Here is a 144,179-nt window from a genome sequence, read left to right as displayed (position 1 = left end):
CGGGCCTCTGAGCACGACTGGCGCCAGCTGGACTAGCAGGCGATCGAAACCCTGCTCCCTAGAAGCAGCCTTGGACCCGAAGACTAGAGCGGTGCCCCAGGCGCGAAACGCGGCGGGCCTTTTCTGCTGCTGCTGCGAGAGGACCTTCCTGAGGGCAAAGCCCGGCGACGGCTTTGGAGGCCACCGCTCATATCGGCCCAGATGGGGAAGCCGAAAGGGAAGGGAGATGGTGCGACCGATACAGAAGCTGCGGAGGGTGCGGATCGTGACCAGTCGGCGCTACAACGGATGCAGGACCGGATCCTGGAGGCCATCGCCACCACTAAAGACGCCTTGCAGCAGGACATAGCCCAGCTGGCGACGAGCTTGGGCCTCCTCAAAGCTGACCACGATAAGCTCAAGGACAGAGTGAAATCCGTGGAGATCACGGTTCAGGAATTGGCCCCGAGCCATGCAGCGGTGAAGGCGCAAATGACGGAGGTGATGGATCGTTTGAAGGTACTGGAGCAGAGGGCCGAGGACGCGGAAAACCGGAATAGGCGCAACAACGTGCGCCTCATAGGCCTACCGGAAAAAATTGAAGGTGACGATATGGTGGGCTATCTCGATAATTGGTTGAGAACGGAGGTGGCACCGGAGGGACTGTCCCCCTTCTTCTCCCTTGAGCGAGCGCATAGAGTTCCGGCGCGCCCGCCGGCCCCGGGCCTCCCGCCTCGCCCAGTGGTGTTCAAGCTGCTCCATTACAGGGACAGAGACTGGCTTTTGCAAAGGGCGAGAGAAGCGGGACCCTTTCAGGTGGACAACAACAGGGTCACAATGTTCCCGGACTATACGTTTGAGACGCAGAGGCTCAGGGCGAACTTCCTGTCCCTTAAGCGGGAGCTCCGGGATGAAGGCATCAAGTACTCCCTGTTATTCCCAGCGAAGCTGAGAGTGGTGGTAGATGAACAGACACTCTTCTTCACGTCCTCGGCGGACGCCTGGGCCTGGTGGGACACCTATAAAGCGGGAACGGATGGTGCCAAGGCCAGGGAGGAGGAGGCTAAGGTGACACAACCGATCAGGAAATCTCAACGGATCAGGAAGAACCGCAGGAGGACCGGCAAACCTTCGGTGTCACAGACGGAGGCGGAGAGGCAAGCGGCCCTACAAGCAGTGGCGGACTTATCCAAGTCTACCAGAAGTCAGTCCGGGAAGGGCACGGACTCGGAGGACCCGGGCACGGGCTCGGAGACGGGACTCTCGGAATTTGGTGGAGCCCGGGGCCCTATCGGGACGCCGCAGACTTCGGGAGAGATACTCGAGACGTGTTAATCTGGACTAATGGAGTGGACTCGCTGGTTGGACACCGGGGCGCTGGGCCCGCGGCAGTGGAGCACTGCTACTTGAGGTTTCGGGGCGCTATGATGTGGGGATTGTGGGGCGGAGTGTGCGGGGTTGATTTGCTTTCACGAACCTTTCGCATCGTACCACGCCCTACTGGCCCTTAAGGTCATCGCAGTGGAGACTGCGACCATTGCTGCCTTTCTTTGAGGGGTGGTTGGGAGTGTTGGTTTGGATGGGGGTACTTCCAGTTGCGGGGGGGCCTGTCCTGGGGGGGTGGGAGTCGAGAGCAGTTGGGGTTGCTCGGGGGGTAGTTGTTGTTGGGGGGGTTTGGCTTCCTGTTTGGAGAGGGAGGATGGGTTGGTCCGTGGTCGCGGAGAGAGCGAGGTCAATGATCTGTATTGTTCGGTCTGGTTGTGTGAAGGGGAATGGCTAGTACCGGGGTGTTGAAATGTGTGTCCTGGAATGTGCGGGGTATGCAGTCTATGGCACGCAGGCATAAAGTTCAGGCATACCTCAAGCGCAGGGGGGTTCACATAGCGTTCCTGCAAGAAACACATCTCAATAAACAAGAAGGGATTGCACTGCAGAGGCGTTGGAGGGGGCAGCTGTTTAATACGACGTTCTCAGCTTTTGCGAGGGGGGCACTGATTTGGATACGAGCGGGGGTTCCCTTCCAGGTTACAAAAACATTGGTGGACCCTGAGGGCAGGTATGTGGCAGTGGAGGGGAGGCTGAAAGGCAGGGTGGTATCTCTCTGCAGTGTGTACGCTCCCAATGTGGATCTGCCCGCATTTTTGTCTACACTCTCGGGTAAACTGGCGGGTTATTTGGCGGGACTGGTACTCCTGGGGGGGGATTTCAACTCGGTTGAGGATGTGGTATTGGATAGGTCCCATCCCCCACTGCACGCGTCCCCAGCGCATAGAGTAGCTAAGCGCAGGCTGGAGTGGCAGGAGAGCTGGGCCCTCACAGATGCATGGAGGGCGTTACACCCCACTACTAGGGACTACTCCTTTCACTCGCGCCTGCATGATCTACACGTTAGGCTGGACGCGTTTCTGTGTTCATCATGCGTGCTTTCTGCGGTGGGAGGGGCGGAATACTTGGCTCGGACGATATCAGACCACAACCCTTTGTTGCTATCCCTGAACTGGATGGTGACTGCTAACTGCGTACCAACATGGCGCCTGCAACCCGACACCCTGGATGACTTGTTGTTCAGGGAGGCCCTGGGAGACCGTATTGAGAGCTACTTTGATGAGAACAACAGCACGGCCTCCACGAGGGCGGTAGAGTGGGACGCGTTTAAGGTGGTGGTGCGGGGCACTGTATAGGACACACGGCTGGGGCTCGCAAGACTTTGTTAGATGATTTAGATAAGGCCGAAACGCGGTTAAGAGAACTGGAGAAGAGTCGCCCGAATCACCCTGAGTTGCAGGAGGGGCTTGGTGGGGCCAGGGAGGGGCTGGCTGTAGAACTGGAACGGCTGCGTTGCTTTGATCATAAGGCGTACATGACGAGGGCGCACGCGGAAGGCGATAAGGCGGGGTCTATGTTGGCGTGGCTCGCTAACCCAGTCAGGAGGGGTATGCCGATCATGATGATCCAAGAGACAGGGGAGGAGCCCTGCCATACCCAACCCGGGATCCTGAATAAGTTTCGGGCTTATTATGAGGGTCTCTATGAAAGTGGTGAAACAGGGGGGACAGAAGAGCTAGGAGAGTTCTTGGACGGCTTACAACTGCCGAGATTGGAAGATTCGGAGGCGGAGGAGCTGGGTCGGCCCATAACGCTCGGAGAGATAGGATGTGCAGTAAAGCAAATGGCTAGAAATAAGACCCCGGGACTCGACGGACTCCCGATAGAGTTTTATAGTAAATATCTGGAGTACCTTGCTCCCCGGCTGCGAGAGGTCTACAATGAAGCGCAAGAAAGGGGTCGCCTCCCGGGCTCCATGTGTGAAGCCCTCATGATCCCGCTTTTAAAACCGGGCAGAGAGGGAGCGGCTTTATCCTCGTACCGTCCGTTGTCCATGTTGACGACGGACTACAAGATCCTGAGTAAGATTCTTGCCAACAGACTGCTGATGCATATGACTGGCCTTGTCCATAAGGACCAATGCGGTTTTATCCCGACGCGCAACACTACCCACAATATTCGCAGACTTACGAGACTGATGGGGGCGGACTGGCCGGGCGCCGTCTCTCCATTTGTCCTTTCTATTGACATAGAGAAGGCCTTCGACAGCCTTGAATGGGGGTACTTGTATGAGGTGATGCGACGCTTCGGGCTGGGGGACGGATACATCAACTGGACCAAGGTCCTGTACACTGATGCGGTAGCGAGAGTCCGAGTGGGTGCTCTGATCTCGAGGCAATACCCGGTTAAGCGTGGCACCAGACAGGGGTGTTCCTTATCTCCGCTCCTTTTTGCCCTAGCGATGGAACCTTTCGCTGTAGAGGCCAGACTGGGTCGCCACTACGCCGGTTTATCATTTAGGGGCAGGCCACATTTCATTTCTTTATACGCAGATGACCTGCTGATGTTTCTGGCTAACGCGGGCCCCGAGCTAGAGGGGGCACGACGGTTACTGGGGCGGTTTGGCCGGCTATCGGGCCTGAGGGTCAACTGGCCTAAGTCCTGCTTATTCCCCCTGAGGTCAGGAGAACCGTGTCCACTCACCGCGCAGGAACTCCGGTGGGAACCGCGCTGTCTGCATTATTTGGGAGTCTATGTCTATCATACCCCAGCTGACTTGCTGGAGGGTAACATCACCCGTTGCATTAATGCCTTACGGGGGAACATGGACTTCTGGTCTACCCTGCCGCTATCCCTGGCTGGTAGGATCTCCCTGCTCAAAATGGTGGCCCTGCCCAGGCTTTTGTACTATTTTAGGACGCTCCCGGTGTGGGTCCCGAGTTCTATTTTTAAGCGCCTGAGATCTCTGGTCATAGCGTTCTTATGGGGCACTGGAAGGAGGCGCATAGCGCTCGATACTCTGCAACGCCCCAAGGATGAAGGAGGATTGGCTGTGCCGGATTTTGAGGGGTATTATCTGGCCGCGCAGCTGCAGATTTTCACTCAGGAGGTAGCAAGAGTGTATAGAGGCCCTGAGGACGCGAGAATAGAAGGCACCCCGCGACATGTGCTGGCGTACATCACGTTACACCGGAAACTTCGGGTAGGAGATCTGACGGTCGAGGAGCAGACGTTCCGACTCTGCTGGGACCGGGCCCGTAAGCGGGTGGGAGCCCGCCTTATGTATGCCCCTGAAATCCCGTTGGGGATGGTTACGGCCCTCCCACATGGAGGGGACTGGTCGCGATTGCTGGGCTGGGAGGAAGCGGGGATACAAATGTTGGGCGATCTGTATGAGGGTGGGGTACTGCTGCCGTTTCAGGAATTGCAGGAGCGGTTCGACCTGCCGAGGGGCGACTACTTGTTGCACGCAGCGGTCACGGGCGCTATGCAGGCTCATTGGGGGGAAGGGTTGCAGGAGCCAGGCACCTCCATGGCATGTCAATACACGATGATGGCCGCGGGGACCTTTAAGGCTGTCACCTGCCTGTACTCCAGGATACAGAGGGAGGCCTTACAGCCACTGACAGCTCTGAAGGCCAAGTGGGAGCTGGACCTCCAATTAGAGATCCCTGACACGACCTGGGGCCAATTACTGAGGCGGGCACGGAAGAGCTCGAGAAATGCCAGGTTCCAGTTAATCCACTTCTACATCGTTCACAGGGCATATCTCACACCGGGGAAAATACAACAATATTTTGGGATAGAAAACGCTGCTTGCCCCAGATGCAATACGGTTGGGGCGGACTTGGGTCACATGTTATGGGATTGCCCATCTCTGGGAGACTACTGGCAGGAAGTTGGGCGGGCCCTCAACAGTGCCACAGACAGGGACATCCAGTACACGAAAGCGGTGGGCATCCTCCATTGGTTCCCGCACACGCCTAGAAACAAGACTACCAGCAAATTTATAGACTTGGGGCTCATTCTAGCTAAGCGGGAGATAACGAGGAATTGGAAATCGAGGGTGGGGCCCGCATACAAAAGGTGGTATGGGGAATGCCTGAGGTGGGCGGCATGTGAGAGCACCCTGAGGTACCAGATGGCCTGGAGGGCAAATGACGAAAAGGCTTTGGAGAGGGCAACTGCGTGGGAACTGATGGTACAGGCGCTCCGTGACATAGATGATGAGGAGCAGGAGGGCGAGGTGGAGCTGGATGTAGCAGACCCTGTCACCATACCGGGGGGCACACCTTAGCGAAAGTATGTACTTCCTACATCACAACAGACGTTCTTACAACGATGAATCAGCGCAACGCGACCACGGGGGGGGAGGGAAGGAAGCGGGAATTGGCGGGCTGTTGGGGAACGAAAATTATGGGGTGGGGGAGGGGTGAAAATCACAAAAGCAACCCAGCGATATTTTAGTACAACTAATGTCAGACAGTGTAAAGTGGTACGAGAAATACTCATGGACAGAGGCTACCCGTACCCGAGAAAGGGGTGGGCCTCCCGAACAAGAACGCAATGGACAATAACATTCCTTGTACACAGAGAAACTGTAATTTTTGATTATCTTGTCTGTACAATTATATTGGTGATGCAATAAAAATGATGTTAAAAAAAAAAATGAGAGCAGTAGTGCAAAAAGATCCATACATAGTCATCGAAGGTTAATTTTATATTAAGATGAAGAACTCAACAAAGGAGCGCCCAGGGGCGCGAAAAGATGGCAATAGAGTCAACATGAATCAGGGCGTCAAGGGACGGGTAGGGGAGGAAAGGCAGGGAAGCGATCCTCAAGAAGAGGATATCAGAATGGGAAGGGAGGGGGGGGAGGATAACAGGAGAATGAGGTACATCAAAGCTCAGTTGGTGTTACAGGTCAGAGTGACACATGTTCGTCCAGGGAGACTGGTTCGGGTGGTAAGCACACGTCTCCCCTATATTCATTCCAGGCCCCCCACACTTTATTCCATGTACGGGGTCTCCCTCTTGCCACATAGACAGTCTTCTCCCGGAACATGCACCAGTCCATATTGGCTTTCCATTGTACCACCAGGGGGGCCGTGGACGCACCCCACTTCTGAGCAATGTCCCTTTTGGCCACCATGTTCCCCAGGGTCACCCACCTAGTCTGCGCTGCGCTGTGATCAGAAGGCTCCCATACGTTCAGGAGGCATCTACGAGCTTCCGCGTGAGCAATCACGCCTGTAACTTCTTCCATGATTCGGTGTACCCTCCTCCAGTAGGAGGCTATTACGGGGCATTCCCAAAGGATGTGTAGGAAGGTGGCGAGGGCCCCACAACCTCTGCGGCAGAGCCCATCAGGCGAATATCCCATGCGCATCAGTCGGGGCCCCGTCACGTACACCCGGTGCAAGATCTTGAACTGCACGAGGCGGAGACGAGAGGAAATTGCGACCTCCTTAGGGGAGGAAATTGCGCTCTGCCAATCCTCATCGTCGAGTTCCAGACCATCCGCCACCCACTGATCCCGTAAGCCAAGGAGGAGATCTGTGCGCACGTTTATCAGTTTCTTATACGATAGGGAAATCGCGCTGTCCGGCATGTGCCCATCCAATATCCTATCCTCCAGAGGGGAGCTTTCAGGGATGTCGCCGTCCGGCGGTGTGGCCGAGAGCAGCGCATGCTTCAGCTGGGCGTAACGGAAAAACTCAGTCGCACCCAGTTGGTATTCGGTCTGCAGCTGGGGGAAGGTCTTAATCGTGCCCCTGGAGAGCATGTCCTCAACTCTGCTAATACCGATGAGGTCCCATTTATCAAACCCCTTGGTGTGCCACAGTCTACCCAGGATGTCCGAATCAAAGAGGGGGGTGAACCTAGTCAGTCTGTCTTGCCAACCTTGCGCCTTGGTGACCGTCCGCCAAACGTGGATCACCGTCCGTGTAGGACCCGTCAACCGTCGGTCGAAGGACTTCGAGTACAGGGCCCGATAATAGTTGCCGTCACCCACAAGCCATCTATCCATGGCATAGCCGGGACTATCCACAGGGCCATAGAACCCGTGGTTGAGGGCAGCAAGTTGAGAGGACCAGTAGTAGCGGCGCACGTCCGGAAGGGCGATGCCGCCGTCGTACCATGGAAGCGTGAGTTTATGGATGGCAACACGAGGTCGACCATCCCAGAGAAGGTTTCGCAGGAGACCTTCAAGGTCTCGGAAGTAGCGCGCCGGAACCGGATCTTGGGCGTTCTGCAGGGCATACAAGAACCTGGGCAGGGACATCATCTTAAACAGCGCAGCACGGCCAAGGAGGGAAAGCGGGAGCTTACGCCAGCTATCCACATCGCGCTGTAGACGCTGGAGAGGAGGGAGTAAGTTGAGGTCGTGCCGCAACTTGGGATTACCGGAGATGTAAATGCCCAGGTACTTGAAGCCACGTACGGCAATCTGAATGTTGCAGCCCCTGGGGAGCCGTGGAGTATCTCCTTTAAGGACGTACAAGGACGACTTGGCCCAGTTTATGATCAGGCCAGAATAGCGTCCAAAGAGTCTGAGTACGTCACAGGCCACGATGAGGGACTTGCAGGGGGAAGTCAAATAAAGTAAAATATCATCGGCATACAAGGATACCCTGTCTTCAAGACCAGGGGCCCAAGTAATACCGCGTAAGTCAGGATGCGTACGCAATAGGGCTGCGAGCGGTTCAAGGGCCAGGGCGAACAGAAGGGGCGACAGGGGACAGCCCTGTCTGGTACCCCGATGTAAGGGGAATGGCGTCGACAGGCGACCGTTAACCGTGACGTTGGCCATCGGTTCAGCGTACAGTAGCTTCACCCAGCTCACAAAGACTGGCCCAAATCCGAGTTTGGACAGAACTGCCCAGAGGTATGGCCACTCGAGAGAATCGAAAGCCATCGTGGCGTCAAGGGACGCGAGGACAGCTGGCTCTTCGAGGGTGTGGGCTCTAGCCATGACACCGTGAAGGCGGCGTAGATTGAGGGCGGTATTCCGGTGGGGGATGAAGCCCGACTGATCGGGGTGTACAAGGTCGCCAATGACACCAATCAGCCGGTTGGCGAGCAACTTGGCAAGGACCTTGGGTTCCACATTTAGGAGAGAAATAGGACGATACGAGCGGCAGACGTCTCGTGGTTTACCCTCCTTGTGGATGACCACAATAGTGCCCAATCTTTGATCCAGAGGGAGACGACCCTTCTCAAAGGATTCCAGGAACATTTTCCGCATGTGCGGAGACACCGCGTCCGGGCGGATTTTATATAGCTCAACCGGGATACCGTTAGGTCCCGAGGCCTTACCGGTGCGTAATGACCGGATCGCCGAGGCAATCTCGTCAGCGGTGATCTCTCTGTCTAAGTCCGCACTTTCGTCCTCGGAAAGGCAGGGAAGTTCAATACCCGAGAGGAAAGCCGACGAGTCCGCCTCAGAGAAGTCCGAAGCGGACTCATAGACCCCCCGAAAGTAACCAGCGAAGGAGTCGACAATGGCACTCGGGTCCGTAAGGATCACTCCGTCGTCTCCCAAGAGTTCAGGCACCACTCGGCTGGCCATCTCCCTCCTGTCCAACCAAGCCAGCAACTTCCCCGCCTTGTCTCCTACATCATAGATACGGCCTTGCTGCTCCTTAGCCAAAGTGAGTGCGGCATTCGTGGCAAGATCGTGGTATTCCGCTTGCTTCAATGAGAGGGTATGCAAAACCGAGGGGTCTGGCTCGGGCCCCAGCTGGGACTCGAGACGTAAGACCTCCTGCTCAATATTCAGCAAGTCGGCATCCCTAGTCCGACGGGCCTCCGCAATGAGCGCCTGGGCCTCGCCCCGGAGCACTGTCTTAAAGGCCTCCCACAGCGTAGCGGCCGAACCGACCGAGCCCACGTTTTCAGCAAAGTAAAGGTCAATGGCTTTGGCCAAGAGGGAGCGGGTCTTGATGTTGCGAAAATACCACGGATTGACCGTCGCCGGTCGCTCCGACAAAACCACGCCAAAGTCAAAGGAGACCCACAAAGGGGAGTGGTCAGAGATACCCCGCGCTAAGTAACGGGCTTCGGAAACGGCCGATGCGTGCGATGCCAGTGTAAGGATATAGTCAATGCGGGAGAGACTCCCATGTGCACCCGAGAGAAAGGAAAATTGACGGAGTGTCGGATGGAGAAGGCGCCAGCCGTCCACCAGGCCCATGGACTCAAGAAAGGAGGGAAGCCACATCTGTGAGCTGCGGAGGTCCCGAGACGGTCGGCGATCAAGCGACCCAGAGCAAACCGAGTTAAAGCCACCCCCCACTATCAACAGGCCGTCCGGCATAGACAAAATGGCACCACCAAGGTCCTGAAAGGTACTGGATTGCAACCCCGGGGGGACGTATACAGAAAACAACAAAAGGGAACGCCCTTCCCATCTACCCGCCACGGCAGCGTACCGCCCTCTGTCGTCAATCATGGTGACATCTATCTCTAGGGGAAGGGACGCGCGCATAAGGATACCCGCCCCCCGGGATCCGGAAGAGAACCCCGAGTGAGCCACCATTTTGTAGCCTTTACGATTCCAAACTTTACACGTGTTACCCACCAGATGTGTCTCTTGAAGGAGGACAATATCAGGCATATGACGTTTGATCAGCTGTATCACCACCCCTCTTTTGACTCGGTCACCCAACCCGTTGACATTCCAACTGAGAATTCTTAACTTCCTACCCCCCATCACCCTGCAGCCCGCCCCACCCAGTCCCAGAAGACGCCGATCTCAGGTACAGTTCAGGAGCATAAGTGACCCATTGCCCGACAGAGAAAAGAAAGAAAAAACCAGCAAACAACACAACTCTTCCCAACATACCCCCCACCCTGCACCCCTGCATCAGACTAAAAAGCCCTCCCAACCAGCAGTGTGCCTGTCGCCCCATTAACTAATCTACGAAAGACCCAGAGGAGTAGGGAATCTCCATGAACCCGTCCCGCCACCCACCATGTAAGGAGAGGAGAGTCAGGTTAAGTTACGGATACCAGCTCCGGCAGTCATTCGAGGCGGGGGTGCCGCCAGCCCCCATTTAGTCTCACTGTTCCGCTCCACCAGAGGCACCTCCATCTCTGTCTTCCTGTTCATCCCGATGAGGCGAGACTGTGTCCAACCATTCACTGACGTTTTCAGGGAAGTCAAAGAAAAGGGCACGTCCCTTATGTTCAACACGGAGTTTAGCGGGGAACATCATCGAGTATTTGTAGCCCATGTTCCTGAGGCGCCTCTTCACTCCCGCGTAGCTCTGGCGTTGGCGCTGTACCGACCTAGTGAAATCCGGATAGAAGTGCACCTCCGCATTCTGGTAGTGGAGTGGCCCATGCGATCTAGAAGCTTGCAGGATCACGTCCCCATCTCTAAAGTTAAGGAGGCGCGCCACAATCGGCCGTGGCGCCACCCCTGTCTTTGGCGGGCCACCCGGTACCCGGTGGGCACGTTCCACCGAGAAAAAGTTGCTCAGTCCAGAGGGTGCCAAATGGGTTTTAATCAAGTCCTCCACGAATAGGTCCGTCGCAGCATCTTCGGATCCCTCCGGTACGCCGACTATGCGGACGTTCTGCCGCCTGGCTCGTCCCTCAAAGTCCTCCAGCGCCTCGAGAATAGGTCCGTGGTCATCCGCAGGTTGCGGACCTCGGTCTGCAACTCGGAAACGTCGGAGGTCAGGCTGGAGGTCTTAATGTCTAGCGCCTTCACACGCTCGTTGGTCTTGCCCAAGTCGGCCCTTATAAGAGTGATATCAACGGCCATTGAGTCGACCTTGTGATTAAGAGTTTCGTGCTGTTGTTGCATATCGGCCCGGAAGCTCGTGATGGCGCCCATGATGTCGCCGAGGGTAGGGTCCGATCCATCCGGCGGGCTCGTCGATGGGGGCCCCTTAGACACGGCCCCCGATGTAGGCGGTGACTTCAGGTTCACATAGCGCTCAATGCGACTCTGTTGCGTTTGCGACTTGCCCCGGCCACCTTTGTTCGATGCCCTGTCCGGGTCGCCTCTGCCCGCCATGATGGGTCCGAGAGAACAAAGGCAAGGCGCCCCTCAAGTCCGGGTCCTCAGCCGACAGGCAGGCAGGGCCGAAGAGACAAAACCAGGGTGTAGAAGGCACAGGCTGGAAACACTATCACTCCGCCAGTGAGGACAGCGGGCGGCCACTACGCAGATCAATCGTGCGAAGTGGCGAAGTTCGAAGGGACAATGGCCCCGTCCCGGCGCGGAGTTCAGCTCGGCGTAACTCTGCACAGGAACCACCGATTTGGAAGCCGAGGGCAGTCCCAGCCTCAGCAGACCACCAGCAATAAGGTTCCACCAACGTGGATCAGGATTTCAAGCAGGATATTTGCGGTGGGTCGGACGGTCCACGGAGCTCCGAGCTTACGCGGCCATCTTGGTTGCCCGCGAAGCTCCTCCCCATCTGTTTTTGCATTATTGACTCAATGGCATAATATATTTTGCACCCGCCAAACCATACAAAATATGCAACATCATTCAGCAAATGTTATAGAAATGCTGACAAACCACAGTCTTTATTTATAATGTTGTTCAAACCTAAACTCATCAAACACATAAGAGGTGATGGGAGGAATTCTTGCAATAAGTCTACCTACTGAAGCAACCTCAGATTAGACCAAACCATACCCAAATAAGTCTTGATCCTGCTCCAAAAGGAATGATCCAGTCCCAGTGTCCTGAAAATTAAAACAAAAGGTATAAGGGGCAGGGCAGGGTAGTGGTACCCTGACCTACTGACCCATGTAGGGGGGATCCCAGAGGGACTCCCCCTCCGCCCGTGGTAAAATGTAAAAAGGAAATTACGCTTGAAGGCCGTGTGCAGTTCATGGGGAGTTGGCTGCCCACTGGGGCTGGCTGCAGGTCCTTGGCCGTGCACGGCGTGGGGTTGACATTACAAATGATAATAAAATATTACTTTATGTTAAAAAAACTAGCAATTCACTGAAAAGACCAAAGGTTAAAGTAACATTATAGTTAGGAATTGTAATAATATTTTACTTTATATTTAAAAAAAGCCTTAGAATTCCACTGAAAAAAACAAAAGTTAAAGGGACATTATAGTTAAATGAAAATGTCAGTTAAAACCTACTGTTTTACTCTAAAAAAATCACAGAAATTTACCAGTTATATTCATCTCAAGTAACTGTAACTCGGGCTATAAAGTGACTATAACTCGTGCCTGCGCCATGCACTGCTAATGACCTTCCACCATTACAACACTCATGACATGTTCTATGGCACCACTGATAACAGTACTACAACACCTGAAATTACATCATAGATGACAACACTGTTCATGAGTGGGTCGAGAGTTAGTTATTTTCCTGCACGAGTTCTCATGCTCAGATCTTCCACAGCTCCTGTGGGTTGCTCTGTCTGCTCCAGGGGTGAACCCACGGAGTCTCATCCTCTGCAGTCGAGATGGCACATCTACAGTGTCCAGGGACATTGCCTTAAAGACTAGGTTATACTTTGAGAAACCAAGTAAAAACACCTGCAGCAGCTTCAGCACTCTCACATCCTTCACCTGTTTACTATCTTCACTGCTGCCATGTTATTTGGATTAAACACCACTTTCCTGTCGACAGACTTTTTCCCCCACAAAACCACAGCCACCACCAAGAGAAAAATTCAATAAAGGTAATGCTTCGCCCACCTTCTTCCAAAGTTCCAGTCACTCCGCACACCACCAACCTTTCCAATAGACCGTGCCCTTTTGCTCCATTGAAATGTTCTAAAAATGTTAATCTTCAAGTCAGCCTTCACTCCTTTCAACAGTCTTAGCCAATGATGTGGAATAGACAACCCAGACAGGGCCAAACACGGGGAGATTTACTTAATTTTCACGTAGCGCACTGCAGCAGCCACAAATGCTGTGCTGCGCTACGTGAAAAGGAGAGAGGAGTAGAGCACCCTGTTAACTAAAATAAGGCATCTCCTCCCCTCTCACTAGCGCCGGCGCTGAAATCAGCTGCCGTGTGCCACTGAGACACCTTTCGCCACGGTGCAAGGGTGTCTCTGTGAATCTGGTACAGGTTTTGTACTGGAAGGGTACTCTTGCAGTACAAAATAATACGCTGAAACTCACTTCAAACCTTTTCCCTCTTTGTATGCATGCTGTACAGTGCAGCACCCATGCAAAGTCGGAAACAGAAGGAGAAATTAAAGCATTTCTCCTTCCTTGCGCCTACTTGAAAAGGGCGCAGTTTTCTCACACCAAACCCAATCTATTTTACTTAGTAAATGGAGTTTAGCGTGATAAACCTTGGATGGTTACATGGGAACGCCCATGCTCCACCCTTGGTATGCCCCCCATGGCACAAAGCAATACAAAGCAGCGCTATACGCTGCTTCGAGTTACTTTTCTGTTATTTCCAGCGCTAAACAAGTTTAGTATGTCATAAATTAATTACTTGCGTGGCTTCCATGGTTTTGACTTTCTGTTGTTGATTCAGCTTCTTATCTGGCTACGGCATTTCTGTGGCCCATTAGCCTAGCCTTTGTTGATCTATTTCTATGTTTTAGAATGACCTTTTATCTTTTTTGCTTGCTGCTAAGATGAGAACACAGACCTGGCTTTTTTTAATCGCTTTGGATTGCAAGCAGAGTATTTTTTCTATCTCAATGTGATGCATAGACCTTAGCTTAATTCCATTTCAGCGACAAAAAAAGTTCTTATTTAACTATCTAAAAACACATTTGCTGCCACATTTGCTACCTTTTTAGCTCTCTCTCAACCCAGTAAAACGTATAGATTAACAAACTAGCCTACAGTAGTCAGTGGATGTTTTCGCTTTGAGTTACTGCATTATTCCCTTAACCATGTATACATGCACCCAAGAATATAACTTGTTAGACAATGACTGATAGTCCCTATGTGTAGTGGGGTTCATGAACTAATTCCATTATTCTCTAGACATTTATTGAAAATGTGAATATGGATTCTATGTCAGGACATAGAGGCGAGGATTAGGCTTTTCTTTCTTCTTTATTTCTAACAGCAGACTTGTTAAATCAACAAAACAACATTGGAATTCATTTCCCATGATGATAGGGAATCATGAAGTTATAAACAAAACAAATCCATCCAATCAGGAGCCTCCAGCCTCTGTAACCGGTGTAGTATCTCGTTGATTTGATTTGAATGGAGATTTGTAGTGCGCAACTTTGCCCGAAGGCGTCAAGGCGCAAGGCGTCAAGGCGTTGAACCTTCTATTTCATCGCTGCTGCAGCTGTGTGGAGATAAGCTTCCCCCTTTTTTTCTCTTTGGTCTCTCTAAATCACTATTCCAGTTGGTTTTGTAATCAGTTTTTTTGAAGGTTCTTGTGCGGAGCCTCTGCTTGGCTTCCGCTGTGTGGCGTTGTGGGCACACGGCCCACATGTAGACAGAGGACGGACGCGGACACATGGGTATAGGTTAGTCAACTGGCCACGTGTGCACCCGGGCCTTTTTATTGGCAGGGCCACGTCACTCGTGACACCCGTGATGGATGGGTGAGGGGGTGCAGTGTGTCCAGCCCTCAAGGGAGTAGCTGGGCTTACAGCTTCTTGCGAAACACTAGAACGTGTCTCGCAGGACACTACATTCCTTCCCAACTTTATTAAAGAACAAACAAAATGTTAGTCCAACCTGTGGGGACAAAACAGTTAACTAAAACACCAGAGGGTCCATCAGTCTTCTGAGACAGGTGGTAGGAAGACACCAGACGTGGGCTGATGACTCTGCCTGCAGCAAGACCTTCTCGTTGGCACTCGTAGTTGTCATGAAACCACAATGTCACAACTCCCATTATAAAATACATATGGACTTCTTTCCTCGCAAAGAAGTAAATTACCTCTCAAGAAACCCACCCCTGTCCCGTGCAACCTGCACTCCAGTGATCTAGAAAGAAAAGTATAAATGTTAATACATGTAGTGCTTATATTTCTCTTGCTATGCTAATGTTTTACTGTATAGAGTAAAGGTTTTGTAATACTTCTTCATAGAAATGATTTGGCAGCGCATACTGAGACTTTAGAATTTCATCAGGAGCAACAGGAAAAAAGACGCGTTTTAAAAATGACACGCATTTGCCTCGCGCTGTGTGATGCCTAAACACAGCGTGAGAACAGCGCTCCTCTATCTGAGCCCAGGACGTCTCAGGGCGTGGCACGCTTCGTTTCCAGAACGTCCCGGGGTGTGGCAGGTCTATAAAAGCCACCCCCGGGATTCAGGAAAATGCTTAGTCCTCTAGACTTCACAGAGACATCGCATCTGAGGGAATTCATCGGAGGACTTCCTGAATCCACGCTAAGAGTTCCGATTCCTAGAAATCTTCAGGCTACCATCTTCTGGACAGAAAATGAAGAGCTAAGTACCTTCTTTAAGAAAGGCGCCCAACGCTAGCTTTGCAAATAATTTTTGGACGAATTTTTGGGTGAAACAAACTCAGACACCAAATTCTTCAGAGACTTGTTTAATGTTTAAGAAATATAACGCTTGTTATTTAAAGAAAGATGTTAACCCTATTGTTTTGAAGAAATGTGTTTTGGAAGTGAATTTAACTCTAAAACTACCACAGGGAAGTCGTTTGGACAACAAGAACATAAGAGAAGTGAGTAAGGTAACAAATTAGTTTATTTTGCAGGGAAATCAAGTCATAGGAAAGTGCAAATAAATTGTTGTTGTTTATTTTAGAACAAACTTATAAAAGTCTGGGGACAGTTCAACCACCTTTGATGTAAAAGGACAGCAACTCTTCAACTGACACCTTAAGATGACGACTTCCTGGAAGCGAAGCCCAGACTGGTAGATCGCAGGTAGGAGATTACGTCAAGACATAAGAATTAGTAGAAGGAGGTAGAGAAAGAGTAAAAGACAGGGTTTAGGAATACATTTTAAAGAATTTCTTGTTGTTTGCAGGTCGACTACAAGAACACAAATAGCGTCAGATCCGGCCTCTCTTCCTGACTGCTATCCATCACCCTAGTGTATGTAAAGGAACCACAGGTTGTAAGGTAGGGTTCTGGGAGATTGGTCCATAGCGTCTCTGCAAAATCGATCAAGCACCTTACAGGTAAGGCTGGTGTTCAACTCAGGTAAGAGTGCTTGATCCCACCTGACAGTAGTTTAACCTGAAGGGTTCAGGACACGACCTCTGGCTTGGAGACGTCCGCTGCATAGCGACAGTTCACTTGTGATGACATGTCTTGCATGACTTCACTTTAGTTGACGTCGGTGATGGTCTGTGGTGAATTCAAACAGTTCTTTCAATGGGACGCGTCATGAGCATGGATAGAGTTCTTGGTGACGGTTTGTGGAGGTGTTGCCTGATCACTTGTCTCTGTGGACCCATTTGGCTGCAACCAATGAGCCGTCGGTGGGGCAAAGTCTCTTTTCACTCTCCCGTCTGGAGAGGCCCATTGCCGGGGTTGCTGCGGGACTGCAGGAAGGCTACACTGGGGCTGCTTGTGTGCAGACTGGGGGCAGCTGCAGGACCACTGAGGAGCTGTTACTTGGTCGCACGCACAACCCTCTAGGGCGGAGATATCTTGGCCGATGCTTGCTCTTGCTACCTCGGTTCAGGGGTGTGCCTGGTTCACAAGTAGCCTCTGGTCTCTTTTCTCAGCTGGTGTGGCAACAGCCAGTGATGCCAGTCCATCGATACTCTGGGGGTGGTGCTTGACGCATGTGGTGATGGCTGGCATGATGACAGTTGCCAGTCAAGTGGTGACTCTGGATGACAGGTGGTGGTGACTTGCTGGAAGAGTTGGATGTCAGGAGGGACTTGGCAGCCCTGTGCCTCCGCCTTGCTGAGGTTGAGTTTCAGTGATGGTGTGACACGTAGAGTGTGTGGATCCTCTCTTGCCTGGCTTGGGGCCACTGCCGACTCCGTCTTGAGGCGGTGTGAGGAAAGACATTCGATACCGATCTTCACCGATGGCATCTGCTGTCAGGAGCAGGGATGCCATTTGACTTAGACTGCTGACACTCTGGGGTGGACGGTCGCCTGGGGAAGCGTTGGGATGATACACGGTTTGCGTTTGCTGTGGCTTATCTACGACTCTCCCTTGAGGCTGTATCCAGGGACGCCGGTTGATGCTCACCTGGGGAAGCGTTGGGATGATACTCGGTTTGCGCTTGCTGCGGCTTACTCTTGGTTTTCCCTTGACGCTACATCCAGGGACGCAGATTGTCGCTCACCTGGGGAAATGTTGGGATGAGGCTCGGTTTGCGATTGCTGCGGCTTACTCTTGGTTCTCCCTTGAGGCTGCATCCAGGAACGCCGATTGACGCTCACCTGGGGAAGCGCTGGGATGAGGCTCGGTTTGCGCTTGCTACGGCTTACTCTTGGTTCTCCCTTGAGGCTATATCCAGGGACGCTGATTGACGCTCATCTGGGGAGGCGTTGGGATGAGACTCGCTTTGCGCTTGCTGCGGCTCACATGTGGTTTTCCCTTGGTGCTGTCACCAGGGCCGTCAGTCCGTCTTGGTGTCTGTCTGGTGTCTTTGGAGATGTTCTTGGGTTGTGTTGCTACGAGTCCTTGGGCTTCTCCTCTTGTTGTCTTTGACGCACTCGCGGGTGTCCAGCGCTTCTGGGAAACACAATTTCCACTCTTCTTCTTCTTCTGGGGCCAACGGGCCTATTAACTTCAATGGTCTCGAGACCATTCAGGCGAACCTTCAGTCGCTCTTCTCGGCTGCATGGCAGGCAGCCATTCGCCTTCGGTCCTCTTTCTTCAGGAAGTTTCTTGACACTCCTACTCCTGGTGTTCCCTCTCCAGGGAGTAGCTTCCACAGGCAGTGGTGAGCTGTGGTGGTGGCTGGCCACTTGTGGTGTAGGACTCTCCTCTTGTCAGCCTTACATCACGGACGACTTCTGCTTGAGTTTGTGTGAGGGAGGACACTGCAGCGTTGTGCCCCTTCCGGGCTCCATTGCTGCTGTGGAGATGCATGAGATCTCCCTGCTGATTCTAGCAGTGCTTCTTTTCTTTTGGAGATGTCTTTTTTCTTGGGCGTGCACCTGTGCTGTCGCGCTTCTGGGTGCATGCAGCACGCACCTCGGAATGCGCACTCTTTGCTAGGGCGCAGGTCGTGCCTGCTCTTTCTTCTTGCGGTGATGGTCGTTCACCGCCAAGGGCTTGTGACGCACCCTTCTCACTTACTGGGGCGTAAGAGAGGCCCTGATGTTGCTTTCTCTATCAGACTTTCCTGAGGCTCCTTGTGGGGTGTAACAGTCTCACCCCTCCAATGTTCTTTGCTTGCAGGTGTCCTGCACGCTACTCGCTGGGGTGGATGCAGTATTGCTTTCAGGGTTCCTTTGCGCGTTGGAGTATATGGCTCTCTCTCTCACTTAGCTTGGAGACTGATGTGGCATGCAGCAGTCTCTGTCTTCATGGTTCCTTTCCCCTTTTACTTGATACTCCCAGGCGTCTCCAGTTACCTTTGCAGAGTGGGGCTCGCTTACTTCCTTCCCACAAGTAAATGTCAAGGTCTTAGAGGTCTGCCTGTCCCTTTACTCAAACCCTGTTCGCTGTTCTCATTTCTGTTTTGAATTGCTACAGTTACCCATGTGCTGTATTCTTGTACTCCCAGCTCGTTGCTGCGCATTGCCGGGCCCCGGGGGAAGCAGAGTCGCAGACTAGTCTTCCCCCGGGGTCTTTCGCGCAGGGATAGGCCAGGTAGGGGAAGGGGAGGAGTTAGGGGGTGGGTATTTAGGCGCAGGGGAGGAAGGGAACTTCCTCTTCCTGCGCCTGGCACCATCGGAAGGGAGCTCAAAAGAGGTTAGTTTAGGGCTAGTTTTCAGGTTTTGGAGTAGCATCAGGTTTTGGGTAGGCGATCGGTCGGAGCTGTTTCACGGCAGCTGGGTTTGCTTGTTCACGCCTGAAGCGTGGTTTTTGGCGAGATGTCGGGGGTGTCCTCGGAACAGGTCCGGGAGGCCTTGCTGTTGCTCGCGAGGGCCGGGCGGGGAGACCTTATCCAGCCGGGGGTTTTGGACCAGGCCTGGGTGGGGGCCACCAGGGGCACGCGCGCTGCCTCGGCTGGGGTTAAGGCCGCACTGGTGGCCTGCCAAATAGACGAGCTAGACGCTGCGGGCCAGATTGGTGATCGGAGGGGGGGCGGAGCGCCCAAGGACCCGGCGAGGGGAGGGAAACGCAGGAGCCTGCCCCCGCGGACCTACCCGCCGATCGAGTTTTTGCCTGGAGCCTCGGGGGCGGCCGTGAGGGCCGCGCCCCCCCGTGCTTCCGCCCCAAGGGCCCCTGCTGGTGCCGGCCGGCACTGTGACGGGGGAGGGGCAGGCAGACGACATTTCTGGGCCTGCTCAGGTGCCAGGGGGAGCCCCGGGTGGGGTGGGGGCCCCTGGGCTTGCCGGGCAGCCGGCTCTCACTGCTTCTGGGGATGGCTTGCCGGGGGACATCACGAGGGAAGCTGGGGGGTTGGAGGAGGAGGCCCCAATCGATCTGTATACCAGCTCTAGGGCTGGCACCCCTGCCCCTGCGAGGCAGGTGGCGGCGGGAGACCTGGGGGGCCGGGGCGGGCCCCCTGCCCTGTTTCCCATGGGGGGCCTGTGTGGGTTCCCGGTTTTCCGCAGGCGGGTTTCTTCCCCCCGGGGGCTGAATTTTTTGGCTACTGCCCGCCCCCTCCCCCTCCCCAGATCTGGGGCGCCGCTTCCTGGGAAGACAGGGCCCGGGGTGAGAGGATCCTGCAGCAGATTCAGGAGGTCAGGTGGGCTGAGGAGACCAGTGCCAGGGTGGGTGCGGTGTGGGGCCATGAGATTGAGGGCCCTCCCACCCCGACCTCTGAGGAGGAAAGGGAAGCGGAGAGGGAGGAAGAGCTAAGGAGGGTCAGGGCGAAGAAGGCAGTGCAGGACTACCCCCCCAGGGGGAGTATGGCAGGTGTAGGGACGGCCAGGACGGCTTTGAGGCCCGATGGTGCTGGGGCCCACTCAGGTTGGAGCGACCTGGGGGGTGGGAGGGGATCCAAGCCGGCGGCTGTCGGCAGAGCCCGGGGGTGCCTAGCGGGGCGCAAGACGGCTCCAAGACGCAGGACGGAAGCAGTAGGGCAGTCCGCGGCGGCTGTCCCTCCACCGAGGGCTCGGGCTCCTGCAGCGCGTGTGGAGGCTGGAGTGCGTGGACGGGGAGGTGTGCAGAAGGGTGTGAAGAGAGCGGTGAAGGAGGTGGAAATCTGTGTGTGGATCTGGAACCGGTGCTTGAGTTGGTTATGATGCGGAGAGTGATGAGCTGGAAGACGGGGAGGTGCGGGATGACTTGGAAGGCTTAGGGGGCGCTGCGGACAACAGCGACTTTGGTGTATTGCAGGACAAGGAGGCGACGAAGACCAAGGCAGCGGCGGTCCAGGTGACGGAGTCCAGAGGACGGCCCCTTTAAGTTGTTGCACAGGGAGGTGCAGGCTAAGGAGGGGTCTAAGGAGGAAGAGTGGGAGCTGACGAGGCGCCCCAGGGTGCCGGTGACAATGGAGAACTGGACGTCGGCGTTCTTGATCTATGCCAGTGTTTATTGCCAGAAGTATTTGGATAGGGCGATCGCGCTTTTCAAATACATGGATATCATTCGCAAGGCCCAGATGCAGTTCGGGGGTTTTGCCTGGCTGAGTTATGATGAGGAGTTTCGGGTGAGGGTTAGCGCGAATCCCGAGAAGAACTGGGGGGAGGTGGATCAGGAACTCTGGGTCCAGTGGATGGCGTCTTCACACTCTACTGCGTCCACTCACACGGCCAGTGGTCTACCGATGGTGTATCGGTCTTTTCCGCCGCGTCCCGCCCAAGGCGGGGTGGGAGGGTGGAACAGTGCCCAGCACCATTGTCTCAGGGCAACAGTCCAAGCCGGGGGGTTATTCCACGGGGGCCTGTTGGAGCTACAATAAGGGGTATTGTTCCAGGTATCCCTGTAAATTCAAACACGAGTGCTTGAAGTGCGGCGGGAAGCATGCCCTTACGCAGTGCCTCACGCTCACCACACCCTCGGAGCAATGGAGGAACGCCAGAGGGCGGGGCCAACCTGGACTGAAGGGCGCCTACACCGGTTAGGGAGGAGGCGATGGCCCCATGGCTCTCGTGCTACCCCGATCAGGAGGCTGCGGCGCGGCTCTTCTGGGGTTTCACGGAAGGCTTTAGGGTAGGCTACCAGGGTCCCAGGGAGTGCCGTTGGGCCGAGACTTTGAAATCTGCCAAAGAACTGCCGTGTGTAGTGTCAGCTAAGTTGAAGAAAGAGGTAGAGGAAGGAAGGGTGGCTGGCCCGTTTACTGACTGGCCGTTGCAAGACCTGATCATATCCCCGTTGGGGGTGGTGCCGAAGAAGGAGGAAGGGGAGTTCAGGATGATTCACCTTCTGTCGTGGCCCGAGGGCCAGTCAGTGAACGACTTTATTGCAGTGGAAGATTGGAGAGTGCTATACGCGTCGGTGGACGATGCGATCCGCCTGGTGAGGGTTTGTGGGACGGGAGCGGAATTGGTGAAGTGTGACATCAAGTCTGCTTTCCGTCTACTGCCTGTTCACCCTGCGGATTTTTCACTCTTGGGCATGCAGTTTGGGGGGGGCCATCTACGTGGACAAGGTTTTGCCCATGGGGTGCGCCATCTCCTGCGCTCTGTTCGAGCTTTTCAGCACTTTTCTGCAGTGGGTCATGGTGCGAGTCAGTGGGTGTCGTGAAGTCACTCACTACTTGGACGATTTCCTCTTCCTGGGGAGGTTGGATACCGGGGATTGCGGCAGGGCCCTGTCGCGGTTCCAGGAGATGGCCTTTCAGTTTGGGGTGCCTCTGGCGCCTGAGAAGACGGCTGGTCCCCGCTGTTGCCTCACCTTCCTGGGGATCGAGCTGGATTCGGTGCAGTGGTTGGCGCGCCTTCCTGCGGCCAAAATGACGGAGATTCTGGCGTGTCTGGAGTGGGCTGTGGGGGAGCGGCGGATTCCTTTGAGGGCAGTGCAGAAGCTTCTGGGTTTCCTTAACTTTGCGTGTAGGGTAGTGCGGGCAGGGTGGACGTTCTGCAGGCGGCTCGGCATGGCCATGTCGGGGGCAGTGCTTCCACATCACAGGGTCAGGGTTTCCATGGGGGTGAGGATGGACTTGAGGACATGGATTACCTTCTTGCAGGACTTCAACGGTGTGTCTTTGGACTTTGACGAGGAGAGGGTGGTCTGGCAGTGCCAAATTTACTCTGACGCGGCTGGGTCAGCAGGGTTTGGTGTTTTCTGGGACGGCAGGTGGTGTGCGGAGAGCTGGCCGGCCTCCTGGATCAAACAGGGCAGGAGCATTGTCTTCTTGGAATTCTTCCCTTTGCTGGTGGCACTGGTGGTGTGGGGGGAGGAATTTCGAAACAGGTCGGTGCTCTTCCACGTCGACAATATGACGGTGGTGGAGCTGGTGAATCATCAGAGGGCAAGGGACCTGAGAGTGCTGCGGCTGTTGCGGAGGTTCATGTTGGCGTGTCTGCAGTTGAATGTGGTGTTTCGGGCTAAGCATGTCCCTGGAGGGAATAATGACATTGCGAATGCTTTGTCTCGTTCGCAGTGGCAGCGGTTTCGACACCTGGCACCGGGAGCGGATACGTGCAAGACCGAGCTGCCGGCCGGCATCTGGGCCTTGGTGGAGTGAGGATGATTGGTCTGGTGGAGGGTTCGCTGGCTGAGACCACGAGGAGGACTTACCGTTTAGCATGGTCTGAATTTAGTGCTTTCATGGGCTGGACGGTGAATGGTGTTGTGGGTGGGGAGTCGATTGTGGAACAGGGGCTTAGAGGTTACGTGTTGGATTGCATGGATCGGGGTTTGACTGCGGCTACGATATCTGGAAAGTTGGCGGGGATATCTTTCTACTGTGTTTTGTTTCTGGGCTTTGACCCAACCAAGGATGTGATTCTGGCCAGGATGTTGTGGGGTTGGGGCAGGGAACAAGGGGTTGGGGGGGGTAGGCTGAGAGAGGCGGTGACGTTTGATTTGTTGGTCCGGCTGGTTGGGGTGTTGCCGGAATGCTGTTATGACCTGGTTGAGGTGGGTCTTTTTCGCTTGTGTATGGTGTGGATGTTTTTCGGGGCGTTCCGGGTGTCTGAGCTTTTGGGTACGAGAAGGGGGGCGGGAAGGTTGTTTGAGGAGGTTCGTGTGGATGGGGGGCGCTTAGGTATTTGGCTGCAGTGCTCCAAGACTGATCGATTAGGCAAGGGCAAGTGGGTGTGGTTGAACGAGACTGGCGGGGCGGTTTGCCCAGTGTTGGAATGGCGAACTTTCCTGGGGACGGGGAGTGTGCGTGGTGGGGAAATTTTTTGTCATGCATCTGGAGCGAAAGTGACGGCGGGCCAGTTGTTGGCTGTGTTGCATAAGGCCTTGAGGCGTTTGGGTATGGATGAGGCTGGTTTTGGGACCCACTCTTTCCGGATTGGGGCTGCGACCGCGGCGGCCAGGTTGGGTTGGTCCTGGGATAGGATTAGGAGGATTGGGCGATGGAAATCGCGCTGTTGTGAGAGGTATGTGAGGAAGTAGGTTGGTCCCAGGCAGGTTGTTGGTTGTTTCAGACAGTTTTTTCTTGTTCTAACATCTTTTTCTTCGTAGGTTGCGTGGGTGGACCGGGCGGTAAGACGGTGACTTGGATTGTTGGGCACTCCTTCGTGCATTGGGCATTCAAATATGCGGAGCAGCAGGTTTACGGCCGTATCCTGGGACTGAAAGGACACTTGCACGAGGTACAATGGTGGGGCAAAGGTGGCATGCGATGGGGGGCACTACTGCCCTGGCTCACGAAGATGATCCCACAGAGGGGCTGCCCTGATTTGTTGATCATTCATCTGGGGGAGAATGACCTGGTGCAACTGTCCGGATTGGCACTGTTACAACTCATGCAACGGGACCTGGAGGTTTTGAAATCGAGGCTTGCAGGGACCTGCATTGCCTGGACTGAGTTGGTCCCCAGGAAAGTGTGGAGAGGGGCTATGAAGCATGGGGCCATCGAGAAGGCACGAAGGAAGCTTAATAGGGCAATGAGACTCTACTGCGGTGACAAAGACATTAAGGTTATTGCACATGGCGGGATACGACTGGAGGAGCCTTTAGTTTTCAGGGATGATGGGGTGCACTTGTCCCAGCTGGGCAATGCGTACTACATGATGGAGATGAGAGATGTGGTGTGCAAGTTGTGGAATGAGGCAATCTGGTGTCGCAGGGAGTCAATGATGAGTGTGTGGCGGACTGGCGGCCCTGAAAGGGGGGTGGGGCAGTGAACCGCCCTACAGGGGGTTCACTGGTTGGCAGGATTTGAAGGGACAGGGGGTCAAGAGCGGGCACACCCATCCCTTGGGGGGGGAGTTCGTAGGGCGGATAGAAGCGTGAATGGCAGGACGCAAGGAGTGGGGCTGGATGACGAGTGATTGAGGGGCAAGAATAAAGCATGGTTGGAGCTTCTAGGGCTTGGTGATGAAGCGGAATGAGTGAAACGAATGAGGGGGAGTGTGAGTGGGGGTTTGTTGTTATTATTATGTTGATGTTACTGTTATGTACAGATTCGCAGTTCTGGTCTAATAAAATGGCCTTTTACGCTGACACTGCGTGGTCTGTTTATTGCGCGATGCCGGGCCCCGGGGGAAGCAGAGTCGCAGACTAGTCTTCCCCCGGGGTCTTTCGCGCAGGGATAGGCCAGGTAGGGGAAGGGGAGGAGTTAGGGGGTGGGTATTTAGGCGCAGGGGAGGAAGGGAACTTCCTCTTCCTGCGCCTGGCACCATCGGGAGGGAGATCAAAAGGCCACCCACCCACCCGGCAGCTGGAGGTGTGTTTGGGTCGGTCTATAGCGTTGCCAGTTTAGGCCAGAGCTGCTTTAGGCAGGATTTGAAGGGACAGGGGGGTCAAGAGCGGGCACACCCATCCCTTGGGGGGGGAGTTCGTAGGGCGGATAGAAGCGTGAATGGCAGGACGCAAGGAGTGGGGCTGGATGACGAGTGATTGAGGGGCAAGAATAAAGCATGGTTGGAGCTTCTAGGGCTTGGTGATGAAGCGGAACGAGTGAAACGAATGAGGGGGAGTGTGAGTGGGGGTTTGTTGTTATTATTATGTTGATGTTACTGTTATGTACAGATTCGCAGTTCTGGTCTAATAAAATGGCCTTTTACGCTGACACTGCGTGGTCTGTTTATTGCGCGATTACTCTTTATCCTCAACGGCTGTGTAGTAGCCTGGCACAGGTCTGGCACATCAGCCTTCCTTCACATCAATGCAGCCGTTGTACTGCTCATTCTGCCTGTTGGGCTGCACGATATCGCCCACTGGCCACTAGATGGCAGTGTTGCTTAACTCTGTGTCTGCAGCATCACTTTGCTATAACTCCAGGTCCTTTTGATTCCGTGCATATTTCAGCTCACCTTTCTCTTCCCTTACTATTTCGGAGTTACCTTGCTGCAGGGGGGATGTCGGCGGCTCAGCCTCTCAGTTAGTTGCCACCATTGCCACCACATCTATACTGGATGTGTGGGGAGGCTGCTATGGATTCACTTGAGCATTGTCTGGTAGGCAGGAATCGAACAGTCTCTCTTCTGGCTGTGCAAGCAGGTGGGCACTGTTAATGTGTTTTTCCCTCTAGGCTGCAGGGCGGATGGCACTGCGACGTTTGGTGGAGCAGCCCCTGGCAGACTTTCACAGATCTATAGTCTCAGCCCCCACAGAAGATTTGGATTCCGGGCTGTGTACCTCGGCGGTGCAGTGCAGCGATTTCGCAGCTGGGTGGTGCTGCACTATTTCTCCAGGGGCCACGGCAGCTTCACATGTTGCTGCGAGGCCGTCGTCTGGGCCGCAGAATGCGGTCCCCGGGGGAAAGCAGGTCGGCAGACCAGTCTTTTCTCCGGGGAGTTCGCGCGAGATAGGGACAGGAAGGAAGTAATTAGGGTTAGGTCAGGGGTGGGAGGGGTTTGGTAGGAGGCTATTTAGGGGGACAGGAGGGGAACAACTTCCTTTTCCTGTCCCCGGTGCCTCAGGGAGAAGTCAGTTTTGAGCGTAGGCGGAGTGTGACTTAGGTAGGCGGTGTACTATTTAGGTTGTTTGGACGTCGTAACTGGTGCCCCAGTGCGACAATTAGGCCAGTTTACTGTAGCTGCATTTAGGTGGGGTGCTATTTAGAGTTAATTTCGACTTTTCGTCGCAGGTGCTCCGGTGCGGTGTACGAAGGTGCCAAACCTCACGCATCTCGCGGACGGGCAGAGCGCGGGTGCCAAACCTCACGCATCTCGCGGAGGGTGTGTACGGTTGAATTTGAGGATGGCTACACCTGATGCAGAGGCGGTGCGGGCTGCCCTGATAGTGCTTGGCCGGGCTGGGATGGCAGATCTCCTCCAGCCCGGTGTCCTGGACCAGGCGTGGGTCGGCATGACCCGCCCGACCAGGTCAGCGTCTGTGGGAGTAGCTGCAGTTGTTGCAGCCTGTATGGATGAGCCCTCAGGAGCTCGTGAGGGGGGGCCCAAGAAAGGGAAGGGGAAGAAGCCGCAGGAAGCACCCAAGAAAGGGGGGAGGCGGCTGAGCCTCCCTGCCAAGGTGGGGGCAGGGGATGTGGTCCCGGAGGAGGAGGAAGGGGCCGGAGGGGAGGTGTCCATGGGCCCCAAGCTTGCAGTTGGGGAGCCCGGGCATGGCCAGGCTCCGCTGGCGTCACAGGCCAGGTTGTCTAGGAGCTTGGGTCAGTTGGTGGGGTATGGCGAGAGCAGTGAAGGCAGTGGGGGGGGAGGACTCGGATGAGTGGGAGGTGGCGGCTGGGGAAGAGTTTGCCCTCAAGCTGTCAGGGGAGGAGTCCGGGGGAGAGGAGGAGTTCGCCATCCTTGAGCAGCCGGTCGACCTTTCGGGGGGCCGGAAAGGGGTTGTGAATCAGAGGGAGGTGGGAAAGCCTCTAGGTTTGGGGTACCTGCAGGCGGGAGATCCGCTGGGGTTTCCAGAGGCGGGGGAGGGGAATTGGCCCCAAGAATGTCTCTTTAAGTCTATCAAAGGTGTCCAAATCCACCCCTGCATCTGTGTGCATTCTAGGGGGGGGCGGCTAGTGGTCTCCTCTGGGGGCTTGCGGGCCGAGGGCCCAGGTAGCTCTTCCCTCAGAGCTGACCAAAGCAGACCAAAAACACCCCTAGATAAATACGGGCAGAACCAACAGTTGAACACAAACTACATGAACCATGATGCTAGAGGTAATCACGCTGGACGTGTCAGCGGCATGCTCCCACCCCCCTTGTTGTTTAAAATGGCTCCTGTGAGCCGCCGAGCTGACGAGCTCGGGAGCAGCGCCTGCATGCTGAGAGCGGAACTGGTCCTGATAGATGACGGCAGCATGTCCAGAAACCTATTAATATTTTTTCCCTACTGATGAAGGAATAATCCAGAAACACGTGTCTAGGGATACGCTTTGAAATAATGATGCGAGCACTGGCTATGAACTGAGAACTGAGCGAGAAACACGAACTACATGAACCATGATGCTAGAGGTAATCACGCTGGACGTGTCAGCAGCATGCTCCCACCCCCCTTGTTGCTGAATGTATTACTAGTGATAGGATGTTGAGACCATTTCCTGCTGCATTGAAACCCGTACCATTGCCAAAATGTCCTTGGAAAAAAATAGTGTTTGATATTTCTGAGCCATTTTATTGTTTACCGCAAGGAGCTAGTTATGCTTTGGTGATCGTTGATTACTACTCATAATAGCCTGAGGTTAAGTTTGTTCCATGTGCCACCAGTCAAACCATCATCAAATTTTTCAGAGAGATTTTTGCTAGGGAAGGTAGTCCTGAAGTTCTTATAACTGATAATGGTGTGCAATTGAAATCTCATGAAATGGAAACAAAATTGAAATTGTATGACATTATGCATTATACCACTGCTCTCTATGAAACGCAAGGACAAGGTCAGATAGAAAGACTCAACCGTGTGCTTAAGTAGGGTGTGGAAATAGCTAGGAAATCAGGTAAAGAATGGAAAGTTGTTCTGAGAGAAAGACTTTGGATGTATCGTATTACTCCTCATTCTACTACAGATCGCAAGCCGTTCCGTCATCTGAAGGGAGAGAACCGACATCCAAACTTTGTCCTTGGTGGATGAAAAAAAAATGTCTGATGATCTTGTAGGTAATGATCTACAACAGGTTTCTTTTAAGGTTAAACAAAGACAAGAAAAAATTAAAGAGTGCTATGATGCTAAAATGAATGTGAAAGTGCCTTCTTTTTGTAGTTGGGGAGTGGGTGAGAATACAGAAACCAAGCTTCAACACAAAAGGCACTGCTAAATATGGGCCTCCTATTAGAGTGGCTGAAGTTAACATCAATAGTGTTGTGACACAAGATGGAAGAGTATGGAATGTAAGACGTGTTGTTAAGTGTCATCAGAATATTCCTATTGAGATCAATAATGGTAGAATTTCTACGCCATGTGATCTTGGAGTTTGAACTGAGCCTAAGTCTGTTGCTTTCAGAATTAAAACTGGTGGTAGATGTGTTAAACCTCCTGTTAAAATGAAAGAGTATGTTTAATTTGTTAAGAGGAGGGATGTGTTATATTCCCTTATATATTTATATGCATTGTTTCTTTAATATGCCCATTTTAGAATTCTTTTCCATGCCCTTTGTTGTTTTAGTTGTCTTGGTAAGCATTCTGAATTCTATGTGAGATCTCTGGAGTTTGAGACCAGAGCGGTTGTGGTGTGCTGTTCTCCTGAAGAATAAACCTTCTTTTTTATATTTAATGTTTCCTGGTGAACTTCGATTTTACAAATGTACTGATGTAAATGTATTTATTAAGGCAGCAACATAGTGTTTCAGATAAGTAATTGCAATGGTCTTTGGAAAGCGATTTTTGCTTCAGTGTCCCTCATATGTAGCAACTGGGATGTGGGATGCAGAATGTAGAAGCCAACTGTTAAGGAGCTCCCGCCGGGAGCTTTCCAGGCTAGGGATCACCATTTGCCGTAAATCCCCAGAAATGCCCCCCCGTTGAACCAATACCCATCTGGAACCGAATGAGGCGACCTTGTACAACTGACATCAGAGTCCAGAACAGCATCCGGGGCAACACAGCAAGGATCCAGAAGAGGATCGTGTAGCGGTGGAGAAGCCCAGGAGATTTTCCTTGTTGGCAGAGAAAGCGTGGTCTCAGATGAGGAGACCCTGACCCTGCTCCCAATGGTGAAGCAGGCGGGCCCACTGCCCCATCCCTGTGGATCCTATAGGCACCGGGGGCTCTTAAAAACCTCATCTGAGACTGCACAGTGGAATCCGGGGGACAGGTGCTGCCAACACTGCCTGCAACAACCGCCAGACCTGATCCATCCATGAAGCCTCATCCGTGGCTAAAGGACTACAATCAATCCCCTGCAAACACTTACTTACTGCAACCTAGGACTGGAAGATTGTGTGTCCAGGTTTCGTGGCTTGAAAAAAGGCAAAAATCAAGAGACTGAGCAGATTGTGGGTCTTGATCATAGTGGAGGAGAAAGCTTTGACTCCGGATCTTGCTGAAGAAAAACTGCCCCTGCATCCATTTGACCTCAGGGGACACTGTGCTTCACACATATTCTGCCTTGGGAAAGGGTGCCAACACTATGCGGCATACTACGCTGTGATATAAATCCCTTGGATATTTTTTGGGTGATGTATGATCTGACCAACCTGTAGATACCATAATGCTATGCTATATAATATCATTATGCAATTTTTATATTCTTTGTGCTCATTTCCCGCCAATACTTTGTGCTCACTTCCCACCACGATTGACAGATTATATTGTGGTGAGTATGATGTACAAACAAAGCATAGTTGGATGAAAATGAGCTTTATTGGCAACAGGTGCTGTGCAGCAGCCGGCACAAGAACACCAAGCAAAGCAACTGAAAAATCATTTCAAACACCAGAAATCTAAATTCCGAAGTGGAACGCTTACAACAGTAAAGTCCAAAGCGTGAGCATTTCAAACAGCAAAGACATGAAGGATAGACCACTACGTTATCATCTTCCTGAAAAAGAGAAACAGAGTAAAAGAGAAGATTAACAAAGAGAAATAAAGAAAGAAAGAAAAAGACAAAAGAAGAGAAAAAGAAACAGAAGAAAACATTAAGGAAATCTACTAGGAACAGAACGCTGTCTCTCACTCCTGTCTAAACACATCATACTGTCCACAATGTAAGTTTTCCTTGTTACAATGCCCAGTCAATTTAACAACGTTTGACACATTCTACTAATGTTTGTTATTCACCCTGATAGCATTACCGCAAACTCTATCCACAACCATAGGTTCAGAGAATTTTAAATCACCTCTCTTCCTGTGTACAGGGATCTTCACATGTACAACATCACCCACAACGAACATGTGAGGAATTGATCTTTCCCTAGCATCAAAATATGAAAATTATGTCTTTTGACAAGATTGAGCACGAGTAACATTATCTCTTACAAAATCATTTATTTATTTATTTTGAGGGTCTTATAGAGCGCAAACAAGATCCTTGCGGATATCAGAGCGCTTTACAGTATATCAAGTAAATTATACAAACGGATAAGTGCAGGATGGTCACATATACTAAACAATTTGTGCAGCTTTGTATTAGATAAAGAAAATTATATAAGAGGAAAAATGCAGGAGGATCACTTATACAAAGCAATTCGAGCAGGAGAAGCAATAGGGTGCAAAAGCAAAATATAACGAGTGAATCAGTTCGTGGTACAATAAAGTGAGTAGAGTGTCTGGATGAACCCTTGTAGTAGAGAGGATTACTAGTAGGGGTACAATTGTTCTTTGCATTTCCTTCAGTCTATGATCAAGTGAATTTTGCCATGAGGATCGCTTTCACTTCCTTTTTGAAGGATGCAGTGGACGTATTCAGTCTGGTTTCTAGGGGGAGTGTATCCTGGGCGCCATCCCAGAAAAGGATAGTTTATATGTTTTCTTTCTGTTGAACCTTTGAGGTTTCAGTAGCAAGTTTTCCGCACTTCTTGAGGATCTTGTCCCCCCGGAGATCGTCAACTTCTGTGTAGCTGGGAGTCTTGTGATGTAAAGTCTTATGCATCATGCACGCTATTTTTAGGTGAATTCTGGCTTCAAGCGGTAGCCAATTCAAAGCTTTTAGGTCTTTGGAGAAATGGGCACTTCTTTTCGAGCCTGTGATGAGTCTAGCTGCAGCGTTTATTGAGGCTCTTAGGGGTGCTGTTGTAGCTTTAGGAAGGCTACATAGAGAGACACTTCAGTACTCTACCCTAGGGATAACAAGCGCTTGAACTGCCAGCTTGAAGTCCTTGGATGGCAGGAAGGGTTTTCAGTTTCCTCAGTGTATTTATCCGGAAGTTTGCACCCTTTGTTGCGTTGCTAATGTGTTTATGCATAGCGAGGTTGCTGTCAAGAGTTATACTCAAGGATTTTGAGGAGTCTACAATGTTTGGATGAGCGTTGAAAGCAGTATCATGTTTGATCAAGGATTGCATAGAGGGGACTTTGTTGGGTGGAGCTATAAGGAGGAATTCCGTTTTTAGCGCGTTTAATTTGAGATGGTTTTCTGCCAGCCAAATCTGTGAATTCCTGAAGGTTGTGTTAAGCGTTTTAATGTCTTCTAGTGAATGAATCTTGAGATAAAGTTGTGTATCATCGGCATACATATGATATTGCACGTTGGACGCATGTAGCATTTCGGTGAGAGGTTCCAGCAATAGGTTAAGCAATGTTGGAGATAGTGAGGACCCTTGGGGGACCTCCAAATTAACTGGAACAGGTTTAGAGAGGGTGTTATTGACCTTGACTTTTTGTGTACGGTTATGGAGAAAGGAGGAAAAACACTTAAGCACTGGTTTCGATAGACCCATTCTATGTTTCAAGAGATCTATCAGATTCTCATGTTTGACCGTATCAAAGGCTGAGGATAGGTTTAGCAGGATGAGTAGGCACGAACCGTTCAGATCGAGGATTTGTTTGTAATGTGTGTCATGGCTGATTCTGTACTGTGCCCTGCCCCGAAGCCTGATTGGTGTTTGTTAAGGAGGTTAAAGTGATCAATATGTTTAGTCAATTGGTGGTGCACACATTTTTCGAGTAGTTTGGCCAAGGTGGGAATATTGGAGAGAGGACGATAGGTATTCAGATCAGAAGGGTCGGCTGTGGGTTTCTTGAGGATGGGTGATACCTGTTCGACTTTGAGGGAATCCGAGATGCAAACTTGGAGAGAGCTGTTAATGATTTTGGTCCAGAGAGGTAGAAGCCAAGGGGTTACATTTTTAACCGCGCATGCTGGGAGAGGATCGGTGAGGTGGTTGGCAGGTTTCAGGGTATTGAGCATCTTGCCTAAATCTTCTTAAGTGTAAGTCGCAAAGGATGACCAGGCTGCGTCGTTTTTTAAGTCAACATTTGAAGGGGTTTGGCATGGAGTGGGGGGAGTGGAAGGGGGGTGCTTGTACGTGGATCGGAGTGTCGTAATTAAGTATGGGCCAAAAATCCATTCCTCTCAGAAAATTTGGGGATTTTCTGCAATTTCACGATCCGCGAATCTCGCGAAATTGCTGAAAAATTCGCAAATTCGCTCATGCGTGGATTTTGTTTTTTTTTATGGCCAGCTCACTCAAGGGACCAAAGTTACAGGCACACACGGTCGCTGGAGGCAAATTTTCTGGCCCTTTACGCAGCTGCAGTGTAGAAAAAGCACTATACATTTACCCAATGAGGTAGCACTTACTGATTAGCCAGTAGAAAGTACTCCAGTTGAGTAGAGGTATTGCACAAAACGGTGGCATCTTCGTGGATAACTATGCAGGGCAGAATTCATTCTGTCACGAGGCTCCTGTCACAACAATTAAACCTCAACAGGAAGCACCTACAGAATACCAGGTGCCCGAGTTGAAGCGCAAATTCTGTAACGTTTTAATCAGCCCAAAACATTAGTGAGCACGGTTGAGGCTGGGCAAGTGTGCTTTATCCCCGTCTCTGCCGTTGAAAATTAGCTGTAATACTTCGGGGAGGTCTTTGCTTCCATGAGTTTCTCGAGCGTGATCCGTGTGTAATTCCTGTCACCAGGAGGCTGCTTTCTCCTCATATGATGCCCTGCTCACTCTCTGACCCTTTATACACAAGAGGCATGTGAACACGCATCGAAGCCCCGTCCGTTTGGCCCTGCACCCCACACACTAGCTGTAGGAAACGTCTTCCCGCCCTTTCCCTATGATGGACAGCTCACTCAAGGGACCTCGGCGCCTTTTGGCGTGGTGGCAAAGTTACAGGCACACATAGTCACTGGAGACAAATCTTATGGCCCTTTACGCAGCTACAGTGTAGGAAAAGCACTATTACATTTACCCAACGAGGTAGCACTTACTGATTAGCCAGTAGAAAGTACTCCAGTTGAGTAGAGGTATTGCACAAAACGGTGACATCTTCGTGGATAAATATGCAGGGCAGGATTCCTTCTGGCACAAGGCTCCTGTCACAACAATTAAACATCAACAGGAAGCACTTACAGGATATCAGGTGCCCGAGTTGAAGCACAAATTCTGTAACGTTTTAATCAGCCCAAAACATTAGTGAGCACGGTCGAGGCAGGGCAAGTGTGCTTTATCCCCGTCTCTGCCGTCGAAAATTAGCTGTAATACTTCGGGGAGGTCTTTGCATCCATGAGTTTCTCGAGAGTGATCCCCGTGTAATTCCTGTCACCAGGAGGCTGCTTTATCCTCATATGATGCCCTGCTCGCTCTCTGACCCTTTATTCACAAGAGGCGTGTGAACACCCATCGAAGCCCCGTCCGTTTGGCCCCGCACACCACACGCTAGCGGTAGGAAACGTCTTCCCGCCCTTTCCCTATGATGGACAGCTCACTCAAGGGACCTCAGCGCCTTTTGGTGCGGTGGCAAAGTTACAGGCACACATAGTCACTGGAGACAAATCCTCTGGCCCTTTACGCAGCTGCAGTGTAGGTAAAGCACTTTTACATTTACCCAACGAGGTAGCACTTACTGATTAGCTAGTAGAAAGTACTCCAGTTGAGTAGAGGTATTGCACAAAACGGTGGCATCTTCGTGGATAACTATGCAGGGCAGGATTCATTCTGACACAAGGCTCCTATCACAACAATTAAACCTCAACAGGAAGCACTTACAGAATATCAGGTGCCTGAGTTGAAGCGCAAATTCTGTAACATTTTAATCAGCCCAAAACATTAGTGAGTACGGTCGAGGCTGGTCAAGTGTGCTTTATCCCCGTCTCTACCGTCGAAAATTAGCTGTAGTACTTCGGGGAGGTCTTTGCATCCATGAGTTTCTCGAGCGTGATCCCCGTGTAATTCCTGTCACCAGGGGCTGCTTTCTCCTCATATGATGCCCTGCTCACTCTCTGACCCTTTATATACAAGAGGCATGTGAACATGCATCGAAGCCCCGTCCGTTTGGCCCTGCACACCAGGAAACAGTCTTTTTTGGGCAAATCTGCGAGTTCTCGAATTTTTTCGCGAACTCGCAGATTTTGTTGCCGATTTCGCACGAATATGCGGATCGCAGATCCGCAAAATTCGCCCATACTTAGTCGTTATAGGTCATTTATGAGATCCATCTTGATGCTGTTGGTCTTTTGAATAAATAAGGCAGACAATACTCCACAGTTGGGCTGTGGGAAGGCTAAGTCTTGTAGCCGTTGAGGAGCGTCCTTAGATTGGGTTTTGATTAGCTCAAAAAGTTTTTTGGGGCGGTTTCTTGCTTGGTCTAGTTGGTGGCTAAAAAAGTCAGCCTTCATGTGCTTGATCTTTCTGAAGTAAGCATTTCTCTTTTTTCTTAGTAGCTTGAGGTGGTTAGCAGATGGGACAGATCTCCAGATGCGTTCCTGAGATCTGAGGGATTGTCTATCCTCATTAAGTAGGCCATTCTACCAGGGCTTAGAGTATTTAGTAGAAACTCTCTTCAGTTGCAGGGGGGCTACCTCATTAATTATCGAGGTCATAGAATTGAAGTAGTGGTTGGTGAGAACATGGACGTCGGAAGATCCTTACGCGGGGCAAAAGAAGGTTATAGCTGGACAAAGGTAGTGTGTTGGGGTTTAGTTTTTTCAAGTCTCTTTTCCAAATCTTAGGTTTTGTCGATTGGACCAAGTTAAGTTTCAGTGTTTCGTTGATAAAGAAGGTGATAATGCAGTGGTCTGACCAATCACATGGTTGGATTGTCTCCACCTGAATGACATAATTTTTGGAGATTATTAAATCAAGGATTGAGCCTTTTTTATGGGGCTGTTGCAACTTTGGGTGAGGGCTAAATCCTCAAGGAAGAGTTTGAGACAATTGACCACTGCGTCGTTGCGGTCATTCCAATGGATGTTGAAGTCACCTAAGTACATTTGGGTATTTTTCCGCCCGGTGTTCGTTGAAACCATATCCACGAAGTGTTTGGTGAAGATTAGGTTGTCTCCAAGAGGATGATAGATGGTGTGTAGTGAGCATACTGGTTTGCCGTTGCTGCTAATGCCGAGGCATAAGTATTCGCAAGAGGGGAATACTGGGGAAATGGCTCTGTTTACAGTGATGTTGCTACGATGAAAACAGGCGATACCTCCCCCTATCTTATCAATTCTATCCAATCTAATAATGTCGTAGTCAGGGGGCACTCGAATGTTGAAGAGTGGAGTGGAGGAATCGGTTAGCCAGGTTTCAGTTAATATTATCAAGTCCAACTCCTGTGAGATGATGAATTCTGCTATATCCACTGCGAGTCTCGCTGCACATCTGCAAATGAGGGGTGTGCATTTAAGACGGGCTGTGATGAGGGAAGATGTGGGATCCGGAGTGAGAGGGATTCTTCTTAGGTTGTTATTGTTGATTCCTCTGTTGTTGTGTGTAGAGGATCTGAGTGGGTTGGGGGGGATAGTAGGTATGGACATCTTAATGGGGGTTAAGGGGTTCGTAAGAGAGTAGTAAGGAGATGAGATTGCTCTCAGAAAGCGAATTGCTGCTTCGCATTGGGTGTGTTAAGTTATTGCGGGAGGGGACTATTTTCCACCTGGAGAGAGAAGAGTTCGAGGTGATGGGTAGAGGCTTCGGGTGCTCACTAGATGTAGATGTTCTTGATGCATTGGAGCGCCATGATTGTCTTGACATCACCTCCTTAAAAGAATGAAGTTCCTTTTTGATTTGGTAGAGTGTGGTCATAATCTCATCCAGTTTTGGGTCAGCTGCGGTTATGTGTGGGGTAGATGGTTGTGTTATGCATGTGCATGAGTGCGGGATGGTACGGTTGGGTGTGTGACCGGTGCAGGTGTGAATGGTGTTGGGGCAGTGTTGTGAAAGAGGGTGGATTAATTAAGGAATAGATGAATACTGGTAATATACAAGTGGATGTTTGCGGAGGGGTCCAATTGGGTGTGTGATCGGGTACTGCAATGAGTCGTGTTGTAGGCAAAGTTGAGTGTGGATGGATGGGTTGCGGATGCAGGTAGCTGAGATGTGGGGGAAGGTGACTGAAGTGTAGGTAAGGTAGGGGTAAAAGTGAGCAGGGAGTGTTCTAAGGGCAGCAGGTATTCAGGGTGGTAATCGGGGGTCATATTGTGTGCCCAGCGTTGATCTGGGGGGTTGGACGTGATGAGGGGTGTCAGTGTAATATGTACCCTTGTGCGGCAAGGAGGGGGTAGTGGGTGAGATGGTTATAGGGGTTGTGATGTTAAGTGGGAGGGTGGTATGAACTTACACTGAGGGGGTTCAATATCTGATCGGGGAGCGTATGCTATATCAGATGTGCTAGGAGGTAGCATGTGTGGGTTTGGTGAAGTGATGAGCGGAAAGTTGGTGGGAGAGGTAGTCATTGTAGAAGTATCGTAGGGGTCAGGTGTAAATGGTGGTTGGGGTTCAATATCTACTGGGGGGCATATTCTGTCGCCAACGTGCCGGGGTGTGGAGTGTGTGTGTTTGGGGAGGTGAAATGGGGTGTGTTGGAGGGAGGGGTAGACTGGGTGGATGTATGATGTGAGTCAAAAGTCAGTGGTGGATGGGATGGCAGAAGGGTGGGATTGACCGATGGCATACGAGGTGTGACGTCTTGTGTGCTGGGCAAGGGAGGGATTGGGTGGTGGCTTTGGGTTTAGACACTAGTTCTTTAACGAAGGGGAAGATATTATCCAATAGATTTAAATTACGGTCCGAGGCTTGAATGAGGATAGTTCAGTTATTGTAAATGATGATGGTTGCCATCGCTTGGAAGAGCTGGGAGGGGGAAATACAAATAACTAGACCATGCGCGGTTTTTCTCGAGGAGGAGATCGATAATGCTTCTAGGAATGCTTTCCTCCATTGGACTCAAATGTGGTGTAGTATGGAAGAACCACAAAATGGACTGAACAGCATTCTGTACATTGCACTTTCCAGCAATCGCCCATGGCACACAGTTGTTCAAGACCCTATTCATGCGTTCCACCAGACCATTCATTTGTGGATGATAGAGTGAGCTTTTTGAATGATTTATTTCCCCTTGTTGCAAAAACAGTTCAAACTCTTGACTGACAAATTGAACACCATTGTCGGATGCAATGGTGGAGGGAAAACCTTCACGCAGAAAAATGTCCTTAAGAAAATCGATAACATTTTTAGAGTTGGGTTCAGCAATGAAACGTACCTTCGGCCACTTTGAATAATAGTCAATGACTACAACAGCAAACCAAGAGGAATTTTAAAGTCTAATGAAAGGACCAACAAGGACAATACCAATCTTCTCCAAAGGTCTTGATGGAAGTTCAATAGGTTGAAGTGGAATAGTTCTCAATTTAGCATTGGAACACGCACACACTCGCCAACGAAAACATCAACATCTTTGTCCATTTGAGGCCACCAAAAATATTCACGCAACCTTTTTTTGTTAGTGTTTTACCCAAATGCCCTTCATGGGTACCACTGACCAATCTAGACCTCACTGTTGCTGGAGGAACTAATCTTTCGCCACGTACCAACAACCCATCTTCCACAAAAAGTTCCATAGAAACCTTGACGAATGTTTGTAAAGAGTATGTTGCATTATTCTCCCTTGGCCAACCACTCTTGATACAGTTAACAACTTTGCAGAGCAAAGCATCTTTAGACAATTCATCTCTCCATTCCCTTTCTTTCACAGCAAATGTCATTCAAAGACAAAGACGCAATGAAACAGTTGACGTCATCTTTGTTATTATCATCACCAGAAAGAGATATTCGACTTCCTCAATCGGAAACCTAGAAAATAATCTGCTCTATAATTCTTGTTGCCAGTAATATATGTAACCTCAGAATCGTACTGAAGCAACTTGGTAGACAAACGAGCAATTCTTGGGGTATGCTCTTTAATCGTATCCCTTGAAAGGATAGAAACAAGGGGACTGTGATCTGTACGTAGTTGAAAGTGATTTTACCAAATGTAGGGATTGAACTTTCTGATGGCCCATCAGCATTCCAGAAGCTCTCTTTCAATCACAGCAAAATTCAACTCAGTTCCACGTAACACCCTGGAAGCATAGCCCAACGTGTGTTCAGTACCATTGACACACTGGGTAAGAATGACACCTAAGCCCACACCACTTGCATCAATGGTGATGGTACACATAGCATTAGGATCAAACAGTTTGAGAATCTTTGGACTAACCAACTGGGTCTTGATCCACTCACACACTTCATGACACGTGTCATCCCAAACAAAAGCCACACTCTTCTTTAACATGTTAGTCAATGGTTGTACCCTTGAAGCATAATCAGGCACAAACTGTGAGCAAAATTCACAAAGGCAGACAAAGGATTTCAGACCAACCTTGTTCTTTTTCGGCAGTACTGTCATTAATAGCCTTAACTGGACCAGGTCTGGGTTCTACACCATGTTCTGTCAACACATGACCTCTACCTTCTGTACTTTAAATAAGCCTTTTTCATCCAAGACACAATAAAAGACTCATCATGAGATTCACTTGATTTACCGTAAATCAAGACATCCTCTTGGAAAACCGCAACGCCTTGGATACCCTTGAGCATTGAAAACATAATCCTCTGAAACCCAGCCGCTGTAGAAGGTAACCCGAAGGGCCTTCTGCAAAACTGAAAAGAGCCACTTGGAGACACAAAAGTTGTGAGATGCCTAGAGGAAGGATCCAAGACAACTTGGTGGTAGGCCGATGCGAAGTCTAATTTACTGAACCATTTTGAACCATTGATGATGACAACATATCAGAGATTTTTGGTAATGGATTAGAATCTACCCAAATACCTTTATTAAGACTGCGCAAGTCAGTGCAAACGTGAAGTGCACCATTCGTCTTCTTAGCGACCACTAATGGAGAAGCCTAAGGGAAGACTCAATTGGCTCAATTATGCCTTTACAACATAATCCGTTGAATTCATGTTCCAACTGATCCCTAACACTAAAGGGAACATTCCTGAGCCTGTGCTTGACAGGAATGGCGTCATCCTTAACCCTGATTTGATGAGTAAAGCCTTTTATCTGACCTAAACGTCCTCCAAAAACCAAAGGATAATGCTCGAACAAATCCACCTTGAAATCATCCGAACAAACAATAGAAACTTGATCCTTAGTCCCAGGCCTAAGCACCATTTTGAAAAGTTTGTGATGGAACCATCCAAGAATGGACAACCCCTTAATTGCCACGTAACATTCCCATGGATCTTTCTCCCTCTGAACTCAAGGATGTCTTCAAAATAACCTGCAAGTTCGATTCTCCTCCCTTCGTATTAAACAGGAGACCTATCAGGAGGTTCAAAACATTGTGTACCCCAGACTTCAGAAAACACCTCTTGGGTAATTATGGTTATTCTTGCACCTGAGTCAACTAACAAACACAACCTTTTATCACCAATGGTGATATCAACGTATGGATCCACACATTCAGCAATGTGACCCTCTGTAACATTTTTCTCACCAACTACCCCAACCATATCTCTCAGGTCATCCTGGATATTATTGTAATTGTCAACATCACACTCCAACACAGATACATTTGCAACTGAAGGGGAAGAAGAAGAGACTTGTTTTACATCTTGAGGGAATGTACCACCACGTTTTCTACTCTGGCAAACTTTGGCAAAATGACCTAATTTTCCACACACTCTACAAACAACATTTTTAGCCGGACACCCTCTACCCGACATCATGTGAGAAAGATTCCCACAATGGAAGTAAACATTGGTTTGTTTGAAGAACCTGTTTTCAGTATGTGACGGTACAATGTTCTTAACATCTTTTGATCTAACAACACCCACTGTGTCAGTGGATTTGTCTTTCTCCTCTAACTCTTTCACAGACAGCTTGGACAACTCAATACTCTTCGCAGTGCAAATAGTTTCTTCAAGAGTAGGATTACCCATGAATAGTAACTTTTGTTGAATATTCTTATCTGAACACTTACAAATAAACTGATCTCTGATTAACTGCTCCGTGAATGTCTCAAATTATCAATCTGCACTGAGCTTCGTAAAGCAGAGATAAAAATGTCGACATCCTCACCAGGTTTTTGTTCACGTTTGAAGAACTTGTGTCTGATAACTACAAGACTAGGTTGAAAGTCAGAACGTAGCTCCAACTTCTTGACAGCCTCCACAAACTCATCAATGTCTTCCTCATCTTGAGCCCGTATCAAAGGTAGCAAATGTTTGAAGATAGACCTTCCTTCAAAACCCAATGAATGTAGAAGGAGGTATTTCTTGCTTTCAGCTCTATACCGAGAAGCACCAAAGGCACCCAGATAAGTGACGAAGGCATCATATCAATTTCTCCATGAAATAGGCAGATTTCCTGTCATTTCAAGAAAAGGAGGAGGTGGAGACACTGACTGCATTGTTGTTAATGAATTACTAGTTGTTACAACAAAAAGTGAATACGTTACTATGTCTGATTATAGAAGAAACTAACTATGTGGCATGTATAAAATAAATATTCAAATGTAGTAAAGCACTGTAGAATACAGGAAAACACAATGAAGAATACAAATGTTGTATGTGTTAAAAATAACAAAAAAATCAAGATTGTTACACTGTATTGTCACTTTGTAAATTTGTTAAGAGATAAAATGAGTGTCACTGTACATAGAATTTGAATACTATAATGAGGTTTCTAAAACAATGCATAACTCTCTGACACGCAAGGTGTGCGTGTCACCGTTGCAATAAGAAACGTGTTAAAACCTGTTGTCAATGCACTTATAGAATGACTTTCTTAACATACATGGTGTGCGTGTCACCTTGACAAACAAATTCCTTTTATGACCGTTTGACACACCTGGTGTGCTTGTCACAGTAACAAACAAGCTCTATTATGACCCATTGACACGCCTGGTGTGCGTGTCACCATAAGAATAACTTGTGCGTATAATATTGAATAATTTGCGTGTATAATGTTGAAGGCTTCGTTGACACGCCAGGTGTGCGTGCCACCATTTGCCAATAATGTGTGTTTAGTGCTAAATGCTTTGGAACCCACAACCTTTGTGATTCGACAACTAATATGCATATTAACTTAAGTAACCGTCCATGTTAAAAAATCCCCACAATTTATAGTTGTTCTCGATGAACACTGTGACAATGAAGACAATTGAACCATTTTCAAAATGGCCGCTATATATGTAAATGCGTAGTTAGAATTACGTGTCAATTAAACAATGCTTGAAATACTTCCAAGATAGCGCCTACGCTGCTTGCGTCAACAACTAGAATGTGCCTTTCGTTGGCACAGTTTCAGTCCTGACGTCACACAATATCGCATAAACTCTCTCTCTGTTTTTTGTAAGTGCCACTGATGCTTTACGAGGAAACAATACCTTACTTTCACTCAATGATGTGCAATTCACTGTCACAGCAAAAAGGACTTCGACCTTACAAGTTTTCCGCCGACCATACGAGAAAACATAACACGACCTCGGCTTCCGATGACCCTCGTGGGTTCTACAGACACCTGTTGATCGTCGCCATCAATAATGTGGTAAGTACGATTATACAAACAAAGTGTAGTTGGATGAAAATGAGCTTTATTGCCAAAAAGTGCTGCACAGCAGCCGACACAGGAACACAAAGCAAAGCAACTGTAAAAACATTTCAAACACCAGACATCCAAATTCCGATGTGGAACGCTCACAACAGTAAAGTCCAAAGCATGAGCATTCCAAACAGCATAGACATGAAGGATAGACCACTACATATATCTACGTTGTTTAAATTGCACATCTTTTGTACACACCATTGTATTGTTTTCTGTAAGTGTTTAGATGCATGTATCTGTTTCGTATCTTATATGTAATGCATGTTCTCTGAAGTCCTTATGTAATGTAACTGGTTGTAATGTACAGCACTCTGACACATTCGGGTAAAGTATGCGCTATATAAAAATGCTTAAATAAATAAATGTCTAGGAATACTTATTGGTAATCTTCATTATTCTTAATTGTAACCTCCATAATGAAGTAAAAACTGAACTTGAAATAAGAACTGCATCACTGATATTCATTACCTTAAGGGTTTTTGCAATTGGTGTGGAGAATGAAATCAGTGGTTTTGCCTGTCTAGTTAAGGGATCCCTTTCAAAGTAATTTGCTTATTATTGCCAGGACCCGAGACTTGGCAGGGCTGTCCCACTTAAAGCCCTTGCTATCTACATAATCCCCATCAGTTAATTCTGCTGCTGCTCATAATAGGAGGGGCAAACCTTCTGTTTTCTGCTAGGTTGCTCTACTCTATTTGTGCATTTTAAAATGTTAAACTTTCAGACAAATCAAAAAGCTTTTACATGTTATTTTTGTAAGGTTTTATTCAAATTGGGACAAAGGTGGCAGAGTTTTTAATGAGTGTGGCAAATGTTTAAAACTTAGGAGACTGGACAAGAACTTCTATCAATGTGATTAATGTTTATGCGTGTGTATTCCTTTAGGGCTGGTGTGCCTTTTTTGTGAAATCTAGCTTTACTGTCTAATTGACTGCTAATACAGCCTAGCACAGCCCATTTGAGGAAATGGCCAGTCAACACCACAACAAACACTGGGTATTATCCAGGTGGAGAATGCGTCCATTCAGAAAGGGTGACAGTGGAAAGTGGAATTACTTACACCAAGCAGTCTTTCATTGTGCTCTAGGCTCTCCCAACCAAATTGTCTTGGGTAAATCATGTTCTCCCTTTGTTTGTGTACTGTTAGCTGCCCTAATAAGAGGAGTTTCAAACAGGCTCAATAGAGTTAGGTAGCACCAAGGACATCCTACCATGACAGCCACGGAGTGGTTGGCTCTCCTATATAATTGTATCACATGTTCATTTACTTGATGAGCTCAATATCTGTTCAGGTCTATATTTTTCAAGAGACCAAGGCCTAATTTAGAGAAGCTCAGTATAAAATACCACCCCCAACTATCGCTCCATGACTCCTAACTCCCCACCCCCTGAAAATATTTTCAAAAGGGGCCGAGTCCATGTCCGTATAGCGCCTTGTATGTAGTGTCCCTCAGAAGTGATTTTTTTTTTTTAAACAAACTTTGAGTTTTACATAAAGAGCTCAATATCTGTTCAGGTCTATATTTTTCAAGAATTCAAGGCCTAATTTAGAGAAGCTCAACATAAAATACTTCCCCCAACTATCACTCCATGAATTCTAACTCCCCCCAGGAAATATTTTCACAGGGGTCCAAGTCCATGTCCGCGTAGCGCCTTGTGTGACGGGGCCTTGAGAAGTGATTTTTTTTAAAATAAACTTTGAGTTTTACATGAGCTTCCATCTGTAATCATTTAGATACAATTAACATTCAGTCAGGAGAGTCATTCAGTGAACGTCACTACTCATTTATGGGTATATTCAGAAAAACGCGTGCTAAACATCTCCAAAAAATGTTAACGCAACTTTACACATCACAGCCTTTCGCGGGATAATAACCCTGTGTCAACGTGGAATTCACAACACAGTGGTCCCATGCGATAGTTCGCCCAAAACGCAGCCAATGTCCGTGATGAAACCATTGCAATGGAGATAAAAACACAAACCCCAACGCGTAAAAAGACGCGATGTGCCCAAACACGATAGGAAAACAGTGACAACCTGCGAGAGGCCAGCCATACCCACACATAATGGGGGAAAAATCACGAGAACAGCATACGGAAAATGCCACTAAAAAACGACATCAACTGCGGAGTACCACAGAAGCACCCTGACCGACTGCAGAGGACAACATGAACCCCACAATCCCCACGGAGGAACACCCAGGAATACAGGGCCCATGCAAGGCCAATGAGAAGGGGAAGAGGAAGACGGGGTACAGTCGCCAGGAAAACCCGATAATCACCACGGGTGAGCCAGAACACCACCACCAACTGTATGTCAACTCCAACATGTCATTGGAAACAAAGGGGCAAAGATGGCACACCACCTCGGACCATGTGAATGTCGTTGCATGGCAGAAGAGGACAATGGAAGAGCACAAGAGGCCCTGGACTGATGTGAATGGCACACTCGCTAACTCGCTGCCAACACGAAAGTAGCAATGCGCCCCGAAGGAGGGGGGTCAGCAGAACATCAGGAGCTGAATGACATGGAGAATATGGTGGCCACAGTCACCAGTCTGGAGACGGTGACAGGAGTCGGGGTGGACTGGGGGATATGGGCACAATGGCACAGATGCACAATTAAGCAGGGCACACTGCACACCCACAATGACTCAGGAACATCTCCCTGATCCCAGGGGAACACTTCAGCACACACACAAACACCAAGGAGTCCCACGTACACCATGTGCCCAAAGGGGCACCCACACAACACATCAACAAGCACAAAACCAACACACGCACACGTGCAAAACACAGGAAACATGCATATATGGCAGCCACACTGACAATGCAAGGGAGACCACATGATGAGTAGCATGGCTGCAGTCCAATCACCATGACAATGTACACTGCACAACACTGAGGTGGCTGAGTGCGGACCACAACCGGAAAGGAGCAGGTCACACTCGGACACAACCACCTGCACAAACAACCCCTGACGTCAATGAAACATCTGTGGACAAACCATGCCAAAGAGTCACAACTTGACAAAGAGCACAAGTTACCCAAGTCTGCAACATCTCAGCACTGTGGAAGCACAGAACTGGCAGGCACACCGCATGAAAGGGACCAGTGGCAGACAAATCAGAGCCGCAGGAGCGAATCATCCACCGTTCAGAATACGCACATTAGTATAAGTGCACCTCGACATTGACAACATCCTGGTACAAACAGCAACACCTACACAACAGAACACAGGACACAACTGGTGCCACAAATGTGCACAACATGGCAAATCACATCTGGCACAGCAGGAAACTGTGACATGACAATGTACAAGTACGATTCAGAAAAGGGGGTGGTTATGGACAGAGCATCTGAATTAAGCAGAATACTACTACCCAGTCAGCAGATCAGGGCTTAATCCATCACCGTTTTTTAGCTCACTGCACCATCCCAGCTCAGAACCTGGCTACATGCAAATTAGTCTGTCCCTGGCCCAGTGCATCATGGGGACAGGGCAGACCAAACTACCAAGCCAATTCTTTTACTGGAAAGGAAACAAGCTTCCGGGGACCGGTTTCTGGCATTATAGCCGTCTTCGGCCCGGCTTGCTTGAATCCTGATGGTGCAGTGAGCAAGGGACTCACATCTGAGCATACCCTTCCACGCTTGTGGTGGACAAAACGATTCAGAAAAGGGGGTGGTGATGGACAGAGCATCTGAATTAAGCAGAATACTACTACCCAGTCAGCAGATCAGGGCTTAATCCATCACCGTTTTTTAGCTCACTGCACCATCCCAGCTCAGAACCTGGCTACATGCAAATTAGTCTGTCCCTGGCCCAGTGCATCATGGGGACAGGGCAGACCAAACTACCAAGCCAATTCTTTTACTGGAAAGGAAACAAGCTTCCGGGGACCGGTTTCTGGCATTACGGCCGTCTTCGGCGCGGCTTGCTTGAATCCTGATGGTGCAGTGAGCAAGGGACTCACATCTGAGCATACCCTTCCACGCTTGTGGTGGACAAAACGATTCAGAAAAGGGGGTGGTGATGGACAGAGAATCTGAATATAGCAGAATACTACTACCCAGTCAGCAGATCAGGGCTTAATCCATCACCGTTTTTTAGCTCACTGCACCATCCCAGCCCAGAACCTGGCTACATGCAAATTAGTCTGTCCCTGGCTCAGTGCATCATGGGGACAGGGCAGACCAAACTACCAAGCCAATTCTTTTACTGGAAAGGAAACAAGCTTCCGGGGACCGGTTTCTGGCATTACGGCCGTCTTCGGCCCGGCTTGCTTGAATCCTGATGGTGCAGTGAGCAAGGGACTCACATCTGAGCATACCCTTCCACGCTTGTGGTGGACAAAACGATTCAGAAAAGGGGGTGGTGATGGACAGAGCATCTGAATTAAGCAGAATACTACTACCCAGCCAGCAGATCAGGGCTTAATCCATCACCGTTTTTTAGCTCACTGCACCATCCCAGCTCAGAACCTGGCTACATGCAAATTAGTCTGTCCCTGGCCCAGGGCATCATGGGGACAGGGCAGACCAAACTACCAAGCCAATTCTTTTACTGGAAAGGAAACAAGCTTCCGGGGACCGGTTTCTGGCATTACAACTGTCTTCGGCCCGGCTTGCTTGAATCCTGATGGTGCAGTGAGCAAGGGACTCACATCTGAGCATACCCTTCCACGCTGTGGTGGACAAAATGATTCAGAAAAGGGGGTGGTGATGGACAGAGCATCTGAATTAAGCAGAATACTACTACCCAGTCAGCAGATCAGGGCTTAATCCATCACCGTTTTTTAGCTCACTGCACCATCCCAGCTCAGAACCTGGCTACATGCAAATTAGTCTGTCCCTGGCCCAGTGCATCATGGGGACAGGGCAGACCAAGCTACCAAGCCAATTCTTTTACTGGAAAGGAAACAAGCTTACGGGGACCGGTTTCTGGCATTACAGCCATATTAGGCCCGGCTTGCTTGAATCCTGATGGTGCAGTGAGCAAGGGACTCACATCTGAGCATACCCTTCCACGCTTGTGGTGGACAAAACGATTCAGAAAAGGGGGTGGTGATAGACAGAGCATCTGAATTAAGCAGAATACTACTACCCAGTCAGCAGATCAGGGCTTAATCCATCACCCTTCTTTAGCTCACTGCACCATCCCAGCTCAGAACCTGGCTACATGCAAATTAGTCTGTCCCTGGCCCAGTGCATCATGGGGACAGGGCAGACCAAACTACCAAGCCAATTCTTTTACTGGAAAGGAAACAAGCTTCCGGCGAACGGTTTCTGGCATTACAGCCGTCTTCGGCCCGTCTTGCTTGAATCCTGATGGTGCAGTGAGCAAGGGCCTCACATCTGAGCATACCCTTCCACGCTTGTGGTGGACAAAACGATTCAAAAAAGGGGGTGGTGATGGACAGAGCATCTGAATTAAGCAGAATACTACTATACAGTCAGCAGATCAGGGCTTAATCCATCACCGTTTTTTAGCTCAGTGCACCAGCCCAACTCAGAACCTGGCTACATGCAAATTAGTCTGTCCCTGGCCCAGTGCATCATGGGGACAATGCCAATGCCAATGTACAAGTACAACCTGTAACCTGCAAATATGTTTTATTCACACATGCAGTGCTTTTGGACATTTTGTACTGTCCCATGATTGACAGGGACGGCCACAATGTCACAATCTCATGAGAAGTAATTCTCAATGATGGTGTTCCTACGTGCCATTCCTGTCGCATCTGCAGTGGGATGTGGGCCACCTGCCCCATCGTCCCCATCATTGTCTGGTACTTCTGGAACTGGGATCCATGGGGCATTGGTGCGTACACAGATGTTGTGCAACACACAACATGCAACAATCATCTTACACACGATGTCCAGGCTGTACAGGAGCTTTCCACCTGTGCCGTCCAGGCATGTGAAACGTGACTTCAACACGCCAAATGTGCATTCAACGATGCCCCTGGTGCGTATGTGAGTTGCATTGTACTGCCTCTGGGCGGGTGTGGTCGGGTCTCGGAGCGGTTTCATCATCCAAGGGCAGAGTGCATATCCTTGATCACCTGTGACAGTGCAGGGAGAAGAGTCAATACTTGGTTCGGCAGGATCTGTTGGCAGGCCCACTAATCCAGTGACACCTGTGCTGGCTGTGTGTGGGGAGAGTGTAAACCAGCCCTCAGGGAGTAGCTGTTGCTGGCAACAACTCCAACAGTCATCAGACACTCAGAAATGCAATGTCAGAACAACAAGGGGGGATGACTTGAGTCGCACAGGGTTAGTGGCCCCAGATGCACAGCGGCCGACACAGGCCCACCGCCACGGGACGCTGACTTGCGGGAGAAGGGGGTAGGGCCATGAGGGCAGAGCAGAGTCTCATATGTGTCATAGGTACCTTCCACGGAGTGTCTCGGGGGAGAATGGGAGGTCCACCACCAGGGCATGATGCAGAGTGCACATGCCAGTTTTGTCTGGCAACATGGCGGATATGAATGCCACAGACTCATGCCACACACCAAGTCGGTACCTGCCCGTTGCTGATGACAAAACCCAGGCCACAGGCTCAGACACCAACGATGTTCCGCCAGAGGCTGGCGGTCACTCATGGCGCACAGGGTTAGTGGCACCACATGTCGCTGACTTGCGTTGAACAGGGTTAGTGGCACCACGTGTCGCTGGCTTGTGTTGAACAGGGTTAGTGGCACCACATGTCGCAGACCTGTGACATGGAATAATGCCTCACTGATCGAAAGGAGTCTGGTGCTGTGGCCACTGCCACGGACTTGGGGTCACTGTCATTCAGGACTCAGGACACAGTTCCACATGTGGGGCCTACTGGGACAAAGACGATGCCGGTGGAGTATGTCAATGTGAAAGGAGTAATGTGGGCCAGAGTCGTGGGGGCCAGCGATGGTCTGCGGAGGCTGCAGAGGTTGCAGGACTGTTCTTGGAGCTTGCACCGGCACTTGGTGGGCCCTCTTTGACACACAACGGTGTCGGCAGGTGCAGGCAGGCCTAGTCTGGGTATCAGTGTCCTGGGGTGCGGGCAGGCACACGGGGTTGCAGGCCTGCTGTAACGTCATCAGCCTCGTGGCGGACTGCAAGGTGCCGCCCTGTCAGTGACGTTGGCCTTTCCGGGACAGAACCATGCTCTGCGCCACAGGGCTTTTGTCCACACCCCTGCACAGCCCTGACGTACTCAAGACCAACCCACTGTGCTCAGGAACACAGGAGGGGACGCAGCGAGCGACATTTCCGCTATCTGAGCCACGGCCTGGTTACATGGTTGCGTTCAGTGTTCACTACTCTCCAGTCACCAGCAGTTGTGGTCTGCATGGACATATCTGTGACTTGCATACCCATGTCTGTCCCGCACATCCACTCCTCACTTGTCGTTGTGTACATTGCATCCTACGCACATGGCTGCATTCCGCATCTACACACATTCAGCTGTTGTGTGGTTGGGTTTGCCATGATATAGATGTATTGTGTGCAGGGGTATCCCAGGATCACCATGGAGTAGTGTTGTTGTGTCTGGTAGGTAGGCATGTTGATTGAGATGTTGTATGTGGTTTGGTCATGTGTGCATTCCCACAGTTGTGTGTTGTGTGATGGTGGCTTTGAGGTGTGTGGTGTGTTGATTTGTCAGTTACCAACGAGCAGTCTAGTTACATATATGCCATCCTAGAAGTGCTGGTTGATGATGGACTGTCGGAAGATGTAGGAATCGTACACACTGCCAGGGTAGTTTGCAACGACATTGGTGAACATTCCTCGGTGGTCCACTATTGCCTGCACATTGATGGAATTTGTATGCTTTCTGTTGCAGTAGTGGTGTGCAGTATCCACAGGGGGCACAAGTGGGACATGTGTGCAGTCTTTTGCCCCTAATACGGCCGGAAATCCAGCTATGGCGTAGAAGCCTTGCTTGGTCCGCTGCTGTTCCTGCGCATTGTGTGGAAGTGAAGGTACTGGGGTATGAAGCTGAGGATGGCATCCAGGACAGGTGTGATGAACTTTGATAGGGCTGGCTTTGAGTCCCCTCTGAATCTGGTAGTTGTAGTGCCAGAGGCCAACAGGTGCAGTACAGCCAGCAGCTTTGTCTGCGTAGGGATGCTGGTTCTCCGCTGTGTTGAGACGTCAACCTGTGGGCGATGTGGGTCATGATGCGGATAATGGTTGGCCTTTTGAGCCTGTAGTGGGCAATGACGTCCTCAGGCTTTAGGTCTATGAGACTGGTGTGTTTTCGGTATGTCCACTGTCTTTCTCTGCACTGCCTCTGTGGTGGTCTGGGGGAGGTGGGTCCGGGTCCTGGGTGTGGTGGCTGTCGGTGCTGTAGCCCTGTTGGGGCTCCGAGCTGCATGAAGAGTAGCTCCATGGCGCCATTTGTTCTTCGGGTGTGGCTGTGTGCGGGGCTCCGTTTCCTCCTGCAGGTAGTCGTCCGGCTTTACACCTGCAGGAGGCAGGTGTTAAAATACCTGCTGCTACTGCGGCTTATTTCATGTTTTTTGGTTCGCATTGCGGATCTGGCAGTTTGTTGTGAAAGTGGTGTTGTGTTTTTTGTGTGTTTTTGAAAGGAACGCCTACTCTGCATCTCATTAGGGTTAGTTGCTGGTGCCCACCGTAGAGATACATTTTGGGGCAGTATTCGCGGGAATACTGGCAATGCCTGCAGTTTGCATCAGCTTGTGAATAGGGTGTTAAATCTATCTCCACTTTTGATGCATTAAGGTGGAGATAAATCGGAGATAAGTCCTTGTGAATATCCCCCCTACGTCTATTAGTGATACCTTATCATTGGACCAAGCCCCAACCCACCTTCCCTTGCAATTGAATAATACCATACACTCTTTGATCCATACAGTTCGCTTCAGTTGGTTCCAATATTCTTGTAGTCTATACTCCCACCAACTACCCCTCACCCTTCCCACCACCCAGGAGTGTCACTTGTAATCAGTCTGATATCCTTCTTTATCCCGGTTGCCCCAATCTGCATTCCTTAAGTTGCCACGTCCATATGTTCCCTCCAAGCTATCAGCAGGGAGGAATTTGCATCACTTCGTGTGTTCTAATATGCAGCGTCTATCTTCTTTACGGGGGTATATAAATCAACCGTCCCCTTCAGGGCCCTCTTCTACTTGATCTTCGTCTCTCGCGTCCTCCGGATTCCGTAGCACTACAACCAGTGCTTCCCACGCCCTAGCCAACTCCAGTGCCCTCTCGCTCCTCGTTGTGTTTGCTATTTGCATTTTGATTGTCCCCTCACATTCTGCCAATTTAACACATTCTTTTTACCTTCTGGCTATACTCTGGCCCCCTTTTGCCTTCCAGTGCATACTAATGTCCCTTTTAGGTAGGAGCAATCCCAAATCTAAAAACTTGCTCGTTACCTTATTCTTGGTTGTGTGGGGGAACCAATGCAATAGGCAATATCCCGGTGATGTCTCTATCTCTCTGTCAGTTATGTCAGCCAACACCGTAGTTACCCCTTCCTAAAAGTTTCCCAGCTTAGGGCAATCCCAAAACATATGTCTGAAATCTGCTCCTTCTTTATTGCAGCACTGGCAAGTTACTGTTTCGATAGCGAAATATTCATTAATTTTAGCCAGGGTGAGCTAAGCTCTGTGCTGAAGATTGAAATGTACTAGCTGGAATCTAGCATTCCTAGTTCTCCACGCCCTTTCTACTATTTCTCCCATGTTTTTCTTGAATAACCTCTCCCAGGTCCGCCTCCCATTTTAGCCGCAACTCAGCTATGGGCAACAGTGTCCTTGAGAAGTGATAACGGAAACTGGGCCACCCTTGTTTTGAGCGACAGGGTGGAGCAAAGGTGGCTGTAAGTGTTGGGCGTCATTATGGATGGACTCTGTATCCTTCATTTTGTAGGGCAAGATGATGTTGCCGTTAATTGCATTGTCAAGCAGAGCATGCTATTTTTTTCTACATGTAAAATAACCTGTAACCAGAGGAATTGCCATCTGACGGCTGAGCGTCTAGGAGCTGTATTACCGAAGGATAGCTCTGGAGTGAGAACCTGAATTAATTTGTCATTAGAAAGTTCTAATTGACATATATTGTGACACAACAGTTGTTATATAGATTATGCCTCCTGCAATGCATTGCCACTTCCCTTTCTCTGGCCACGTCCCTTTTAGAGACCCTCACCAGCTCTATCATCCCATGTAAATCCCTGCCCACACCCCTCTCCCTCTTACACTCAAGTCAAGTCAAGAAATACTTTATTCGGTTCGAATTTTCAAAACCATAAAAGTACAGACATATATAAAAAATGGTCCAGAAATCAAAATACATCATTAAGAAAAAAGTTACAATTAGTAATGCAGCAATATTAAAAACGTTACAGAATAAAAAACCAAGTTCAATTTTACAATTCACAAAAAGGTTGGTACATGTACTACACCCAATTGATCTTTTTGCCCAGTCTCATTGCAATAGTTAAAAACTTGGCCACATTATAGATTTCCCAGATATTAGTTAGCATCTGGAGATATAATACCGCTGGTTTAACCTGCCTGAATCCTTTCCCCTTCAACAGGGGAATAATGAATTTTTCCCTAATAGTTTTAAAGTGGGTACAAAAAAACAGGAAATGGGCAGTGTCCATAATTGAATAACCGTCACAATTACATATACTCAGTTCCGAGTCCCTGGTCCAGCCAGGGCGACCACAGATTAGCAAGTGAACCTTGTTCAAGTGGAACTTGGTGAGAAGGTACCTGTGACTTGGGTTATTTACAGCTTTCAAGTAAAGTTCCGGTTCGTGATCTGAGGAAACAATCAGTTGATGCGACCTAACAGAAGGTTTTTTCAACTCCTTGCTTTCTCTGTCCATTCCACTATGTAGCAAGAAGGTGTTCTTTGCCCACTTCAGATCAGCCTTTACGAGGGCAGAAGGGTTGTGGAACAACTCAGGCCTGCCCAGCTTAACACAAAATTGTTCAATATATTTTAGCCAGGGAATCTTGTTCCAATGATCTAGTTTAAGGAAATCCTTCAAGATTTCATGATTAACATCAAGCTCTGGGTTGAGCCACACAGATATCCATTTCAGGAGGGGAGCCATAGCAATTCGATCCTCCAGAAAATCCACCCCGCATTCCTGATGTACAATGAAGTTTGCTGTGGATTTTGGTAAAGAAAGAATGGACTTCAAAAAGTTGTCTTCAATCACTTGAAGAGATTTAGCGGGCATGAAACCCCACAGGTCCGCGCCATACATGGCAATGGCTATGCATTTAGCGGCGTACACTTTTAGGACAGCCTCTATGGGCTTCACCCCAATTTTGCGTGAGAAACCAAGGACTGCGGATATAGAGCGTGCCAAGACCTTTTTTTTCTCCAACATTTGGGGAAGCCAAGTGGAGCGATCATCAAACACTACACCCAGATAGGGGAATCTAGAGACTCTAGATAATTTGTGGCCATTACAGTGTAGAGACAAGGCATGCTTTTTGGCCTTAAGATGGGGTCCAACCACCATAACATGGGATTTGCCAAAGTTGATACTGAGGTCCAGATTTATCATAAAATTATAAAAAGAATTCAGCAGACTTTGCAAACCCACAGCAGTTCTAGCTATGAGAGCCGCATCATCTGCGTACAGTAATGCGGGCAATGTATATTTCCCTGCTCTAGGTATGTCTTTACAGGCTAAACCCAGTGTTCCACCCAAGTTATTAATGTATAAGGTGAACAACAGGGGAGCGAGGATGCAGCCCTGCCTGACACCATTAGTAATATGAATTTTCCCTGTGCAATTCCCTTTTCTGTCGTAGCGGACAGTAGCGGTAAGGTCCTTATGGAGGTCTGCTAGGAAGTACACGATGTTTGGGTCGATACCTATGCTGAGGAGCTGGCCCCACAACTTGGACCTGTTCACTCGGTCAAAAGCCGAGGACAGATCCATAAAGGCAATGAATAGGGATCCAGGTTTTGCTTTAGTGTATTTTCCGATCAGCAATTGTAGGTTTAAACTCTGATCGATGGTGCTCCTTCCCTTTCTAAAACCATACTGAATGGGGGAAAGGGTATTAGTCTCCTCTAACCATTCGGTGAGTTTACTGAGGACCACTCTCCCTATGACCTTAACCGCAGAATCTATCAGGGATATGGGGCGGTAATTTCCCGGTTCCCCCCTGTCTCCTTTTTTAAAAATAGGGACAATTACAGATTGGGACCATGAATCTGGGATGCCAGTTTTAAAAATGCTGTTGAAAACTCTAGCTAAAATTTTGGACCAGAATAAAATATCCACTTTAAAGAGATCAGCTGGAACCCCGTCCGGCCCAGAAGCCTTGTTGCTGGTCATTTTTTCAATGGCTAGGCCCACCTCTTCCTCATCTACCGTTAGGCTATACGGGAGTTGATATAAACTGGTTATGTCCTCAGCCCCGTTAGCTTCCTGCTCATACACGGATTTAAAGTGCGAGTGCCATTTGTCTTCTTGAATACCACAATCTAAATCACTATTGCATGTGTCCGCAAAATATGGTTGGTTGACCACGGCCCAGAATTTGGCGCTGCTTTTCAGGACGTCAGTTGAGGTCAGATCAGCCCAAGCATCCTCTCTGATCTCACGCCGCCTTTTCTCAATGGTGGTCTTATATGCTTTCCTGAGGGTAGCCACAAGTTTTCTATCTACAGGACTTGATTTTAAAGCTAGTTTTAATTTGTGGTTAGCAGCAGAACATTTACTATCAAACCAGCCTACCCTTTCCTGGTTTTTCCTTTTACACTGTTGTGTCAGGTTAGACACGATGTTGACGCATACCCTTTTATACGCTTCTAAAACCTCAGTGTCCCCCGCCTGGTCGTTTAAACAAAGTTCAAAATCCTCCTGACTATTTATACACAGATTGCCAAAAAAATCTGCAGGAATTATCTTGCACCATTTAATTCGACGGGCCTGGTCAGTTGGTCTTAAGTCACATTTATCTACCAGACTCAAGCTACTATCGTTAAATTCAAATACATCTTTAACTTTTAGTACAACAAGATTGTGGTCACTAAAATGGGACCTTACAACGGTATAACAGATAATATGACTGCTATAACTACTGCTCAAAAAAATGTAATCAATGGTAGACCCACTGCCATGGCCCGTAAAGGTTGGAATGCCCTCTTCCCCCCCAGGTGGCAACATTAAACCATTTTCAGCTAACAGAAATTCTAGGAAAGAACCCTGATCTGTGTGTTCAAAATGGATATTCTCATCATCTGGAGAACCAAACAGAAGGTTTGGAGGACAGTCTTCCTGACAGCCGTGGACATTGAAATCTCCTAATAAAATAACAATACAATTGGCCTCCATGGACTCTTGGAACTTAATTAAAAAAGAGTTTAACCTCTGCAAATTATCAACTGAGTGTTCTCTATCAAAAGAGTTATAGAAATTCACTAGTAATACAGCGTTAGAACTCCTGTGTGTAATTAAAACTGCAAGGCAGTAGGGGCTACCAGTGGGAATTTCTTTATAGGTACCTGAGATTTTTGCGGATATCAAGGTAACCAGACCACCTCTAGCCCGCCCTCTCAATGAATTGACAGCTGGGAGGAAGAAGGTGGTGTATCCATCCAATGTAAGCAGATTTTCAGTCACCCACGTTTCCTGCATAGCGATAATGTCCATGGTGCCTATGAGGTCTCTCCAATGAGGGTCATCGATTTTGTTCTTGAGGCCCGCTATGTTCCATGTGGCCATTGCGATCACCTGCCTGCCTCCTTTATTCCCATCAATTGCAGACAAATCTGTCCCCCCCTCCATGACCTGTTCTTTGATAGACGTTCGCTCAGTACTTGGATCAGGATTTGAGTCTTGTGGGGGGTGACTACTCTGTAAGGTGGTGTGTAGGGCGGTTAACGATTGTGTAGCATAGTGACCCAATGTTTGTCAATCTACCCAGTCCATAAAGGACAGGTGATCGTAATGATTGAACGTTGGGACATTAAAATAATTTTCCTGCCCATTTACATGATGATAGTCATGATATGGATGTTTATTTTGGGGGCCAGCGAAAAAACCACCCTGAAAAGGTCCAGCTCTTCTTCTCCTGACCACGGTCCACCCATCCTCACCCCCCTCCTCCCAGCCACGTGATTGAGCCTCCCAGGGGGGATTAAACCTCTGTCTATAGTTGGACTCCTGAGGGCCCTTTAACCAACTCCATCTTTTGTCGGGTTGGTTCCCTTGAACATAAAAGTAGGAGAGAGGCCTGGCCGTGACCGTGCTCGCCTGATGGCGCGGTGTACCGGCAAAGATGTAGTTTACTACCTGTGGGTGCTCAAAGGTGACCACCACGCAGTCACCTTGTAGGTTTTTCCTATTGCCTCCCACCCACGGAGTTCTCTCCACCATTAGGATGTTACTAGGCATGCCAGGCGGTAATGGAAAATTTTTAGACAGCCAGTGGCACACCTTGTTTTTTAGGGTTTGGTAGGACTCCGTTTCAGTTGGCCCGAGTTCAGTGACCCCGGTCAGGATAACTACATAGGAGCATGCATCCGGGGGAAGGTGGATGTTTCTCCGTGATTCTCTCTTTTCCTTTGGGGTCTGATCCAATTTAGGGGTCGGAGGTGTAGGTTCTTTAAACTTAACCTGAGAGGTAACCTTGGGTTTGACAGGATTAGAAACTAGTTTTGTGTCAGGAGTTTTTGAGGAAGTGCCCCCAGTGATGATGGAATTGGTGGAATTAATGGGCGCATTTTTTTTAAGAGGAGGGGTATTTTTATCAACCAAGGGAGGCTTATTCATGGCCTTTTTTACGGGGGGTATCTTGTTATCCAGGCTGAAACTAGGAGCGCTTATATCTTTATGGATGTTTTTTAAGATTGTTTCCAAGCAACGCAACCTGGCTTCAATTGGTTCAAGCAGGATTTTTAACATTTGAAAGATGTTATTATTTACCATGTTTAAGCTGTTCCTGTCCTCCTCACTTCTAACATGATTATCTACTTCACCACCTAGATCCAAAATTTCCTCTAAACTACTATCTATGACTGTGTCATCTGGTAAACTTAGCGGAAGACCCACATTAGTTTGTTTAGCTCCATCGATGTCAGCAGTATTGGCCACCAGAACACTATTAGAGTTTGGGGGCACCAAGTCTGAGGTAGTCTGATCTAAGTTCTGAGTGTTCAATGCTTTCTTTCGCTTACGTGTGACAGGTTTGGACTTTTTTTTAGGAATTGCTCCCTCTTTCAAGCCCCTTTCAAGTGCATTTTCCACAGAAACATCTTCAGACACATTTAATGAACCACTCTCTGCTAACAAAGCAAGATTAGGTGTTGCCTCCAAACCTTCTTGCGAGCTAATATCATCATGAGCCCCCTCGTTGTGTACGATAGCTAAGGTGTTTGGGTTTGTGACTGCATGTGGAGTACAGGCTTGAGCTATGAGGCCTAGAGAGGATCTCCTGGCCAATGCCAAATCTTGAGACACCCTTCTGTCCATTAAAATAATCCCCTCATCTATTAAGGCATGGGTCCGAACGATAAAATCATCGAGGGTACCCGTCAGTTTTTTGGCTCCAGCAGCTGCCATGCTTCTAGTCTCTCGACAGTTCATTACAGGCCAAAAATAATACAATTACAGTGCAAGGCGGCCGGGGTTACGTGTAAGCAGTAGAAAATTAGTCTCTAATGTTGGTCCCAGTGATAATAACAAAATTAACAGTGAACGAACTTACAATTATGTAGGGGGTCCGTTGGTCCGGAGAATGGCAAACAAAAGACAAAGGGTGTGGCCCAGACCAGGCTCCTCAGGCCTCTGAGGGCCACAGAGGGCCCGCCCTTTGCCCGGGCTTAGCCCCGGGCGTCCCGCACACGTCCCGCGTAGCGGGTGTCTGCAGTTGCTAATGAGGAGAGGAGGTGGTTGGGGGCGGGGCTACCCGGGAGAGCGTCCAGGTGCAGGGGATGGCTACACAGGGACTCCTGGGAAATGGAGTCCCTGTCCCTCACCTGGTGCTCGCAGCCCGGGCAGAGTGTTCTCTCCTTCCGCCCAATGAGGCACACAGCGCGCCGCCAAAGCTCTTCACCTCAGCGAGGCAGCCCTGTCCAGCAAAACGGGCGATGCGGGACCCGCGCAGCGGGTTCCGCGAGTTGTGAGGCAAAGGGTCAGCCCAGCAGCAGGAACGTTGCAGGGATAGTCCACGAGGCTCCCTGGTCAGCAGCAATTACTTTGGCGTTTCCCAACTGGCTCCGGTAAGCGGCAGCTTTTAGTCCGGCGGTCGGGGGCGGGGCTACCCGGGAGAGCGTCCAGGTGCAGGGGATGGCTACACAGGGACTCCTGGGAAATGGAGTCCCTGTCCCTCACCTGGTGCTCGCAGCCCGGGCAGAGTGTTCTCTCCTTCCGCCCAATGAGGCACACAGCGCGCCGCCAAAGCTCTTCACCTCAGCGAGGCAGCCCTGTCCAGCAAAACGGGCGATGCGGGACCCGCGCAGCGGGTTCCGCGAGTTGTGAGGCAAAGGGTCAGCCCAGCAGCAGGAACGTTGCAGGGATAGTCCACGAGGCTCCCTGGTCAGCAGCAATTACTTTGGCGTTTCCCAACTGGCTCCGGTAAGCGGCAGCTTTTAGTCCGGCGGTCGGGGGCGGGGCTACCCGGGAGAGCGTCCAGGTGCAGGGGATGGCTACACAGGGACTCCTGGGAAATGGAGTCCCTGTCCCTCACCTGGTGCTCGCAGCCCGGGCAGAGTGTTCTCTCCTTCCGCCCAATGAGGCACACAGCGCGCCGCCAAAGCTCTTCACCTCAGCGAGGCAGCCCTGTCCAGCAAAACGGGCGATGCGGGACCCGCGCAGCGGGTTCCGCGAGTTGTGAGGCAAAGGGTCAGCCCAGCAGCAGGAACGTTGCAGGGATAGTCCACGAGGCTCCCTGGTCAGCAGCAATTACTTTGGCGTTTCCCAACTGGCTCCGGTAAGCGGCAGCTTTTAGTCCGGCGGTCGGGGGCGGGGCTACCCGGGAGAGCGTCCAGGTGCAGGGGATGGCTACACAGGGACTCCTGGGAAATGGAGTCCCTGTCCCTCACCTGGTGCTCGCAGCCCGGGCAGAGTGTTCTCTCCTTCCGCCCAATGAGGCACACAGCGCGCCGCCAAAGCTCTTCACCTCAGCGAGGCAGCCCTGTCCAGCAAAACGGGCGATGCGGGACCCGCGCAGCGGGTTCCGCGAGTTGTGAGGCAAAGGGTCAGCCCAGCAGCAGGAACGTTGCAGGGATAGTCCACGAGGCTCCCTGGTCAGCAGCAATTACTTTGGCGTTTCCCCTCTTACACTCAACGTAGCGCTTCCCCCATGCAACGCCCCAAGAGCAGCATATTTTTGGGATGGAAATTAAAGAAAGACGGGGTTGTGCATGAAAAACAGACAAAGGAGATACAACTCCCAGACTGATAATTGTTCTTAGAACAATAGCTACTACTGACTACCCTTGCTTCGCTCCTCAACGGTCTGAAATTCCAGCTGATGCACTCTACTTAGCAAACCCTCAGGTGAGTCTGAGCTACAGGAGTTACCTGAAAACAGGGGTTTCAAGGATCCATCCAGGTAGATTCCATGAAATATTGCTTAAGAGTCTTGCGCTGTCAGTGTAATAGTCTATTGGTATCAGAGTGCTAATCCCAGGCTGTCATGGTGATAATCTCATGGTGTCAGTGTGATAGTCCCAGGTTTTCAGTTTGATCATCTTCTGCTGTCAGAATGATGGTCTCCTGGTGTCAATGGGCTTGTCCCAGGATGTCAGTGTGACTGTATTGTGCTGTCAGTGTGACTGTATTGTGCTGTCAGTGTGATACTCTCCTTATGTTAGTGTGATAGTCTTGCATTTTAGCTCCAAGCTATGGGATGGTCTGATGGTGTCATCGTGATGGCACAAGGTTGTCATTGTGATAGTCTCCTGAGTCGGTATGAGAGAATCTTGGTGTAACAGACGCAGATCGTCAGTGAAAGTGTCCTGTTGTCCTGCGAAAAACCCAGGTTGTCAGTTGATATGCCTTGCACTGTCAGTGTGATAGTACCAGGTGTCAGTGTGAGAGTCTCCTTGGGTCAGTAAGATCTTTTCAGGCTGTCGACATGAGGCTTGCGCGGTCTGTGTGATAGTCTCCTGATGTCAGTGTGACAGGATCTTGGTTTAATAGATGCAGTAGTCAGCTGTCAGTGTGATAGTCTGATAGGATCACTGTGATGGTTTCCTGGTGTCACTGTGATGGGTTCCTGGTATAACTGTGATAGTTTCCAGGTTGTCAGTTTGAGAGCCTTGAGTCAGGGCATCAGAGGACGTCTCAGCGCCTCAGAGGGTATAGAATACTCTCATCCGGTCTCCCTGACATAACACCCCCCAACCCCCAGTGAAAATAAGAATCGCTATTAAAATAAAATTAGCATTTATTTTAATATCATTATTACAAATATTCTAAGTTCTGACAATATTTAAAGATGCATCTCCAGGTCCTCTGGTGTCATTGGCAAGGCTGAGGTTATTATGAATGCGAAGTACCCCTAGTTGGCGGGGTTGTTTTGGATATCCATATGAGCTTGGGGGCCATCATTCTGCAACTAGTAAGAGTCTGAGGTCTGTCTGTGCAGCAATAATGCAAGTCCAGGGCTCCTCTATGTGCCACTGATGTTTCCAATATGCTTTTGATTGAACTCCCCCCATACTTCTTTATAAACAATGTAACTTTGTCATTCTCCCTTTATTCGAATAGCCGGTGGCACCTGGTTATTAGTGCCGTTTGTTTCTATGGCTTTGCTTCTTGAAACCCCAGACATTGCAGACTAATGTGCCCCCTCAGTTTTTAAACCCAGTGATACCATCAACCGTCCAAGACTCGATACCTTCACAGTTCCTTCCTCATTCCAATGATCCTTCCTGGACTTGCCACGCCTTCGCTTATGGCTCCTTGTGTTACCTCCTGTACCTTGCACCCATTTCACCCGGCTCCTTGGAGCCACTGCCTGCTCCAGATGTTGAGCTCATGCTGTCATTCAATCAGTCAGGAATTTTTTCTCGTCATAGCCTCCCCTGGCATGTTCCTGTTTTCTCGATCGAGGAAAGAAGTCTGCCCGAACGAGACGGTAGAAGTAGACGAGGATAACGATGTTGATGGCGGTCATGGAGCCCAAAAAGAAGGTACTGTGCGGCAATATCCAGAAGTTCGCCAGAAGGTACCAGGTGAGGAACACGTGGGCACCTAACCTGAAGGTAATGAAGGTCAGCATGTTCAGGTAGCGGTTCACCCTGTACAGGGCTGAGTTTTGGGCATCACTGAGCTTCAGCAGGAGGCGGGTGTGCAGAAAGACGCTGTTCACCTCCACAAAGAGGGCCACGGTGGTGCCTGCCACGTAGAGCCCAGTGAAAGCTGCGAAGGTGAAACAGGAAATGACCTGAGAGAGAACAGAAATGGCACATTAAGAGACAGTAGACTAAACTTGGATCTTAGTGTCTTTACATCAGAGCAGTAGGTCCTCCTGAATTACATCAATTCACATTTTGTCATAAGTGGACACCACTGTGGTATCACACACCAAACATAAGACCCTTAGTTGGCCTTAGAACTGAATAGTGAAAAGTGACAGATATCTGGGTCCCGTCATGTGTAGATGCACATTAATGTAGCTAGAATAATGCCAACGAGTGGCAGTAATCTGGTTTTTTCCCACCTGAGGGTGAAGCAGTAATCCAACTGAGCTCTGCCTGCAGCTATTGACCCCACTGTCAGCAGTCATCTGCTTTAAACTTCCCTGTCACCCCCAAAGCTTCAGATGACTTAGGGATCCTAACACCACCCCATAGTGTTAGGGATTACAAAAAAACCTTTATCATTGGCTTTAATATTATGGACTAAGGTACCTTCCTTAAGGAATCAGACTAACAACTGGCATTACTCTCAAGAGCAATAGAAGGAAATTCAGGAACCCTGGGCCCTCTTCTTTGTAGCACAGAGTCAAGTGAACGTGTTGATTGCCCTTATGGTCAAATGCCATAACAACCTCTTCTAGGAGCAGGGACCCTAGATTAGTTTTAAAAACTCAAAGGCTTATTTATGCGCCCTTGCAACACTTTTATTCTGCTGGTGTGTCTTTTTTTGTGATGCACCGGTGTTGTATAAAATGCGCCCCATTGCACCCTATTTACACAAAGTGGCGTATCTAGGTTGAGGCGCCACTTTGTAAACCCCTGCACCACATTATACCTGTGCCAGGTGTAATGTATGCAGGATGGGTGTTCCCCCACATAAAAGCCTCATAGAAGTGGCGCATTGAAGTCTATAAGATTTCAGTGCGCCTATTCTAGGACACCATTGCGTCAAAACCTTATGCCTGCCTCATTAAACAGGTCACATGCTGAGCCCTGATCAAAAATTACAATTGGGGAGAGAATGGTCTGAAGTGCAATGTGATCAACTGTGTCGAATGCTGCAGGTAAGTACAGGCGAATCAGAAGGAATATTTTAGTGTAGAGGTGAAATGTGGGAATTAGTTACAGAATAAGTACAGTTTTGGTGGAGCGCGCATAGCAAAAATCAGATAGCAGAGGAGAAAGTAGACAGTGATGATTTAGGCACTAAGAGAGCTGGTTGTATACGAAAGACTGTAGACCTTGTTAGGAATTTGGAAAAGAGAAATTGATAGCTAGGTAGTGGGAACAAGTGTTTAAGTGTGGATTTCACAAAAACTACTTGAGAGGAAGCATGCCAACTTAAATATGCAATAATTATGCAAGATCAGGTACCAGCAGAGAGTGAAACAGGTGTGATAAAGCGGAGGTTGCAGGAAGTAAAAGTTTAGGTAGCTTGGACAGAATAAAGAGATTGAATCAGAGTTGTATCAAGGAACTATGATACAGCGCATTAGTGGAAAGGATCCTAACATTTCTTTTTTAAAACTTTGGAAGATAAACTAAGAGTGTCTTTACTACCCGCTGCCCCATCTGGGTAGTTACCAGTGCGTGGTGGAACAGGAACTCCCAGGAAGCGCTGGCCTGCCCACTTAAAATGATGTCAGCTGCATCCATGTAGAAATATCCTGCGGAAAAGAGAAGAAACACCATTAAATTGCTGATGGTGACTTTTCCCAGACAGATTTTCAGCCCACCAAAGACCGTCAATACAAACAGGTTATATGTACAGTTTATATGTACTGTCATTATTTAATAATTTGTGTTTATCTGAACCTTCTCCATGGCTTCCCTCCTAGCCTCCTCTTGAGCTCTAGCAGTCGATGCAGAGGGTCGGTCACGATTGTTGTTATCCAAGGTTCTTTCAAAGGTGGGCTTTCAAGAATCAATATTGGTGGTGTGCCAGAGGACTGGGCACACCACTTCATTTTGTCATTACGATGGTGCAGGCAGATTAGAAGTCTTGTTACCCTACAGCAACTGTCTGAAGAACAAGAAAGAATATTGATTCTTGAAAGCCCACCTGTGAAAGAACCCTGGATAACAACAATCCTCTCGGTCTGTTTAAACTTCAGTGATGCCAGAAACCGGTCCCCGGAACTTTCTTTCCTTCCCAGTATAAGAATTGGCTTGGTAGTTTGGTTTGCCCTGTTCCCATGATGCTCTGGGACAGGAACAGTCTAATTTGCATATAGCCATGTTCTGAGCTGGGATGGTGCAGTGAGCTAAAAAACGGTGATGGATTAAAGCCCTGATCTCTTGACTGGGTAGGAGTATTCTGCATCATTCAGAAACTCTGTCCATCACCACCCCCTTTTCCAAAATCGATTTTATCCACACTAAGTGAGGGAGGGTATACTCAGACGTGAGTCCCTTGCTCATTGCACCATCAGGATTCAAGCAAGCCGGCCCGACGAAGGCTGTGATGCCAGAAACCGGTCCCCGGAAGCTTGTTTCCTTCCCAGTATAAGAATTGGCTTGGTAGTTTGGTTTGCCCTGTTCCCATGATGCTCTGGGACAGGGACAGTCTAATTTGCATATAGCCAGGTTCTGAGCTGGGATGGTGCAGTGAGCTAAAAAACGGTGATGGATTAAAGCCCTGATCTCTTGACTGGGTAGGAGTATTCTGCATCATTCAGAAACTCTGTCCATCACCACCCCCTTTCCAAAATCGATTTTATCCACACTAAGTGTGGGAGGGTATACTCAGACGTGAGTCCCTTGCTCATTGCACCATCAGGATTCAAGCAAGCCGGGCCGACGTAGGCTGTGATGCCAGAAACCGGTCCCCGGAAGCTTGTTTCCTTCCCAGTACAAGAATTGGCTTGGTAGTTTGGTTTGCCCTGTCCCCATGATGCTCTGGGACAGGAACAGTCTAATTTGCATATAGCCAGGTTCTGAGCTGGGATGGTGCAGTGAGCTAAAAAATGGTGATGGATTAAAGCCCGATCTCTTGACTGGGTAGGAGTATTCTGCATCATTCAGAAACTCTGTCCATCACCACCCCCTTTTCCAAAATTAAACTTCAGACCTTTCCTGAAATATATAAGTCCTTGAGGAACCCAGGACATTCTTGGATAGTTTTCGTAAATCTATACACGTGACCTACCCTCTCTGCATCAACCGCTAGAGCTCAGGAGCCTTGAAAAAGTCGTCATCACAACGAAACATGTGTCGGCCTTGAACTGCGTGTTAACATATTTCTTCGATTGGATTAACTTGTGAATTAAAGTTGGTCTATGAAACAGGCAGATCGGATTGACTGTACTTTGTGTAGTGCTCTGGATTATGTAAAATTATATCAATCTGTCTCGGTGGGCGAGCAACAGGCTACCTCTTTCTTTCTTAGAAGAAATAGATGTCTGCCCAAATTTGGAAGTGAAATTGTCTCGAAGAAAGAGTTATGGCTTATTTTACCAAAACTCTGAAACATTATGAGCGGAGAGGCTTTGAGCATACATGGAGTGTATACCCCAGATGATGAATCATAGACCTCTCAAATATTTCCAGTTATTTACAGAGCTTCACACAAGAATAAACTCATTTCAGGATTCTGGCATCAGACTCGAGTCCCCTGCAGTCACAGCCACTACACATAACTCAGACTTATTTGCCGTAGGTTTTTGGGTCAGTTGCCAGAGTCTCTAGCCTTGTTTTGCACGTGAGTTCATCGGCTTCAGGAAGTGCTGAAGAGCAGTAAGAGGGTGTAATACAGGGAGCTACTGTTCATTTGGCATCTGCCTTTACTCGGTTAATAGGGAGATGTTGGTAATGACTAACCAGCAGGCTTTCAGCAGCTTCAGCGATATGCATAATCAGCCCTAAGGTCAGAATCCTTTGGGTGTTTGACCACTGTTGCTATTCTGGAAGTGTCAGGCCCTGAAAAGGCATGGTTCTGGCACCAACAGAGCTACATTGGTGGAGTAAAAAAAAAACAGTTCATGTTCCAGTGACCCTCAACAAGCACAAGTCACTCGCTGCAGAGCAGGAACTGATCATGTATATGCATGGCCTCCTCTGAGTAGCTGCCCCATTTGGTTATCTAAAGAGGGGTTCTCTGTGTGGCCAAACACACTTACCTTCGGCTGGATTAACCACTGTGGGTCTTGGTAAAGATAGGCATGGCACTTAAAGCAGGCGCCCACGTGACATATGGGTAATGGTTGAAGCTGTCGCACTCTCAAAAGAATCAGGGCATGATAATAACTTATTTCTGAGTGCTTGCGCCATTTACCAGTGCTGTAAATATGACCCAGTTTTAATGGTGCCGACATGGAATGATGTATTTGAGACCTGCAGATCCCCACACTTCTCAGCAATGTACATTTAATTCAACCAACTATCCCGCCAGAGGAACAAGGGGCGGACGGTCTGCCAGCAGAGCAATGACAACACCTTCTGCAGTAGCCTTGCAAAGGTCTGTCTATAGTGGCTGCCAATATATTCCTCTAAATATAAGATGCTTATCTCCTACATTCAATGGTTTGATCGATTCTCGACGCAGTGTTAGTTGCAGCTGTATGAAAGAATGTTGATCATATTGACAAAATGGTCACACAAATATTGTGGCCTAAATATAGTTTACAAAATATATCAACTGATTGTGTATACATGCTTCTAGCATTAGCTCCAATGGGATGGTATTTAGGCCACAATATTCCAGTATCATACCCAGTGGACACAGGTTAGCTATGCTTTGCTGCAGAGCCACTACAAATACACGCTCCGCTTTCTCTCCAGACTGGGGCTTGTTGATGCACTTTACAAAAATGTTAGGACCATTTAATAAATAGAGGGTTTATGGAGACAAAAGCTGATGTTTGAAGAGAACATGTGAACAACTGACTGTAACATGGAAGTGGTGTTTCTTTTGGTTTTCCTCAGTGGCGGCTGGTAGGGGACGGTGGCGAGTGAGGGGGTGGGGATGGGGGTAGGAGGTATAGAAAAAAAAAGACTTACCTATGGGTTGCCAGCAATCACCTCTCCTCTGTCCGTGCGGTATCCTGCCTCCCGGAAGCACCCAGGCTCCCAAACTCCCCTAGCCAATCACGACGCTGCATTACAGCAGCATTGTGATTAGTCTGAGTGCTGAGGTTCAGCACTCAGAGAGGGACTTTGGACCTGGGGATGTTCTCCAACCCAGGCTGTATAATACAGCTGGTGTAGAACATACAAAGTGCGCATGATGGTTTGGCTGGCCCAAGACATGCAAAGTAACACGATGGTTTGGCCAGCCCAAGACAGCTGGCCAAACCATCATGCGAACTTATGGTGCAGCCATCACTCACCCCCTGCTCATGTCACGCGAGCCTAGCCCCGCCCTGCCCTAACATGGAGCTTAAAGGCAGACTAAAAATAAAATAATAACGTGGCCGACTAAAAATAATAATGTTCTGCTATTATCATTTTTTTTACCTTGCTCTGCTCTTAGAGCAGTGGGGCGACGCTCCTAGTGGAGAAAAAAATAAAATAAACAAGCATTTGCAATGCAATAGGTCTCGCATTAGGAAAGTTTGAGCTATTGGTATTGTAAATGACAATTTTTTTATTTATGTGTTGGTTTTGAAAATAGCGAAATTAATAGCTTTGTCATTTACAATGCCAATAGTTATAACTTTCGCAAATGTGACACCTATAGCATTTGTAATGCAATATGTGTTGTAATTACGTGACTTAGATGTATTGATATGTCAAATAACAATGGCTTTAAAAAAAAATTTAAGAATGAATACTTAAATAAAAGTTCTTGTAATTTATAATGGCAATAGCTTAAACTTTTGTAAATAACTTTTGTGAAGATTATGTTCAGTGTATTTTATTGTGATGAAATTCCAACAACAGAAGTGAAATATTAACTTATTTTTGTGACATTTGTAATAAAGCTTGAAAGATTGAGAGAACATATTTCAACCAGTTGTTGTTGAATGGTTGCACAGACTGATGCGGTGGTAGCGCATAGTGATGTTGTGGTGCCCCTGAGTGATGCTGTGGTGATGCGATAGATAGAGTGAGGGCGATAGATAGAGTGAGGGCGATAGAGTGAGGGAGGGCGATAGATAGAGTGATGGCGTTAGATAGACAGACAGATAGATATAGTGAGGGAGATAGATAGATAGATAGATAGATAGATAGATAGATAGATAGATAGATAGATAGATAGATAGATAGATAGATAGAGTGATGGCGATAGATAGAGTGAGTGCAAAAGTTGTTATGCTATGTTTTGTTGTGTTTTGTTATGATATGCCATGCTTTGTTTTGTTATGCCATGCTATGTTTTGTTATGCTAGGTTTTGTTGTGTTTTGTTATGCTATGCTGTTTTGTTTTGTTATGCTGTGCTTTGTTATGCTACGCTATGTTTTGTTTTGCTAATCTATGTTTTGTTATACTAGGTTTTGTTGTGTTTTGTTATGCTATGCTGTTTTGTTATGCTGTGCTATGATTTGTTATGCTATGCTTTGTTGTATTATGCTATGCTTTGCTTTATTTTGTTATGCTATGCTATGTTTTGTTATGCTATGTTTTGTTATGCTATGTTTTGTTATGCTATGTTTTATGTTATTCTATGTTTTGTTTTTGTTATGCCGTGCTTTATTATGGTATGTTTCGTTGTGTTTTGTTATGTTATGTTTTGTTATGCTATGCTATGTTTTGTTGCGTTATGCTATGCTTTATTTTGTTATGCTATGCTATGTTTTGTTATACTATCCTGTGTTGTGTTTTGTTATGATATGCCATGCTATGCTTTGTTTTGTTATGCTATGTTTTGTGTTGCTGTGCTATGTTTTGCTATTCTGGGGTGTGGTTGTGTGTGTGGGGGGGTTATGTGTCTGTGGGGTTGTGTTTGTGTGTGGGGTTGTGTTTGTGTGTGGGGTTGTGTGTGTGTGTGTGTGGGGTTGCGTGCGGTTGTGTGTGTGTGTGGGGTTGTGTGTGTGTGAGTGGGGTTGTGGGTGGGGGTTGTGTTTGTGTGGGTGTGGGTATGTGTGTGTGGTTGTGTGTGTGTGCGGTTGTGTGTGGGGTTGTGTGTGTGTGGGGCTGTGTGGGTGTGGGGTTGTGTGTGTGTGTGGGGCTGTGTGTGGTGTGTGTGGGTATGTGTGTGGTTGTGTGTGTGTGTGGCTGTGTGTGTTGGGTTGTGAGTGTGTGGTTGTGTGTTTGTGTGTGTGGGGGGGTGTATGTGTGGGGGGGGTTGTGTGTGTGGGAATGTCATGACCCCGCACATAGCAAAAGGAAGGCTGCAGGAAAAAAAATTGCATTGATCTGCCAAGAACCTCTTATCTTATCCACTTGTTTAAAAATCACCCATTACTTTCTGGAAGTCGAAGTCAGCAGTGTCTACGCTCCGTGTTAGAAAAAATGTTTGAAATAAAAAATGAATGTGTATTAACCTAAAAAATGTGTAAAACAGGTGAGACATGGCGCACATCGACTCGCTAAAGACAGCTTTCTTTCCAAATGAAGTACTCCCATGTCCTGTGGAAGCCAAATGCAGCCGGTGAAGATTGCTTCATTTTAAAAGGAGAGAGCATGAGGGTCGCTGCGTAAGAGTGCATGTCTACTCTGAGAATTACATGAGCAGCTGAAAGCCGCCAAATACTCATGTGGTGGCACTCATGCAAGAAATTCTGAGAAGTCACAGCCAGCTCATAGGTCACATGGAAAACTAAAGCCTTCTAGTGACTCGTGAAACTGGAACTTTAAAGGGAATGTCATGACCCCGCACATAGCACAAGCTCTCGGCATTGCTGTAGCGGGTTTGTGGGGTTGTGTGTGGGGGGGTTGTCTGTGTGGGGTTGTGTGTGGGGGTGTTGTCTGTGTGCGTATGTGTGGGGTTGTGTGTGTGGGGTTGTGTGTGTGTGGGAGGTTGTGTGTGTGGGGGGTTGCGTGTATCTGCTGAGGACTTGTGTGTGTGTGGTTAGTTGTGTGTGGGGGGGGGGTTGTGTGTGTGTGGGGGGGTGTGAAGGGTCGGGCCTGTGGCTCGGAGAAGGGGCTCAGTTTCCCGAGGGAGGGCTATTGCATGCTCGGCCCAGATGTTACAGTCTGCTCGAGAGTCTCTGGCACCATCAGAGATGGAGATAACATTCGTCCTGGGGGGTTAATACTAGGAGGGCAGAGCAGGGGGGGGAGAGAGGGAGGAGGGAGATCACAAACAGAGTGTGAGAAATTTAAAACAAGCCGCACAGGACTAGATGCTTGACCGCCATTATTTAAGATGTAAATAAAAAATAAAAACAAGTCACTAAGGGCTGCATGCAGGGGAGAAACTGTTCACTGAACGGCACCTAGTTCGCTACATAAGACCACAGTGCAGGGGCCACTCTTTTCCACTGTAAACAGGTAGGGATCACGATCTCAATGGCAGGCTGACTGGCACCACAAAAACCTATGGGTATAATCAGAAAGGGGGGAGGCGAAGGGGGTGTTTTGCTTCAAAGAAAACCTTAGCACGATTGGATCCGTATGTATACCTTTTTGATTTATTAAAAAAAATTAACAGAAACCTAACACAAGGCGTCTGTGCAGCAGCGCTATGCTAATAAAAGTTACACAGATGCAGTTTTGCTAAAATAAATACTGTGCAACCGGCCAAATCACACACGCTACCTTCTTGATTAGAAAAAAGCTGAAAGATAATGCGCGGCATCCATGAAGCGGGCGCCGTGCTTATGAAATCTAAGCTACAGGGATGTTGTGTTAAAATGAAAGCCACACGGGCTCCATGCTCACATTAGAACCATGCCTTGGGGAGAGGATGTAGTCTCACAGCCAGACTGCCGACTTTGGAGCTGAGGGGAAGTCATAAAAAAAAAAAGAGGAGCATGCGCCACGATGTGATGGGAGTGCAGCTCTGAGAGTCACAATAGTGCATGTATACACGAGGACCTGTGGCGCACACTGTGTGCTCATGGTGCAAGTCCATGAAGACGTAGAAAGTGAGCCAAGGCTACAACAACACATGAAACCGGACGTAAAAACAGAAGGAAACTAAATTACTGGGATAGCCCCAGAGCAGCGAAAAGTGCCCCAACCTGAGGTGTTGTGGACAAGAACCGAGTGAGGTGGCAGTTAGTCTCTGATATGTACAGCCTCTTTGCGTGGAGTTCAGGGCAGGTCAAAAAGAGCAGTTTTGGCGAGGGGTTGGGAATGTAAGTAGTGCTCGTGTAAATAATGACGACGGAGCAGCTGCGGCGAGGGTAATGTAGCTGGTGCTAGTGTAAAACGCTCCAATACCTTTGTGTTGATTTCGTGCTTAAAAAATAAATACCGCAAATCACTGCCGGCCTGCGACCAGGAAGTCAGGCAGGCCGGCGCGACAACAGGAAACAGGAAGTAGGAGGGCGGGAGCCTACCCCGCCTCCCACGGAAGAGCCGCGATTGGACGGAGCCGCCGTGTTTGGAGCACCGGAGCAGGCAGGAGCCTACCCTGCGCCCCGGTGCCGAAGGAGGGAAGAAGAGTCCTGCTGCCGGGCCCTGCAGCTGAGGAGAGCCGCCGCACGAAGGAAGCCGGTGAGTGGGTTGCTGAGCGGGGCGGGGCGGGGGGGGGGAAAGCATGTGCGCGTGCGAGTGCGGGCGGGCGGGCTTTGTATGTGTGCGTGCGTGTGTGTGACTGTGGGGGAGGGGGGTGTGTGTGTGTGAGCGAGTGTCTGTGTGCCTGTATGTGTGTGCCTGCGTGTACATGCGCTCGCCTGTGTGTGCGTGCGTGCGTGCATGCAGAGGGGTGGGGGCTGCCTGCCTGCGTCTGTGTGAGCAAGGGCTGTGAGTTACTCTGCGCATGCGCGGGGACTCTGCGCATGCGCGGGTCAGACGCGCGCTCCCGCGGTGAAAACTGCGAGGAAAAACGCTCGTAACAGATTGGTGTCCTCATTCCCAATAACGGGCGACAAAAGAGTCTGAGCAGACACTCTCAATGCTCACGCATTGAGAGTAAGGTCTGCTCGACCTAAAAACGTCCTTGCAGTATTTCTTCTACGATGAAGCAATGCTAAATAAGACCAATTTGAATTTGTGCCATTAGGTGGCACATTTGAGCTAAAAATGTAATAATAAAGTTGTCTTCTATAGATTATATGCGACCTGTTTTCTTCCCTGACGCGCTTTTGTGAATATAGCTGCATTAATAAGAAAAAAAATGAGTTTTTCGATTTTGATTGATTTGACATTAATAATGATTTGAGTGAATGGGGGATTTGAATTTGAAATGCCTGATGTCATTAATGCAATCAATAAAACTAATGGATTAGAAATTATGCTATTTATTTCTGTCAGAAATTGTTGCTCTGTTTCATTATTGCTCATGTCAAAACCCTTACGCAGGGATACTGCTGTCCCCGACTCACGGCGAGTGGGGCCTGACTGTTTCAAGCGTTTCTGGTATTAAGTGATGGGCCAGAGGTAAGAATTTTGAGGGATTGTTACTTTGACTGGTATACACTTCACGAGATGCACCACTGCACTGTGGGGTCTATTTACAAGCCCCTTGCTCCATTTTTGCGTCATTTTTAACATGGGAAAAGTGACGTAAGGGTGGCGCAAGGGGCTTGTAAATAGGCCCCTGTGTATTTTGACGGAATGATTCGTTCATTGTTCCCAGGTTTTTGTAACTTAAAATACATTTGGGATTTTTAATGATTTAAATTTGCTATTGGGAAAAGGTGTTTATTTTATTGAACTCTGAAAAATGATGTCACAAAATTCCACAAAATAAATGTTTCTCTGACAAGTGTAGCAAATTCATAGCCACGTGGAAAACGCGGTAGCGTTGTGGTTAGATACACGCAATGCCTCCAGCTGTGGCCCTTGTCTGGTAAAAGCACGTCCCTATATGGGGCATATTATCAAGCACGGCAATAAAATTATTGCTGCTTAAGCGGCAGAAAACGGCCGCTAAAGTGGCGATAATTTTAACGCCCATCCTTGATAATATGCCGCCATGTGCTCCCTGTGGTATGGTGTAAAAGTGTGAGTACACCACATTATAAAGAATCTAAAAGGCAACGGGTCTCATTACGAAATGCCCTCACTAATATCAGTTATTACCAATCCTGCAGAATTACCTTGAAAAAATATCTATGTGAAAAAACACAATTTGTATTCCAGAACCCACCAGAATTACCCGGGGCACTTATAATGATGTCCTCTGTTGGCCCTGCTGGAATTCAACTGGGGGCCTGTACGGTCTCAGCCCACTGAAATAACATGCTGCTATAAAATACAAAGGGGCATATTATCAAGACAGGCGATAAAATTATCGCAGTTTTAGCGGCAGAAAACTGCAGCTAAAACAGCGATAATGGGCTTCATAATATGTTCTATGGAATTCCAATTGAAGCCCATGTTAGATGTCCTTCACATCTAACATGGGCTTCAATTGGAATTCCATAGAGCATATTATCAAGCCCATTATCGGCGTTTTAGCGGCAGTTTTCTACCGCTAAAATGGCGATAATTTTATCGCCTGTCTTGATAATATGCCCCTAGATTTCGATTGTATCCAGAAATCACCACAGCAATGACTGCTTCCTACACTCTCCCCACTCCCCAAACACACTTCCTCCAGCCCGGTGTTTAAATCTCCTCAAATAGCTGATAAGTGCTCGCATGTGGTGGATGCTGGGGCTGTGTGAAATTCACTCAATATGTTTTTATGTAATTCTGTACAATTTGGGTAAAACAACACCAAATTATGAGTAATTATACAAATGGTAATCTGCATTTAGTGCTATAACTTAGCACAAAATGCGTCCTTATTTATATTTTGGATGCAAGGATGCATTATGCGCTATAAAAATAGTGATAAAAAAACGAGCAACAGCCAATCGCATTCTGATCGTTCACAAGGTTCACGCATAACAAATTTAACGTGATATTCCTGAATTAGACACATTATTAAGGTGTAATTGAAATTTAGCCGAGGCCTGGTGATGAAAGGACAAAGGGCCATATTATGAAGAAAGGGCGATACATTATCGCCGCATTTATCGGCAGAAAATTGCAGCTAAAGCGGCGATAATGGGCTTGATAATATGCCCTTGTGAATTCCCATAGAAGCCCAGGTTAACACAAGAACCTGGACTTCTATGGGAATTCACAAGGGCATAATATCAAGCCCATTATCGTCGCTTTAGCGGCAGTTTCCTGACGAGAAAAGCGGTGATAATGTATCGCCCTTGCTTGATAATATGGCCCAAAGTTTTCTGCACCAAGGACAAGGCATTTGTAAAAGGAGCAATGTCCATACAAAATGCAGCATCGCACCTCGTGCCTCTGCGGGGGCAGGTCTCTGAGAAACCAGGGCCCCAAGTTGTGGAATGCAGTGAAACCAACTCTAAGAGTTGTATCGAATTACATGAGTTTCCAGAAAAACTTGAATTGTTCTGGCTACTGATAAGAGGAACTTCATGAAGAGGGAGTCACAATTAGTCAGATTGAGACCTACGCATCTTCAACTGGGTTCATACAATCAATAAATATATTTCTGCACACATTGGAATTCTGAATTTAGCAGACATTACCCAAGATGCACTTTTCTGCTGTCCATTTTGTCAGGTCAACCCTCAGAAACTGACTGCATGTAAAATGTTCAGAACTACCATTACATGCGCAATTCAGCACAGAAAGTGCAAAATTCTGCATGCTGTACCCCATTTCCCTAGGGAAAACCGAGATATGGAGAGTACATACCTTAAATAAATATATATATATATATATATATATATATATATATATATATATATATATATATATATATATATATATATATATATATATATATATATATATATATATATATATATACCCACTCGATCAGTTCAGCAGTTTATTTTTGGTTCAGCATAAAAGGACGACGTGTTTCGGCCAGGTCCGTGGTCTTGGTCACATGACTATCCCTTCATTACATGACTTTCAAAGGGTAAGTGCACATTTGAAATCACAGATATAAACGAAATGTTCAAGGCACATTAATTAAATCGTGACAACACAATTAATCATAATAACAGGTGCAGCTGTTTTATACAAAGCGATCTATACAATACTGATCATTCTCAGAAAATGTATATGGTGGTATTTGTAAGTCTCAATTGCTGTGTCCATTTAAACAGTATCAGGCTACTTAGTGACTGATGACCGGTGCGTGATTGGTCATTTATGCAGAAGTTAGGGACTAGTGCCCTTTTCCTACCCCTTGAATCAAAATGTGGAGGTATTGCATGGGGGGCTATGCCCCCTCCCATGCAGCCTAGGGGCCTGCCACCTGACCAAGGCAAAATAAAACATTACTTTTGGGTAACTGCATGGCACAGGGCTAAAATTAAGTTAGTGCAGGAGGCCCATGGGGTACCCAGGCAGCCACTGGGACTGCAACCTGCCTAGGGCAACTCTTCATAAATTAAGACAGGGGCCATGCGGCCCACCGCACCCCTGGGGACCACCACCTCCCCAGGGCTGTGTAGTGCAAAAGAGGGGGGCTGCTCAGCCCCCCCCCCCCAGGAGCCAAAGATGGGCCTGAGGATTGCAACCCCCCTGGACTGACTCCTGCTATAGCCCAAGCCAGTTCATAGGTGTTTGCTATAGCTTGGAGGGAGCTTTACTGCTCCCACTAAGCCATAGAAAACCGTGCTCCGCTTTAAGCAAGGGAGAGCATTTTGCTCTCACTTGCTCAAAGCGGAGCACCATTGCTTTGTCAGAAAGGAAGCTGCATATTAGCAGCTCTGTATTTGTCGAAGCAATGGCGGCTCCCACAGAGGCAGGGTGCCGGCAGGGACCGCAGGACCTTTGGGGCTTCCCCGCATCCTGCAAGACTTGTAAGTTGGTGACCTTGGTTGGACCAGGGCATCGACATAAAGTCCAGACCCTGGGAAAGGGGGTCTCGGGGCTGAAATTGACCTGGAAAGGGTGGCCGCTTGGCCCCCCTCCCTTTAGGTTTTTAATGTGTTTTTTTTAAAAGGCCAGGCCCCTTCCTTTTAGTTAATAAAGGATTTTTTCCAAAAATTAGGCCGGGCCACCGGGGTGGGAGCGGGTCAAACTTGGTCTAGGGAAGTGGGGGCCAAACATCCCACCTCCTCGAATAAATAGGAAAAAAATACAGGCAAGTCGCTGGAGGCCACGGGACCTTTCACCACTATTCTGCAAGTGTTCCTCCTGGCGTTGTGCTGGTTGGGGGATGAAGTCCCCTTAGATACTGAGGGCCCTTGGGGGCCAACAAGCCCTACTGTTACCTCCAGTAAGTCCCACTCAGTGGGATTGCTGAGAGGTCTTTGGAGGCCACAACCCTTTTCTCCACCACTCTGTAAAAGTGCCTCCTGGTGCATTAATAGTAGGGGGATGAAGTCTCCTTGGCTCCAGAGGGTCTTTGGGGGCCTACTACTCTTCCTGTTACATCTAGTATGTCCCAAGCAGCAGGATTGCTGGGAGGTATTCGGAGACCATGGCCTCTTTCTCCACCACCCTGCAAATGTGCCTCCTGGAGCACTGCTGGCTGGGGGCTGAAGTTCCTATGGATGCTGAGAGTCTTCGGGGCCAACAAGCCCTTTTGTTACCTCCAATAAGTCCCACACAGCAGGATTCCTGAGAGCTGATCAGAGGCCCGCCCACTTTTCTTTACAACTCTGCAAACCTGACTAATAAAAAAACAAAGGCTACAAGGTCGATATAGCTAGCAAGTAGAATTTAAAAAACCTTAAAAATTCACTGAAAACAACAAACGTTATAGGGAGGTTATAGTTAGCAAACAGAATTACAAAAAGCCTTAAAAATTCACTGGAAAAAACAAAGGTTACAGGGAGGTTATAGTTAGGCTCAGATTTCACTTGTACAAAACCAGTGAAATTCAGCAGTTATAGTTACCTGAGCTATAACGTACGCCCCCGCAATGCACTGCTTATGACCTCACATATTACATCACTCATGACATGGTCAGTGACATCACTCATGACATCTTAAATGACATCACTGATGACATCATCCTAAGAACCACTCACACACCACTCACCTCCCCATAAAAATTGTCACACACTCACTTCCATTTCCACACAGCCACTTACATACCCATTCACAGACCCCTACCAGTAATCAAACGCCCACTCACTCGTTCGGCTACTCACACAAACATTCACTCACTCATACAACCACTCAAACAGCCAGTCACTCACCCGTACAGCCACTTACATAGCCACACAATCGCCCATACAGCTACTTACACACTCACTTATTCACCTACAGTCACTCACACACCCACTCACTCACCCATACAGCCTCTCCACACAGCCTCTCACTCACCCATACAAGTGCTCACACACTCACACAACCACTTACATACAAATTCACAGATCCATACAAGCACTCTCACATCTGTTCGCCTACCCATACAGCCCTTCACAGACACTTACTCTCCAGTGCAGCCACTCCCTTGACTCATTTAACCAAACACCAACTCAAACAGCAATTCACTCACTCATACAGCCACGTACACATGGAGTCACTCACTCATGCAGCCAGTGCGACCCCCACTCACTCACCCATAGTCACTACACACCTACTTACCTACCCTTAGAGCCACTTACATCGCCACACTCATCCAAACAGTCACTGTCACATCCACTCACTTGGCAATACCGCCACTCACGCAGCGTCTCACTCACTCACACAGCTAATCACAAATCCACTTGTACACACATATAGCCACTTACACACCCTTACACATAAGGTTACATACAATCACACTGCTGCTCACTACTGTTACAAGTAGTATCCCTCAGTAGTAGTACACCTAGTATACTAACTTAACTTTTGTAGCAGTATGGTTAGTTTATATTTTTGACACCCATGAACTCTTAACCCCTTCGATGCTGGTGACGGAACCATTCCGTCATCAGTCACAGTTGGGCTGTGCTGATGACGGAATGGTTCCGTCACAACCACACCCATTTCAGTGAGGGGCAGCACAGCAGGGGAATCGGGGCAGCAGCCATGTGGTTAATAACACTTACACTCACTTGATGTCATCAGTGATGTAATTTGAGATGTCATCAGGGATGTCTTCAGTGATGTCACTGGCCATGTAATGAGTGATGTAATATTTGAAATCATAATCCGTGCTTTGCGGTGGCGTAAGTTATAGTTATAGCTCAGGTAACTATAACTGCTGAATTTCACTGGTTTTGTATGAGTGAGCCTAGCTATAACATCTCTGTAACCTTTGTATTTTTCAGTGAAAAAAATAAAATAAAATATAATATTCATATATATACATATATATATATATATGTGTATATATATGTGTATATATATATATATATATATATATATATATATATATATATATATATATATATATATATATATATATATATATATATATATATCATAACCAAAATTACTAAAGCCCACTACGCGCTCTCAGTTGGTGCAGGCAGCAACGGAAGGAATCAGATCCATAGTATTATTTGTCAAACAAAGGGATGCGGCACACCAGGGTATCGCAGTTCTCAAGGTTTTATTCGCACACAACTAACACCAACGCGTTTTGACACAAGGTCTTGATCACTGTTATATATATTACTTATGCTATGTAGTGTAATTTATAGAGTGTGGTAAATACCTCATCTGCTCCACGTAGAATCGAACAATATCACAATGTGATCTCTGTATTTGAAATCTTTGAGGAACTTTTTAAAAACAAATGGGAAATTTCTTCAATGTCACACTTGCTTCCTATTTTTATCACTGTCTCCAAGAGGAGCAAGTTTGAACTAAATTCAAGGATGTATTTATATTTGATTCTTGAGTGAGAGTACTAGAATTTTGAGATTTCTGGGTGCCTGATATTCTGCACAGTTTGTCGCTTGACGTTTGTCGTGTAAAGCATTATCTTTTCTGCAAAAATATATTTCTAGCTAAAACTAGTCAAAGGCTAGGCAGTAGGCAGTAATGAGAACCCATAGAAATTGTTCTGAATGCAATATATTCAGCATCTAGCACTGATCCAAGTGAGAAAAAAAACAACAGACAGGGTAGTGTTAGCCCAAACGTAACACAACATGCCACACCACAACAGTGGACTTGCTCTTATGTATACCAAGGAGTCAATTGTCCATACCTGCATGGAGCCACGCCCTTACTTCACTGGCGTTACCTTATCCAAGGACAGTCTGAAGTGCGAGGAAGGGGGAGAGGAGTGTGGAGATCATCACCTGAACCCACAACAGCCACAGTTCCTTCCAGACGACATGGCACACCAGCTGTTGAACCAAGAAAGAAACTGAGCCGGTAATTGGTATCGCCGCCGGCATGTAAGGAACACTGCATGCTGGGAAATGCAGTTTACTACCCAAGGCAGAGGCGACTCCATGCCGTGTTTGTCAGGTAACCAACACTACTTTAGGAGGTGGGATGGACAATTGAACTTTACTCTGGGACTGTAAGCGAGAGACACAACTCGACCAGGCGGGCATTTGAGAAAGGAAAAACCCCCGAAACGCGTCATGCCATTGGTCTGATGAAAGATTAAAGGTGGATGCTCCACAAGCCTCGTGTGCTGCCTGTTTCTTTTTGTTGGAGGAGACATCGTGGGTAACATTTAGCGTGTCGCAAGCGTTTGGCATTCGTGCTGAACCACACGCAAGGCGTGCACCCTCCGCAAGTGTCCAAAGGGGGTCGCAAAAAGGTAGACCCTCGGACTACCCCGCATCAAGCCTGCACCGGATAATGCTGTGAAAACAGTCCATACCTGCATGGAGCCACGCCCTTACTTCACTGGCGTTTCCTTATCCAAGGACAGTCTGAAGTGCGAGGAAGGGGGAGAGGAGTGTGGAGATCATCACCTGAACCCACAACAGCCACAGTTCCTTCCAGACGACATGGCACACCGGCTGTTGAACCAACAAAGAAACTGAGCCGGTAATTGGTATCGCCGCCGGCATGCAAGGAACACTGCATGCTGGGAAATGCAGTTTACTACCCAAGGCAGAGGCGACTCCATGCCGTGTTTGTCAGGTAACCCACACTACTTTAGGAGGTGGGATGGACAATGGAAAGGGTGGCCGCACTCCTCTCCCCCTTCCTCGCACTTCAGACTGTCCTTGGATAAGGAAACGCCAGTGAAGTAAGGGCGTGGCTCCATGCAGGTATGGACTGTTTTCACAGCATTATCCGGTGCAGGCTTGATGCGGGGTAGTCCGAGGGTCTACCTTTTTGTGACCCCCTTTGGACACTTGCGGAGGGTGCACGCCTTGCGTGTGGTTCAGGAGCTAGGCAGTAGGCAGTAATGAGAACCCATAGAAATTGTTCTGAATGCAATATATTCAGCATCTAGCACTGATCCAAGTGAGAAAAAAACAACAGACAGGGTAGTGTTAGCACAAACGTAACACAACATGCCACACCACGCCACACCACAACAGTGGACTTGCTCTTATGTATACCAAGGAGTCAAATTACTGATGCACTCATTTCAGTCCTTACTTGTCCCTACCAACAAAAATAATACTGCAATGACAAACAAGCATTGAGAATGCAATAGGTCTCGCCTTTGATTGAGTTATTTGCTTTGCTAATGGTATTGTATAGCAAAGCAAATGGCATTTGTAATGCTTGTGAAGCAATTGAGAAGCAATTGGATAGCAAAAAGGGGAGAAAGATTGAAGATCCAGGCAGAAAAAATGAAGTAACAGGGGAGAAGATTAAATGTGGCGAGCCGTGAAGAAAACTAGAGGCCAGTGGGGAAAAGACCAGAAAGGAGAAAGGAGAGTGGTAAGGAACAAAAAGTATGTATGAAATAAAAAGGAGATTGAGATTGAGATAAATCTATGGAAGCAAAGCGAGAGACAGTCTGGGTGAGGAAAGAGGTTGCAGAGATACAAGAGGGGAGAGGGCGAGAGTACAGAGAGAGGAGGAGGGGAAGTGACATGCCCAGCGCTTCCCGGGGGAGGGCCGGTCCTGAACACAGTGAAGATCAATTGTGAACAATTGTGGGAAGTAACTGCATCGTGGCAGAGAAGGTAGAGACACTGGTTGGAGAGTTGTGCTATGCTTCCAATATGGCGTACACCTGAACACATCTTCAAGACACATGATGGTTAGCTTTCCACCACAAACCAAATTATAAAAGAAAATTGATGGGGGGGGAAGGATTTCAATGCTGCGTGCTATGTCACACAACACAGTAGAGTTATCTGTAAATGGGCAAGAAATAGGTCAGAACAAAAAAAGAATTGGTTGAAAAGCTAATGAGCCATCCTTTTGTGCCCAACCATTCTTTGCTGGCTACCTGAAGTACTTTAGTTATTTCCAAAGCACAACACAAGCCATTTCCAGGCACAGGTCATGTGAGCCTCCTGCTTGCAAAGCTAGTTAAACTGCAACACAAAATAAACAAAAATGAAAACAAAATGATCCCCCGGCTTCGGTTTTATTTACTCATTTCACAATGCTCCTTAACACCTTGACTGCGGCACGAATTCCACTGCGGTGGTGGAGAATTAATGAGTGGCGGGGTTCGGACGGCCCAGGGCCGTCCTCCGCACACACCCACTGTGATGTCGGATGGCCGGGGGCCATTACGATGCATGGAATGAGTGAATGAATTCAAGCGGCCATTTGTCTGCACAACAAAAAACAAGAGTGGGTTCAGCTGCAGCTTTCCTCTCTGTCCGAGAGGGTGAGGCACACACAACACATTTAGCTGGCATGAAATAATCACCCGTTTTATTGTTGCTTTTTGCTCTCAGGTCATCCCTTGCTCGGAATGTGTATGTGCACAAGCAGACGGCCAACTTCAAACTAAAACATTGCAAACGTAACTATGTGGGAAGCCCCTAAAATGACTAATTGTAAGGCCATAAGGCTTATAAAGACACAGGAAAAGTATAACTGCAACTTAAAAACAAACTACAAAAGTTTGCGGGTAGAGAGCATTACTCACGGTTGTGTGGAGTTTCAAATATTTTGAGCTTTCACAAATGCATTCAAACAGGATGCCACGGAATTGCGAAGGAGAAATTAGATTAACAAAGCAAGAAAACGAAAAAAACTATCTTTAGCAAGACCCCTGATGTTTGTAAGCAAAGAGCCTTACAGCTATGAAAGAAAAATATCCAGGGGTTAGAGATACCGACTGAGCAACTCACAAAAAACTTTGCTGAAGAAAACTAGAAGCAGAAAAATGAAATTAGCATGAAAAAACGCTTCGCCTGGGGTCTGAAGACGAAGTAGAGAGCCCGCCCGAGGCGCATTTTCCAAAACGATGTCGGCATTGTGAAAAGAAATAGTGTGTGTTGACTAATGAAGGAGACTGTGTCACGCAGCCCGTAAAAGATCCTGTCCTTGTGGGCGGTGAAAAAAGTGGACAGGGTGGTAACCAGATGGGATTAAAAAGCCTCCGGGACAATCATAACACCCCGTTTAGCATAATTGGTGATGCAACATGACGCGCACCAAGGGAAAACACAGGCGGAGCACAAAGCAAACTTCTGGAACCATATTGATTCCAAGAAGCCCTCGCATGGTGGTAGCAGCGCACGCGCACTGCTAACGCCAGGCGAGACCTAAAAATGGCTGAAATGTTGATTTGGCAAACAGAAGGGCTTCATCAGATGCGGTAATCACAATATGAATCTGGACCAACACTGTAACGGACATCATCATGACCAAGTAGCTCTTCAGTGAACTGTGGCCAAACTAAAAAGAGCTGGTTTAAAGGAGTAGGAATGGAGAACATTTTATGCAAGAGAGAATGGAAATGGAATCGATGTGAACCCATAATGATGGGTTAAATGATGGAATGAATGCCATTGATTGGCTCCGAAGAAATAAGGAATTTGCCATATCTATGATAAACTAAAATATTAGTATGTCTACATGTGTATTGAGACTCGCTAGTGATAGAGTATACCTTCAGAAGAGATGAGACAATGGATGCAGTCTTGTTCACAATGATGGAAACGTGATGTGGGTCGAACTTGTATTATTGTTCACATTTTCTTCCCCCTTTGTGACCTGGTTGGCCACGTGAAAAACTGCCCTACAGAAAAAGGAGCTTATGTGTGAATTAATATAAGAATACTTGAATTCAGCATTAAAAATGTGAAATACTGTGTTAAAGCAATATTTAGATGAACAGGAACCTAGCGATGTGAGAGAAATAATGGTCCATTTTTTAATATCACTAACAGTAATTAATGTCCATTTAGTACAACACAAGACAAGCCGAGCACCTCAAATGGCACCCTCTGTAGCACATGCAGATAAAACCACCGCAAATAGGTGATTGGGGTGCCACTGACATTAGGATGGGGAGTTGCAAATATATGATGAATGTTACCAGTTGCTAAGGGGCACACATTTGAATCACCAACATCATAGGGTTGTCCCCTTGTGTGGGGCCAAGTTCATCAGCAGCCTTTAATTTGTTGGGGAGGCATTAGCGTCATGGCACACAGTTGGAACTTCAAAAACTAAACAACACATTTAGAGCTCGCCTTACTTACTTACTCTTCTTGCTGCTGCTTTCATGACTCCTTAGACCAGGGGTAGCAAGGGCAGTGCCAGGGCTACCAAAAGAAAGGGACAGAAACTGCTATCACTGGGTACCCCTATTTGTAATGGGTAAAGAGTGTATTGAAGGTAAGTATAGGACAGAAAAGAATCTGTTCATACTGTCTCCTTTGGTATGGTCCTTTATTATTTTCTGTTATAGACAGTTATAAAATGCACTACTTATGTTTATATACAAACAGCAGCGCGACCAACGGGAATTAGAACCCAATATATAAAAAATGTGGAGTTGATAACTTATGGGGGTGTTGCTATGTATTCTTCCATGAAAAATAATGTTGTATTACTGAACTGACAACTTACTTATCCGTCTGTAATGCTCTTTCTGGTAGATACTTTTTTTTAGAAATTGAAAATCGAGTTGGCCTTTGGCACACCTTTAATCTCTTCTTGTTTTTTTGTTTGTATTATGAATTTGTCTTAACTATTCCATCTATTGCTTACTATCAGGTATCAAGGGGCTGCCTATCCCCTCTGTTCAGAAACCTCAAGTAATGGGTAGTAAATACAGTTTACTCCCTAACCTAATGCACAGCTATGTTTTTTATACTACTAAACGAATTTAAGGCTGGTTTCACACAAATTTAAATCATTTTCATTTGGTTTTATTCACCTTATTTCATCTTTTTCTCTTTTGCATTATTTCAACAATCAAGTAACAATTATTCTTTTCTAAATATACATTTCCTATACATTGAATCTTTGGTGTGATTATGTACACACTCTAACACATCCCAAAAACTAGTTAATGCATAACAGTTGAGAGGTGGTTGGCCCCTAACACATCCCAAAAACTAGTTAATGCATAACAGTTGAGAGGTGGTTGGCCCGATGCATTTCGGGACCCAGTCCCTTCTTCGGGGGCCTCACTATAAATGAAATACGTTTAGAATTATTAGTTATACTACTTAAACATTTTTCCATATTTATAAATTTGATCAAGTCTCACATATCGGCTAAGATTCAACCAACAAGGCTACATATTCTGATTATTACATGTTTCTGATGGTCTGTTTCAAGATTGACAAGAATCCGTTTCGAACAGTCACAATTCATTATGTCAGTACCCAGAATATCTCTTTTTTTCCTACATAAACTGTCTTTCATTGAGAAAACTCGCAGTGTGAACTTCATGTTGAACAATATTATCAAAATGCAAACGTGAATATTATTTAAACAACAGGGCGCTGATTTTAAACTTGCTTTTGTTGTTTTAATTTATACTGCCATTAAAGTTTACCTTTTTAGTTTCGTTTGATATCCGTGGAATAGTAGCACCGCGTTTGTACACTTATAGGTGTGATTAGCTGTAAATAAATTGAAAGAATGTATTTTTGTTTCTACTTTAAATGTATACACATCTCCTATTCAACACATACTAAATAATATTTTACGAAGAAGTTTGTACCTTAGAAGGTGAAACGGCATCGAATTCCTTCTAGCGTTTCTAGTCCAGTTATTTACGTGTGTTATCCTTCGTATAAATCTCTGCCTGTGTGTTTAAATATGAATGGAATCAGGAGTTAGTATTTTAATTCTTTGGGTTCTAAACCCATACTAAAGGTGCCTGTTTAGGGCTTCTTACCGGTTCGGTGCAAATTTTCTCCGTGGGTTCTTGCTAGTTTCTTTCACGGTAAATCCGGAAGATCCGGTTAAACTGAAATCTCGCGGGATTTATAAACGCGTTGGTTTCTACGTTAATTGTCCTCTATACGAAGGCTAGAATTGTTTGTTAAATGGAGTCGCCATTTTGAAAGTGGCTTTCAACTCTCGAAAAAACATTACATTACTCTATGAGTGTCAACGCATGCTGACCTGATGGTCAAAAAAAGTTACAATTTTTTCTGAAACTGGTTGCTAGCCTTTATTTGTTACTAATTTGCGGATAATGTCTTTTAAATTGATCGTCGCGATGTGATACGACTATTCTGGAAGCCGGGGGATAATAAAAACTATACTTCTGTTATTAAATCGGTAGCATCCTAAAAATTAAATCTTTTGATGTTTAGCTCATGGGTAACTATGATACTCTCCTGAATGTATATACTTTTAGTGCAGCAATGATTACTCACTTGTTAGTTATCTATAGAGAATTCGACACTGATACTGACTTTATACAATTATACATTATTCTGAATTTGATGACATTACATATCAAACACTCATTTGTTAGTTATAACATTTGTGATATGTTCAATTGTGAATAATCCGTTTATAAAAAACAAATCATATCCAATTTATCATTGAGTCCGAGTGGCTCCATTGTTTGGAATTTTTTTATTAACATGACTTCCCTTTGGGATAAGATTTTTTGATTGTCCCTTCCTGGTTTAATGTCTATTTTTTCAATGACCAGAAATTTTAGCTGAGAGATATTGTGTTGCTTTTCAATCCAGTGGTTAGCTAAATTAGATTTAGTGTTTTTAGTTCTTATCATACTTTTGTGCTCTCCAATTCTGACTTTCACTTTTCTTTCGGTTTTGCCGATGTACATAAGTCCGCATGGGCATTTTATGCTGTAAATTACAAAGTTAGAGTTACAGTCAGCTGTTAGTTTAAGTGGTATCTGTTCTCCGGTTCTAGGATGTGATACAAAAGATTGTTGCATAACATTATTACAATGCGTGCAGTTGCTGCATTTCCTCATTCCTTTATGTTGGAGTGTATCCTTTTTTCTTGTGTTCTTCAATTCTTCTTTTAGATTTCTGCTCCTGGTATATGCGAAGATTGGTGTTTTTTTAAATATATTATGGAAATCTTCATCTTGTTGTAGCAGTTCCCATCGATTTAGTATTATCTTCTTGATGTTGCGAGACTTGGTAGAGTATTTCGACACAAAAACATAGTTGGATTTAGCGGAAGGATTCTTAGTGCTTGTGAGTAGATTTTCACGACTTACTTTATTTATTTTTTCTTCAGCTTTATCCACACATGAGGTCGGATAGCTTCTTTGCTGGAATTTATTTTTAATTCTTTGTATGTCTTCTTGCTGTGCTTCATCTGTTGAGCAGATTCTTTTGCTTCTCAGCATTTGAGAATATGGTAAGTTGTCAATTAGTTGAGGATTATGAAAGCTTTTGAATAGTAGCGTGTTATTAGGATTGGTGTATTTAATGAATGTTTTTGTTTGTATTTCATTTTCCTTCTTGATCATTTTTACATCCAAAAATGATATTTCTTCTTGATTTATTGTGTAGGTGAATTTTATTCTTGGGTTTTTCAAGTTTAAATCCTCTATATTCCTTTCAAGTGTCCCCTTAGATCCTTTCCAGATTATGAAGATATCATCTATAAATCGACGATACATGAGTAGTGAGGTAGTCCAATTAATCTTTGTCAAAATATGTTGCTCCTCAAAAAACGCCATAAATATATTTGCGTATGTCGGTGCTCCTCCAAAACCCATGCTGGTTCCGCTGATTTGTAGGAAGAATTTTTCTTCAAAATGAAAATAGCTGTGCTGTAGACAAAAAAGTAGTAACTCCAAAAGGAATATCTTGTTGGCTCCAATCTCTTCTATTTGTAGCAATGCCCATTCAACGGCTTCTATTCCTTCTTTTAAGGGTATAGATGTATAGAGTGAATTAACATCTATTGTGCAGAATATCCATTCTTGTACTTCTTCTAAATGTAGTTCTCTCAATACATTTAGGAAATCCGTAGTGTCTTTGATGTTAGTTTTCCATTTCACTACAAATTTTTGCAAGAAGGAATCTATGTATTTTCCTAGAGGTTCAAATATAGATCCTATTCCCGATACAATGGGTCTGAACGGTGGGTTTTCCAAACTCTTGTGTACTTTTGGGAGCATGTACATATGAGGTCTTTTTAAATTTGTTTCTGTAAGGAATTGATAAGTTTTAGTTGAGATCCAACCCATGGTTAGAGCATTTTGTAGGATTGTTTCCAGTGTCTTTTTAATTTCATCAGTAGGGTCCGTTTCCAATGGTAGATATGTAGTATCATCCAATAAATGTTCTTTCACTTTTTGTAGGTAGAATGAGGAATCCATTATTATTAGAGCACCTCCTTTATCCGCTCTCTGAAATTCTAAATTGTCCATCTCAGCTAGTTGTCAAAGAGTTTTCCTTTCATTTTTTGAAAAGTTAGTTGTGTTCTTTGAAAGAAAATTGAGTTTCTGTAGATCTTGTAGAACCAACTTCTCGAACATGTCGATCGTTTTGTGCGATGAGGGTGCTACAAATGTACTTTTGGGTCTGAATTCAATGTATTCCTTCGTGGATGTCGGTTCAGATTCAGGGAGTACATTGGTAAAAAAGTGTCGTAATCTAATCGTTCTCATAAACTTATAGAGTGCTATTTCAGTTTCTTGTAAATTTGACTGATATGTTGGAACAAAAGATGTCCCTTTGTTAAGCACTGCTATTTGTTTCTTTGTCAGTTGAGTTGACGAGATGTTTATTACGATATTTTCCCGCTCCTCAGGTATGGTGTTTTCTTTTCTTTTGGTTTTTCCTCTGCGGGTTTTTGGATGCTTGTGCTTGTCTTCTGGGTGGGTTGATCCGGTGGTTGGGTTATTTCTGAGCCCTGGGCTAAAAAAGTAGGTTCAACCGGTGCAGTTTCCTTTTGTCTTGATTGTTCTTGTTCTGTGGAGGTTGTTGGTTCGCTTTGAATTGGTGCTCTTGATGCTGCTATTTCGCTATCTGACACTACACTCTCGTTGGATGATGTATATTGTTTCTTTTGTGGTCTTCTTTGCGCGTACATTTCTGCCCATGTGTACACCTCATTTAAACGGTAATCTATGGTATCTCGTTTAAATTTCCTTAATTTTCTTTCTTGTAGTTCTTTCTCATATTGCTCCAACCGTTTGTTAATATCTTCCAGATTTTTATCCCATTCTTCAGACTCAAATCTTTTTGACAGATCTCGTTGTAAATTAAAGATTTCTTCCTCCAGTTCTTTTATGGTTTTAACCAGCTCTTCTACTATTAATAGAATTAGATCGAGGGAGCATTTATTCAACACTGAATACCATTTATCCATAAATATTTTGTTATGTTGTAATCTGAATAGAAGGGGTTTAATCGCCAATCTCAGCCCTCTGGGAATCCTTTGATGTTTATGATATTGAATTAGGGTGGTTGCATGGAGGCGTTGATTAATTCTCTGCGCATGATAAATTCCATATGTTTCAGTTGTTGTATAGATGAGCCTTGATGGGATTCGAAGCTTTTAGTGGCCTTGATCAGTCCGTAAATTTCTTTTGCTTGATCTTCTGTGAACGCTTTGACGTTAGCTCTGTTCTCAGTACTGCTTGCTATGCAGTACTGAAAATCTACTCACAAGCACTAAGGATCCTTCCGCTAAATCCAACTATGTTTTTGTGTCGAAATACTCTACCAAGTCTCGCAACATCAAGAAGATAATACTAAATCCATGGGAACTGCTACAACAAGATGAAGATTTCCATAATATATTTCAAAAAACACCAATCTTCGCATATACCAGGAGCAGAAATCTAAAAGAAGAATTGAAGAACACAAGAAAAAAGGATACACTCCAACATAAAGGAATGAGGAAATGCAGCAACTGCACGCATTGTAATAATGTTATGCAACAATCTTTTGTATCACATCCTAGAACCGGAGAACAGATACCACTTAAACTAACAGCTGACTGTAACTCTAACTTTGTAATTTACAGCATAAAATGCCCATGCGGACTTATGTACATCGGCAAAACCGAAAGAAAAGTGAAAGTCAGAATTGGAGAGCACAAAAGTATGATAAGAACTAAAAACACGAAATCTAATTTAGCTAACCACTGGATTGAAAAGCAACACAATATCTCTCAGCTAAAATTTCTGGTCATTGAAAAAATAGACATTAAACCAGGAAGGGACAATCAAAAATTCTTACCGCTCGGAAATAACCCAACCACCGGATCAACCCACCCAAAAGACAAGCATGGAAAGGGGCGACCACTCGGTCCCCCCGAACGTATGGTAGGGTGCCCCGATCCCCCCGGGAAACCATTTTAGGCGGGAGGCAAGTCTCGGCTGGTATGCCCGAAGCGGCGTAGTCGGGGCGCGCCTTTTCCCGCCCAAGAGGGGTTGTCCTAGACACCTACACCGTTGGCCACGCCCCGTAGGCGGATTGGAGGAGGGTCCACGCCCTCCCGAGGAAGGATAAAAGGAGCAACAATCCAAGGAAGCATCCTCTTGTTCCTGTGCTTGGAAGCTGCACCTCCTCGTTGCACGTGAGCCCGAGACGGAACAAGGAGCCAATTTTGACCCACCCACCAGCCCCTGATGACAGCGATTAGTATTGCAATGAAGTTGATTAACGAAGATATTATCTCTTTTTCAGGTTGTTTCTAATAAAGTTGGAAATTTTGGTATGACAATAAAATGGTTGCTCTTTCAGCATGTATTTAGGCGAAGTATTGCAGCAGAGTTAAAAATGTAGTGCTTAGATAAAAGTTTATACTTTGAATTGCTCAGTATAACTGTTTATTCCATCCTCATTAGGTTAAAAAAAAAGTCGTATTTATTCTTGGTCGGGCGGTAAGGTCATGATCGGTGAGCAGTAATTGGAAGATCCCTAGAGGTGGGACGTCACCCATTATGGATGGGAGCGCCCGGGGGGAAGCGGCCATTGGCCCCTCAAACGGGGAGGCGGTCCCCTCTAAGGATGGGGCCGCCGAAAGGGAAGGCGGTCATAGGCCCCTCCCTGGGGAGGAGGGGCTACGGGCCCCTCCTGGGAATTTCCCGGGGCCAGGACATCCGCGACGGCGGATGTGGTAAGCAGTGTGGGGTGGGAGGGGGGTCTACGCTACCTTCTAGACACCTCACACGAGTCCTCGGACGACCACTAAGATGGCGTCGAGTAAATAGGGGGCCCCCGCTTAGACAAGGGAAATTGGAAGTTGGCACAGAGGGACAGTCCTCTGTGCGCCCGCCCCTCACAAGTGAGGGGGGAGTTCTGATATTAGGGATCTGACACCGGTTACGACCTTGCCGTTGGCCCGTAATGTTAGGATGTACAATTTGAATTTTGAGAAATGCATTTACAGGATGTTTTAGAATCGGCTAGGAGAACCTTTGTATTAGAGATGTGTTAAGGTTAGCCAAGAAACATCGTAATGTGTAAATGAAATTGTACATGATATGAAACTGTTATTTTAATGTTTTTAATTTTGTTTCATATTTTTAATAAATACGGCCGGGAGGGTAACTCCCTCCCGCCTTCCAAATGTTCAAGAACCGTTTCCGTCTTCCCATTCTTGGGGATTGTGTTGGGAGGGGGTGACGGGTATCCCAGCCATACAAGCATCCAAAAACCCGCAGAGGAAGCACCAAAAGAAAAGAAAAGACCATACCTGAGGAGCGGGAAAATATCGTAATAAACATCTGGTCAACTCAACTGACAAATAAACAAATAGCAGTGCTTAACAAAGGGACATCTTTTGTTCCAACATATCAGTCAAATTTACAAGAAACTGAAATAGCACTCTATAAGTTTATGAGAACGATTAGATTACGACACTTTTTTACCAATGTACTCCCTGAATCTGAACCGACATCCACAAAAGAATGCATTGAATTCAGACCCAAAAGTACATTTGTAGCACCCTCATCGCACAAAACGATCAACATGTTCGAGAAGTTGGTTCTACAAGATCTACAGAAACTCAATTTTCTTTCAAAGAACACAACTAACTTTTCAAAAAATGAAAGGAAAACTCTACGACAACTAGCTGAGATGGACAATTTAGAATTTCAGAGAGCGGATAAAGGAGGTGCTCTAATAATAATGGGTTCCTCATTCTACCTACAAAAAGTGAAAGAACATTTATTGGATGATACTACATATCTACCATTGGAAACGGACCCTACTGATGAAATTAAAAAGACACTGGAAACAATCCTACAAAATGCTCTAACCATGGGTTGGATCTCAACTAAAACTTATCAATTCCTTACAGAAACAAATTTAAAAAGACCTTATATGTACATGCTCCCAAAAGTACACAAGAGTTTGGAAAACCCACCGTTCAGACCCATTGTATCAGGAATAGGATCTATATTTGAACCTTTAGGAAAATACATAGATTCCTTCTTGCAAAAGTTTGTAATGAAATGGAAAACTAACATCAAAGACACTACGGATTTCCTAAATGTATTGAGAGAACTACATTTAGAAGAAGTACAAGAATGGATATTCTGCACAATAGATGTTAATTCACTCTATACATCTATACCCTTAAAAGAAGGAATAGAAGCCGTTGAATGGGTATTGCTACAAATAGAAGAGATTGGAGCCAACAAGATATTCCTTTTGGAGTTACTACTTTTTTGTCTACAGCACAGCTATTTTCATTTTGAAGAAAAATTCTTCCTACAAATCAGCGGAACCAGCATGGGTTTTGGAGGAGCACCGACATACGCAAATATATTTATGGCGTCTTTTGAGGAGCAACATATTTTGACAAAGATTAATTGGACTACCTCACTACTCATGTATCGTCGATTTATAGATGATATCTTCATAATCTGGAAAGGATCTAAGGAGACACTTGAAAGGAATATAGAGGATTTAAACTTGAAAAACCCAAGAATAAAATTCACCTACACAATAAATCAAGAAGAAATATAATTTTTGGATGTAAAAATGATCAAGAAGGAAAATGAAAAACAAACAAAAACATTCATTAAATCCACCGATCGTAATAACACGCTACTATTCAAAAGCTTTTATAATCCTCAACTAATTGACAATTTACCATATTCTCAAATGCTGAGAAGCAAAAGAATCTGCTCAACAGATGAAGCACAGCAAGAAGACACACAAAGAATTAAAAAGAAATTCCAGCAAAGAGGCTATCCGACTTCATGTGTGGATAAAGCTGAAGAAAAAATAAATAAAGTAAGTCGTGAAAATCTACTCACAAGCACTAAGGATCCTTCCGCTAAATCCAACTATGTTTTTGTGTCGAAATACTCTACCAAGTCTCGCAACATCAAGAAGATAATACTAAATCGATGGGAACTGCTACAACAAGATGAAGATTTCCATAATATATTTAAAAAAACACCAATCTTCGCATATACCAGGAGCAGAAATCTAAAAGAAGAATTGAAGAACACAAGAAAAAAGGATACACTCCAACATAAAGGAATGAGGAAATGCAGCAACTGCACGCATTGTAATAATGTTATGCAACAATCTTTTGTATCACATCCTAGAACCGGAGAACAGATACCACTTAAACTAACAGCTGACTGTAACTCTAACTTTGTAATTTACAGCATAAAATGCCCATGCGGACTTATGTACATCGGCAAAACCGAAAGAAAAGTGAAAGTCAGAATTGGAGAGCACAAAAGTATGATAAGAACTAAAAACACTAAATCTAATTTAGCTAACCACTGGATTGAAAAGCAACACAATATCTCTCAGCTAAAATTTCTGGTCATTGAAAAAATAGACATTAAACCAGGAAGGGACAATCAAAAATTCTTATCCCAAAGGGAAGTCATGTTAATAAAAAAATTCCAAACAATGGAGCCACTAGGACTCAATGATAAATTGGATATGGTTTGTTTTTTATAAACGGATTATTCACAATTGAACATATCACAAATGTTATAACTAACAAATGAGTGTTTGATATGTAATGTCATCAAATTCAGAATAATGTATAATTGTATAAAGTCAGTATCAGTGTCGAATTCTCTATAGATAACTAACAAGTGAGTAATCATTGCTGCACTAAAAGTATATACATTGAGGAGAGTATCGTAGTTACCCATGAGCTAAACATCAAAAGATTTAATTTTTAGGATGCTACCGATTTAATAACAGAAGTATAGTTTTTATTATCCTCCGGCTTCCAGAATAGTCGTATCACATCGCGACGATCAATTTAAAAGACATTATCCGCAAATTAGTAACAAATAAAGGCTAGCAACCAGTTTCAGAAAAAATTTTTAACTTTTTTTGACCATCAGGTCAGCATGCGTTGACACTCATTTTTTTCTGACAAAATACTCATATTTTTCTGACAAAATAAAGAAAATTCAGGCCAGCCTTAAGACTAGTAGCCCCGCCCAACTCCCACCTGCCCAAGCTACTTATGAACAGATTACCTCCCACCTCCCCCCCACTCATACCATCATCACAAAAACGAAAGAAGTAATGTGCGCTTTCGCAGAGGTTGAGGTGAAGGATGTACTGGCCATTCTAAAGGCGCTTAAATCAGGCTCTCCGGCGGACCCCTGTCCGGCCAGAGTGTTGAGCGGAGTGGCGGAAGTCATTGCACCGATTGTTACTGATCTGGTTAACAAATCCCTTACTACAAGTAACGTACCATCTCAGTGGAAGCAAGCCAAACTTCTTCCACTTTTAAAAAAACCCTCCGCAGACCCCCTGGATGCATCTAACTACAGACCCATCTCCCTGCTTCCAGCAATAGCCAAAGTATGTGGGAAAGTGGCATTCCGTCAGCTCGAGAGGTTTGTGGAGTCTACGGGGGCATTACACTCAGCCCAGTCAGGTTTTCGCTCCACCTTCAGCACTGAGACCGCGCTGGTGGAGGTCACCGAGGCCATTAGGGATTGTTTGGACGGAGGCGGCAGAGCGGCCCTAATTTTATTGGACCTCTCTGCCGCGTTCGACACGGTCCCACATGCCCAGTTAATCTCTAGACTAGAGGATATTGGCATTACTGGTGCCGCTCTCACGTGGGTTAAATCCTTCCTCACGGACCGCTCTCAACAAATCTGGCTCCCTCCCTACCAGTCATCGATTAGCGGGGTGGACACTGGGGTCCCCCAAGGGTCGACTCTAAGCCCCCTGCTCTTCAATGTATATCTGACCCCCCTGGTATATCTTGCAGAGAGTCTGGGTGCCAAAATAATGGCCTATGCCGATGACACCCAGCTTCTCTTCACTTGGGACAAGAACAACCTTGACACGTTGAGAGTCCAATCCTGCTTGTCCTCAGTATTTGCTTGGCTAGCCAAGGCGAAGCTCAAGTGTAACGAGGACAAGTCGGAGATCCTCCTGTATGGCCAATTCCCGGTGGGATTCAGGGATTCCATCTGGCCCATTGGACTGCCCTGCCCACCTGGAAACTGTGGAGTTGCTAAGAACCTTGGGATTTGGTTTGGTGCTGACCTGTGCTTCCGAGACCAGATCTCGAGACTGGCGGGAACCTGTTATGGGACCCTGATCACCCTCCGGAAGTTCTTTCCTCTTCTCCCCCAGGAAGCGAAGGAAACAGTGGCTAGAGCACTCATCCTGTCGCGCCTGGATTACGCTAATGCACTTTACGTGGGCGCTCCTGATTTCCTGCTCCGCAGATTGCAGGTAGTCCAGAACGCGACAGTGAGGCTCCTATTCAACATCCCCAAATGCCATAGTGTACGAAGACAACTGGCGGATCTTCATTGGCTTCCAGTTGCTCTCAGAGTGCGCTTCAAGGTCCTAACACTGGCCTTTAAGGCCTTACATGGTCCTTGCCCACAATACCTCAGTGCCAGGTTTGCCTTCTATCATCCCCCGCGACAATTGAGATCGGCCTCTCTCAGACATTTGGTCACTCCGAGATTTAAGAGAGCTCGTCTGGGAGGAAAATCCATGACGGTCATAGCCGCACAGCTATGGAATAGCCTCCCTGACCATTTGAGACACACGACTAACCTCACTTATTTTAAAAAACACCTTAAGACTCACTTATTCAAGCAATTTATGTAAATGCACTTCTTCTCTCCTGTTATGTTATCCCTTTGTTACTTTCTGACACTGAATCCCTTTTCGCGCCAGGACAGTCTTGACTAGCAGTGCGCGCTACAAGAAATATATAACATAACATAACATAACATAACTCATAGAGTAATGTAATGTTTTTTAGAGAGTTGAAAGCCACTTTCAAAATGGCGACTCCATTTAACAAACAATTCTAGCCTTCGTATAGAGGACAATTAACGTTGAAACCAATGCGTTTATAAATCCCGCGAGATTTCAGTTTTACCGGATCTTCCGGATTTACCGTGAAAGAAACTAGCAAGAACCCACGGAGAAAATTTGCACCGAACCGGTAAGAAGCCCTAAACAGGCACCTTTAGTATGGGTTTAGAACCCAAAGAATTAAAATACTAATTCCATTCATATTTAAACACACAGGCAGAGATTTATACAAAGGATAACACACGTAAATAACTGGACTAGAAACGCTAGAAGGAATTCGACGCCGTTTCACCTTCTAAGGTACAAACTTCTTCGTAAAATATTATTTAGTATGTGTTGAATAGGAGATGTGTATACATTTAAAGTAGAAACAAAAATACATTCTTTCAATTTATTTACAGCTAATCACACCTATGAGTGTACAAACGCGGTGCTACTATTCCACGGATATCCAACGAAACTAAAAAGGTAAACTTTAATGGCAGTATAAATTAAAACAACAAAAGCAAGTTTAAAATCAGCGCCCTGTTGTTTAAATAATATTCACGTTTGCATTTTGATAATATTGTTCAACATGGAGTTCACACTGCGAGTTTTCTCAATGAAAGACAGTTTATGTAGGAAAAAAAGAGATATTCTGGGTACTGACATAATGAATTGTGACTGTTCGAAACGGATTCTTGTCAATCTTGAAACAGACCATCAGAAACATGTAATAATCAGAATATGTAGCCTTGTTGGTTGAATCTTAGCCGATATGTGAGACTTGATCAAATGTATAAATATGGAAAAATGTTTAAGTAGTATAACTAATAATTCTAAACGTATTTCATTTATAGTGAGGCCCCCGAAGAAAGGACTGGGTCCCGAAATGCATCGGGCCAACCACCTCTCAAATGTTATGCATTAACTAGTTTTTGGGATGTGTTAGGGGCCAACCACCTCTCAACTGTTATGCATTAACTAGTTTTTGGGATGTGTTAGAGTGTGTACATAATCACACCAAAGATTCAATGTATAGGAAATGTATATTTAGAAAAGAATAATTGTTACTTGATTGTTGAAATAATGCAAAAGAGAAAAAGATGAAATAAGGTGAATAAAACCAAATGAAAATGATTTAAATTTGTGTGAAACCAGCCTTAAATTCGTTTAGTAGTATAAAAAACATAGCTGTGCATTAGGTTAGGGAGTAAACTGTATTTACTACCCATTACTTGAGATACTTTCTTTAACCACAGATTGCTCACCTTTAGGATATCCCCCAGGCACCACACTGGATCTAGACATTTTTAAGTGGTGCTCCTGTGTGCTGCTAGGTGGTGGTGTTCCGCTCCACATCAACTTGCTTCCGGCCCAGAAGTGAAACGGCAAAGCTGCATATAATCGCAACACCTGTGCTGCAACGTAAGTTTCTTTTTTTACTCTTTCCTCGCACGCAGAGAATAACAGAATCAGAGGTACCAGTATGCAGAGTACTTGGGACCATTTTAGATGTTAAAAAGAGGCCACTCGACAGAATGCAGAGGTGAGAGGGTGCTGAGGATTCAGCTGTTAGGTTATCCACCAGAAACAGTGTTACCAAACGACAGTAACTTATTTTGCTGATGGGTACTTCTAACTGCAGGTTCCTTGCACTTAGAATAGATATCAAAGCGGAAGGCCTATGGAGAGGCCTATGACCAGAAAGCCCTGCAGGACCGAACAGCCAAAATGCTTTCCCACCCTGATCTTACTGTCAAGGCAGTAGTGGTTTGTGATTGTGTGCACAGACACCCATGTCGCTGCCTGACAGATGTCCATGACAGGCACTCCGCATGCCAGCGCAGTGGTAGCAGCCTTGGCCTTAGTGGAATTAGCCCTCAGTCCTTCAGGAGGCTGCTTCTTGGCATGTGCGTAGCTGGTCATAATGCAGAGGCCTCTTCACAGTGACAGGGTATTTTTCTACATTGCCCTACCTTTCTTTGCCTCAAAGAACTCCACAAACAACTGACCATTCACCCGAAGGGCCTTGGTGCAAATGATGTAGAATTTTTGGGGATTCTTGATGGAGTCTCTCCTTCTCTTTCGAGGGTGAGGCAGAGCAAAGAACGTTGGGAGGTGATGGGCTTGTCAAAGTGAAATGAAGTCACGACTTTTGGCAAAAATGTTGCCCTGGTTCTCAACACTAACTTGTCTAGGAAAAAGATGGTGTAGGGAGACTGCACTGAGAAAGCCTGGAGCTCACTGACACAACAGGGGTTAAATACAAAGGTGGTTCTGTTGAGTAAAGACAATCATTTTGACAAAGGCTTAGAGTGCTCAATGAACATTTAAACAACCTCTCTGAAACAAAGACACAATGAGAAAATTCAATTGAACAAATAAATGATTTCAAGCGATGCGTTATATTTTTTAGAAAAAGCAATCAAGTTACATCTGAATTAATTCATTCAGTGATACCATTGGTTTTAAAAAATTGAAGATACGACCGTCAAGAACAAGTGTAATGAAAGTGACAGTTGGTGAATAAAGTGCTCAGTGCATCAAGTCATGTACAGTGAAATACAATAACGCAGGTATACAAATTATACACAAGTAATTGGGTTGGCCAGAGTCTTGTTTCATCTCCAAGGAGACATAGGGTTCATACAAATGCTCTTGGGTTATCTGGACCAGAGGTGAGCGTCGACGTTTCGACCCTAATGCGCCCCAGTTGGTGGTCACGGCGGGTCACAACATACTGAAATTATTTCAATGAGATAGGTAGTTTTGAGAGTCACTAGGTGCAGCAAACATCAGTGCAAGGGCAGGAATGGACTGAATGAGGAATGTGAGGGACAAGTTATGCTCACACTGTTGCCTCATTAACTGTTTGTGATGGAACATTTTTCAGACCTATAACAAAAGGCATCACAACAGGTGGTTTAAACAAGGACAGTTGGTCGAGTAAATGCAAGAGCCAACAAATAAAGTGCTCACCGCAAGACCTTGCCGGGCTAGAGACAAAACAAACAGTAACACACCTGAGAGTTTGTCCAGATGCCTGTCACAGATGGACTTTGTAAAGGGGTGCCTGGATGCGAGGATCACATCCACAACCTCTGTTGATAGATCAAACACAGTTAACGGACGCTACTCAATCTCCATGCATGGAGGTGTAGATTGTGCCGGTTCGGATGAAGAACTCTGCCCTGCTGTACCAAGAGAAGATTTCTCAGCAGTGGTAGACTAATGGGAGGACAAATGCTCATGCCCAGAAGTTTCAGCTACCACACTCTCCTGGCACAAGCCTGAGCCACTAGTATGGCTTGGGCACACTCATTCATGATCTTCTTCAATACCCATGGCAGTAGAGGGAGTGACACAAAATAAAGGTTTTCCTCACTGTTGGAAGATGCCATGTGCCCCCTCAGGTTATATCTGCCACTCGAGGTCCACCCGGCGCCACTGGCTAAGCTCTTTTGCCATGTTTTGTGAAGATCCCATCTGGTGGTTCTCAGGCTGATTCCTGGATGCTCCAGCCCACTCCAGAGATATAGTGTCTCCTGGCACAGCACCTAGGACCCCACTCTGCCATGCTTGTTGCAGCATCACATGACAGTGGTGTTGTCTGTGAGAATCTGCACTAGCCTTCCACTGATGAATGGCAGGAAGGCCTTTAACACCAAGAAGATGTGCCGTAATTCCAATTTATTTATGTGGAGCAGGGGTTCCGCCAGAGACCAAAGACCTCTGATCTCCTCCACTCCCAGGTGATTTCCCCAATCCATGAGGGACACATTAAATTATCATCGTCATCTCCCGGTGGGGAAGGGAGAGGGGTCTGTCACTGGTCAGACTGCAGTCAAGCGGTCACCACTGCAGGTCTTGTGCAGTCTCCTCTGAAACATGGATGACTACTGGTTTCCATGGTTCTGGGCTCACTGAGACTTCAGTTTACACAGCACAGTCTACACGTGCCATTCAGCATGGACAGCAGGAAGCATGAGGCCAACAAACAAAGATGTCTGAAAGGTGCTCTCTGCAAAATTCCAGGATCATAGCCCAAATGTGCTGGGCTCACGGCGGAGGAAAAGCCCTGAACAGAACCATTTCCTGAATGGCCCAAATAAAGGGGAGTCTCAGCAGGTGTGACTTAGTCTCTTTGATGGAAAGCTCAAGCAATGCTAGGAGTTCCCCTTCACTAGCGGTGGTCCACTATAGACTGAAGAGCCCGCCACTTTGACATCCTCTTGACTTCTCTTTCGACAGAGAGTGGAGGGATGGGGTTGAATCCTGCTTTGACTTTCTGCATTCCTTCTCAGATTTACCGGACGATCTAGACTGCAAAATAGACCTGTTGAAAGAGTGGCCTCAAGAACGAGTCTTCATCCTCAACTCGAAGTGGGACTTACGCGAGGTCCAAGACTTCTTTCCGTGTTCAGTGACGTACTTTACGTGTATTTGTGCAAGCTGTGCACCTGCACAGGGCCACCAAACCCCAGGGGCCACCACGCCAATATATATCCTTAATATAAAAATCCTCTGAGGATGGATACATATTTGCGTGGCGGCCCCTGGCAGGGATTTGGCGGCCTCCGGCTCTGTTCCACTTCCAAACACCCTGACCCCCCCCCCCTTCACTGGCCTCTGTGCTACGCCCCGCCCAGAACCCCTCTTCCGGGGCCCCCTACCTACGCTCCCTGCCCAGGGCCGCCATGAGCCTAGAGCCGCACCTGACACCTTCACCCAAGGGTATCTGGGTGCCGCATAACAGATGTTTATTGTTACCCAACTCAGTGATACTCATATTATTGACCTTGGAAGGATGGAAGGCTGAGTGGACCCGGCGGGATTAGAATTTGTGACCATGAGGTTGAACACAGGGCCCCACAGTGGACAACATCAGTCCACTAAGCCAGCAGACCCATCTAGCCGGATAGCTAGCTTTCCAGTCCCGAAACACCTTTGAGTGCATGACGCCGCATTCTTCCCACATCTTGGAGTCGTGCACCGAGCCCTGGGAGCACAGACAGACGTCATGAGGGTCTGTAGCGACATCTGTTTCCGACAATCACAACAAAGTCTGAACTCTGTAGTCTTCGGTGGGGACATTGGCCCTTTGCCTGCTCTACGAATTGGTGTACACATTAGTCAACCTATGAAAAAGAACAGAGTTCTGGATCTGCGTTTGAAGGCACAGAAAATGAAATTGATGACACTGGGTTGCGCTTATAGGCTTTGCTCTGTGACTTTTGAGGTAGAACAAATTCAACACGGAGACAAATAGCGTCACCTAGCGGCATAAGGCAGCAGCGTTTGAAAATTTCAAGATTCAGCCTGCTGTGGAATTTAAAGGTGAGGAATCTGCGGTTAAAAATATCCACCAGAAACTGTGATCATGAATGTATAGTGTCTTTATTACTCTAGCCTCACAAAATTTCCAGCTTTTTCCTCACCTAGGCATTTGTGCATTTTTCTTTTGAAAGTGTTGGATGGCACCTATCCCACTCACAAGGCCGGCCACATCCTTGATGGGATATTCTCTAATGATCCCAGATTAACTGTCGGCGTTCCTGTGCCGATAGTCTGGTCTGATCATCTAGCCATTCCACTGATATTGGACATGCCCAGTTCGGAGGTCAAGGTTGGGACTGTCAAGAAATGTCTTAAAAGAAGCTTTAGGAACTTTACGAATGAGGCCCTGGCCCCCTTTATTCGTAGTACTAATATTACATCTCTGCGGATGGTTGATGAGACGGCTCTAGAACTCTCTGACTCCATCATTAAAGCAGTTGATGAGTTAGCGCCTGCCTCACTTAAACTTGTGGCGCGGCAGAAGCCGACAGCCCCTTGGTTCACTGAAGAATTGAGACTCCTCAGGCAAAAATGTAGAAGGAAGGAGCGATGTTGGCGCAAGTCTTGGGATCCCAGAGATCGAGAAGTCTACAAGGACCTGTTACGAGTCTACAAAAATAGGGTCATCAGGGAGAAACAGGATTATTTCACCAACTTAACCTGTTCTCTTACGTCTTCGAAAGAGCTTTTCAAGATCGTTGACTCCTTATGCACACTCCAGGTTCCCGACCCCGTGACTGCTTCACAGGAGCTATGTGATAACATCTCTGATTTCTTCTATAAAAAAATAGATGACATCTATGTGGCTCTCCAATCACAGAGGAACACTCTCAGTGAAGAAGACCTCTCTCGAGTTAAACATCTGGAATCCTGGGATGCGGGTTCTCCCCAAGTATTGAACCAATTTCCCCTGCTCTCATTGGAGGGTCTCAACCTCTTATTAGACAAAACGAAATCTGCCTCCCCTCTGGACCCTGTCCCGCTGAGAATACTAAAGGACTGTAGGGATACTATACTTCCTCCTCTGTTGGAAATCATGAACGGAGCCCTGGAGCAAGGTACCTTCCCGGTGGCATGGAAGAGGGCTATTGTTAAACCCCTCCTTAAAAAGCCCACCCTGGACCCCGGTCTATTGAAGAACTTCAGACCTATATCCCTTCTGCCGGCCCCTGCCAAAATGCTGGAGGCCCATCTGAATCACCATCTTTCCAGCTTTCTGGACGCCTCAGGATTCTTGGACGGGTCCCAACACGGCTTTCGAAAGCTACACAGCACAGAGTCTGCATTGACGAAAGTCGCGGATAACATCCGGCGGAAAGTCGATTTGGGACAGACTACCGTGCTAGTTCTGCTGGATCTTACAGCAGCATTTGATACCCTGTCTCCCAGTACTTTAACATCTAGGTTAAGGGAGGCAGGGGTAGCAGGACCGGCCTTGAGTCTCCTGAATTCCTTTCTTCATCAGCGAGAGCAGCGAGTAATGCTGGGGGATCACCTCTCCCCTGTTAAGTCGTTGCAATGTGGGGTGCCACAGGGGTCGGCATTGAGTCCGACCCTGTTTAACATCTATGTGGCCCCCCTTGCAAGACTGGTAAGATCTCAGGGGATGGAGGTAGTGTCGTATGCCGACGACACGCAGATCATGGTGTCTCTGACCCACTCCGTGAATGTCACCGCGTCCAACTTCAAATCCTGTATGCAACTTGTTGCAGACTGGATGATTCTCAACTCATTGAAGTTGAACGGTGACAAAACGGAGGTCCTGGTCTTTGGCAAAGACCAGGAACTGTGGTCAGATGAGTGGTGGCCCTCATCTTTAGGCATCTGCCCCACTCCCACTCTATCTGCCAGGATCCTAGGCGTTATCTTCGACACTCGGCTCTCTATGGAATTGCAGGTGAACAGAACGGTGGCCACCTGTTGGGGTGTCATTAGGATTCTGAAACGAATCGCGTACTATCTTTCACCACAGGCACGAAAACAGGTTGTGATCGCCCTTGTCGGCTCAAGGCTGGATTATTGCAATTCACTTTACGCCGGGGCCAACAAGGGCCTTCTCCAACGCCTGCAGGTGGTGCAAAATGCCGCAGCGCGCTTCGTTCTGGCCCTGCCGTGGATGTCCTCTGCGACCTTGGCAAGGAAGAATCTCCATTGGCTGCCTATCCCATTCAGAGTCTCTTTTAAACTTCTCTGCTTGACATATAATGCCTTGAAGGCAGGCCCGACTGATGCCCTAGGCTCTTTGCTCTCTAGGTATGTCCCACTCAGATGCCTTCGCTCGTCAGAGCTTAATCAATTGGTAGTCCCTCGAGCTAGGACGGCACGATGGGGAAGCAAGGCTTTCTCCATTCTTGCACCTCAACTCTGGAATACTCTTCCTCTGGAGATCAAACAACAGCCCTCATTTGTTCTTTTTAAGAAAGTTCTGAAAACTTGGTGTTTTACTAAAGCTTATCAGTGAGCTCTTGTCTCTGTCTGCCTTGTCTCTGTCTCTTGTCTCTGTCTGCCCGCAGCTAATTTTGAGTTAGGCGCCTTGACGCCCACTGGGCATAGTAGCGCGTTTATAAATTTTATTTCATTCATTCATTCATTCACCAGAAATCTGTGAGCATTTTGTATATGAGTGGATACCTTGTCTCAGGGGTAATCTGACACTGTCTTGTGTCAGTAACTTGTGAGTAGTTTGTATGGGAGTCCATATCTTGCTTTGCTTTTCCTCGCAAATGAAACAACACACGTTGTAGTGACACACAAATTATCACGAAAGCCAAGATTTTTACACAAAAGCTCAATTAGAGTGAAACTTCGCAACCGGTGCTTATGTTTTTTTATTGTGTATGTAAGAAATGCTCGAAGTGATTGAGAAAAAAAGTTTGTACACCCGTATTATTATAAGTCCGCTTCCCTTGTTAATTCGATTATACAGATAGACACAATATACCTCTCCTGCAGAGATAGCGCCTGCCCTTAAGCTCTTTCACTGAAGGAATGGCTAAAATTGTGATCTCTCAAAGGAGCCAACGAATCAGCACGGTATTTTTCAGTTTTTCTATTATTTCAATGTAACAGAAGGACCCGACCTGAAATGGGACAGGTCTGTAAATTATGACATTTTAATTCACAATTGTCCTCAAACTGGGTTTCTCTTAACCGACCTCAACAAAAGTTATTAATTACTTTGTAGTAATTACACTGCCAGTTACGCACTCAGAAGATGAGAAATGTGTTCTTGGTTTGCTATTTACTTTTTATTTGCTATGATGGTGCGCTTGTCACTTGTGAATTGCTGCAAACAACCGAAACATGCTGAGGCCCCCTAAAGGGGCGAGATATGAGTTTTATTACCGTTGTTAAGAGCATGTCCTATAAGTCAGTTGCTGTGAATCACATTAAGGACTCAAGGTTACTGACGGCGACAAAGAATGTTAAACTAATGTTTAAAAAGATACATGTAAATATTTTCAAAGTCACTCCTTGACAGGTCATCAACCGCTTAACAGACAGAGTCAGAACCAGGAGCTACTGGACCCGACTGTGGAGGTTGAGGCCTTTTACTCCTGATGTTCAAGGGCCTGACTTACTACGGATCATGGGTAACTCGGTACCCCTTCAGCACTTGACTCTAAGCAGTAGCGCGAGTCAAGCAGTCCAAGGCTTCTCACGCAGAGGAAGATGCAAAGTTTACACAGGCACAAGACTCAAAATACACTCAGCAACCCAAATGAATAAATGCCGGGCCAGATACTCGCTTTCATGAAAAACGTTTTATTTATGTTTAAACACAAAGTGAAATATGGCACATGATGAATAATATACACAATCTTGGTAAGGCTGGGACTCTAGTGCATCACAGACAAGATCCTGGGTCCCACCTCCTCATCTACTAACTGGGGTTATTCCGCATTTATGCGACACAGCTTTCAGGCTAGGCCCCACTAGCAAGTATGAGTCTTAGAAGTTCCACGATGGCTTATAGAGTGAATGTGCCTCAGCGCCAGGGCCGGACTAGCCGTAGCGGGCACCAGGCATTTCCCGAGCGGGCCACCAGGTCGGGGGCCGGTTCTGGGCCACTGTGGGTCCGTTTTTGTTACGGGGCTGTTTTTGCAGCATAGCTACAATATCGGCCCCTGCAACAAAATCGTCCGAAACCCACCCTGGCAAACAGCTCGACCGGACTCCCAACACCCCAGGGGGCTGGCCGAGCATTTGTCAGGGCCGGTTTTGGTTCCTAGTCCGACCCTGCTCAGCGCTGTAGTCAGAGCAAGTTTTCCCAATGGCTCTGCGACCCTGTGATCAGACGTATTCCTCCTGCTGCCATACAGAAGGAAGACCTAGGAGCTTGGTGGTCAACAAAAGCAGATGCCGGGCGATAAACTGTAGTCTAATCGCTGCCGATGGATGTCCACAGCGGTTGCACAGTAAGTCCTCCTGATCCTGACCTCAGGGCGAGGGCAGCTTCTTGTTTCCAATGACATAGTGGATGCTCTGCTAACATGGGTCACCACCTCCTATGCTTCACTTTCACATGCTACATAAGGTTGACAGCTGTCTCTTTTCTCCGCAGCCCCTGGCAAACAGGGGTTGGAAATAGGGCAAAGCCCTTTCCCAGTCACAGCACCGCATAGAGTGACAGCCCTTTGTGGTCACAGTGCTGCACCAGGGCAATGGCACTTAATCTTCACGACAATTCCACCTGGCATATGTGTCGCTGACTTGAGCGACACATATGCAGACTTCCCAATCGGTGCAGCAGTCCTGACTGGACCAAGAATCTCACACTTCGCTACAAGTTTCCACTCAACTGGATATCCTCTGACCCTTGCTCTCTCCAGCCACTCTACCCCTCCTCTGGCCTTGGTAGACAAGCAGATGCTGGTGCTTCAGGGCAAGTAAGTGGTCTTGATTCTCTTGGGTGATGTCTCCTCACCCAGCAACGAGACCAAAATACCTTGGTTTCCAGTCCTGGTCACAACAGGCAGAGGTCATGCTGAGCCTCTCCACTTTGAGTACACCTACAGTTTGACAATTTGGGAGACTCGAGCTCCCCTTTTTTATAATGAATTTCTAGACACAGATGTGAATTAGTTTCTAAGTGTTTCAGGTTCCTGATAGATGTGTTGCCTCCTTTGAAGTGCACATTCCTCTGTCCTTCCCTTTGTTTCGGGAGCAGCCTGTGGCAGTAAGAGCAATTCCCATCTTGAAAACTTTACAACACAGGCCATGAGAATGACCGAAGACTCGCACCTGAATTTCACTTGATGCAAAGCACTACATACTAACATGATGTAGGCCAATGGCAAGTTAAGTACTCCGCAACTGAACTTTACACAGGGCCTGTTCACTCTACTGATCACTAAAATAGGAACAATATGCTGCCACCACGGCGCTCATGCAACTTAACTCTTGGTCAGAGCAGTAACACTTTACAACTAGGAGTGCAGCACACTTGCGCACCCTCCCAGTTTAACAAGACCACAATCCACAAGATAGACCTACGTCATTGCGTAAACCATGTGTTTACCAAGGAACCAAAAACCGGTACCACATATCCAGATGACATTGCAGCTGGGGCACTCCAGCAGGGGTGCATGTCCATCATCATGCAGGGGACTTTTCCATCCCAAAGGACAGCATTAGAAGATAAAGAATAAGAAAAAAAGAACCACATTCTAATGGCCACTGTATTGTGACTAACGGGCCCAGATACTGAAAGGATATACACAACAAGCATTTTGAATGCAATAGGTCTCGCCTTTACGCAGTGGATATGAAAATGCGTTTTATTTATGTTTTAAAAGCCAAAACATAATAAAAGGCATTATGATTTACAATGCCATTATAGCTCAAACTGGCTCAAATGCAAGACCTATCGCATTGCAAATGCAAGGCACCGACGACAGAGGGCTTGGGTTGGCAGAAAGCATGGACAAAAGGAGAGAGGTGCGCAAGGCACCAAAGCACGTCCTGCCTCCAGTAAAAGAAAGTGAAGAAAATAGTGCTCACAGTCTAAATAACACGCACCCTACAACAAACAATGTAAAGGGGCCAGTCGCCATGGGAGGTGACAAATGAAGAGGCGGCAGTACTAAGGAGACTAACAATCCTATTTTCGAATCCGATGTCTGCATTTCAGAAAGACTGACACAAGCCAATGGCAACAAGATGAATGGTGCTTTCACCTTCGAGTCTGAGACACAAAAGAGATGTGTATGAGAGTTGTATGTGGTTTTTAAAGATCACAACGAAACAGAGAGCGAACAGAGAAAAAGAAGACGAAATGAAGAGGGAGTAAACCTAAGGATTGGAGGAAGAATGACAAAAGATGGTGAACAAAACAAGAAGGAGTGAGAAAGAGGAAGGGGACGGGTGAGAGTGGAGACAGCAAGAAAGAAATGAAACAAGGGACAAAGAGGACCAATGGAGGGAAATATGGCATAAAAGAGAGAAAAGTAACAACAAAGAAAGATAAATACATAAAGAATACTGGAAAGAAAGAACCACAGAAACATATAAAGATAAAGTACATTTAAAAGAAAGGTTGAGACATAAAGATGGAAAAGCAAACTAAAGAAAATGAAAGATAGAAAAAAGAACGGGCGAGTGACAGATAGGAAGAAAGAGACGCAGGATGAGTTCCCTTTAGCAATTTATGGCCGCCGCTTTGTGTCGGCCCGTGTCAGTTCCTACTCTCGGCCGGACTATTCCCCAGACTGAGGTGTGAAGTCCCAGCAGGATGAAATGAAAGGCTGGGGGTGCCGAACAGGAGGCCTTTGTCTCCGGAGCCCGTCTCAGATACCGGGCAGCCTCCCCGTCTCTGGGGGTGGGGCCCCTTTGAGGACAAGATTAGAACCTGCCCAACCAGGGAGGGGCGTGGGGGCGCACAGACAATGCAAGCAGTTCAGGAGATGGTGCGCAGAAGCTCACTCCACCACAGTCCAGACGGTGGTCTGTGTCACAGCCGCAACACATTCATCTTTCTGAAAGCACGTAATTAGTTAATTATTAGGATGAACCCTTCAAAAGACGAGCTTTAGCATTTGATCCCTTCGGCAAAAACAACCTAATTGGAGCACTCAAACAGTGATTTCAGAAGTATTGCAGCTTCTAAAACACAACCAAAATCAGTTTTAAATCGCTTCATCTGCACCAACCTCAACGCAGTTGACAACAGCACAACAGCACACTGAAGACATGCCATGTACAACAATGCCATCCATGACTGTCGAGTTTACACCTGTGTACCTTTCGTGCGGATCACTAAATAATGCTAATGTTCCTAACAGCTAAACGTAAATGTTCCTAACTAAATAAGTAGAAGCACACCCTCCTGCATCACGGGAACAAAGATGGCTTTGGCGTGTCGAAATGGGCCGTCCTAAAAGTGGACTGTAACCAAAAACACTGATTGCCAATCCCGTCGCCACCGTTTAACATAAACGATGACGCAAGTCAATTAAAAACAAGGGCGTGGCTTAAAGTCCCCTTCTGAAACTGAATTGATTCCAAAAAGCCCTCGCAGAGCGAGGAGCGTAAGCGCGCTGCAACGCCAGGCGAGACCTAAATATGAGCAGTAGCATCTAGTTAAAGTTACTGTTGACTTTTTTGTGTGAAATGTCTAGATAGTCAAATTGGAAGGTACACTCAATTAACTAAAACAGTCATTAAATTATTGTTTCATTCCAAAAGTGCAAAAGGTTTCAGACGTAAGTAAAACATAGGTGAGACCATTCTGGAAATAAGCTCGTCTGACAAGAACTTTCATTGGTTGATACTGAGCAGAATTTCACCTGCATCTCTTTGATCTGTTAATTTCTACACTCCATCCCATTTCTACGAATGTTTTTAACAGACATAAACCCCCCCTGATTGGCTACATCAGGGGGTCTGCGACCACTTAACACATTTTTTGAATGTCCTAACCACGTTCAATGCTTCTGAAATGGTTTTCGGAATCGTTAAACGGGTTTAAAAATAGATACCGGTTTGCCATTCGGAAGGGGTGTGTTATGAGTGTTCCTTTCAAATTCCAAATCAGTACATATGTATTAATTGTCTACAACTGTAATTCTGGTTGCAAAGCATTGAAACGTTACTGACTCCCAAGTTGGGTAGGGTGTCCTTTGGACTTCTTCCCCTTTGTGAATCATGGTGGCAGCTTCATGGGGAGCAGACAGTAATCCACAGGACCACTGCCAACTCTCTCTGATGTTTTTCAAAATGGAGAAACTTTTTTTAAGCAGCCTCTCATGCTGCTTTTAAAATAATCCTTTTTGAAATACATTCGTAGAGATGGTGCCCTGCTGTTGCTTGCATTCCACCATCCCTGTGAAGGTACATAATTAGTGGGAGTTGCAATTTTCGACCCCGCCTAATGACTCACCAGGCACGTCATTCTGCGACCCCCTCCAAACCATTACTTTAAGGATGGGCCTATTTGTTCATAGGTCAGTTTGCAAAATAATTTACTGGGTGCCAAAGTTTGGTGCGCAATTTGCAACTGCATGTTTGCAACCAGTACATTAGTACAGTTGTCCAGCAGACCTTAAAGAGGTGAAGATCTTTCTAAACTGTTGTAATCAGAGATGGTTTTGCTTTTTGTAATACCACTTTATGATGGGTTCGTAAGCAGAATTTGTGCTTTCTCTAGAGAAAAACAGGAATCAAACAATTAACGTACAAGACTGATTCTATACAATAAAAAGTGTTACTCAACTATGTCAGCAGTAAGTTTACTCTGAACATCTAACAAATCAGACATGAGAAAGCAAAATACGACTTAAAAATGCATTTTCCTGCTCGTGTGAATACACAAAATACTAGACAAGTGTCACTACACATTTTTAAATGGTCTTTTTTTACAGCGTGTAGATTGTTTCTTTCACACTCGAATTCATATCATTTTGCATCCTAAAGCTCTCAAGCAGCATTGTTCTTAGTGATGCCATCAGGATTTTGAAGATGTCTTTTGATATCTGGTGAGTCTAAACATGCCTCCTCCTACAGAGACAATCGCATAACACTTTTGTTTTTAGCCTGATACAACTGTACTAATGGGCTGTGCCTTCTTTAGAACAAGGAAAGCTGTGTTTCCATGAACCCACACAGTGGACACAGAGGGAACCTCACATTGGTCTCCGGCTGAAAGCTCTAAAGCAGCTGTAAACCACGTTTTTGAAAGAGGCAAGTGTGCGTAGGCTTGTGTGCTAGTAAGTGCAACATTGCATATATTTTCCATGGACTAATTCATTCAGAGAAGTGGTAAGGATTTGCGAGGACAATGTTTTGATGCCTTGAAAGCTGTTGGTGAATTCTGTATTAAAACATTGCAATGTTGGGAGCTCGATTGAAAAGAATGGAGTAGCTCTGGGCTTATAATGGCTGGTATAACCCGGTCCAACATTCCAATATTTCTTTGTTCACAGCAGTGGCTGTGAGCAAAGGCTTCATGGAGCCTGATGGTATTTCAATCCCCTTCCGCTCCCTGCAGCCTTTGTTTAATTTGTTAGAACATTCTGCCCTCTAGCCTTATAGCCCTTTGTAGCTAGGCTATACAGGCTATTAAATTCCTGCTCCCTTGTTAAATGCCCTCGCCTTCGGCTGTGGCCTTTAACGCTGTAGCGAGCCTTTAATAGCCCGTAAAGCGCGCTACGACAGGCTATAAGGCTATATTATAACATTGAAATGTGGCGCACTCCATTGAAGACAATGGAGTGCTCCGTGCTTCTACGGGCCAGTAAAGGCCGCAAAGCAACATTCCAATGTTGTCACAAAGGCCTCTCGGAGACCGAGGGGATTTAAACCCCTTCGGGCTCCGAGATGCCTTTTTTTTATTTGTTAGAACATTCTGCCCTCTAGTGGCAGAATGTTCTAATAGCCTTATAGCTCTTCATAGCTTGGCTATACTGGCTATTAAAGTCCCGCTCCCTTGTTAAAGCTGGAGCGGGCCTTTAATAGCCGGTATAGCCCGCTACAAGGGGCTATAAGGCTATATGATATCACCAGAACATACATAGTGCTCTTTCATTAATTAAACATCTCTGCTATTGAAAGGTTAAGTGTCTGTTTTATATTGGTGTAAGCATGGTGAATATGGCAATTTCATGATGGTAATACAACAGAAGTGCTGCAAACCCGCAGCTGAGACCCGCAGAATCTAACCCCAGTTGGCACGAATAATGCTACATATGATAACTATTTCAATGTCGCACAATTCAGACCTGAAGTTAATTCGGCCTTGCCTTGCCAGATAATTCTAATGACCCTATATATAGAGCGGTCAAATTGTCAGCTCTTTTTCACTTTAAGAACACAGCTCAGGCCTCCTGTTTGCTGCACCGTTGGACTCCCTTTGCCAGCTGTGGTGACACCACCACTAGGGCTTACAATAGACTAGCACCGCTGCAGGCATGGGTTCATCCTGATGCGTCAATTTAAGATTATGGACAGCTGCATTGCATATAATCCGGGTCACAGAATTTTTAGCCAATGGACTCCAAGAAGAAACTAGGTAACTAAAGCCAACACGGAGGAGATGGAGAGAGACAACCCAGTAAGACAGATCTAGAAGTCGCAGATCCCAAGGTGCAGTTGGAGCAGTGGCTCACAAAAGAGACAGGAGGTTGCGGATTCTAATGACGAGGAAATGTTTTGAGCTTGATGCTAATGTATGTTGACTCAAATAAACTGTTGTTTCAAGAAGGCCTCAGAGAATCTGAATGTGTCCTACACGTTTTGTCTCTCTGTGAAAGCCTGGTTATCTTGAATCTTAGGTGGTTCACAGGGAAACACATTAAAAAAATGTGTAGCATACATGTTTTTCTACAAGTGCTTCCCCCACAAGAGTCCACTAGGTTTCAAAAGAGAGGTTTTAGAATATAATTTAAAAGTGTGCATCTGAGGGTTTACATTCTTCTGACTGCAGCATTGTAATATTTTTATCTCAAGCTATTTTAGTTAGGGAGGCAGAAAAAAGGTATTAATCATGTAGTCCCTGCGACTTTATGCCAGTGAAAAACAGTTATCGTTGGTAAACAGAAAACACAGTGAAGAGTATGTGATGAATGTGTGTGTAGTTTTCTATCACAGGAAATCTGTGTTTTCCAAGGCTGTCGATTCCATTCTCCCTCAATACTCCGTGCTAAAATGGATATTAGCTAAGGAATGCCTCTTAATGTACCGCATCGCTTGCTGTAAGTCGCATAAAAAGCTTTACAATTTTTATTTTCATTGCTGAATAATTTAGTGACCATTGTTGCATAAGCTGGTCATTCATTGCAGAATAATTGCACTTCTCTTACGTCTAATCAGGGGTATTGGAATGATGTGGCAGTAAGGGATCTAAATAATATAGCAGAGTTGACTGAACTATACAAGAGAAAGCAAATTATGCAACATAAGTTGATACATTTTCTGACAGTATTATTTGGGAGTGGTTTTTTATCACTTCTAAATACTTTCTGGGTAAACGTTTCATCTCATTAGCATCAGTTTAACACCTTACTACAGGAATCATGATTTTATAGGTGATGTGTTAATGCTTGCGAAAGATCTGTCACTGTGTAGCACAATGTCTTGTGCTTTTTTAAGTTTATTTTGATGCATTTGCTTGAAAATATTTTTGGGGTGAAATCTGAAACTTAAGCAGCATGCGGTAAAATATGTGGCAAATTTAGTAGATCCATAATTATGCAGAAAACACTGTGGCCGCAGAACCACACAAGCCCAGTGGCTTTGCCTTTAGCATGTAGAATAAGCGCCAGAATACTTACCCAAAGAGGCACAGAGTAGTAGATAAGTTGGTTGAGGTGCGTACTGGTACATGTCGGTCAGTATGTCTGGGTACTGAAGCACACTAAGGAGAACAAGAACAAGCACAAAGATGAAGCCACATAAAAAAACACTTATATTGTGTCATGCAGATTTATTTATTTATTTATTGACATTTGTAGAGCGCGGCGAATACCCGTGGGCGTCTCGGCGCTAATTAAGGGATGGATCAGCAACTGGGGTAAACCCTGTGCTCAAACAGCCTTTGCCTGGAAGAGCCAAGGACTTTGTGTGCAACTGATGGGACTTGACAAGGCATAGGTGGAAGAAAGACCGTTTACCGCTTCATCACAACTCTGTAACCAAAGTAAAGGTCAACATAGCGGGGAGATATATGCATACCTGGCTGCCAACAGTGTTTCTGCAATATACTACAAGGATGGTTCTGTTGGATTCACTTTATATGTAAGAAAAACACATATCCATTTTTCTTCACCAGCAAGAGTAAAAGTCAGCAAAAGCAATTTATGACAAAAATATATAACAAAAATATACCAAAGTATTGATCCTTTTCACAATATTATTGGAAAAGGTGATTCGTGGTTAGTGCTAAAGCGCTCGTGCAGTGAATAAATAAGGGCATGGTACACAAATAAAAAGGAAAACTTCATAACGGCTTTCTAGACCAAGGTTTTATAGAAAAGCCTGGTCAAAAACGACGTTCTTTGGAGTCTCTACAGTTGAGACCGTTTGATGGAATCAACACATGCCAGTATCTAAGCATCACACTGAGCAAACAGCTTTGCCCCAACTGTAGTCCCAGGGCTCAACGAACAATACTGGCCTGACTTCGATTGGGGGGCCTTCCCACTTTGTTGAGCCTCCAGTACGTTCCCCTGGAAGCGGACGTACTGCAGGACTACTGAGCGGAATGTTATTGCGACCTCTCCATTTAGGAATACCGCTGCCAGGTGAAAATCTGGCTAGGAGGGGGCAGCCTTAAGGCACCACCAGAACCCATGAGAAAACTGCAGGGCAAGGGAGTCCAACAAGCCTGCCCGTAAATGAGAGCTTTTGGCGCAGGCCATAGGACCCAATGAGGTATGCCCCAATTTGGTAGCCCAGCATTCGAATCCTACGGACCGCTGAGAAGTGATGGCTACATAGTAGAACACACTGCTCTGTTCCCTAAATCAGTGATATTGGGGGATACTGCCGAAGGGTTCACAGAATATCAACACCTAAAATGTCTCCATACCACAATATTGAGTTTTAAATATCGAAGTTAAAAATATCGACATCCTATATTTACAATGGTAAGTACAAAAATATTTTTTTTAAATATTGATGTCAAAAATATAGTTGTGCAAAATATCGTTTCTATATATACATATACAATATAATATAATATTAAATATATTAAATGAAAACATTAATTTAAAACAAAATAGATTTAATATACATTTCAAGAAATATAACAAATACACTTAAAAAAAGTTAAACACACATATATATTAAATATATATACATTTACTTTAAAACAATTAAGAAACTATTCATTCTAATTAATTTTATATATTTAAAATGATATAAAAATGTAAGAATCATATATATATATTTATGTTACAGGTCTATATATATATATATATATATATATATATATATATATATATATATTCACTGAAAAAACCATAGGTATCACACCAGTTATAGTTAGGAGGAAATTTTACTCGCATAAAAGCATTGAAATTCCCACGTTATAGTTAGTTGGACTCACTATAACTTGTGCGTGCAATGCACTGCTGATGACGTCACATATTACATCACTCATGACATGGTCAGTGACATCACTCATGACATCACTGATGACATCTCAAATGACATCACTGATGACAACATCCTTGTGAGAAAGTGGCAGACCTCCTATCAGCATAAAATAACCTTTGACACACACATTCAAAAATAGAAGCTAACATTTTCTTAAAAAAGGAGAAACCAATACCAATTACAACAACTTATTAGGTAATTCCAACATCCACATACACATCCACTCATTCACCAACAGTTCTATATAGTCACTCATGCATGTACTTACTCATCATATGTACTCATACACCTATACATCCTGTTACACACTAATACTCATCCATATAGTTACTCACACACAAATTCACACATGCAAATAAACTATCAAAAAACCATTTACTTTATTATACTGCTATATACACACCACTACACATACTTCTACAGAAACTGAAACATATTTACTCTCTTAAACAATCAATTATATATATATATATATATATATATATATATACCAAACACAGTTCTCCCGTTCTGGAGCCTCCGACCCTACAGGGCGGCCTCAGGAAGATGGGCACGGAGCAGCTCATCAAACACCACCGTGTAAAAAACCAAACTGAGGCCCAATACTTGCGACGTTGTTTAATTCAATGTTCAGCAGCGTCAGCTTTCATTTCCCAACGCTTCGGCACCATAGCCTTGTTCACGGGTGAAAGACAAACACAGAAGTGCGCTTGTGCGTGCTTTAAGAAGGCAAGGTCACATGACTGAAAGTGAAATACTTCAATTCCCACAGTGCATTGTATAGTCTTTTCAAGGTATTATTTGAAAGTTCTCAAAATTGGTACCAGTGTGCGTGATTCTTTCACAGTACCTGCACAGAAGACAGCGTGGAATCTCTTTTTGGGAAAACAGTCAGGTTACTTGCCAACATGCCGCGATTTTCCCACTCTTAATGTGACCTGAATAAACAACGTTTTCAGCACGATCGGAGCAGACAGTCAATCTGCCCGAATCCCTTCCTCACGCATTGTCCATTTTTGCTTCAGTAGCTCTCCTTAGTAGGCTGGGCGCGGAGTGGGTCATGCTCCTCGTTTTAAACACCAAACACAGTTCTCCCGTTCTGGAGCCTCCGACCCTACAGGGCGGCCTCAGGAAGATGGGCACGGAGCAGCCCATCAAACACCACCGTGTAAAAAACCAAACTGAGGCCCAATACTTGCGACGTTGTTTAATTCAATGTTCAGCAGCGTCAGCTTTCATTTCCCAACGTTTCGGCACCATAGCCTTGTTCACGGGTGAAAGACAAACACAGAAGTGCGCTTGTGCGTGTTACACACTAATACTCATCCATATAGTTACTCACACACAAATTCACACATGCAAATAAACTATCAAAAAACCATTTACTTGATTATACTGCTATATACACACCACTACACATACTTCTACAGAAACTGAAACATATTTACTCTCTTAAACAATCAATTATATATATATATATATATATATATATATATATATATATATATATATATATATATATGCGCAAACAGAAGTCTTTCACCACAGAACCACCAGGCAGGCAGCAACGAGGAAAAACCACGCAAGTCCCAGTCTTCTTTCGGCAAGTTTATTTAAAAAGGCAAGTTCACCAAATCTGACGCGTTTCGGGCGTCCGCCCTTGGTCACAGATATATATATATATATATATATATATATATATAAACGAGCAATTGCACTTGTGCTTTTGAAGGGGCTCTCCACAGGCACTCCAACCCTCCGGTTTTACTTGTTGCCCCTTGCAGCTTCACAACCTCCCATCTGAATTATTGGCAAGTCCGACGCGTTTCGGAGCTGAAGCGCCCCCTCCTCATGGACTGACAGAGAGGCAAGTAAGGATCACTATCGTAATTCAAGATCATTTTATTTTGAATTAATCCGCCCTAAGTGGGTGTGGCTTGGTTAGATTGCATCTGCCAGACTGCTGGTAGATGTAGTCCATGAAGGCGAGTGTGCATTTGAATCCTTCAGTAGGTAACTTGCCTCTTGTCCGATTTGTACAAGTGACAAATCGGACAAGAGGCAAGTTACCTACTTTATTTTCCATGCATGTAGGTGAGGAAAGTTCCTTGATAATTTTGAAGAGTACTTTAGTACTATTCGACGCCTGTATAATAGAGCTGGCATAGAAATCTGCCTTGGCCCTGAGGATTTCCTCTTTGTATTGCAGTTGTATCTGTCTAAGATCTTTCTTGTCATCCTCATTATAGCCTTATCTCCATTTTCTTTCCGCCTACTTGCGGGGCGCTCGGAGCTGTTTCAGCTCCTCATTGAACCACGGAGCCGACATTTTGCTTCTGTTTTTTATATCTTTTATGGGGATTACCTGGTCCAGGATATCAACTATGTGTTTAGTGAACGCATTATAGTTTTCTTCTACGGTCTGCGTGGGTTCAAAGTGGGTAAGTCCAGGTCAGATATTGGAGTTCCTGACTTAGCTAGTTTAGCCCATTCCCTGCCCCTCCTATAAGACCTTTGCTGACCAGCACTATCCCCGGTGTTTTCCAGCCTAATGCTAAAGTGGATACGGTAATGGTCAGACCAGGTCTGAGGTGCTATATTTAGTATCCTAGTAGTTGACTGATTGGAAAATAACAAGTCTAAGATGTGACCCCCCGATGTGTAGAACCTTCCACCAACTGGGAAAGATTCAGGTTTGTACATGTTTGCCTCAAGTCACGCAAATGGCTGTTGACATTCCCATCTTCCCAGAGATTGAAGTCTCCTAAGATGATCATGTTGGAATCTGCCAGTGCTAGATTGGTGATGGTTTCAAGAAAATTTTGATAGTGTACGGTCCCACCTGGAGGTCTATAGCACAGCAGTCCTGTGAGGAGGTTCCCACTGGAAGAGTGTAGAGAGAACCCCAACATTTCTATTCCCTCCACATCATCTACCTGCAGGAGTCTAAGATCCAACTCCTCCTTGAATGTCACTCCCACACCACCTCCTCTGCCCGTAGTTCTGGGCTTGTGAAGAATTTTATAGCCAATAGGGCAGGCAAAACCTATATCTACAGCTGACTCTGCATTAGTCCATGTCTCTGTTAAAAACAGAGCGTCGAGTCCCATATCCTCTATCAGGCCTCATACCTCAGTAGAGTGTTTAACCAGGGACCGGCTGTTAATCAGTCCCCCGAAAACGGTCTTTCCAGCCTTTCTCACACAAGCTGGGACTGGGGTCACTTTGAATTCTACTTTACCAAGCTTCAGCAGTTGTTCTCTGCCATTTATTAGACGCCCTTGGGTTCTGGCCAAACAGGCACCATTACCGGTGCCGGGCGCCTCCAGGGCGCGGACGGGCACGGACGGGCGCAGACGGGCTTGCCTCTGGCGCGCCCGCTGCGCGCTTGCATCCCCCCCACTTAAATATTGTGTCCTGTAGGAGCTGCCAGACAACTAGAGTGCTTCTCAAAATGGCGCCCGCGGATGTAAGCAAGCCTGACCCTCCCTCACACAAGATGGCCTCGCAGCCACACAGGAGTTCTAGCCACACCAAAGCGGCGGGTGATGAGGTAAGTTTCCTTTTTTAAAGTGCGGGTATGCGATGTATTATGCTGTAGTGTTTTGGCAGCAGTCAAAAATCTTTAAAACAATGAGGTATCAATAATGATATAAAACAACGAACGTGGCGTTTTCAAACAAATAAATACTTTTTAATGAGAAATTATTAAGAAACAAAAGCATTAATGATTACATAAATGTCGTTTTTTTATTTCCTAACTTATAACACTACACAATTCACAACCCACATCTAAATTTTAAAAAAATGTACTTCCATAGTTAAAATAATTAATTAGCAATTAAAAAATATTATTAATTTAAAATAAAATTAAAACGCATAAAAATTAATTAACTTCCCACCCTTTACCCCTATAATTCCCACAACTCACAGCTAAAATTAAACTGTAAAAAATTACTTACACATTTAAAATGTATTTTCAATCAAAACACTAAAGTATTTAACAACTAATTATAAAATAAGTAAAATTAATTTACTCCTCACCCTTTACCCTTATAAAACTGAAACCCACACAAAAAATAAACAATTACCCTAATTAATTATCAACAAATTATTAATTCATTAAACATAAAAAAGTCACACCCTTTACCCCTATGAATCCCACAACCCACAGCTAAAATTAAACTGTAAAAAAATTATTACACATTTAAAATGTATTTTCAATCAAAAAACTAATAGTATTTAACAACTAATTATTAAGTAAATACAATTAATTTACTTCACACACTTTACCCCTATGAAACCAAAACCCACACAAAAAAATAAACAATTGCCCTAATCAACTAAGTATTAATTAATTAAACATAAAAACTTCCCACCTTTTACCCCTATAAATCCCACAACACACAGCTAAAATTAATTACACAAATTCCATATTTAATTTTTAATTCATTAATATTAATTAACTAACTAACTATTAATTATTTAAACATACATTACTTTCCACCCTTTACCCCTATAAACACCACAACCTGGACCTAAAATGAATTACACAATTTCCATATTACATTTTCAAGTAATTAATGATTATTAATTAAGAACTAATTATTAATTCATTAAAAATAAATTACTTTCCACCCTTTACCCCTACAAACCCCACAACCCGCATCTAAAATCAACTACACAATTTCCATATTAAATTTTCAAGTAATGAATTAATATTAATTAACAACTAATTATTAATTAATTTAAAATAAAAAACTTCCTACCCTTTACCACTATAAACCCCACAACCCGCACTTAAAATTAATTACACAATTTACATATTGCATTTTCAATTAATATTAATTAACAATCAATTATTAATTAATTGGAAAAAAATTACTTCCTACCCTTGCCCTATAAACCCCACAACATGCACCTAAGAAAATTACACAATTACCATAATTAATTGCCAATTCATTAATTAATATTAATGAACTAATATTAATAATTTATTAATAAATTACTTCCCACAGTTAACACTATAACATCTCAATTAAATAAATGAAAAAACTATCATTAATTTATTATACTTAAATTACTTCCCACTCTATTCTCCTATAAATGCACAACCCGCTACGGTCCTAAAAAAATGAACATTTTATTAAAATAAAATTGATAACTACATTACATTTAAAATATATACTAAAATACATAACACTAATTAAAAAAATATTTTACACAACTTAGGGGGTCATTACGATTGCGGGCGGGCAAAGTTGGTCTGGCACCGTAACGGAATGCGGGATCGTCCGCCAGGGATGCGGTGGTCTCGCACCTACAATTAGGATGCCACTGTGGCAGTGGCATCCCCCATTCCCAGCATTGTGGCGGTTGGTGTTCACAGCACCGCCCGCCACAATACTGGAAATGCACGTTGTGCATTTGCATGCACAAGGTGACAGGCACCTTGTGCATGCAAATGCAGTGGGGTACCATAGGTACCCCCATGTGCACCCTCCACCCCCCAACTTCCTGGGGGCAAAGACTGCATGCCTTTCCATGGCGGAAAAGCCGCCATGGAAAGGCTGCTCTCTGCCTACATCCTAATATGGATGGCGGTGTCTTATTGACACCGCCACCATACTGAAGGTGTTTTCTGCCCGGTCGACGAGTCGACCGGTGAAAAAGCGGCGGACGGTCTTTCCGTCTGCCGCGGACCTCCCAGCCATCATAATATGGCGGGGGGTCTTTCTGGTGTGGATGGTGGGTGGTTCTCCCCCGCCGGGCCAGCAGTGGCTACTGCCGGCCCGGCGGGGGCGAACTGACCGCTGTCCTAATGGGCCACTATATTTTGCAAACAATATTAATTATTCTATATTTTTTTAAATAATATTTCTTACCTTAAAATCGATATTTTTGACCACAATATTCTTGATGTCGATATTTACAACTTGATATTTGTGTAAGTTGACATTTCAAACTCAATATTTTGTCTAAATACCCTGCTGGAGGCTGGAGAAGTGGGGGGGTTTCACCTTCTGACCACATGAGTAAGTCTCTATCTCCTGACATGGGGAGTGCTCCCCCCAGTTTTAGTCCTGGAGGTTAGGGAGAAAGAGTGGCTGTGACTGCAGTGCTCCCCTGGCATGCTGGGGGGATCTGGAGGAGAGGGGGTCGCACCCGAGTGGTGCAGGTGAGCTGTTCTTCGATCAGTGGCTGATTCTCCCGGCACAATGGAGAGAGATATGATGACTAAACCTGTACAGTCTAATAAAATTGTGAATTACACACACCATGCAGCTTGAAGGTCCACCTAAGGCAGATACAGCAAAGGGACCAGTGGAAGGAGACAGAGTGGCAGGGAACCCTGCACCATCACTCACATGACGATGACATGGAGCTCCAGAGACGAACTTGTCACAAAGATTGACTCAGCTGCAATTGAAGTTAATCTGCTGCGCACTGATCTCCAAAAGGTAGCGGACCATGTCACAGCTACGGAGCAGAATGTAAATGCCGCACAAAAAGAGGTTCATACCCTACACACAGTCTCTATCCTCCAGAGGCTGATCGTCCAACTCGATGAACAAATAGAAGATGCCATGGATAGATCTTGAAGGAACAATCTGAGATGTGTAGAGTTCTCCGATAAAGCTGATGGGCAGTCGACAGAACTGTTCATTGAAGACTGCATTACTAATACCCTGCATCCTAAGAAACTGTCCAAATTTTTCATGATTGAACTCACAGGGCACTGACCCCCGCCCCAATCCCTGCAAAAAATAGAGCCCATACGAAGGCCATAATTGCTTGCTTGTTCAATTTCCATGACTGGGACGCTATATGTCAGTATGTTAGGATACAGGGCACTCCACTGTTCAAGTGGAACCCATTTCAATCTTTCCCAACTACATGCAAAAAGTTCAGGAACAATGGAAAACTTTATATCTTTTAAGAAACATCTGAGAGACTTAAATCCGAAATATAGTTTGATATTCTCTGCAAAACTATGAGTCCTACATGGAGGAAAGGTGCTCTCTTTCTTTAATCTGGGAAAGGACTGTGATTGGCAGGTCCAGGACCTCGAGCTTAGACACTGGATGGAGAAATTTGATGAGGCCGAGCACACAAAGGCAATAACCTTGCCTATCACGTAAGAATGATACCAGGAGTAGCCTGGATGATACACACAGACACAAGGGAGAATTGTGGTTTATCCAGATGATTCTCCTCAGGACACCAAAGTTGTGCCAGACTCAAGAGACATGTTCCAGAGACCTCAAAGCGACCCTGGACAAGCCATAGATAGTACGGACCTGGATCCTGTTTGGACTTTATGTGCTTGACTGTGAGTACTGATAAACCCTATGGTGGATGGGGCTGGCTGAGGGACTGTTATGCTTCCTGAAGGGGCTGGAACTAATATTGACTCTGCTCAAGCAGTCAGGTATTGGGATCTCCGATGTGTGTGGTTGCTGGGTGTGGAACGAGATTGCCTATTGTGGCACAATGGGTTCACATTCACTTAATAGCAAAATATGCGAGTGGGAGGAGAGGTGGAGAGGAGTGAGGACAGAGGGGTGGTTGAGCCTGTGTGCTTTGGCCTCCCATCTGCACTGGGATCTGGTCTGTAGTGAAGCGCAAACTTTTTTTTATCAAAATCAGACTGTTTTAACTTTGATGAATGGTTCTGGGACGGGGGGCGAAAGCTCGTTCCTGGCTCGCCTGTTGCTGAAATGGACAATAGGGTTAAGCTGCCCAGAGGGAAGGGGGATATACCGTTTTCAAAGGTATGAAAAGTTGGGGAATTATGTGCTGCTCTTGTACAAAGTGGTCTGGATTTCTGCCCGCAGAGGGCTTGGAAATGTGGTGGAATGTATGGGAAGTCTGTTGGATGGAGGCATGGCTTAAAATGACTGGAAATGGCGGGACAAGCAATTTCATTTATGACATGGAATGTCAGGGGTATAGCTCAGTATGAGAAATGTTGCAGGGTGTATGTATATCTGAAATGTTATAGAGTGTCTATTGCATTCTTACAGGAAACACATGTATGGAGGCCTGAATTCCTAAGAGGTGGAGTGGGCATCTCTACGCTACTTCCTATTCTGTGTATGCCTATGGTACATTGACCTGGAAGGTAAATATGTGATATTATTAGGTGCCCTGGATGGTCGCGAGGTGTGTCTCGAAAATGTGTATGCCCCAAACACTAGGGGCCCTATTAGGATGACGGGCGGACTTTGCCGGCCCGTCATCCCATCGTAAATCGGGACCGGCCGCCATAAGGGCAGGGGTCCCGGGGGTGCTATTAGGATGTGCCCGCCACAGTGGTGGGCACATCCTGTATTTTCAGCATTGTGGCGGGCGCTGCTCTCTGCACCGCCCGCCACAATGCTGAAAATGCACTTTCACATTGTCATTTACAAAGCGGCAGGCACCACGCGGGGCCTGCCACTTTGTAAATGACAATGAAGGGGGGTACCACAGGTACCCCCCATGTGCACCCCCCACCTGTACTTCACTCTGGGGGCCCGCAGGGAAAGGCACTGAAAACCAGACATCATAATATGGCTGGCGGTGTCTATTAGACACCGCCACCATATTATTCCTTTTCCGTCCCGGCCGCAAGGCGACCGGGGCGGAAAAGCGGCGGACGGTCTTTCCGTCCGCCGTGGTCCCCCCCGCCATCCTAATATGGCGGGGGGGAAATCTGGTTATGATATCGGGCGGATTGCCTCCGCCAGGCTGGCGGTGGCTACCGCCAGCCTGGCGGTGGCTACCACCAGCCTGGCGGAGGCAATCCGCCCGATATCATAATGGACCCCTAACTGTCCAAACTTCTATGCTACATCCAGATGCCATGCTAAGCAAAAAATGACAGGACATGATACAGGGTCTTCACCTCCTAGAATCATGGAGAGAAAAACACCCAACGGAGAATGCATGCTAATGTTACACACCAGCAGCAGTGACTCACAACTTGGTAGACTCTGGTTTGGTCTCCAGTGGATTGGCACAAGGGGTAAAGGAGACATCCGACTTGGCCCGCTATATGTCAGACCCTTCCCCTGTTTTAATGAGCTTTGAAGGAGAACGTAGGTGCAAATCGATACCGCTGTGGAGGCTAAGAATTGAGGCAATATCAGACCCCGTATTTGAGGTAAGCAGTGAATGAGACAATACTTTGAGGAGAATTGGGGTAGTGCAAGTAGTAGAGCGCTGAACTGGAAAGCAATGAAATTAGTGCTCCGATGGGGTTGAGTGCGGGGGGCGATGCCTAAAGACAACATACGGAGTTAGGCGACAACCGGAAATGGATATTCAAAAACCCCGGGACGACCTGAGACAGCATCACAAGAGCTCTGTAGAGCGCACGCGCTAAGTAAAACTGCTGCGTAGTGCACACGGGCTCAGAAAACAGACGTGAGCGCCATTTTTAAATCAGTCACAATAAACGAAAAAAAGAAGCAAAGAAAGGACAATATAAACCAAACAAATGCATGTGCCATCTTGAAAAGAGGTGAAAAGCACATAATGCAATAGGAATGCACAAAGGAAAATATGAAAGTAGCAAAGAAGAGATAATAATAAATAGTGGCAGCTGTTGATTAAATAAGAGATGTTATATAATAAATAAATAATAATAAACAAAGAAAAGAAGATTAACAGACATACATATTGAATAAATATGACTACAGAAGGCAAAAGTAATGAAGCTACTGTAAGAGTGTGGCTCAATAGTTAAGTGGAGAAGTGTGGCTCAATGGTTAGAGCGGCTGACCCTGATGCAGAGGTCTAGCCCGGGACCAGGGTTCAATTCCCCGCCTTGGCGGGTCTTGAGCTCAAAATTCCACGGGCCTGATAATTCTCACCTCGGTGCCTATTCCAATCATGGAGTCCCACTCTGCAACTCTGGGCAATAGCTTGCTTAATCTCCACAACGACCCCACAACGCTAAGGATGCCTGGCCTCCACCTTGGGGGTGCCCAGGAGTGGATGCCTCACAGGGAAAGCCAGGATGGGTTCCACAGCGGTATTCGTATAAAGGCCTTGGGACCCATGCGGGTGAGTGGTGCGCAAAACAAGTATCAATTTACATTTACATTTTAACATGAGCTCAGAAATATATAATGAAGAAGATGTTACTGGAAATGTTTTAAGTACAATTTTCAGAAGGCCATTACCCTTTAATTTATGTCAGTAGCAAAATGATGCACAAAGATGGGAAAAGTGGACAAGGAGATTTGATTTTTTTTAAAGCAACATGTAAAAAACATACTGATGAACAAGCGAAAGATCTACTACTCAATTGTGTAGGACATGAAGTTAAAGACCCATTACGTTGGCGGGCGGAGGTCTGCCCGCCACCGAAACGGAAAACGGGACCGACCGTCAGAGGTGCAGCAGTCCTCCAGGGCCAATTAGGATGCGACCGCCACCTGGCGGTCGCATACCGCATCTTTTACATGGCAGCGGGAGTTGCTGTAATGTAAAAGTTGCATGTTGTGCATTAGCATGAACAACGTGACAGGCACCGCACAGTGCCTGCCACCTTATCCATGCCAATCAAGGGAGGTACCATGGGTACCCCCCAAGGGAAGCCACCCAACCCCCCACCCTCCCGGGGGCACACAACGGGCCCCCAAAACCATTTACTGTATGCCTTTCCATGGCAGAGTCTCTGCCATGGAAAGACATACATACTGCATACATCATAATATGGATGGTGGTGCCTGTAGGGCACCGCCACCATATTGTGTGCCTTTTGCGCACGGCCAGCAATCTGACCAGCGGAAAAGTGGCGGACGGCCTCTCCGTCCGCAGCGGTACCCACCGCCATGCTAATTTGGCGGTGGGTAAATGGGCTTGTGATGGAGGGTGTATCGTAACCGCCTGCCCGGCGATGGCGATCCGCCCGCCATCTTAATGACCCCCTTAATAGTTACATTCCCACATCATGAGTGAAACACGTATGAAGGGCTTATGAAATGTTTGAATGCCAAATTTGACCCTCAAATAAATTTGGATTTTGAAAGATACAGTTTCAATATGGCATGTCAATGAGCAAATGAGACAATGGATGATTATGTCACTAGTCTAAAAAAGTTTGTGACATACTGTGAATTCAATAAGTTTAGTAATAAAGAGGCCATATGACTAAGAGTAATACAAGGGTGTAACTCTATAAAATTTCGAAAAAAATTACTAGACAAAACATATGACCTACAAGAAAAATTGGGCATGGCAAAAACAGAAATGCATGCTTAGAAACATGCTACGAAGAAGGGAGAATCAAAGCAATTTAACAAGTCAGGAAAATGTAAAAAAAAATGAATACAGGGGAAAAGATAGAAACACAGTTCAGAGGGAAAAAACTGTGCTACATGTGTGGATTCAGTTCCCACATCAGAGATCATGTCCAGCGATGGGACAACAATGTAAAGAATGTGGAAGATACGATTATTTTGCAAATGAATGCAGGTTCAAGCAAGAGAAGAAAGAATTTGGGACAAGAAAAGAGAACTGGAAGCAAATTAATTTAGATACCAAAAAGTGGAAATACAAGATATGTTAGATAAATGGAAGGAATTGAAGAAGATTTTGAAGAAGAGTTTGAACAATCAGAAAACCTTTACATGATGCAAGTATATAGTGATTTTCAACAACTTAACATGATCTTGAGAGAAAATATTTTAAAAACCACGTCTGTGGATTTAATGGTTGGGCTACAAAAGGTTCCATTTATTCTGGATAGTGGAGCAAAATGCAATATAATGTGCATAACTGAAAACATGAAAATGAAGGAACAACCTACATTGAGCCAATAAAATGTTAGTGTTTTTTGGTGGTGGGGGGGGGGGGCTAAAATCCTGTTCTATGATTGGGAAAATTTGAAGAGACATTACAATACAGAGATGCAATAATAGAGAAGATATACATGTATTAAAAGGTGAGGTTCTAGGGCCATGTTAAGTAATGTCACTGCTCAACTCATGGGTCTAATAGCAATGAATTGCCATATCTCAACAGATCACCCAGTTCTGAGTAAAAATCCTAACTTATTTGATGAACTAGGCTAATTAAAAGACATGAAGATTACTTTACATATAAATTAAATGATAAAACCAGTGGTGCAAACACATAGGAGAGTACCAGTCCATATCAAGAAAAAGTGGAGAAAGAGATTAAATTGTTACTTGAACAAGATATAATTGAGGAAGTAACAGGTCCAACACCTTGGGTATCACCCATTGTTATTGTGCCAAAAAAGGACACTGATGACATCAGGATATGTGTGGACATGAGAATTCCTAAAACAGCCATTGAAATAGAGTGATATCATTTAAATGATGATATCATTTAAATGATATCATTTAAATTATATCATAAGTACTATAAATGGGGCAACGTTTTTGGATTTATATAAAGGATATCATCAATTAGAAATTGAGAATCAATCCAGGTACATCACAACGTATTCAACGCTTTTGGGATTGTTTAGATATAACCAATTACATTTTGGGATATGTTCGGCGGCTGAAATCTTTCAGGAGATTATAAAAAATATCATAAGGCCAGTACAAAACTGTATGAATTACAGTGCCGATATTTTGGTCTTTGGAAAAACACAGGAAGAACATGATCAAGCGTTAGATGGAGTATGGGAACAACGTCAAAAGGCTGGATTGACATTAAATAAATAAAAAATTGAAATAAACAAGAATGAGTTGACATTTTGTGGACACATATTCTCAGCGAAAGGAATGAGACCAGATCCCAATAAAGTAACAGAGTTACGATCATTTCTAGGTATGCCTAGTTATTTTAACATCTAGCACTATTAGCACTTTAGAAATCATGGTAGTAGGAACATTGTTTTCTTCTGTTGTTTCCTGATAATGTTATTGATCAAAAGATCGTATCAGACTTCACTTGTCTTTTTTAAAATTGTTTTTTTTATTCCCCATCATTGATTATTGTATATTGTATTAATTGCCCATCTGCTTTGCTCAATAAAAAAACTTTTTTTAAAAAAGGTATGCCTAGTTATTGCGCACGATATGTGAAAAACTTTGCAACTGTAAGTTTACCACTTAGAGAGCTAACAAGGAAGTAAGGAAAATTTCAGTGGAATGATGAATGTGAACAAGCATTTAAAGAAATAAAATTAGAAATATCAAAAGCAGAAAACGTAAAATATTTGGATCCACACTTATGTGCAGAACTTGTAGAAGGTGTCAGTCCTGTAGACCTGGGAGCAATTTTGGTGCAACATAAACCTGGAAGCGAAACTCCTAGGTATGTGGTCTCTCATACTAGTAAAAGCCTATCCAAAATAGAACAGAGGTATTCTCAACCTGAGAAAGAAAGTTTAGCTTTTGTTTGGGTGTGCGAACATTTTCATAATTTCATTTATGGAAAATTGTTTCTAATTATCTCTATTTTTGGAAATCCAAAAACAAAGATGCCACAGAGAATTGAAAGATGGGTAAGGAGACTTATGGATTACGACTTTAGAATTATTCATAACCCAGGAAAATAATATAACCCAGCAGATTACTTACCAAAGGCATCCATCGAAGACAGATATTAAGCAACGATCAGAAGTGAAGGAATAAATATGCTTCAAAGTCAGATCAGCAATTCCAAGAATTGTTAAATAGAACTTTCCATTAAAAGAAGCAGGGATACAAACATGAAGTTAACTGATGGTAGATGGAGTATTAATCTCTTGGGAGGAGGCACAGGAGATACCTAATGGGCAACTGTCAAGATTCAAATATCTTCAAGTAAAGAGTTGGAGCCTCACTGGTGGGTTATGCGCAGAACATTCGAATGAACTAGAATCCTCAATAAAATCTGAAGGAACCCGTGGAAAAGAGGTGGCAAGATGGTATTGGATCCTAATGGAGAGCTCAGATGGAGACTTTAAGTTACCAACACTGTGGGAAAAGCAATTACCGGGAGAGCTGTTGACAGACCTATGGCAAGTATCTTGTGACATGCTATAATCCATGGTACGTGCCTCAAATTTAAGGCAGAACCACCTTTCTGTCTCCACATGGATTATTGGATGCCATATAAGCTGGCAAAATTAGCAAAAGGCGTCACGCCAAGATGCCCTAAATGTCGGAAAGAAAAAAGTGATGACAAAAAAATTGCCCGGATTTCCAAGATTTATGGCTGGATGTGAGTAACACAGTATCTTTAATACTTGGAAGGTCGCTCCAGATAAGCAAATCTCTTGGTGTTTTTGGGCTCCCGGATAACTATGAATCTTAGTCACAAATTATAAAAAATTGAATTTATTATTTAATATTGCTTGCCCGTAAGGGAAATATGTAAGAATTGGATAAAAGTTATGCCCCCAAATAAAGTAGAATGGTTGGCCGCAATAAAATAAACTGTTCTGCTAGATAGAGCTTCTAAGCTTAAGAGTAATGAGTTCTGGCTTCCCTTTGAGAACTGGGTAAAATTCCTGTGCACATTTATAGTCAAATGATTAGGCCTTTATACCATTTGTGCTTGATTACTTTTAAGCATGGATGGAAAATCCGTTCCGCTCGCGGATTTCGCGGATTTTCTGTAAATTCGCAATCCGCGAGATTCGCGAATTTCCCGCAAAATCCGCGAACGGAAATCCGCGAACGGGGATTGGGTCAAAAGCTCAAGCTGACTTTTGTAACTCTTTTAGAATGGCGCCAGCAAGCTGCCAGAGCCATTCTAAAATTTTTACAAAAGTCAGCTTCAACAGGAAGCTCTAATAGATACAGTAAAGCAGGTGCTGCTCAAATTCAGTTACACAATCATTAATCACCCCCAAACTTGGGGTGATTAATGATTGTGTAACTTAATTTGACCTTCAACTGGAGCACCTGCTTTACTTTATCTATTAGTGCTTCCTGTTGAAGCTATTTCTAGCTATTTTAGAATGGCGCTGGCAGCTTGCCGGCGCCATTCTAAGTGGGGCTGAGGGCAGAAGGGCACAAAAGTGGGACAGAGGGCAGAAGGGGACAGAAAATGAGTGGGGCAGAGGGCAGAAGGGCACAGAAACAAGTGGTACAGAGGGCAGATGGGCATAAAAAACAAGAGGGTGGCAGTGATTAAGCAGGCAAAAAAAAACCCGCATAATTGCAAAGCGCCTCGCGAACACCCGCGAACACACAAAGCGCCCCACAAAAACCCACAAACACGCAAAAATAAAAAAATCCGCAAATTTGTGCGAATTCGCAAATTTTGCGGATTGCCAATTCGCAAATCCGCGAATTGCCAATTTGTAAAATTCGCCCATGCTTAATTACTTTGGTGGTGGCCTCAGAGAGGGGCTCATCAATAGCAAGGCTTCCCATGGTCAGAGTACGAGAAGCAAGGTATAGATTGACCCATCTTAGGTCTAATAACGAAAGGACTCCGGACGGTGCTATATCCAGGGAGACCCTGGAGTACGGTTATTCTTACCTTTTGTAGACCTGGGCTGATGAGGACAAACATTAAAAATAAATAAAGAGAATGAATTCATTGAATAAACACAAAAAGATGACACACTTCAAGAAGTAAAAGAAATTATTCATGAAAATAAGTGGAGACAATGGAAGTCGATTTCAAACAAATATATTAGCATTTAAGAACATATGTTCTGAATTATCTGTGACCTCTACTGGAAAGGAAACAAAATAATAATACCAGAGAGTCTGCAACATCGTGTAATTGACTTGGCACATGAAAGTTATCGAGACATCTATGCAACAAAGAATTTTCTGAGAGAAAAATTGTGGTTCCCAAGATTAGACAAACAAGTTAAAGAGATTGTTCAGTCTTGCTACAAATGTCAAAGTACCTCCAAGGAAAGAGGGATGGAAGAATTGCATATGTCTGAGTTACCGGATGCTGTATGGTTTAATGTAGCAGCAGATTTTTATGGACCATTAGACTCTGGGCATTACTTACTAGTGATAAGAGATGAGAATTCTTGTTTTCCTATTGTGAAGTTGATATTGTCACCATCTATGGCAGCAGTACTTCCAATATTGAATGAAATATTCTCAACATGGGGAATTCCAAACATTTTAAAAACAGACACTGGACCACTGTTCAATGGAGATGAACTAAAAAAAATTATGAGCTATCTACGAATAGTGCAAAGAAGAGTAACACCAATGTGGCCTCGAGCTAATGGAATGGTGGAAAGACTGATGGGTACAATTAAGAAAGCTGTGCAAAGAGCAAAACTTTTGCAAATATCGATAAATCAAGCACTATGCTTGAGCAGCGAATATACATCGGGCACTCCCCTCATCTTTACATCATAGAGTCTGACTTCTAATACTGTTCGCATTATTGCATATACCTGGTGATCGATGTACGTCTACATGTCAGAGGGGATGTAATACATTGCTTATCCAGTTCTTGTTGATTGCTGTCTCTGTGCGGTAGCTTTCTTTTTGTAAAAATTAATAATAAAGTTTTTTTAAAGTTACTTTAGACCTGGTTAAATGTGGGCTCTCCTGTGAAGACATAATTAAAGCTAAGCAGCAGCATTCTACACCAACAGTAGTCTCTTCAGGAGGTAGGCCCCAGTATAAAGAGTTGGTGTAATGAAGGCCTTGATGTAACCGTCTTCGATTGCGAAAGGGGAAGGAGATAGAGAAACTTTTTCCGCGTTTTTAACAGGCCAAAGCAAGTGCCTTCTAACCTGTGGGGCGAAGGAAGCATTGGTATCAAATTTAACCCCAAGATTGCGTACTACCGTAGTGGGAGAAGGAGGTAGGGGGAATATCCTTAGGCCAAAAGCCATAATCCCAATTAGGCAAGTAAGAAGTAGCTGCATATCTTCTGCATAAGATATAGCCTGTACTCCGAAAGATTATTTTAGGGTGGCCAAGGGGGTCATGCACACATTAAACAATGTGGGACTTAGAGCAGACCCTGAGGGACCCCATATCACAATTGATTAGAATTGGATAAATGGAACCATCTGAACAGACTGAGACCTGTAAGGCAGAAAGGGGCGGAACCACAGACACCAATGGCCTCTACGTGTTGCAAAAGCGTTACTTCGGAGACCATGTCAAAGACCGCAGATAGATAAAGGAGAATCAGAGCTACCTTCTTTGTCTGATCCATCGCTAGTCTTACTGTATCTGAGACTTCTAACAATATGGTCTCTGTACTGAAGCCTGGGTGGAAGCCTGATTGCATGGGATGAAGAAAGCATTATGTTTGAGAAAAGCAGAAAGTTGTTTGTTTATCAACTTCTCCACATTTTTGTAAAAGATGTCAACAAAGAGATTGGACAAAAATTGGCCAATGTGGGCTTATCAGTTGCCATGGTGTGGGCATAAGGGGCTGGCTTTATACACATGATGTGGTCCTGTCCATCTCTGACATGCTACTGGCAGACGGTGGGGAAAATGTCAACAGAGCCACTGGGTGGACTATATAGCTCACAATGAGACAGGTACTGCTGAGGCTGATCCCATCTCTAACAAAAAAGAAACTTAGTAGAAAGTTTGTTCTACTTAGCCTACTTTTAGAAAAACATTGTGTAGCTATAAAAAGGTTGCTGGTGGTTCCCCAAGTTATTCTGACTGGCTTAGAGATGTTTCTGAATGGTCAACTGCTGAGGCGATACGTAAGAAGCAAGTCTTCAGGGATAAAGAAATTGGGAACTGATTTGAGGGCATGGTCTGGTTTAAGATAATCCCAGGAGAATGCCACCACAGGGGAGCCCACAGTATGATACACACAGGAGCCACACTATCACCATTGCAGAAGAGAGGGTGCAGGGTCCTGTTACGGGCAAAGTTGTCCCCAAAGATTAGTCACTATATGCTAGTACGAGATACCCCTTAGTATATTTTTTGGGCCTGGCAAAATACCAGTGGGGGGACGGAAGGACTTTTGGGGATTTGTTTACCTGATAGTATTGAGGATTGCATCAAAATGTTGGAATGTAAATCTGTTGATTATTACAGCTGCATGTTGTATCCTATGGAACCTCAATAAATATCACATAATATAAAAAAGAGGAAACCCGGATGCAGCAAATGCTCTCAATTCAATTCAAAATAGTCTTTATTCGATTTTTTTCAATCATAAAAAGACATTTACAAAATTGACCCCCCACACCCAGCAAAATACAAGATCCACGAATAATCATTTCATTTTTATCTAAAATGATCAGACTAGCTCTACACAATTTATAAAATTATTAAATATGTTATATTAAAAAACGGTTAAAAACAGTTATTAATAAAAAACTAAATTCATCATTTGCAAAATATATCAGTTGCTTAGTACAGTGTGCAAAATCAGATAGCAGCATGTAACGACCAGCCCTGGGTTATTCCAAACTCATTTTGCGAGCCCGAATTATCCACATCCAGTGAAGAAATTTCGACATGGCTATAACAACTGACTGGGAGGTATCAGTTCGTAGGATCCTAACCGCCTCACTAGCAGTTTTAAGGCCCAACTGGGCGCAAATCGGTTTTAGCCATGATCGCCTGGGTGCGTTATATTCTGGGCAGGCAAACAACACATGCCCAATATTTTCCTTTTGATCAGGGCAAAAGGGGCACCCCGAGATTTGGTTCTCATACCATTTTACAGTTAAGGCATTTAATGGTAATGTCCCCACCCTCAATTGATGATACCTCTTCCGGTCCTCTGGGACATTAATCCAATCCCAATAAAGTTCTAGAGCCGGTGCATGCTTGAGTTCTAGGAAGTCTGTAGTAAAAGATCGTTCAATACGACATCCAAAACACTTAGGCTCAACCATGCTCCAATACAGGTCTCGTAGTACTTTCTTAGGGGGGAAGACATTCCTTACAGGGTCGTCCCATAGTGAAGATAAGCCCATAGCCATATAGATTGTTTTTACCTCTCTCACCCATGAAATTTATGAGCTTTGTCCAAAGCTCTAACCTCGAGGAAACCCTGGGCATACTGGGAGAGTTCTGGGGTGACCCATAGTCTCCTCCAGTAGGCTACTGATCTGTATTTGGCTATGTCCTCAAAACTATGAGTTCCCAAATCATAGTGGAGAGGTATTAGAGGAGTTTATTTATTTATTTATTTGTGTGCTTCTATAGCGCCTGAATAAACCCCCGAAGGGGTATCTCCGCGCTTTTGCTAGTTGAAGGAGATTTATACCATGCCGGGTCACTTACAGAGGTAGCAAGGCATGAACAGGTTAACTAATAGTAAAAAGGTGAGCCTTGAGGGTTTTACGAAAGGATAGGTGATTGGTAATGAGTTTGAGTTTAGGGGGGAGGGAGTTCCAGAGAGCGGTTCCTGTGTGCGCCAGAGCACGATCTCCCTGGCGAGACTTTTTTATTTTAGGGACCTGTAGTAAATGGAGATTGCTCGATCGTAAGGATTGGCCTGGGACATAGGGTTGGAAGGTTTTAGTGAGATATTTGGGGCCCTTTCCTGTCAGGCATTTGTGAATGGTACACAGAATTTTAAACTTCGTGCGTTGCCACACTGGCAGCCAGTGGAGTTCAGCTAGTAGAGGACGGGAGGGAGTTCTAGATGGAGCATTAAGGACTAACCTCGCCGCCGTGTTTTGGACTACTTGCAGTTTGTTAAATTGGCCTTCATTGGTTGACAAAAGAAGGCCATTGCAGTAGTCCAATCTACTGATCACTAGTGCCTGGACTAGGGTTTTCCTGTGACTATCAGGTATATAGAGGAACACCCTTTTCAATAGTCCAATAGCCCTAAAGCATGTGCCAGCAACTTGATTGACGTGATGTTTAAAAGTCAAGGCTTGATCGAATAACACCCCTAAGTTTTTGACAGTCTGCTTTGGGACAGGTACTGGTCCTAGTTCTGTGGGCCACCACTCTCCAGACCACAGTGTCGCCGCTTCCCCGAACAATAGAACTTCCATTTTGCCCACGTTGCATTGTAGGCAGTTCTCGGCCATCCACCTTGACACGGCCCTCATGCCTTCTGCAAAGGATTTTTGCAGGGCAGGTGTAAAAGTTTTGAAAGGGAACAGAAGTTGGGTGTCATCGGCGTAGGATACCGGGGTAAACCCAAAGGACCTCACTAAGTCGGCCAGGGGGGCCACATACACATTAAATAATGTGGGGCTAAGGCATGAGCCCTGTGGCACACCCCTGGTGAGCTCCCTAGAGATGGATTTATGGGAGCCCAGCCTGACTTCTTGGGAGCGGCAGGAGAGGAAGCTTTCCACCCAAGACAGAGCTGCACCTCCCAGCCCTACATCCCTCAGACGGCCGAGAAGCACTTCGTGAGACACCGTATCGAAGGCAGCAGACAAATCCAACAGCACCAGAATCATAGACCCCCCACTATCCAGTGTCATCCTGATGTTATTGGTCACTGCTAGTAGGGCCGATTCGGTGCTGTGGTTTGGCCTGAACCCAGATTGAGAGGGGTCCAGGCCTTCTGCTGCCTCGAGGTGATTCGATAGGTGGGTGTTTACGTGCTTCTCTGTCATCTTACAGATGTAGGGTAGGAGGGAGATGGGCCGGAGGTTAGAGAGATCTGTCCAGGGGGAGGCCGCTTTCTTCCTTATAGGGTTTACCACCGCTATCTTCCATTCCCTCTGGACTTGTCCCTTCGCCAGTGAGGTATTCATTACTGACTGAATGGAGGGTCCCAAGATGGAAATCAGAGGGGCCACCATTTTAGCAGGAAGGTAGTCATTGGGGGAGCCGGTTTTCATGTGGTTGATGAGGAGTGGAAGATCTAAATCACTGACTGGTGGAATAGTAAGAAAGGTGTTTTTAATCTGTGCAGAGGGTACACATGGGGGGAAGGGCCAAGTTTCTGTGCCTTGGGAAGCGATAATTTTGTTGTAAATCAGATTGATTTTGTCCTCAAAGAACATGGAGATCTCATCGCACAGTGTCTGTGAGGCATCGTCAGGGCTCTCACTGGCTGTAGGTTTTACAAAGCTTTGCAGGATTTTAAATAATTCCCTCGGACAGTTACCCGCCTCAGCAAGTTGTAGGGATAGATTATTTTTCCTTGCTAGTTTTATATTTTTGTAGTAAATTGACTGAGCCTCTAAAAACATTTTCCTTTCCTGCCCATTTTTAGATTTCCTCCATGCTTTTTCTAGCCTCCTACATTTCTGTTTCTCTTTCCTGAGGTCAAGGGTATACCACTTTTCTTGTTTGGTGGGGGATACTGCTTATGAAGTTTTAAAGGGGCAAGGGTGTCAATAGATAATTTAAGGGAATTATTGTATTTTTCCAGTGCCGATTGGGCTGAGTCTGCTTCGGAGATTTGAGGTTGTTGCCAATGTTCACGCAGATTTTCAACAGATATTTTATGCCATTGGCGACGGTAGATTGGAGGAGGTGGTGTTCTGGGTTGTCGTTTGGTAGGTCCAGCCAGATAGAACTCAATCAGATAGTGGTCTGTCCAGTGGATTTCTATAGCGGGGAGGCACCTGATTTTAGTGCAGTTGGAAAATATGGAGTCGAGGGTGTGACCACCTATATGAGTCACACCACTATTTATTGCCTCTAGTCTAAGGTTGGCCAGGTCTGCTGTTAGTTGGATTGTTTCTGGGTGTTCAGGGTTGTCCATATGTATATTAAAATCCCCAAGGAGAAAAAAGTCCTCCTTTGCCCTAACATGAGGGGCCAGTAATTCCAGAAGGGACAGAGCAAAATCTGGATTCGGTCCCGGTGGGCGATATATTAGTGCACCCTTCCATGAGATGTTACTTGCTAAGTTGATTTTAAATACCATAATTTCCAGAAAAGGGGTGGAGTTTTGTTCTAACATTGCTATCTTATAAGTGTCTTTAAATATGATGGCTAATCCACCTCCTGTTTTAACTGTCCTATCCACATGTATGATTCTATAGCCTGCTGGGACCCCTAGTGTAATTGCAGTTATTGTATGGGGTTTCATCCACGTTTCGGTGAAAAAACATATATCAGGCTGCTGGGTAAAAATCAGATCCCAGATCTGAAGTTGATGTTTAGGAAGGGACCGTACGTTAAGGAGAAGGCACTTAAGTTCCAGGGGAGATGCTAATGTTGAAACATTGTCGTGGGTGCTGTCTGTTGCCACAATTGATTGGTATTGACATTGTAGACACGAAAAGCAACCCTCGAGTAACTTACAGGATAATCGAGTATCACAGATCCTCGTGGGTTGTAGCTGGCGTAGAAAGTCAGCGGGATACGTAATAAAACGAGTACCTGTATCGTCGGGGTCCATAATACATGGGCCCTAGCCCCTATGCCTCGTCCTGTCGCGGACGGGCGCAGACGGGCAGCTCTTAGGCTGGTCTTCGGCGTCGCTTCGGCGATGCTGCGCGCGATCGCTGAGCGTCTCTAGGGGCGATGGCTAAATAGGCCCTCAAGAAGCAACCACTAGAGCGCTAACCGCTCGGGAAGTGCCCCCGCAGGAAGTGACTGGCTCTCCCTGACCCGCCCTCCGCGCAACGGTACTGGCTACCGCGTCGGACCGGGGCGGGCAGGAGTAATGACGAGCACAGGCTTCCCCTTTACTATGAGTGCTCCCTCCCCTTTGTAATCAGGGTGGGGGCGAAGGTATATATCGCACAAAGCAGCAAGTGTGACGATTTTACAAATGCGTGCAGTTTGAGTGAGTAAGGGATTTTAAAATGAGTACACAAGCTAAAACATCGTTATTACATCAACAATGAATTTTAAAAAGGTTATGCAGGCAAATCACAGTTCTTACATGCATCAGTACTCTAAGCAGTGCGAGGCACAATTGTGTTTCCTTCAGCAAGCTAAGCAGAATTGAGACTCTGCCACCGCCTCTCTTCCGCAGCTTGCAGGTGTCTGGGCTCCGCCTAAATAGGCCCTCAAGAAGCAACCACTAGAACGCTAACCGCTCGGGAAGTGCCCCCGCAGGAAGTGACTGGCTCTCCCTGACCCGCCCTCCGCGCAACGGTACTGGCTACCGCGTCGGACTGGGGCGGGCAGGAGTAATGACGAGCACAGGCTTCCCCTTTACTATGAGTGCTCCCTCCCCTTTGTAATCAGGGTGGGGGCGAAGGTATATATCTCACAAAGCAGCAAGTGTGACGATTTTACAAATGCGCGCAGTTTGAGCGAGTAAGGGATTTTAAAATGAGTACACAGGCTAAAACATTGTTATTACATCAACAATGAATTTTAAAAAGGTTATGCAGGCAAATCACAGTTCTTACATGCATCAGTACTCTAAGCAGTGCGAGGCACAATGGTGTTTCCTTCAGCAAGCTAATCAGAATTGAGACTCTGCCACCGCCTCTCTTCCCAGATAAGCCAGTAATGTTACGAAGAAATTTATTTTGGGCTACCGTTAACTTTCTAAGGTTACTGGGCCCCCAGAGTTCAGCCCCGTAAAGGACCGCTGCTCCAACTTTTGCATTGTAAATCTTTAAAACCGGAGTAATAGGTCTAGTATGTGAGGAGAATAATTCCTTGGTAAGTGCTCCTGCCAGTTGTGCCTGTCTCGTAACCAGCTGGTTAGTGTGCTGTTTCCAATCTAATTTGTATGACAGGGTGATACCCAGGTAATTAAAAACTTGGGTCTGTTCTAATTGCACCCCGTCCATGTTAACCTTCCCTCTGATATGTTTCCGTGTGTGCAGAACCATGAATTTTGTTTTAGTTGTATTAATAACAAGACCGTGGTCTGCACAAAACACTTCGAAGACTCCAATGGCCTTCTGAAGTCCCTGTTGGGTCTTTGAAATTAGTAGGGTATCATCCGCAAACATCAACAGGGGGATCAGTTTTCCGGCCAACTTAATGCTCTCAAAATGGGCCGTATTGCAAGGTGAAAATAAGGTGCCAGTTCCCACACTGCAACATATCCTGTAGCTGGTGGCTATGGAATCTACACCTGAGCAGGCTGTCACCAAAGAGAGCAATCCCCATCAAGAGGGCACGCTCTCAATTGTTATGGACCCTAAACCTCCCATTTATTTCAGAGGCAGGCTTTCACTGGAGCATTAAAGCACCCTGATGAGGGAGAGTGAACCTACATTAAAGGAAGTGTTCAGTTGCATGTGAGGAAAGTGTGCACTGGAATGCGCATGCGCTACCCCTCGAAAGGGAGTCTTGCACTATGGTTGAGGACACGCGGGTTACCATGTAAGAGAAGTTTGCATTCTCTCTCAAGAGAAGCTTCACAACAATGTAAGGTATGTGTTCACTAGTGAGTAAACAAAGCATGCAGAGGCACCTTCCTAACCTTGGTATCCGTGGCTACGCAAAGCAATTAAATCATTTTCTAGCAACGTGAAACCTGCACCTTTCACTCTTTCCAGGTTCTGTTTACACAGGGAGGCACAGGAGTACAGCTGTGGATTCTGGGTCAGAGGGTAGAGGAGCAGGTGGGTGGAGCCAGGAATATGTGCTTCAGGGAGGAGCCGATCTACAGGTTCCTGAGGCCAACCATGCTGCACTGACACTAGCTACATGAGCGGTTCCCAACCTGTGGTTTGCAGACCCTCAGGGGTCTGTGACACATTCCCAGGGGGTCCACAGACAGAAGTTTTAAAAGCACTGAAAAGTTCCTTGTATAATCAGTAGTTTTTGGGCAACAATAAAAGTGTCAAGATAACCCTAGTGATTAATGTACCTGCTGGAGAGAGATGGGTGTTTTGTTTAGTGGCAGCTTTGACTCATTTATGGTAGGGCACATGGTTAATATACCTGCAGCAAAGATTGTGTATCATGCATTTTAAAGAACAGTATTTTATGTGCAATGCACAGTGGGTTCCTGCTTTTGTCCCAGAGATTATTTTGTTACTGTGCAGTTCATAAATTACAAATGTAATCTAGCACAGTGAGCTATGAACTGCCATTAACGAGCTGCATGCAAACTGCATGGTACAGTTTAGGAAGTTATGTTTTATCCCAGTCTTCCCCCAGTCTTTCTTTATCCTAATGTTGCTTAAAAAGTTTGGGTGGGTAAAAATACATTCTTATGAAAGTGAACCCTAACTACTGTGTTCTGTTCTGAATCCTGAGTTTGTGCTTCTCAAGACCAAGCACTTTTAAAAAATACCTACGGGTATGGATGACATGTGTATCCTACACATTGTAGTCTCTTTTGCCTTATGTACCATTTTCTATACAATGATTTACACATGTATGATTCATTGACACTGTGTGTGATACAAAGTGCTCCGACACCCTATACTGTTTCAAGAAGTTCTATAAAACAAATGAAGTACATGTGACAGGCGGGCTATGGAGAGATGAGAGGCACTGTTGGAGGGTGATAGTGAGGGAATCATTGAAGAGCCCCAACGGAGATTGTCCTATCCTGGAGCATAGTAAGGTCATCGTTCACTATGCTTTAAAAGCTAATAGGAATGTTTGGTGTGTACTTGTTTGTGAATTTTTGAGAATGACTGCTTTAATGTTTGAAACGTAAATCGTTCAAATTGCTTGGGGGTCACAGCTTCCAATAGTGACTAATTGGGGGTCCCTAGAAGTCAAAATGTAGGTAACCAATGCTCTACATCATGTGACAGTGTCTGAGAACCTGCTCACTGCTCTCTCACCACTGAGGTCACAGGGGGTCACACTGAGGCCACCACTGCTTATCTAAGGGGTTCTGAGCCTGGAGACCTGGTCCCATCACACCCACCACATTACAGTTCAAGAGTCCCTGTCTATACCAAGGGACACTGGCATTATGCAGCAGGGGAGGACAACGTCATACAGCAGGGTTGACTAAATTATGCAGAAAATGCCAATCATGCAGCGTGATGCAGCCCATTTTGTGATAGTATTTCTTCACAATTGTGTCATTCTAACTCATGGCAACACTGCTTGCGAAAATATGTCACCTTATTAGCACCAATCAATCTAAAGAAGCAATTAGCAACTGATAGGGGACAGGTCAACCTTTGAGAAGGGACTTTCGCTGCGCAGGAACACATGATGCCTAATTTGAGTAACTTTTGATCTGATTAAGCTAGAAAAAAATGTTTTACTGCAGATTGTGCAGTAGATGATAGATTATGTGGCAAACCCATACTAGTCCTAAAACGCCACAGCATCTCATCATTCCAGTGGACCTGCCTATAACTGACATTGGGCGGTTTATCGTAGAGACGGCACTCCCAGCCCCTATCTATAACCACATCCCTTCCTAATGGAGTCCTCCCAAGCGCAGTCCATTGCACCTTGATTTGTGAGCCCATTATTCCAAACATGATAGCCCTTAAACATAGAACCCTGGTAGCAGTACCACCAGGGGCCCCAGCCATTGAGCTTTGAGTGCTGCCATGGTAACCGTGCCATAGAGGTGCCCTCCTGCTGCTAAATATTCAATATTTGTCAATTGGTCCCATCACCCATATCCAAGTTGAGCCTAGAGGTCCCATTCAAGACCTCCCTCCCAGACTCCCCACCGCCACCACCAATGAACCTTGAACTCTGACCCATTACACTTACAACAGGAGAGTCGGCATGCAGCTACATATCAAAGCCTGCCCTGGTCCCATAAACCTATCAAATCGGAGACGGCAGTCTCCCCTCATCCCCTTCTAAACTTGACCCTGGGTCCCTCCGTAGTTCTCCTTAATGGCCCAGAATTGGACTCACTATAGTTACCCTAGTAGCTCACTCCATTCACCTAGCCTCCCTGATCCCTAGTACCATCGCACCGTTGGAACTCAGAGGGCACTGATGTCCAATCCCCATGCAACAAGCATGTAACTTACCTCAGTGGGCCCAAAGGCACCAACCTATCGAACCTGGCACATGACACTACCTTACTCGACCGTCAAGCACCACCCATGTAACCCCCCACTCCGGGTACCACACTTACCAGAGCACGGCGGCTGTCCCCATCACAAGAGAGTGCACAATGGACACGGTGAGGTTCCGCCAGCGCCAGGTGCGGGTCCGGTCTTTCTCCACCAGTTTGGGCATCGGAAGAGCACGGAGGAGCCTGCCGATGAGCAGGAAAGTCACAGCGGAGCCCAGCACCAACAGCGCGGGGGACTGAGCGAGAGACATGCTGCCCTAGCACCAGCCTGAGGGAGCCAGCCGCTCACACAGGACACTACGGGGGCCCTTCACTCAAGACCCCGCACTCCCACTCAAGTCTCTGCTCCTGACCACTCCTTGAGGACCCTGCTCAACTGTCACCAGCCAATCCCCCGGGTCTCTCCCCCGGCCCCTAGGTCACCCCGCCCACTCAAACGAGTCTCTGCTAGGACCAGGGACTTTCGTGTGGCTGTGGGCCCGGGGCTGCGTCGCTCGCTGTGAACTTGTTGCTAGGATGGGGCTGTGGCTCGCCCTTGTCCTCGCTGGGCTGGAATGGGCCGCGCGCACCGCCCGCTGCCGCGCCTCGCGCTGTTGTGATGCGGTTGCTACTCGCTCTCTGGGCTACAGTTCAGGGCTCTGCCCACTTCTGGTGTGTATCTTCTTTGTCCGCCGGATCGTTCCTCCCACTCACAGAAGTCATTATATTATTTCACACAGTGTTTTTGGGACTGCCAAACCCTTTTCAGCCACGCCTTCGGTTGTCCGATCAGTTTTGAATCAAGAGAGGCTGGTTTGGCCTCCGTCCCACAGTACCAAAACACTGCGCAGCCTACGCCTACCGAAATCACAACCAGCTTTCATCATAAACTGTACGCACACATCAAGGTACTTCAGCTTTTCCGTCGCAAATACAGTTCCGTGGCTGTACGGAGGCTAATCACAAAGTCAACAGTTTTTGTGTACGGTGAGAAGTGGTTTCCCAATATTAGTCGGGATATGACAGGTAAAGTACAGCTAGCAGCAGGATGGAAAACCAAACCAGGCTACAGCCAGCCCTTTAAGTGTAAATATAGAAGTGTAGGTATTCACTGTTCCAGAGTACCAGTGTGTCCACGGGAAGTCCCAGCACGCTCCCCTTAAATGTATCGCTGAAGGGCTAAGAAGTCCAGTTACCCTCAATTTACATTTTGAGAAGTGCGTGCATTCAGTACTGGACAGTACCTGCCCAATTAAAGCGGACACAGCACGGCAGCAACAGTATAAGCTTCTGTTTAACAAAGCACAGGACCGTGGGCAGCTGACTCGCAAACTCCTCTAACAAGCAAACAAATGACAGGTGCTCTTCAGGTAGCAGCAGCACGAAGCTACTTACTTCCAAAAAAGATACAGCCGAGGTATAATGTAGTAGGTCCTGTGTCTATCAAGGGCCCCGTTCTAACCAACATTTTTTTATGTGGAAGGAATCAATCCTTAAAAAAGATTTAGGCCCACCTCACAACGTTTTATTGGGTTCCATATCCTTAATCAATAATTGAAGCACCAACAGGCAACAACACTACAAGCTAATGCATACACAGTTTGCGGGGTCGGTCTGGGACAGAAAATAAGCCTGGGCACTAAAAATAAAAGTGGCCTCTATTAGCGAGTCAGATAATAAAAAAAAGTGGCCTACATTTGCAAATAGGGGCTGTTTTGAACTTGCAAAGACAACACGCCATATAGGCGTACTGCAAGATATTGAAGCCTGGTCCCAGGTTCCACAAACTGATGTGGATTTGAGAAGGTCACAGAGTGGTTCACTGTGAGAAGTGAGGTTTCAGATAAACAAACTACAAGATGTGACCATGTCCACAAAGCTTTGTAATTTGGAAACTAGTGACGGTGGGCTGAAGAATTGATGTCTTGCGCCTGTGTGTTGTCAGGGTGTCATGTGTTCCCTGCATGACCCATTGTATTTTTCCCTATGTTAGTTTTCCCTATGTTATTGTGCACTTTGTAGGATGCATTTTGTTTAGCACATTTTACTATATAACCATGCTTGCTTTTGTGTATCATTACACATTCACATAGAACCTGCATATGTTTTCGTGCTCTGTTCTTTTCCTGGGGTTTTGTCTGAACACCACAGACAAGGTTAGACAACAATGTCCCTAGTTATTCTCTCTGGTAAGGCACTAGTACCTAGACACAACACAAGAACGCAGCTGCGGTTTGTGAGAACACATGCCTTGCCTTATAGCTGAGCACAAGAGTTTAAGAAAACATACTAAGTGAGGGTTCTGATACAAGATTGCTACCTTAGCTGAGATGTAGAACATCCATCTGTGTATGCTAAGGTATGGGGTTCGCCACTAAACCTAGAGATCTTTGATATATAATCATTTAGTTTTGGTAGAAGGGGAGGGGGGCTTCGGCTACTCTGTCTTATAACATGACAGGGCTCTTTGTAATATAGGGCTACTTGACCAAGCTAACAGTATTCTTGGTAGGCATTTGTTTTCTAATTGTGGCACAAATTCTGCCTTTTAGGACACAATAGTTTAAATAAATATTGTAATATACCTTTGTGTCTCTTGGTTATCTTATTGTGGATGGGTACGAGTGAGAGGGCGAAAGGGTATGCCCTGTTACCGCAAACCCTGAGAAGGTCGAGAGTGTTGTGTTCTGGGGTGCCAATTCCTTTGCTTCTCTGCTAAGGCTAGGTGGGCAAGTGAGGCCTGATATCTAGTCGGGATACTCAGGTGGTGGGGACTCAGTCCCTACATTACCAATGTTCTATGATCCCAAGCATACTTCTGTTCCTGAGCAGAATCCATGCAACATAGTACAGCCAAGGTTTTGCTCAGGTACTTACTTGTGGGGCCTCGAGTTGTGCTTGTGCTTGTCCACAATGCCCGTGCACCTTTTATCGGAGAAGTCTGTGGTGCTGGGGATCCTCCACACTTTTGAGGTAGCCCCTAGTTTGTTTGGCTTTCTAGCTTGAATATTGAAATGTTTTATATCCTGTTTGTACTACGCTTTGAATCCGTTAAAAATTCACTTATGGCACAACCTATTGCGATTGAGGCCAACTGCCGACCGGCAGTTTATGCCCATTTACAATGATATGGAGTCCCTAATGTCGGGGCTCTTGTAATTTCCGTGGTTGTAGGGCATGCTGCATCCTGCTTTGAAGTTTTTTTTTTAATCCTGGGTCACATTTCCAGCTGAGGAAGCCAACACGAACACTTTTCATTCCTTAGGCACCTACAACATATCGAACATATGCTCTCGTTGTGCCTACAGCGGTATTGGTCCATGCAGTTGCATGACCTGAAAGGACAAAAATAAAGAATAAATTTGGTTGCCCCAATTAGGCTGGC

General features: G+C 46.1%; 2 protein-coding genes across 2 annotated transcripts; one reads left to right on the top strand and one right to left on the bottom strand.

Annotated features, from left to right (window-relative positions):
- The first annotated feature begins 15,860 nt into the window (after window positions 1-15,860).
- On the top strand, window positions 15,861-38,482 carry LOC147730339 (uncharacterized). The gene is made up of 3 exons (XM_086954058.1): window positions 15,861-15,933; window positions 23,882-24,471; window positions 38,381-38,482. The coding sequence occupies exons 1-3, from the start codon at window positions 15,861-15,863 to the stop codon at window positions 38,480-38,482; spliced, it is 765 nt and encodes a 254-aa protein (XP_086810184.1).
- Window positions 38,483-60,651: 22,169 nt separating this feature from the next.
- On the bottom strand, window positions 60,652-141,412 carry LOC147730338 (TLC domain-containing protein 1-like). Its single transcript, XM_086955148.1, has 4 exons — window positions 140,876-141,412; window positions 112,255-112,337; window positions 63,230-63,312; window positions 60,652-61,671 (listed from the first exon to the last, which is right to left on the bottom strand). The coding sequence occupies exons 1-4, from the start codon at window positions 141,064-141,066 to the stop codon at window positions 61,273-61,275; spliced, it is 756 nt and encodes a 251-aa protein (XP_086811274.1). The 5' UTR covers window positions 141,067-141,412; the 3' UTR covers window positions 60,652-61,272.
- Window positions 141,413-144,179: the final 2,767 nt, after the last annotated feature.

This window comes from Lissotriton vulgaris, chromosome 2_1, assembly GCF_964263255.1.
Source record: "Lissotriton vulgaris chromosome 2_1, aLisVul1.2, whole genome shotgun sequence".
NCBI classification, from domain to species: Eukaryota; Metazoa; Chordata; class Amphibia; order Caudata; family Salamandridae; genus Lissotriton; species Lissotriton vulgaris.
Note: the sequence above shows the minus strand (reverse complement) of the source record. Positions and strands in the feature narration are given on the sequence as shown.

What these genes read in the sequence shown, in the direction of transcription:
- LOC147730339 (XM_086954058.1), top strand. Translation starts at nt 15,861, where the DNA reads ATGTGTTTTGGAAGTGAATTTAACTCTAAAACTACCACAGGGAAGTCG. An exon ending in ACAACAAGAACATAAGAGAA is followed by an intron (nt 15,934 to 23,881) that starts GTGAGTAAGGTA and finishes TTTTCTTCGTAG; the next exon opens with GTTGCGTGGGTGGACCGGGC. An exon ending in TGTGCAAGTTGTGGAATGAG is followed by an intron (nt 24,472 to 38,380) that starts GCAATCTGGTGT and finishes TTTCTTTCACAG; the next exon opens with CAAATGTCATTCAAAGACAA.
- LOC147730338 (XM_086955148.1), bottom strand. Translation starts at nt 141,066, where the DNA reads ATGTCTCTCGCTCAGTCCCCCGCGCTGTTGGTGCTGGGCTCCGCTGTG. An exon ending in GGGACAGCCGCCGTGCTCTG is followed by an intron (nt 112,338 to 140,875) that starts GTAAGTGTGGTA and finishes TGTTCTCCTTAG; the next exon opens with TGTGCTTCAGTACCCAGACA. An exon ending in ACTACTCTGTGCCTCTTTGG is followed by an intron (nt 63,313 to 112,254) that starts GTAAGTATTCTG and finishes TCTTTTCCGCAG; the next exon opens with GATATTTCTACATGGATGCA.